Source organism: Calonectris borealis, chromosome 2 (assembly GCF_964195595.1).
Source record: "Calonectris borealis chromosome 2, bCalBor7.hap1.2, whole genome shotgun sequence".
NCBI classification, from domain to species: Eukaryota; Metazoa; Chordata; class Aves; order Procellariiformes; family Procellariidae; genus Calonectris; species Calonectris borealis.
In genome coordinates this window covers 51,714,530-51,858,708 of record NC_134313.1, presented here as the reverse complement: position 1 = coordinate 51,858,708, position 144,179 = coordinate 51,714,530, and the positions used below count along the sequence as shown (strand labels likewise).

General features: G+C 41.4%; 1 protein-coding gene across 12 annotated transcripts; it reads right to left on the bottom strand.

Annotated features, from left to right (window-relative positions):
• Positions 1 to 81,625: 81,625 nt before the first annotated feature.
• Positions 81,626 to 132,847, bottom strand: SS18 (SS18 subunit of BAF chromatin remodeling complex). 12 transcript variants are annotated; one of them, XM_075141950.1, is made up of 11 exons: positions 132,520 to 132,674; positions 129,256 to 129,332; positions 127,849 to 127,933; positions 114,356 to 114,509; positions 107,474 to 107,695; positions 98,876 to 99,043; positions 98,044 to 98,148; positions 95,773 to 95,865; positions 94,930 to 95,052; positions 92,110 to 92,243; positions 81,630 to 83,857 (listed from the first exon to the last, which is right to left on the bottom strand). In XM_075141950.1, the coding sequence occupies exons 1-11, from the start codon at positions 132,586 to 132,588 to the stop codon at positions 83,789 to 83,791; spliced, it is 1,299 nt and encodes a 432-aa protein (XP_074998051.1). In that variant the 5' UTR covers positions 132,589 to 132,674; the 3' UTR covers positions 81,630 to 83,788. The 12 variants fall into 12 exon arrangements, with proteins under 12 accessions (XP_074998056.1, XP_074998048.1, XP_074998058.1 ...); XM_075141952.1 differs by lacking the exon at positions 81,630 to 83,857 and adding an exon at positions 88,237 to 89,947 and having other exon boundaries at positions 132,520 to 132,728; XM_075141947.1 differs by lacking the exon at positions 129,256 to 129,332 and having other exon boundaries at positions 81,627 to 83,857; positions 132,520 to 132,847.
• Positions 132,848 to 144,179: the final 11,332 nt, after the last annotated feature.

The window sequence follows — 144,179 nt, the reverse complement described above, 5'->3', positions numbered from 1 at the left end:
CAAAACCCTTTCCCTCGTCAAAATCTGTGACACTGATCTTTGCAAGTTTCTCTCAAAAATTGTCAGCAGCCTGAGTACATCTCTACTGCAATTTTCTTGAACTTTGGGATTAATATTCATTTATGAACTTTCAAGGCCAGGAAAAGCCAGACAAGAGTTATACATACATTTTTGTTTTGTTCTTTTTTGTAAATCTGTAAATGAATATCTGAAATATTTCTTGGCTGGTAAACAATCTAACTTTGTTAGCCAGTCCAGGACATTTTAAAACAAATCTAGATTGTTTTTTTTTCCCTATTTAGCAAAAGCTTTTGTTTTCCCTCTTTGGAAAGCAAAGAAGTATGATAAGGAAGAAACTGAGTATGTATTTTTAGATGTTTTAAATGTTGGTCTTGTGTACATGGGAGATGCACAGAGTTTCTTCATGGAAGACAAAAACTTAGTCATGTCCTGTCTTCAAAAACTTTAACAGGGAGGTAACTAATGCCAGAAAAATGCATAAGATACTGTTGCTGGAAGGTGATACTATAAAAAATCAATGTAGAAATGAGAGGTACCTTTTTAATTATGAGTAATTACATAATGAAAAAGATTGTTTTGAGGTGAGCAAACTTGCATTACAGAGATTGAAAATGTCCAGTAAAGGCTGAAATGTTCTTTAACTGACCATATCTCAATTATCGGTTCTTGCTTTTCATAGTGAGCCTTGCAATATGTGGTATTTTCTGAACGCTATCCATGCCAGGGCCAAGTGTTTCCAGGAAGTTCTCAGTTTTCATTAAAAAGAAAGTTTAACTTACAGTTACAGAGGAAGCCTTGATGTGCATACCACACATTTTGTAAGTTTTATATTAAACATGTACAAGCATCAGACCTTTACTACAATTATTATTGTATTATTTATATATTTCATGATTTTAAGATCAATTGTATGTCTCTCGAGAAGTCTTTTTGATGGTTTCTGAACACTCAGGTAAGCAACTGCCATTTTCCACGGAAAATGAAAATATAGCTACATGATCCTCTTAGAAGATCCTGATGTTGTCAATCTCTGCATTTTTCTGGAATGTACAGCATCTACTGGCAGGACTAAGTGACCTCTCACATAGTCTGAGGTGAATGTCTAGGAAAAACCACTCTCTTTTGCACAATGAACCTGTTATGAACACAAGTAAAAATATTTCTCTATTTAGTATTGTGGGAACTTGGTATCTTATAATTCCTGTCCTTTATGTCCTGTGCAGCGACTGCTGTGCAGTGGACAGGGTCATGGACCTGGAAGCAGCATCCTTGGTGAGAACTAACAGTGTTATCCCAGGCAAATCACTTTATCTCTTTACAAGCTTTGTTTCTTTCTCGAACCTGTAGACTCTTCAGGGTAGGGTCTGTCACTCAGTGTGGCATTGTTCTTTGCCTAGTGCAAAGGGTCTCCCCTCTTCCTCAAATATTTAAGTCAAGCCTATAATGTGTATAATTAACAGGAACATATTCTCTTCTTCCCATCCATTTACAGCCTCCTTTACAATTTAATTATCAACGCAAAATGTTTAAAGTAATTAGAGACTTTTATTACTAATTTATGTCTGTAAATCAAAACTGGCCAATTTTAGAGTCTATTATCTCTAAATGAAAGTACGTACTCAGCATAATCCACCTTAAAAATGACAGTATCTTGGTGACTTCTTCCAGTGCAGAGCTGCCCTGCTCTAACCGCAAAAAATAAAAATACACGCACAAAAATTAAGCAGTGATTGCATCATTTATTTTTATTTATCAGTTTCAAGAAAGCTGTTGGATTGCATAGCTAAGGAAGAAACACGGAGATTGTTAATGTGACTTTGGCTTCAGGGAAAATAAAGCTGGATCTGAAGGAGGCTTGGAAGGGCACTCCAGTCCTGAGATTCGCTGGCCCTGATTCTGTAGGAATTGGAGCACAGTTTAGTTTCATTTCCACCTGATGACCATTGGCATTAGCAAGATGAAATCCCTGGGAACAGCCGAAAGCATCCCGGGAAGCACCCGGTACGGCGCTGGGGCTGTGCGCTCCTCCCCGGCACCTCCACCTCCTCGCAGCACGTGTGCACAGTCTGGTGGCAAGGACAGGGCCTTGACACCCCATGTCATGTACTCCTCGCACTCCTTCATCGCCCGCTCCTGGCGTCGTAATAGGAGCACTAACAGATACCGCGGGGAACGACAGGAGACGTCACGGCAATGCAGCCTTCCTGTCAAAAGCTTAAGGAAAAAATTTCCTGACCCAGCTACAGGAAGAAAGCCGCTTGCTGAAACGTCACCTCAAACAGGCGTTCCCAGTCCACGTTCCTCAGCGCATTACGTGCTTGAGCAGCTCCTGGAACTGCAAAATGCTCTGCCAGGTTCTGTGGACCATTGTCAGGCAGGTGGAGGTAGTCTTCCAACCTTTGCACGGTGACATCTTGGCAGCTGCTCTGGCAACTGTCCTTGAGAAGCCGATGCTGACAAGCCATGGCAGCCACAAGGGCCAAGTGCTGAAATCCTGACTGACTCGTACACGCTCTTAACCCAGACAAGCCCTCCGTGAATTAAATGGAAGTTTTGTGTGAGGAAGAACAAGGGAAGGAACTCTTTGCTAAGTCAAACACTGAAAACAAATTTGAAGACAAGGAGATTATGTTACTCTAATATCAGTTACTGAAGATGTAGACTAGCTCAGAAACAAATAAAGGCTTCCCCAAAGCAGTTATTTTATATTTATAGTATGTTTTTCATTCTAGAGAATGAAAGCATAATAACTTAATAAAGAGCCCTGCAAACAATGATCTGTTTTTCCCAAAACTAAAGGAAGCCACCAGATGTACCTGCTGATTAATAATTACAGCAACAGAGAATGGTTTAGGACTGGAGGCTTTTTATTCTTCTTTTTTGGCAGTGGAGGGTGAATTTAGGGTCAGGCAAAATGTAATTTCCCAAACTGGAATTCGTCCAGGACACATCCCTCACTCTTTGCTTGTGCTGCACCAAGTAAAGGGGAAAAACAAAGAACAAACTGCTTCAATACTTTGCAATAAACTGTATTCTAATACTTATAGTAAATCACTTCATACCAGATAGAAATGTAGTTATGTTTGCACCACATTGTTTCCTATTTTCCACCTAAAATCTGAGTACCCTATGTTTAACACGTCTCCCTTTTCTTATGCAGAGTTTGGCTGTGATTAGAATCCTAGTGAAACCCAGAAAAAAATGTCCATGACTTAGTGGGCTTTGGATAGCAGAGTAATTCCATCTGATATCAATATTTCATAGATATTGAAAACAGATCATTTATTTTGGTGACTTTTGCAGAGATTCCATTCTAAAGGACTTAGCAGATAATAAACAATAATTTCTTTATGTTAATTACAAAAGATGTTGCACAGTTGAACATACATCAAAGTCAGTTGCTGAGGGCATTATATATAATATGCTAAATCTTTAACAGATGGGCTATACAAGAGGCTGAAAAAGTCTTTGATTAGAGCTGTGCCTCTATTGCTCTACAAAACTTCCAGATGCCATCATGTTGTTAATAATCTGGGGATCTCTCTTCACCATATTGGACCTGCTTGTCAGCTCTGCCCAATTAGCAAAGATAGCTCCAAGGTAGGAGCACAATTCCTACGGCAGTGGTTTTCAACATTTTTCAATTTGTGGACCCTTAAGGATTTATCGCTGGAGATGGGGATCTCTGCACAGCAAATGAAAATCTACTGGCAGTGGGCATGCTGCTTTTGCTTACCTTTTGTGGTCCCCGTAGTAGGAGTGCTGGGACCCACAGGAGTCTGCAAACACACTAGACTGAAAAAGACTGTCTTAGGATAACATGTTTCTCATAAAGAGATTTATGTTTTTCTTGGGTCTTCATAGCTGAAACTTGCAATTTTCTGCCACATAAGAGAAGTCACCAGTCCTAAAAAATCAAAGCCTCTGAATAAAGCAAAGCAAGCCCTCTCAAAATGTTTGGAAATAGCATGTTCAAGTAATAATTTGTGGGTTTTTTTTTTGCTTGACCACAGGAAACTTACAGCTTCATTTAATATTTTGAAAACATTTTCAGAACGTTTGTGAATTCAAAGCAGAATAAATACAAGTACCTCAGCAGAACTGCCATTTAAATCAAATTAACTTTACTAATTAGGGGAAAAAAAGCAGGCATCTCAGTATCAGGCATAATTTGTGCTTATAGAACTTCACACTTCAGGTGATATACTCTGCCTGAGAGATAGCTAAGAGAGCAATGTACCCATCAAAATGGGAAATCAACCATGGCTACTAAATTTTTCAATTCGCAAAGATTTAAAAAAATATCTGATTTGCCCAGAGGAATTTTAAGTCTTCAGATGAAACCAAAGTCATTATATTCAAATGAGTGAGTATATAGAGCTAGCCAGTGATACCGAAATGATTTCTTGTTGGGTAGCTGAAAATAATGGATGGAAATATGCTTGTCATAACACAGTACCCGAGCAGTCGTGTTTAATTCACATTTGCCTAGACTCTCAGGTTTCTTCTTTTTTGACAGCTGAGACTGTGCAGTGGCTTATCTGCTGACAGGAGAAAACTTTCTAGCACCAGATGATATGGAAAGAGCCACGGCGCTTGGATGCAACCTCTGTCATCCCACCACGTTGCAGGTACGCCCGCATCCGCCGGGGGCTCTCCACCCCTCTTCTTCCTCAGGGGCATCACGTGCAACGTGCAACCGGCTGGCAACCCCCTGCGACCTGCCCGGGCGTCGCGTTGGGTCATGGAGGCGGGGGGAGGCAGTTTGGGCTGCATGTATTCTGGAGGTACAGGAGGAGTCAGAGGAAAGCGTAAGCCTGTGTGAGTCTTGCTTTGGGACTTTATGGGTTTTATGGCTGCGTGATAGCGTAATGATGCTGTAAATCATGCATAAAGGGCCTCTGGAGAATTTACCTTATGTAAGGGATTTCTCAGGCTGGGTAAAGGCACTTCCACCAGGCTTTGGCATACGCAACAGGAGAAAACAGACGGAGCAGCGTGGCTGGTAAACCATGGCCAATGGCTGTTCGAATGAGTCCTCAGAAATGAGGACTCAGCTAGAGCGGTGCAGAGCCAGTCTCAAGATGAATTTTTGCCAAGGATCTCCATTAGCCTGAGAATATGGTGCAGAGGCAGCTTAAAGTGATTATTAACTTCTCTCCTCATTCTGCCCTTGGTTGCTGTGCTGAGTCCAGGAAAGGGGGAAAGGAGAATTAGGGAATCTCTGCCTCCATAAATGTGAGCTGATAATGATTTGTCTACGAGGTTAAACAGCACAGGAAATAGTGATCAATATTGGATGGTTATACCTTAAAAGTGCAAAGGCCATTTGTGCATTCTGGCCCGCCATGGAGGGGGTTACAGCACCATCAATAATTGATTCATAAACTCTGCTTACTTATTCCCAAATGCTACAGTTGGTAAATACATACTGAGGCTGAACTCTGGATAGTAAAAAATTCTTTCTTTAGCTTGCAGTTGTTTCATGCTGAAATGCAGCTGATTTTTACTTTTAATTCTGAGGTTGTGACCCTATATTACTTGAACATATTATCTGTTCTTAAGAAACCTATGTTCGCAGTAAGGGTGCTTACTTGACTTCAGGCTGCAGTGTCTCTGCAGATTACCCATGCCATCCGACCATGGCAGGCAGAAAAGACCGGGGTACCCCCAGCAGCACTTCCAGCAAATGCAACCCTTCTACTGACAGCCCATTACAGCCCATTTCTACTCCTTGTGCCAGTTACCAAACATTTCATCAGCACATATTCGGTAAATAAGTTTCCGGGTTTGACCTTTGATATTAATACATCATGCTAACAAAATTTAACTTTTTTTAACAGAAGTGGCACTTGAGCTTGGCACAGATTTTCAGCTAATGATGCCTTTTTGGGGGAGAGAGAGAGAGTTGAGTGTTGGTTACTTACCGAGCCATCCATCATTTTGATAGTGAGACCTGGCCTAAGTCTTTCTTCTTCAAGACATTAATTTTTCACCTCCCCTCCCTTGCTCAGAGCAGGCCCGATCCTGCTCTTGTGGAAATCAATGGCAAAAATCCCACTAATTTCAGTGGATTAGTTCCAGTATCTCAATTTACATGTGATTAACAGTAATTTTGTCTACTTAGTGCCTAAAAAATTCATAATCAAATTTACAATAAGCTGTGCACTGATTTTCTAGGGATCCCAGCTTATTTCATAGGCTTCTAATTTCAATGTTTAATCACTTCTGGTTCTAGCCCAATATGCAATCATCTGACCACGGAATATGTTCTTAAAAGCCTCCCACAAAGTTGCTGGATTTGTAGCTGAAGGAATGCTAACTTGCAGGATTTCTTTAATACTGAGGTGCAAGCAGAATTGCTCTGCTCGACAGACAGACGTTCATCTTCTGAACATTTACTATACTGAAAGCCTTTTTATACTTCATCTGCATTAGCTGAGGTGAATGGGCAGAGCAATTCACAGTTATGTGATGAGTCCTAGGAGCATGGGACAAGTGTGAAGCCTGGGTTTCAAGAACATGGAGTTGGTACTTGCAAAGAAGACACGTGCTTAAATTGAGAGGAGATTTCTATGAGTTAATCTAAAACCATCCGTCTGCAATGGCCATGCTGCCATTTTGGGCCGCCTTAGGTCAGTCAGCCACGTTACAGGAGCCATCTACCCCACTGGCAGATGGGGGTTGGTCCCTCTGAGAGGCTCCTGTTTGCAGGCAAAGTAGACCCTGAAAACTACAAACAAGAAGCCATATAGACCTGGCCTGATCTTGCGAGGTGCCCAGCACACCTGAGTGGTACTGTGAGCCACTTCCTCGCTGCTCTTGCTGGTAGTGGAGGATTAACAGCACTTCAAAGGATAAAATCACAAGGGGGTGATTTAAAAAAGATGTGACTGACTCTGGTGCTCATTAAAATGAGGGACTAATTGCAGTGGTTCAACTCCAGTCAGGTAGTGCCTGAGCAGGTGTTGTGTGCGCTTCCCCAGGCAGCTCAGGCAATGCACCTGCAAAAGGACTACCATCCCGGTCTTGCCTCTCTCTGGAATTATTCTGTGCGAAAGATCAGTAACAAGCGTTCAGCATCCTCTTAGGAAAGCCTTTTCGGAAACAGCTGACATCCATTGTCCTACAACAGACTTTTATTGCTCCAAACATGATTTGGACGTAGGTTTCCATAAGCAAAAGGCTTTTGCATAAGGATGAGCAGTAAGCTATTTCATTAAAGGCCTCTTGGCGTTAACATGTCAAGGGCTGAAGGACTTGGACCTCCACCGCAAGTTTGGCATTTTGGCCTTCCCAAGCCTAACCTCTCCCTCCTTCCCCAGCACTGTTCTCTGCTGGTGGCCCTCAGAGCTACCATTCCCAAGATGCACCATAGAAACAGCGAGAAACTTTCCAAATTGCTTTTTTTTTCCCCATATGCTTGCCTGGCTAAATACATTATTTGATACTTATTCTTTAATTTATGGTAGTGAAAAACTACACCAAGCTCTGCATATCCGAGCTCATTGCTGTGACTCTTTCTGATCGCTTTATCAAATGGAACCCTTTCTTTAAGCTGTTAGCTAAATGTCGCGTGAAGTTCTGAGAACAAATTGTGCTGCTTTGGGACATTAACTTCACATTAATTTGGCTAATCACTTCTACTTGATAGAAGTTTGTTTGAAAAACAGGATTCTTCAGCTGCAGTGAAACCTGTATGAAGAGTCACGTAATAACAGCCATCATCTCTGGTAGTGGGCAGTGAAATCTCAGGACGAGCAAACATGGAGTTAAAGATGAAAACGCACTGGAAGCGTGTTTTTCTGGGTGGTTGTGTGTACCAGAATGGAGATCGGGATCAGGACGAATTAGAAAAAACATATTCAACAGAAAGAAATGAAACCTTCAGTTAGGCTCAGCCCTTACATGCCTGTTTTATTCTGCCCATGGACAAAAACATGTGCAGCATTGCCAAATTTTATAATCAATTCCACAACATTTGTTGCCTGTTTTCTTGCAGTCCCAGCCCCTGAAGTCAGAAGACTTGTGTGAGAAAGCTCCCTTCCTCTCTGCCCTCCTCCTCTCCAGCAATGTCTAGTGCTTGCAGGAAAAGCCCTAGAGACCCTGACCCCTGGTGGCTCCAGAACCAGAAGGCACAAAGAATGTGCTATTTTTAATATCCTGTGATTTTAATGCCAATCCCACGATTAATAAGCGCTCAACACACAATTTCTGAGTATTGTGGGCTGTCAGTACGGAGTGTGGCTCCTCTCTTCAGGAGAGAGGGAAGGTGGGCAGGGGTACCAGTAGCTGGGAAGGTGATATCCAGCAGCTGCGGCACTGGGCACACAGTGAGCACTCCAGTCCACTCCCCACCCGTTACCCAGGAGAGGCGAACGTGGCTGGAAGGACTGGGTGTGTATTGCGAAGGTTGCTCTGGATTTGTGCATGCAACCAGGCACCTTCCACACTTCACCTTCCACACTTCTTACCCAGATAGGTGTAATCAACGGGAGAGGACTATAAGCATGAAGGAGGAGAAATGTACTATTGCACCCAGTGCTTTCAGCTTGCAAAAGAAAGGAACAGTTCCCCAAAAAGCATGAGAACAGCAGGCAGCACTGCCTTGCTCCACTCCGCTGGCAGCTCGTGGTCAGCGCAAAGAAAAAGAGAAACATCAGCAACGATTCTGCTGAGGTGGAATCATCTCCCCTGAACTCCAGCTCCCATGCTTGCTAAACCATATTTCCTAATAGGAAAGATGCTATACGATATGGTGGATGTACCCCAGGAAAGAAAGGTGAGGGGCTCTGGCCAAATCCAATAGGTAAATTATATCAGGAACACCACTACTAGAACCAATTGGGACAGTCTGAAATCTCAAAGGAAAAAAAGAAAATCAAGGAGCTGTAAGTGACTCCATCCTAGAAGGCAGCAGCCAAGGCACTCCAGCAGGCTCAGCTGGAGGCAAACAAATCCTTCCCCTGACCTCCCTCAGGATGTGAGGGGTAGCCAGGGTCCCCTCTCTCTGCTCTGTGGTGGCAGGTGGAAGGTAAGCCAGGGAGGAGCTCTGTCCCTCCTGCAGCAAATGTAGGTGAAACTGTGGAGACTGGACCCCAAGGCAAGCGAGCCAAATTCAAAATATTTTTAGAGGTGTGGGGCGTGGGGAGAAATTCAGCCTCAATATGTTTTGTTCTTACTCATGGCACTTTCAAGGTCTGCAATATAGATCTTCAACTATCATTCCAGGGGTTTGGCACTTTGCCTTTTTTCTGATAGTATCTTCTTGCTGAATGGGCTAGACATTGCTGTCGAGTTTAGGAAAGGTCTGCAGGTCTCCATCCAGTTTTGACCAGCGTCTCTTGCAGAAGGTTGCCAGTATATGACTGGTCCCCAGAAATCTCCTTTGCCCTCCTGCAACATGTTTTCCCTCAAAAAGCCTCTACTTGCGTTCGAACCTGATTCAGCAGTCCTTCCCGCAGAGGGAAATGCAGACTTCTCCTGGTACCAAGTTTGAAGCCAACCAGCCCAGGCTGCTGCTTGAAGCAGAAGCCGGCATCCAGAGCACAGCCAATGCTAGCCAGCATCTACGGAGCATCATCCAGCATCTTTTAGAAGTGCCAGGGCTAGGCTCAGGGTTGTAATTAGCATATGCTAATGGCTCATTATAATATGTAAATGACACACTAGGTCAGAACTGCACAACCATTCAAACTAATGAGCTGTGCACTTTTTTTTTAAGTGGCACTAGTAATTGGGTGCATCATTTTTCTGTTGCTGCTAGGCAGAGAGTAAGGAAGCCATCTGTAACGACAGGCCAATGTTTGTAGCAATCCCGTTGAGAAGTAAAGGCAAGGACTGCTAATTTCCAAGTGTCCAGCAGGGAACCAGTACACATGCCTCCAGTCACCATCGTCACAATTCTTAGTATCTGAGCATGTAATTATATGGTCATATTTTTAGAAGAGATCAGCATTTAAGATAACTCCTAGCCAAAACAGCACGCAGAGATCTGTTTGAGCACCTACTGCCTGAAGTGCAGAACACCTGGGTTTTGAAAATGCAGCTGCATGTGACCTTGCTGTAATGAAGAAAATATTAATATCGCATTTATGGGGTCTGCTCTTCCCTCTCAAAAATAAATTCTCCTGTAGAGTTATACCACTCTCTCTGAAGCAGACAAGTGCCCAGTTTAATATCAGCCCCTAAGAATGGATAGACTATGAAACTTGCTAAAACTGATTTATTTCAACACTCACAATTGGACTATTTACTTATTCTCTCTATTAATTAAAATCCTTACTCAGAAACTTTATCAAGAATAAATTAATAATCAAAGAATGATTCAAATATCAGTTCATATAGTTTTTAAAAAAAAATTCAGATACATTTTACAAAGGGATATGATTAGTCTTTTATCCTAATTTTAGAATTGAAAACAAAGAACTGAAATAATTTGTGTTAAATGTCACACTGTAGACAGTTACCAGAGCTTGCAGTAGAATCGAAATCGCCTGGGTCTATATCTCTCCAGCAGATATTGCCCACAATAGCACTAGAAGTATGGTGGAGCGATGTGCTCGGACTCCAAAGCTGGCTGTGTACAAGGCAGATTCAGTGCCGTATCAATGCAGGATATCCCAGACTGAAGCCCACGCTGGTAACTCCCCACAACTTTGCACTGTGCAACACGGATTTGCTTATTCAGGTTTTTGACAGCTCATGAATCTCTGCAGCAGGTTCTGGGGTTTGGTGTTGACATACCTCAACCTTATTACAGCGTCCCATAGATGTCACTTTTGGGATTAGCTCTTCGACGCAGTGATTTTCAGATTCTCCTAGTTTGTTCTCTCTCTTGTACAAACTACCTATTTATATAAAGTCATTTGTGTCCAATCTTTGCTCTTTTCCATCTTTCCCATGCTGGGGTGGCATTGTGGGGACACAAGCATGCTATAATGCCTTCTCTATTATAACCAATTTAGAAAGCTCATTAAAAATGTCTATTAATCCTAATTCATCTGTTCACATAGCCATTCTGAAGGTATTTCCCTTCTGGCAATTTTATTAAGTGAGAGGAAGACATCAGCTCTGAGTTTCACTGCTCATAAGTTGTCCTAGAACACAGGGCATGCACATCATCTTCAATAGCCTTGTGCTCATTTGACTTAGATTGGTTGCTCAGAGTCCCCTCATGGGTGGAAAGGTCAATAACGAGGCATGATGACAAAAAAAAGGATATTTTGACAAAACTGATTTAGTGTTTAAAGCCTGGAGTAGCATCCCCAGAAAAACTCCATCAGAGGATGTCCAGCAGACCTTCGGGTAACCAGAAGTGAATGGAAAGGGCAACAACTTAACTGTTGCGATTTACTAAGTGAAAACACAGTCATGTAACAGTGAGAAAACCCAGCAAATTTGATAGCAATCTGCAGATGGCAGTGTTAAACCCTTTGCATATGGCTCTCGCTTTTGATGTCAATAGAAATATCAAAGAGATCAGGATTGGGCCAGAGACACTCTGTTCAATATCTCCGGACACACGGTGTTGGTATTAGCATTACAAAATACATCTCATGTTCCCAGAACCTAAATACATAATTTGTGAATGATATTATGTGTTTGCAGCTGGCAGTGAAGGGTGATATATTGTTAATGTCTTTCTGCAAATGTTAGATGAATAGCTATCAAAACTCTATTGTCTATATTGGCATTCATGTAGCACAGTCTAAAAACAGTTCAATCTCTCTCACTAAACTAGAGGTTTTACTATTTTTCACATCATTTGAATTTTTATTACATCTAAATAATAAAACGCATTATTAGGATCAATCTAAATCCACGGTATTTGCAATTTTAGGATTTTCTCCACAGATTTGCTCTACTCTCCAGAATCTAAGCCTTCCCTTTACAGAACTGAACTTTCTCTTGCCCTTCTGGTTGCAAAGGTATCTTGGCAACATTTAAATGCTGTACCTCTCCAATATATGGCTTAGTGCTGAGCAGAGAAGGATTGAATTCAAACTTGTAAGCCACATTCCATTTATAAAATGAGGTCTAATAAAAAAATGCTTATTTGGCTGCAGATACCGTAGTCATGCTAGCAATTATGTTTCAAACTCTTTATAACATTTGTAGGGCTTATTTAAAAGAAAATTAATAGAAAACAAATGTGATACATGCATTATTTTCCAGTTGCAATGAATTTGAATAATATGTAATAATGTATATAAAAATCATTGCTGCTCTTAATCATAGGTTTTGCTTCAGTGCTATCTGCTTAAATGACCCTAAGTCATAGAGTGCTTTTTAGTGTCTCTACCCATTTCTTAAAAATTGAATTGCTCTTCCTAAATGAGTGGTGGCTGTCTCTATTCCCTCCCCACAGACCACAGAGGATGAGAAAGGAAATATTATCTTGTTTCTATTTCAGAGCCATCAGCTAGCTTTAGAAATCTTCTTGACTATCTACCTAGGAAATGCCCTCGTCGGAGAGGCTGTGCTGCACCTGTCTGCGTGTAAGAGCCAGGCTCCTGTATGAGCAACTTGTAAATGGTGTCCCAGTCATGTAATTCACCAAGAACAGCTTGGGACATGCGAGGGACCACCTCCCCAGGGTGAAAATTACCCTGTCACCTCACCAGCAGCGATCAGAGGTGTACAGTCAAGTATCCAGCACCACCGCAGGGTCACCAGCCCCTGGCCACACGCTCACTGCTCCGTCATCGTTAAAAGAGAGTACCTCTGGTGTAAACAAGCTGAAATCTCTTTGATTCTTGGAGAAAGAAGTTTGCTGCCAGAGTGTGTGTACCTGAGTGATGACAAAATTTGGGGGATCCATCTATGGGCTCTGCCTGTGGTTCTCAATCTGCCTGGGGGTCCCGACAGCGGGCGTGAAGTCCGTGAGTGGCAGTGAGTGGAAACCCATCACAGCCCCCAGGCCTTTGGCATCCAGCCCCAAATCTCATCTGACTCCTGCAGTATCCGGTGCAAGCAGTAACAGCTGGAGAAAAAGACATTACCGCCTACTTTGGTAAGATACAGAAGCTGAGGTTCTGCAGGATCTCTTAAGGACAGAAGGGGGCTACAGAGCAGGCACTGGCCCCCTCTCTCTGCAGACATCACATGGATGGAGCCATACCTGACTCCGCATGGATGCAGCTCAGGCAAGTGACACGGGGCCGGACACCACGCCAGGCAGGGGTCACATAGCAGGAGAAAGAGGACCAAAGCTCCCGTGGACCTCCTGATAACCCACATCTGATAAGAACCCTGGAGGCAAAAGGGTTGATTTCTCCAAGGACAATAACAGTCCTAAAGCGCAGACAGGACAGTGCAAAGATACTTAAACCCATGAGGTTGGATATTGGTAGCAGTTCAGCCACACTGGTAGAGAGCCTTCTGCTGACAAACTTACCCTATGGCACACCTGGGTTAAGTTTTGCTTTGCTGCATGAGCACAAGCCCATTAAGCGTTGTAGACCAGGGGCTTTGAGTACCCACCATGGTCCCTACTGGGAAAAGTGAAGCACGACCTCTTCCCCACCACCCATCCATGCTCATCCACCCTTCAAAGTCCCAAGTTCACTGAGAGCTTCAGGCAGATGTCTGTTTACACCCAGGGGCTTTCAAGTTGTCTTACAGTCTTTTAAAAAGCTTTGTCTTGTGCTGTCACAAAAACTTGCAGCTTTTACTAAGGCAGGGGTAAAGTGTAGGCCAGAATTTGGGTCTTCCATTTGGGAAGAGAGGGAAGCCAGAGGTCCAGTCTCCACGTTCCAGAGCTGTGGGGCTTGCCTTGCAAGGAGCTACAACTGGGGCATTCAGGAAGGCAGTCCCAAAAGGTCCACGTAAAGCCTGGAGGCCCGTTCATCCATAGTGTTGGCTTCATCCCAGACTATTACTCTTGGCAGTAAAGTGTGCTGTGTATTTTAATGGTGAGTTTTATTTGTTGAAAGGATTAAACATTTGTAAAATATTTGACAAATCAAACCTTGATTCAAATAATCAGGATAAGACGGCAAAAGCACTGCATATATTCAATGGCATGGATGTCAAAAGGCATTTTAGCTCCACAAAGACTGCAAACCCACACCTTACTGTTTTTCTTTGCAGAGGTTTCTAAGGACTCTTAAGCGAGTACAAGATGCCACTACAAAATTATACAAAGTGAATCGCTAATCCACAGAGCTCACAAGTTAGAGCGTAGGCAATATTAAACAACCAAATAAACATGCAAAGGGTAGGAAGATAACTGATCAAAGACAGGAGAGTTCCATAAATCAATAATTAGAGAAGTATCAATGTTCACAGCTGCCATTCCTGCCAAGCCAGGCTTGTCATGATTCATTCCAGAGAAGCGGGGTCAATTTTACCCCCTGTTTATAACCGATTTAGCACGAAGTACATATTAAAAGGATTTTGTATCATGTGCTCTGGCTTCAGTTAAGTGAGAAATGCCAAGCAGCCTTCAGAGCTAGAGTACAAAAAAAAAAAAAAAAGAGGTTCTCACTGGATATAGAGTGCAAAGTATCCATTCTGAGTCTCAAGTAAAGCTAAGCTACTATCAGCTGGGTTTTCTGAAGTTATACTGCATGGGCCAAAATCTGAAAATTCATCAGAATAGTGATATATCAAAGTACTTAGGTGGCTGGATAAATCACTAAGTCATTTACTTTTTTAACATTTACTGCAGAGTGTTGGGGCACACACATAAACTGTTTTCTGGGAAAAGCCCTGACAGCATCCAGTTGCCTTTTCCCGATACAGGCTTTGCAGTGTGTGCTAATTCTGAGCAAATATGGTTTGGACGGGTTGGATGCTGTTCATTTCTTCTTTGTTTTACTGTATGACTCTGGGAAATAGCCAGGTGATAAATACATTGACTAGTCATGGTTCTTGCCATCCGTACAAAGTTTATTTCATTTTTCCCTCTTTACTGATTAAATCTCAGCAGCTTATCTCCGTCAATCAAGGCTTATGTGAACTAGCGATCCAGTCAGCCTCAGGCTATGTAAAGCAGCCTTTTGGCCCTGTCTGACTTCGGTTGTATTGTGTTACCTGGGATATTGTCCAGCCAAGAGAGAATTGCAGAGCTATTGAGAGGTGGTACATTGGCTCGTCCCACCACGGCAGTCTGCTTCCTGAGAAGCTAGCAGTTCTAGCCACGCTGAAAGTGAAATTTTAATATGGCTTTGGCAGTGCTCCATTGGCATGTCCCCAGATTTACACTAGTGTAACCAAGATCAGCGCCTGTGCCAGCGTCTGTATTATATTAAAGATAAATTGGACAAGATGTATTCATATCTGAACTAAACTCAGCAAATCAAAAACGAACTTAACAAAATAAAATCAGATGGTCTGACTCATCCTCTTTTGAGAGATCCTGATAAAATATGGCTGTTCCAGAAGCGCTAATGTGATCTTAATAAAAGATGACACTGTGAAAAAGGCTGGGGGGAAAAGAAACTTGACAAAAAGAGGAGTTTTCACTGCGACTGGATCAGCCTCATAGATCCCATCCCATCCCATATAAATGGAAATAGATGAGAAACCTCTGCTTCCTTCCTTGACATACACAGAATAAAATCACTGCATAGGCGGAACACCGTGAGCATGCACAGTAGGTACCAGACTATAATTTCTTGTTCAAAATACCAAAATGCACCAGTTTAACTGAAAGAATGAGGACATGATATGAAACAGGCATGAGCTAAAGCACAAAACAAGAGGAATGACTGGAGCCTACCTCCTCCTACTTCCGAAAAAGCTGCCTAATCATTAGCCTGGGGAGTCATGCTTTCACTCACCCCTTCTCCTTCTCTCAGTGAATTCAAACCATTTTTCTGCACAGTGGTGCAGCTTCATGAGGAGTGGTAAAGTGTTCCCAGAAAAACCTACAGTCTAATGACTAGAAGTGTGTTTGAATTCTTTCCAACAAGGATAGGAACTGAATGTGGGTTTCCTACTTCCTAACCCCTAGTCTGATGCAAGATAGAAATGGTGGTGGTTGTTTTTCCAGAAGTCTTTTAAAAGAAAGTGAAGCCTTCAGAGAGTTTTACAAGGAACTTACTCTAGCCAGGCTATGCTGGGCATGCTCCGAGAGCATCTCCAGAGCCCATCAAGGGGCTGCCATACCTCGTTGTTTGTTCATTACTGCAGAGGAAGAGGTTGGGCAGACGATCTGTTTTCATGTCCTGATGGGTTGAAGGTATGGTAGTTTAGAGGGAGAGGATGTGAGCGTAACATTAGAGGGGGAATTCACTGTCTGTCTTCAGAACTACGGAAAGTACCTTTGGATGCCAGGTAAAGGGGCAGTCACAGCTCTGTAGCCATATCCTGCAACTGCTTATTTAATTGCCTACTTGCCAAGTATTTGGCCAAGTCATTTGAATAGCAATATTCCTTCATCCGTCTTATTTTATATACCTGTGTGTCTTCTATATGGGCTGTGCCCTGACACCTGGGCCCATGCCTTCCCTGTAGGACACAGCCTCTCCTGCTGCATGCCCTGGCTCCCATGGACATCAAGCCCAGGAGCAGCGGCCAGAGTGAGACCACACCATAGTGGAAACCATTCCCCTGCACGGAGGCTGAGGGATGCATGAGACACCCAGCAGAGGGGTGCACGATACACATGGGCCCCAGGTGAGATCAGAAGCAGCCAGAGAAGCCAAAGGATCAGTCTCACATGGTCTCATACGGGGAACCTACTTCTCCAATGGTAGTTACAGCCATGCCAGTAAAGCCAATGTCCTTTTAGGGCTTGAACCCAGGACGTTGAGTGTAAGAGTGTTCCCAGGTGAACTCTGACAGCTCTTTAGCAGTAAAGTCAAGGAAAGAGAGACAATAACACAGCAAGGCATGAGAAGACCTTTGTAATGGGGTCATTAAGATCAACCTGAGAGTACATTCACAAATATCATGACAACATTGTGGATGCTAAGTGCTATCTAAAAAATGCACTCCTGTCTAAGTGCTAAGTATTAGACAAGGTGCATTCTTGTCAAATACTGTTTGGTCCAGTAATTGAAAAGGATCATTAAACATTTACTGAAAGTCAAACTGGAAACACATGGATGAACAGAGCTGTACTTGAATACCCCACAGCTGTCACTGATACCACAGATTCAGTGGCAGCATTTTACAGGTTTCCCGAAGAGGAGAGACAGTCTACACACACACACACTCACACACACACAGAGCTAAGGAAGGTGCCAGTGGAGGAGGACACTTTTGCACGTGTGATCAAACTCTGTGCTCTTGCCTCAGAGTGCTGGCCGTCAAATTGTAGCAAAGCATCGACACTTGCACTTGCACTCCATTCATACAGACACATCTACAGATTTATTTTGCGTGAATATTTGATATGACAACAGATTTGATATCAAATAGGCAGAGTTTGAATTATTTAATTGTTTTCCTAGAGTATTTTATTTTTATTATTTAATGAGTACTGACTTTGTGATTGGTGCTGGACAGTCATGAAGCAAACTTTAATTCCAATGTGTTCATGGACTGATCTAATGAAGTCCTTTACTGCTTTGAGGAATCTCAGCCTCCACTAAATTCTGAGCCTCTGCATGATGTTGTCCCAACACAGTCTTCAGGATTAACCAGACCAGCACCAAACCTATATCTGTACATTGTGATGGTCTCCTGTAAAATGGGCCATGGATCAGTCTCAAACCCAGGATCAGGGGTAAATTCTGCAAACTCCTTTCTCCCCTCCTCTCTTCTGCAACGGACAGAACTTTTGTCGAGATTTGGTGTGGCATATTTAAGATGTGAAAACAACACAGAGAAAAAATTAAAATGTTTGTGATCCATTATGCAGAAGGAGCATATTCTACATGAAAATATTATTTACTTGAGTTTTCTATTCTAAAACTTGATTTTGTATTCAAGATTTAAGGTCTCCATGGATGTGGAAAAACACTTTGAGACTCTGAGGCTTTGAAATACTGAATTGCCTTGTATAAGATAAAATCGATATTTAAAAAAAAAAAAAGTAAAGTGGAAATTAATGTTCTTGTAATAGGTGAGTAGCTTTTACACAATTATTTCATGGTGATAGACTTGGTTTTGATGTAGCTTAATTAGCAGAATATAAATTATATATGTTTTTTTTAAAGATGTGCATATGTATATTACAAGATTTTTTTATTTCATTGTGGAGCAAACCATTTGATGTGGCTCTGCAAAAAGCTCTAATACACATCAAAAAGCAATCAACAAACTCTTTGAGTACATCAAGCAGGATAATTTAGATGGTTTTTAATCATGATTATGAAAATATAATTAGGTGGTTTCATGTTGGTTGGTGAGTGCGTAGGGAAAAGTGATTCTCCAAACAGAAAAATATGGATAACATTACCCAGGAGCCACAAAACAACCACACACACATGCATACACAAACCAAACAAAAAAAATGCTGGCCTGCTTCTCTAGTAGATCAGCAGGTAACATGTTTAAATAGAATGTCATTTCCTTTAGGATGCCAGGAAGATTCTTATTTAACAGACAGATTACACAGAAGCAGCTTTGGAAAAATGCCCCTTTTTAATGTGCTAGAAATCATTAGTCTGCGATTTAATAAAATAAAATCCGCTTTTCAGAATTTAGGCAACAAGCAGAAGATGCACTTTGGGTCTAATCAAAACAGAGTTTTACTGAAGGAAACAAGAGGTATTGACGAGAGTGCTTTAACTCTGCCTGGGCCCCAAGTACTGGACCAAATGCCACGTGTCTGTGTTACGGTCTTCAGGTGAAGACTTCTCTAGATGCTTTTAACCGCTTTAAGTGCCCTTAAGGGCACTTCAATCCCAAGGAAGGCTGACTGAAGACTCCTTACTTAAGAGTTGCCACATCTAAACAGCCTCAACTTTGCAGGTTCTCTTTGCACAAAGCCTCCCTATGTTTTCAGTCCTTTTCGATGTGCTGATCATGATCTCCGTTCCCCAATAATTATCTTTTCTCAATAGTGCTTGATTAATTCTGAACACAGTGCTGTATGCCATGATGCTTCACCCCCTTATATGACAGTATCTTAAATATCTGAAGTGTTATTCTTGACCCCTTTCCTTTTACGTACTAACATTACATTTTTGGTTGTCTGTGAGCACTGAGCAGATGTTCTCACTAGTCATAGATCCATCTCCTGGCTGGGTGTAGGTAATCTATAACCACACAGTGTCCTCCATGCATGCCTGCCTGTACATAATCCCCACACCAATGCTCCTCTGTTGTGGTCTTCACTCATCCGTCCGGTTCTGGCAAAACAAGGTTACCACTATCACCTTGCCAACACATTACAGAATTAGAGAGATACATTTTTTACTTTTTGCTATAGTGAAAACTGCCTGTTTTGCCCATTCTCTTTTTTCCCCTCTCCTCACTGGGTCCTATTACTTGGAGGGCTTTTATCCCTTGCTCCAAAAGAGTGATTATCTCTACAGTGATGGCTAGAGATATCTCAATAATCTCCTACCATCTCATGTGGATCCCTAACAAATACTCTCCTCTCTCCACTTCATAACAAAGGCTGGATCTGTTTTCAGTGACTTAGTGGAAATGCATTTCATACTGTTTTAGTGATAAAAGAATTACTTCAGGTTCTTTTTAAGCACTTTGATCCCTTTTTTTTAATTTACATAAACAGTTTTGATAGAAATCCTATAGAGTCATATATTGGGGGAGAAAAAAACAGCAAGTTAGTAGAAGATGTCTGGAAGTGTTCGGATTTTTTTTTGTCAGCTAAACACAAATTACCAGTGTGTCCTTAGAGGCTCTTAGGAAAGAAAATACTGCCTTCCAGTCGGTCAGTCTGAAGTCAAAAATAATGCACTGATGTGCTGAAATGGCAATCACAAAACACAGGGTGGGTGAAAGTCAGTATTTTTTAATGAACTTTTTCTAAGACTAACTGGAACAACAATTAAGTGCCCTTTAATTTAGTGGCAACAGAAACAACTGAAGTCATTGCCCAGAGCATGGCTCAGCTTGACAAAGCAAGAGCAGAAAGGGCAGGAGTGGAGAGCAAACGCAGCAGTTCTCCTGGGTGAAGATTGTGAGTAAAACAGCGGGGGGGTTGCATGCTTGTAGGTGGCTGTGTGAGGGAGTGAAAAACAACGAGAAAAGACAAGACACTGGGAAAGCCACCTGCTAGAGTAATAAGCAATGGTGCATTGTCATGGGGTGAAACCAAAATATCGTTCTTCCTGGCTGAATGCTCACTAAAAAGAGACTTACACTTCCAAACAAGAAACTATCTTGCTTGCTCCTGCCTTGCTGTAATAGCACTTTGCGTGCATCCTCTGTAAATAAACAGGGCCATCCCAAAAGAAATCCTGGGTTCCTATCACCCTCTTCCCTTCTTAATGCAACAAAGCCAGCAAGGCCTGGATTTTGGCTAAGTACTCGCACCATAGGGACAAAAATATTAGCTGGCATCAAAGCCTGTGCTGCACAAATTAGATCTTCTTATCAAGAGTTAGAGAGATGAAGAACTATTGCTCTCTGCCCGGGAGGCTGGGGTCCGTGCCTTCCCACGTGCTGTTGCAGGCAGCTCCTTCCCTTTGGAAGATTGCTACAAACTCTGGCCTGATCCTGTTACTGCTGAAAAGAATGGGAGTTTTGCCATTGACTTCAAGGAGATGAGAAGCAGGCCCTCTGCTAGCAAATCCAGTCTTTATAGTCCTTTCCAGATACTAAATAAAACTGTGCTTGGAAGTAATTTGGATGCCAGCAAGCTGGCCCAGTTTGCCGTGAAATTCAAAGATGCCCAACAATGTGATGTTTATTAGGATACAAATAAAGTATCTTCTTCGCAGTGCAATGTGTAATTTTCTTCCCAATAAAAATATAAACTTGCCTTATGTGCAAACAATTTTAGCATTTCTGTTTTTATGCCATCTTGCTGACAAGAAACTCCCAGCTGTTATAATTTGTCTCATCCTTCTCTCTCTTGTAGAACCAGCCTTTGTTCCTTTTTGCAGTGCCAGGGACTTGCTGAGCTCCACCTGATGTGATTTGTCCAGGCATTAATAATGCATCTTCAAGATGCAAGATGCATGAACTCCTTTAGTAACAGATCCGCCGGCAGACTGCCGCACCGTATTGTGCCGCTTTCCCAAGATGGGGGAGGCAAGAGGACCGCACAGGCCTGCACGCACCCACGCAGGTCGTAAGGCTTGGGAGCGAGGAGTGTCCTGTTATTACGAGGGGGTCACCGCATCCTCACGCTGAGGTCAGGTTGAGGATAATGAATACGGAGCCGTTCCTCCAGCAGAAAAGTCCTTGCCCGCCATCCAAGGAATCCCAGTGGGATGACCTGAGGTGTCCACAGACTGACACTGACTTTAGGAGCTCGAGTGTTGCCCCGCTGGTGAGTGCTGTCCCTAAACATCACAAAAACAAATTAACTTTGCCTCCAAGTGCTCCTCGCGGCCCACCGTCAGGACGGCACGCGTCGGTGGCTCGGCCCTGGGAGGACGTGGTTTATTTGTGTGGTGGTGCCGAGGGGAGACTTCACCCTGCAGAACAACCGCACGAGCCGGGTCGCCCACTCCCGGGGGCGGCGAAGGGCCCTGCCGGCCGCCCTCCATACGAGCTCCACTCAGTGCTCTCCCCGTGCGGGGCTTGCAGTGGGCCGCCCGCCCCACTGCCTCTCTGCCCTAAAAAAATTAAAAAAAAAAAAATATAAAAAGCTCGTTTAATCGATACGATCGCTGGCAGGGCCGCGCTCCCGCACCGCGGCTCGGCTCTGCCGGCGTCGCCATGGCAACGGCTCCCGGCTCTCGGCGTGAGGCCGCCCCGCCGGTCCCGGCCCCGGCCCCGCCGGCCCCGGCCCCGGCCCCGCCGGCACGGCCCCCGCCGGCACGGCCCCGGCCCCCGGGATTTTCTTAATGGCGCCACGTGTTTTTGGCCCCCGGGACTAGCAGGTGCTGCTCTTAGTTATCCGCCAGGTTGCAGGCCCGAGGCCCAGCCCTGGCTCCTCTAGCTGTATATATAAACCTATACACACTTTCACAAATAACGTGTTTCCAAAATAACATTTCTGGCAATGTTTCCAAGCTTCCCGGCGCGTGGCAATGGCAGGACGTCACCGGGGCCCCTTAGGCAGAGGACGTCTTTCCCCGCAGACCTTGGCAGTCGGCGAGAGAATCGTAACGCAGCTCAGGATTAACACGCTCAATACCGATAGCCGGCCCACGCCGCCGTCTAAAAGAAATGCACAGGATTTGCCATGAAAAGCCACCGATGCCTGTGCAGGCAAGCCTGGCAGAGCTGTTTCGGCGTGGTGACCTCGGGTCGGTGGTGACCTCGGGTCGACGGTCTTCAGCCGTGTCCCCTCCGCACGCCAGCGCCGGTGGGTGTCTGGTGGGCTGTACCTAGCGTCACGCTTCCCTCCGTTCGACAGACTTTTGAACGCTTCAGGAAAAGATATGCAGCTTCTTTTTGTGTTCTTTTTGCATTTCTGAAATCGCATTGCAAGACTGTGGAGTTTTTTTTAAAAAGCTCAGCCGTCCCCCACGCTGTCATTTGGGAAGAATATAAAAAAATTATTGAGATGTCTCTGAGACCAGAGAGATGCCTACAGGTGGGTGAATAATGGGGGGAGGGAGGAAAGAAGGACAGTCTTTCTGGGGATCATTTTTAAGAATCCGAGGAAGACAAAAATTATCCAAAACCCTCCACCCATTTAATTGGACAATAATTTATCCCATTTTATCCACAATGAACTTTACAGGATTCTTTTTTATTTCAGTCAGAATATTTCTGTTGTTTTCAATAGGAGTTCATCAGGTTTTTTTGCATACAGATATATAGGAGAAACCTTTGTTCATAAATTTATATTAAAAAAGACAGTGAAACAAATACTCCTGCGAATTTTGTTTCCAACAAGCTTCCAAACTGTCTGCAAAAGTCATCCTGAAATCACTTTATATTTTTGAAGACTATTCACCTAGAGACCAGAAACAATAGACTGGGACTCAAATGATCATTCACGTACAAACTGCATAGTGAATTACAGCTCACAAAAACTGATACACCATCCAGTCTGTAAGCATTACATAGGCTGAAATATATTCACATGAACAAGTCACAGAAGAATTTACACAGTGAATAAAATTAATAGAAATTAAAATGTAATCGTTGATCAACCACAATCAGGAAAGAGAGCTAAATTCAACAAATCAGCTGTTTGCAACTAATAGTTTTCCTAGGTCTCATGATAGATGTGGGTAAATGTTGACTTTCTAATTATGACAACAGAACTGAAGAGAGCGCTGAGAAATCAAAATTAACTAATGCCTTTCCTGAATTAGTGTCAGAATCTGTTGACACGGGTCTGGATCATTGCTGTGAAATGTCCTGAGTTCACAGACTGGGCTTTTTTCAATACGTGGTTTATGAAAGTGAGCAAAATCTTGACTTTCTGTCTTGATATAAGGAAAAACAGGTATTCTTCTTTCATATTAAAGTTTGGCTGAATTCTGGGCAACTGAAAAAGGGTTTCATACTGGGAGATGAAACTGGCTATATCACCTACTGCATCTCAAAGAGAAAAATGCACCATGCTCCTGTGAGTGGTGAGGTGGCCTTGCAGGTCCTCCGACTTGCCGAACGAAGGGAAGCTTTCCACCAGGAGAGGCGAGGAGGCAGCCAAAATATTACCTGCCAGATCTGGCCTTGCATCGGGCTCAGTTCAGACTCAGAAATCATCAGAGGCAATATTAACCCCCCCCAGCCCCAGCTTCTTAGTTTGAAGGGAATTTCTACACATGCCAAGGAGCGTTTCATTAATCTGCACCACACTGGATCCACTGCAAGAAGTTTTGTGTAAGGAAATCTAGATATTGTAAGTGCAAAATACAATTTAAAAGTCCCCCCTGTTCAGCATGATTTTGTTGTTGTTGTTGCTCCAAGAGGCTGGGAAGGACACTGCAGTTTTCCTCATGTTAATTCTGGCAGTATTTCCTTTGAAAAACTTCTAGCATCAACAGGTTGTGAAAGAACCCTTTAAAACTGGGTGAAAGGGTGATGGAAAGTGCCTTGTGATGTTCCTGTGTCACATATAGGGCTATTCAGGAAACGGGCTTTCTATTGTGTCAAGACTGGGGATTTTGAGATATTTTCTTGTCATATAACTCAGATCTCAGAAATTTTACACTATCTGCTAACCCAAGAACAACCCAATGTGGATAAAGCTGAAAATTTTAGTCTGCTGTTTTTGTAAAAAATTCATTTTGACTTCAGTTTTCATTAAACTTCAGTAGCCCTAATTTACTGGCACTTCAATTGACATTCATGACACTTTCTTTCCAAAAACAGTTTCCATAATGATAATTCAATACAGTTCTTGCTTTGCGAACACTTCTGATTTTAACAGTTTCTGATTTTAGCATTTTTCAGAGCAGGGATGAAATGTTTAAGATTTCTTCTAAGTGCTGGTTGCGTACGTACAAATTGGAGCTCTGGGTTACAAGTGGCAGACAGGACTCCAACAACTTACATAGCAGGAGACCTGGGGCCAGCCTCAGTGAGTTCTTTCCGGTCTGCTCCAGGATGCTTCCTAGAATTGCCAAAATTGTCTGTTTCCCACCATCTTTTGTGATCGTTGTATCACTGAGCGATGGTCCTGGCCCATGAAATGTTTCTCAGACCCTTCTCATGCTAAATAAACCCCCTGCTCTCTTACTGAGGAGGTGTGACTAAAAATCCTCAACTAACACCACCATTTGCAAAATCCGTTGCTTGGGAGAGGTGAGCTCAAGAGGAAGTACCAAAGGGGCTCTTTGCAGAGCACTAGAGACGGGGGCAGCCCCGCAGCAGCCACACTGAAAACACAACAAGGCGCCGACCTAGACTGGCAGCTCCCTTGACCAGGGAGTTTCAAGGCTTCTGTGCGCGGTGTATGCCCCCTTCCCTTCCATACTTGAAGAGTTAGACATAGCCGCGACTAAAACCAGGGATCTATACTGCTGCTGTAGCAGCCGCGGTTTGTACAGCGTTGTTCAGGCTAACCCCATGAAAGCCTAGACGCGAGGAGGCACAGCGCCTCGCCTCCGGATGTTGTGCTATTGATAGTCACGGGAACGACCGGGAGGGTAAGCGGTGATAAACTCAAAAACATCAGGAGCTGGGCAGAACACCTGATTAGAACCGCCTGCGCTGGGTCCCGGCAGCAGCAAAGCTGATGCACTCAGGCAAGGTGATGCAGGTCACTGTTGCTGGGGAAGCGAGGGAAAGATAAGAAAGTGAGAAGAGAAGAGAAGAGAAGAGCGGCTCTGCCTTGCTGCCCAGGCCCCGCCAGGCAGATAAACCACACGCATGCACACAGCCCGGAGAGCCCGCCTGGCCCCGGTGGAGGTGGTCCCTCGCCATCCCCGAGGCAGCCTGGGCCATGGCAGAGGATCCAACCGGCAAGGAAGCAGCTGGCCTTAGCAGGCAAAAAAACCCAGAGCCCAAGGCAGCATCAGTGGAAGAGATGGGGGGGGAAATGGTCTGAGAGCTGTTTATTCAGAGACACCACCTCTGACCCTTTCCCCCAGCTGAAAATACAATCTATTTATGTAGGTATACACATATTTAGCAAGCTTGATATTTTATCATAAAAAGTTATGGAGCTTTAGTGCTTGCTTAACTGTTCTCATCTACAAGTATTAATAGCCAGACTGTCTTTCATATATACACAGTTTCATAACAACAGAGTGTATCCCAGCTTTGCAAAGTCCTAGTCATCTGTTTGCCTGGGGTGAGCAATTTCTTTTGAGAGGCAAGAGTATTCAGACTTTCTTTCTCAACATTTATGGAAAAACAGGGAGATTTGGGGGCTTGCTGAGGTAAACGTTCAAGATTTCAAGAAACTCACAACATTTCAATATTCTAATGATCTCCTGAAGGTTCCTCAGTTATAATTTTTTTTGTTTATTCGTTTGGGTTTTACCTCATTATGTAGCCTGGTATGGTATAATGTGGAATTTAGACAATTTGCTTTATACCATAGAATATCAAACTACAGTATGTACAAAGGAAGTAATGGCAACAGCTTATGCTAACTATGCAGTATTTTACCCAATTTCTGCTATATACTGTGTGAGATTTTTAATCACTGAACTATTAGATGAAAGGACAGTAGAGTTAATTCCCTCTTTCCTCCCCTTCCCTCTAATCTTCATCGCAGGTATCTACAGCAGCGTTCCATGTGGAGACTGAGAAAACCCTTTATTTGTGGATCTCAAAAGAGATTAGACTGAGACAGAAGCCAAACACTGCCAAGGATGATAAAGGTGTTTCTGGCCATACAGAGAAGGTGAACTTTAGAAGTCCACTATAAGGTGCATTTTAATATCAACATCTTTAGCACCTCCAGAACTGTCCAGGAATTTTAGGATCACAAGTCCAGACTTGGACACCTGCAGGTAGAGTCAGGCCAGCATTAAGCACCTGAACTTTTTTGTGTATCTAACCCCAAAATACATTTTAAAGGGACACAGGATACCACAGCTTTGGCCATGAACCTGAGTTAATAACTTCTTGCACTCTGGAGGGCATTTGTTCTTAGGCCAAAATTCATCATATGTGCAGTCATGACGGTACCACTGCCGTGCTTTGAACTGGTTCAATAGAATTAAGTCTCCACTTAAGAGATGACGAGTTATAGCTGGTTTTGCTGCCAAAGCCAATTTATGGCATAAGTGAATCCTTGGTCCCTTCAATCGTTAAGTTGCTTGTGAAAAAGTTATTCGTTATCCCTGAACTGATGTGGTGAGTGTGCCAGCAGCCTTTTCAGAAACCTCATCACCCTACTGTCTCTAACCTCGGATCAGCAAGGCAGTCAAGCACGTGCTTACCTTTAGGTATGCACTTAGTCCCCTTAACTTGCTGCTTTCACAGCAGGTTAGAAAGGCTAAGCACATACTTAAAGGTAGGCATACACTCACCTTTCCCCTTCTTTATTACAGCACTCGGAAGCAGTGAAGAACCCTAACTGTAGCCAAATTCCTGTTTCTACTAATTCTGAAAACAAGCACAAATATTTACTTAAAATATTAATATGCTTACCATATCTTATCTTTGACATAATTACTTTAATTAAAGGAATTTATAAAAACTAATGTTACGCCTACACGCCCTAGCAGTAACATGTGAGAATAATGGAATTTAGAGTGGCTGATTTATTAATCTTAAAATATGTACTTGGAACAAAACAGATAAAATTGTAAATTGGGAAGGAATACATATGAATATTGTGTTTTATAATTTAGACTTGGATGAATTGTGTTTACACATATAAAGTGCATGCATTAGCTGATTATCATGAAACATATTTTTTCATTTTTATATTCTGTAAAATATAAAAATAAATATAAAGCATGTCATTTTACTGCTTCTTGATAGAAATTTTTCAGATTGTATTGACCTTTGATATGGACAAAATTTACAGGTCTGTAGCGATAGGACAAGGCGTAATGGTTTTAAACTAAAGGAGGGTAGATTTAGACTAGATAAAAGGAAGAAATTTTTTACAATGAGGGTGGTGAAACACTGGAACTTGTTGCCCAGAGAGGTGGTAGATGCCTCATCCCTGGAAACATTCAAGGTCAGGTTGGACCTCAGGGGCTCTGAGCAACCTGATCTAGTTGAAGATGTCCCTGCCCATGGCAGGGGGGTTGGACTAGATGGCCTTTAAAGGTCCCTTCCAACCCAAACTATTCTAAGATTCTATGATTCTAAACATTACCAAGATCTTTAATACTATATATACACTAATACTAATATTATGTACTTCGTAAATTTGTATACCTGGCCCCAGTTGGCACTACAGCTACTACCCTGTCCCTACGCACTTCGGATGCGCCATTCTCCAGTGTTTTCCCTCCTCCCCTCCCCAGAAAACTTCTTTCAACCTGTCTCCAGTGCCTTGCAGTCAGGTGAAGTTTTCATTGACCTCTTTATAGCCAGCTGTGCCCTCCTTAACCTGTGAACAACTTCAGACATCTCTCCCCTACCTTTTTCTTGAAATCTTATTTTCCTTTGGCTTCTCTGTCTCTTTCTGCCTGTCCTTCTGCCTCTGTAATTACTTTTTTGGTATGTCATAGTGCTTTGTGATCACTACTGACCATGTTATTCACCACTGCCTCACTGGTTACTTTTACTTCCTGCCAGCATCCATCAGTCATCTCCTGGCTGGTAAATATATTGCAGACACATGGAAAGAACCATCTTTGTCTTCCCCGTTGATATAACACGGAGTACTGGTCTGAATTTGAAGAAATACATGTTAATGTCTGGCTGCTGTGACATAGGAACTACCTGAAGCTAAGGGTATATTTTACTTCTTGATTTGTTTAAACAAATGGTGAAGGAATGGCAATGTATTGTTTACATACAGTTGTTTCATGTCATCTTTATGACATTACCTTATCTAATGTGATTACGCATCAAAATAAACAATGTCAAATCATGACTTCTTTGTAGGGAAGTCTAGTCTTTTAGACTACAAGTCTGGCGTACTAGCCAAAAGCATACATAATTTAAAAGGCACTTTGAATACTGCCAGAAAAATTGTGTGAAATATGGGTGAGCTTGAAGAGAAGAAACTACACAGAGGTTAAGTTGCATGAGAAAATCTTTCTCCCAACTACGATGCTATTAGAAAATAAATGGCTTTTTTTTTTCTTGTGCATATATGCATGTCAGTGATGTGATACAGCTCACAGACTAGGAGACCCCATGTCAAGAATGTATTTGTTTGTGTCCCTGCCTATTTGGAAAAGCACATAATTGATTACTGAAAGGAATACGATTATGTACTCTGAATAGGGATGCTATGAGGTTCAAAGTTAGTCAATCATACTGTATAGGTCATCTGTGTTTGATACTAATATGCTTGCCCAACCACCTTCACTCCTTACTACCACTCTCTGCCAGGTGAAGAACTACTAGACCAACAAGAGTTGCATAAGACACAAAGGCAAATGTAGCTTTGCTTCAACCTTGAGTCAGCCTAGACATAATAATTGCATGGAGAAATTTAATTTGACAATTACAGATTTCGAGTTTAGAGAACATTTTGCTGTTGCTTATATCTGCCCTTGTCTGTGAATTCTGAACTGGGGTTCATAAGGTCATTAATTCTGATAGCAATGGGAAAGCAGGGGAAAGAGACATGTCATGGCATGAAACAAAAATCCTCAGAACAAGAATGATTTAACGTTTAAATCCAATCTCCTTTATATTATGTTAGGGAGTTTGAGATGTGCTTTTTTAATCTTATCTGCCAGGATTATTTTTCCACAGGAAAACTTCCCCATAAATTCACAAAACGTTCTGGCGTTTGGTATGGTTTTACACCCTGAGAATTTATTATTCATGAAACAGGTCTTTTGAAGTACAATTTCTAAGTATTGATGTTTTATCTTTAAACAGTGAACATGAACACAGGCTTAAAGGCCCACTGACAATCACTCAAGAATAGCTCAACTGCTCATGTCTAGGTGAGGTCTTCCCCACACAGGGAACCTTTTGTAAGTATTAGTTACTAGAATCGCAACGCTAATACATGTAGTTAATAATTTTCATAATGTGCCAAAACTGCACAGTTCGCTTCCTGATTACAATATTAAATTGCTATTGAGCTGTGGTATTTGCTTCAGGCAATACTACTGAGAAGCCTCCAAAGGCTTTGGTTGGCCTCCCTGCACAAGCATGGGAAATGTATGCCTGCACAGAAAGCAGAGACAGCGCTGGGGTTTGCCAGAAAACAAACAGAACTCAGACAATAGAAGGAAAGTTTTATCAGAGCTGAAGTGTCCTTTCACTTGGGAACTGTCATCTCGTGAAAAGAAAACACACGTGCGCACTTGATTAGAGCTTCTGTGGCAGACCGTTACCATGAGCTGGGTGATTCAAGCTGTTCATGGAGGGTACTGTGCAGCCAGCTCTGAAAGCTTTGGTTTAGTTGCTTTTGATGCTATCTAAAAAGGAGCTAAGCCACTTCAGAAAAGTTCAGAGGTTCCGCCTGACATGTTTGTGCACCTCTGTCAATGGGTATTTTCTGCTGATACTTTTGCCCGTCACCCTGCAGACCGAGTAGTTGCGGAAGACAAAGGGGAGCCAGCACTGCTGGTACCACTGTTCATCTTGGTTGTGCATTACAAATTCATGATGAGTCTAAACACAAACCCTAATCCTTAGCTTCAGGTCTTGATTCTTTATCTTTCTAAACCCATGAACCAAACTTCCCAGTTTCAAGAGTCTCCATTTAACTGTAAAATTCAGAAACGGTTCAAGCTGTCTCCTTAGATTTTGGGCATTTGGGCTGGTATCAACATTCACACAAGCTCAGGGAAGGATCTAAGAGGTACAGTGATGTCTGAGCCCAGACCAGGTCCTAGATTAAGGTTTCTGCTTGAGAACAAGAGTTGGAAAATGCTTCTGCAGTGTCAGCTAACTAGGGCTCAGTAATCTGGTACTTAAATGTAACCCTTATTTGATGGGAGGAGAAGGTGTGACAAATCTATCAGGAGCAAAGTTTCAGACTCAGGATTTGTTCCTTCTTTGCCGGCGATCGAAGCCAACTTCTCTGTGATTTTCTAAAGTGAATGCATTTAACGTTTACTGAAGCACTGAAGACAGCATAGCCAGAAGGATTGCAGTTATTAGGGCATCAGTAGGAGTAGTCCAGGAATGTGATTTGCAGGTACAGATTCCAATCCTTGCACTTGCAAAAGGCTGTTGAAAGAGAGCATGCAGGCTTTTGACTCTTTCTATGAAGAAAAGCCAGGTGTTTGCACTTGGAAAGTGCAGGTGCAAGTTTATGTACTTGAGTTTATCAGGCCCAGGCTGAAACCATATCCCTAATGAGATCATATGCTATTGTCCGGCTTCTGCATCATTAAGGCATGCTATTCGTGAAGGTGCTGGGAGTTACTCTTGAAATCACTGTGCTGGGTTTTCTGACTCATTTTTTTGTGGGCTTTATGGTCTTTTTAACAGAGCTATGTGAGTTACATGGGGCAAGGCTTCCATCCTTCCTCAGAAAACATATGTTAAATTGAAATAGGAATAATGCTATGACCCCTAGAAGGGGAAACAAAGAAGAAGGGACACACATTTGCTGGCTGTTTGCCTGAAATTGCGTATAGGTACCTCAGCTGAATTCAGTACTTCATTTCAGCATTTGAAACTTACCTCAGGTGTTTCCTCAGAGAAGATACTAGTGCTAACTTGTCCTTTTTATTTATGCACTTGCTGAATTGCAGTATATGTGTTTCAGGTCTCAGCTGTCAGCCTTATACCATGGGTCTCTTGTCCAGAATGAAACGTCATTCTTAAATTAATCACAAAGGTGTTAAAAAGAAAAAGAAAAGGAAAAAATTGTCTCCGGACTGTTTTCAAGGTTCTTCTGAAATCCAGATCATAAAATCAAATAGAAAGAAACTGTTGTGCCATTAAATCTATCCTGCTATCGGCTCCTGCTTGTTTCCTAGTACCTATTTTATGGCACATTATAGTGCCCAATTTTAAACGTCCCAAGCAAAAATTGTATCTATGGGTTCTTTTGGTTCATGCACCAAACTCAGATTAAGGTAGCCAGATACTGCTTTTTTCTGCTGATTCTCTTCTGCCAGGCACTGCTGAGATATTTTATATCCTGTCAACAACCCCTCTTCAAGAATAACCTGAGAAAGCAGGTAGGCTATTACACGAGTAGCAAGGGTCTGCTCTCTTTCTTCCAATTTCTTCTTCTACGACAGCTAACACAGAAAAAGGTCAAGGCTTGTCATAGAAAACAAAAAGCAAAGAACTACCTGGTGTTATACGTTACATTGGCAGGTACGATTAATTATTTATGCAGTACCATTGGTAGAGCAGCAGACAGGTCAGGTTCCTGATTATGCTGTCTGTGGGCATTTTGCTGATGTATGTCAGCTCCATTCTTGGTCAAATATTATGGTCCCGTCCTGCTGCCAAGTGTGTCTGTCTTTTATTTGTGAATTACCACTAAAAGAAAAGGCATAGAGCTGGCAGGGAAATGGCATCTCAAGCAGCATATATGTGTTTTGTTAATTCTGGGTTGTGCAATAATAATTTTGATCTGATCTTTCAGCCTTGTTCTGGACAAAATTGATTGGATTTGAATCTATAGCACAAGAGCTGGAATAACTGTATTTAGGGTGTATTATCCCCAAGGCAAACTAGAAATCTAGAATCTTTAAAAAGGCTGAAATTAAGAGAAACAGACAAACTGGAGTTATTTTGAAGCTTATATAGAAATTGTTGGTATATATTTTTTCTAACTCTTCTTCTTCTCCCCCTTTCTGATATATCTCCCTCTTCCACTGACTTCTAGCCAAATTTAGAGGAGAATTTCTCATCTGTACCCTTAAAACTCACACCCTGTATTTCACAATCAACCCGTTATCACTGCAAGCCTGGGCTGAGATGGGCTGTGACTTCCCTATCTGCTCCTCCTAGCGAAGATTTGCCATCAGTGCTGACAAGCCAGCAGCAGCCTCGCCAGCTGCAAAGAACATCTCTCCTCGCTGACAAAATATCCCGTCAGCCAGTATTAGTCTGGAGAGCGCGTCTCTCCCAAAAAGCCCTACGTCGTCACCACGAGTTGCAATGTGAAAGCCCTACCATCAGGGCAACAGTCAAAATTTATTCTCAGGCTGGCCTCACATGTTAACTTATCACCAAACTAAACTCTTTGCTGAAAGGCTGGAGCTTGTATTCACAGAGGGTGAAAATTGGTTCCACTGGGAAAGCTTCAAAGTCATTTCAGCCATTAAACTGTGGCTGGATGTATCATAAGTACAGGAGAGGTCGAGGCACTGCCTGTGAACCACGGGGACTTGGTAAAGAAGTTCCTGCTGAAATTGGCAGCGCGATTGTGTATTCTGTTTCAGTCCGGCTCTGCAGCAGGAGCGAGTCGCGTTTGTACATGAGACTCATTATGCTTCCCCTGTTTAACATACCAATTACTTTCCGTATTTACCATGTTTAGAGCGACTTCATGTCAAAAATTAATAACACTAAAATAAAGAGCTGCGCTGATGTATGCTAAAGGGGAAGCACAGCAGACTAACAGAATGTGTGTAGTGGAAACGGAAGATGGATTTGCAGCTGTGGGGATCATATCCAGATGAATTTCGTGGCGTGCCGTGGGGGGGTCCCGCAGAGGCCCGTCTACTCTTTAAGGCACACTTCAGACTGCGATAAGTGTATCTTGAGAGGTCGCAGTGCCTAAGTAATTTCACCCTGTAAGCAGTGTAAACACATAGCGGTGCCAGTCAGTCCCTCTAAGAGCGTCGCTCCTCCAAATTTCTCGTCTATCTCTCCATATTGGACAGAAGTGTTTGGGGGACAAGTAATTAAGGTTGGAGGACAAGATGACAGGGAAACATTTTTGTCTTTTTTAACTGACCTTTGTACAAGCTTGGGCAAGTGAGGAAACTGTGATTTACCTCTGCTGGTCCTAGGCAAACCCTTGTAATAGCAGCAGGTCTCTGATCTTCCTCTTCAAAACTCAGGAGTCCACAAAGGATTCCCCAGAGAGCCTGACAACTCCAGTGCATTAACCCTTTCTTACAACTTTTGAATTCAGCATCTGTCTGGCAATAGGACTCAAAATGCTGTCGAAGTCTCTAGTAGGCAGCGTGCTGTCACACACTGAGGAGTAACTGCCTTACTCGCGTTGATCGCCATAGACCACAGACTGGGCAACCTCCTAATGGGAAATAACAGTTAAAGGACCATATTGATTAGTGACGTTGGAACAGTTGTCATTGATGGAGATCATAAAAACAGTTGTAATATTTATAACCAAAACAGATGGAAATTTTACGTTTTCATTAAAAGAAAGCCTCTGTATATGAAGATCTCGACAAGCAACTAGTATATAGGCATGCACTGTTACTTCTTGTCTCTGGTTTCAGTGGGGCACCTTCTCCACGTTGGCATGGGAAAGATCCTGGATTCTGCATCGCTTTGCTCACAATCGTTGATTCCTTTGTGGGGAACTGTGTGAGGGAGGAAGGGGAGAAGCTCTGAATCTGCCTACTAGCTCCAGCAGTAATGGATGGTGTTTTTACATTTTCCTGTTTTTCTTGCTTTGGAAAGCTAATCTATACCTAAGCAAACAAGTTGGTTTTACAATAAAAACACACTCAGTGCTGAGAGTTTGCCTTGCATGTTTGCCCTCTTGTAAAAGACAACCTCCACTAAGAAATCTGTATTTGATAGTCCGTTCGGTAAAGTCTTAAGAGATGCTTCATGTGAATAGATTTTCTCAGAGCCAAATCTTGAGCTCTTTGCTTACTTCTTCTCCATTTAAACTCCCATCCACTTTAGTGGAAGTTTGCTTTTCATGGATTTCTGCTATTTACCTGTCATTTTTTTTCCACTGCAAACTCAGCCATACTCTGAAGGCGAAGCAAGGTTCTTTCCTTCCAATGCATCACTCGCCGGTCATGAAATCTCTGCCAGTGAAAATATGCAAGAATTATCGCTGTGCAAACATTATCTGCCTCTTCCACAAGGAGAAATTCCACTCATGCCAACACTAAAGGTGAAAAAGGGAGAGATCCAGGAACACTTGTTAACAGTCAGTATGTGCACTGACTGGCCTGGTAACTGATAAGGAGTACAGAGTTTTATTAATAATACAATAAAGAGGAACCAGCTCACTTGTCCTGAAGAGGATTGATTTTGCAGGGCTAAAAACCATAAACTTTTTAGTTTTGAACGCAGACAGCAATGATTCTCAGTACACAACAGAAACAGATCTGCTGAGTAAGAAGGTACCGTTTTTATAACATTGCTTTCAGAATCATCAATCTTTTACTCTTAAACAAGCTCAGTGTTATTCTTCCAACAGAAAGGTCAAAAATACATGATACGAAATCTAAATCACTCTTTCATTCTACTTGGACTGGATGTGGGGCTATTTGCCTCTCTCTGACTGTGTGAAAGATAATACAAGTATAGGAATATCTCAGGTTTAACTACCCTCCAGAAGACCTCCTTCTCAAGGTACAGTGAATGATGGGGTACGGCTACTAGCAAACAGAGGCTGGAGTCATGATTACTGCATCTAGGAAGCACGGAAATGAACACCCATTTCATGCCCAACTGCTATGCCCAGCCATGGAAGAGACTCTGTGTGCTGACCTCCACCGTCAGGAATTAGAGTAATAAACCCAACAGCTTGAATACCTGCTTGTTTTTGCAATGAAAGTACTCTTATTTTTCCTAAGTGCTTTCTATACTCAAGAGACATCCGAACACGTGGCACGGGAGGGGACCCAGCGGTGCCAGCACGAGCTGCGTAGGTGAAAGCAGCGGCCCGTCTGCGGTGTTGCGTTTCTGCTTGGTGACAGCACAGGGCTATTGGACACTTGCGCTGAGGTGCTCTGAGGTCTCCGCTTGCTCCGTGGTGTGGTCCCTGAGTCCCGTCACTCCGGGGTTTGCCTCAAAGGGATTATCGAGTGTCGGTCAGCAATTTCTTGATGTTACAGGCCAATTGTCAAAACAAACTTTCTGGCGAGAGGCCTTCAAGGAGGATCTTCCTCGTGTCATGGTGAAAAATAGTCCATCCAGTGACAGCATTCACTTGAGCTAGAAGACACCATTCCTGCACTATTTTAATCAGAGCGAGGACTTGTCCCTCATCCAAGGTAAATGTTTTATTTCGTCATGATCTAGAGCAGATCCAGTTTAGGAAACATCAGCTATTTTTACAGGATCACAACGGCCATTTCTCTGCATGCCCCGAGTTTTTGCTCCCTAAGACATGCACTAAAAACTATCTACACAAGAAATTGTGCTACAAGACCTAGCTTCTTGCTGTAATTACAGGATTCAGTTAATAGCAGTAATTTGTAGCTGCTCAAAGTTATGAATAACTCAATAATTTCAGGGCAGTTCATTGCCTCGACCTGGAGGAACCTCCTTGTTTGAATCCTAATAGATATTTTAAAGTAATCTCATCACTTGCCAGTGGCTTAGCAAAAATTATATGTCACAGGATGGAAGAGTAGAGAGTTCAGAGATTCACATAAGAATAGCAAAGATGTGACTGTGTTGGGATTCCAGAAAAAATAAAAATCTCACACCAAAGGTCAGGTAAATAACTCAGGGACAAATAACATTCTGCTGATCAAAAGCATACTATAATTTGCATGGGTCACATCGGGAATATACAACTGACTTCATGCAACTGAAGGTAATCAAGGAGCCTGAATCTGGAATCTGTCTCCAGCAAGTAATGTGCACCTCCCTATGTGATAATTGTACAACTCGAGGCCATCTACGAAATACAAACAGAATAATTAATATCTCCCTCATAACATAAAATGGTGGGATGGACTAATGTTGTTTGATCTCCTTGAGTCTTCTCCTTGTAATAAGCTCTTATTTTGTATTGCATTATGCATAGTATATTCGCTCACGTCTCACCGTTGCACTGTTTTCTACCAAGACAATGAAAATACTGGCCCCTTTTTACATGAACCCACACCACATATTGCCAGAAGTAGCTTACATCTAACCTGAGGCCAATAGCTGCTGGGAAGTAATTAGTTGTAGTGCTGCTATAATCCCTTAGTAAATGTAAGCGCAACTCCTATTTGTGCTGAAGGTGAAATGTTTGTGGTAACAAATGCCCTTTTCTCTGAATAAAAATGTATTTACTTTTATCAATCAGGGACTCATTATCAGCGTTGTCTTCATCTCCCTAAACCTTGGCCTTTTGTGTATGATTTCAATGTTGGAGGAAAGCATCTGCAGGTTATTAGGAGAATGTTGCAAAATAGCTCTAATGACCTGAATCAGCTAGGGAGAGACGGTCAGAAATTACGAGGCAGTCCTATTATCTCCTGGCACCTCCAGGCTCTCACCAGACCCTCGCAGTCCTCATAACGAAAGGAGAAGGACGTTGTTGCCACTACTATTTAATCAGTGGGTACGTTCACGCGTTGCATGACGTGTGTAAGCGTGCACGTGGCACGTGTGAGGAGCAGCCTCTGAAGGGGGAGAAGGATCCTAGGGTCAGTGCTGTGCTCTGCTGCTGAGGACTATAACCTGCGGGCTCTGGAAGGCGATGTAGAGAAATGGCTGCCTTAATTTCGGCAGCGGAGGTGGCTGAGGAGCAGGGGGACTGCTGGGTGAGGTCTGCGGGAGCTCAGGAGAGCCCGAGCTGTGTGACCCAGGGGCCCGGGCTGGCGGGGGGGCTGCGCAGCGCCTGCCGGGCTGCATTTCACTGCAACACCTCACAGCCGTGCGAGGGGATGGGGAGCCGCCGTCTGGCTTCTCCCCCAAGGCACCCCAAGTGCACCTCTCCCCGAGAGTGCTGCCAAGGCAAGGGGTGCAGCCGAGCAGAGGTCTCCTGCCACAAACAGCCCTTGAAGAACATCTAGATGGCTGCAGCCCCTTCCCCTCCACCCCCCTTTGCAGAGACAAAGCATCCAGAGCAGGGTTGAAGGTCTGAGCCATAAAGTTTTGCTGCTTTTAAAGGCTGAGGAGGGAACTCTGGGAATCGGTTGCCATGAACTAGGGCAGTTGCTTTATTTATTTTCAGTTTCCCCAATGCGCTTCTTTTGGCCAAACCTGGAAATAAAAGTTAAAAATCTCAACTGTTACGGTAAGTAACTTCCCAGCAAGGGTCCTGCTGCATGATCAGGCAGAGGGTCTTTCCAGCAGGCTTTTCCAGGACACGCATGAGGACGGAGGAGGATCCTGTGCTGGAAAGAGCATGAGCAATGCTCCACCTCACTCACCTTCTTGGTCTTTGTGTTTGGCCCCAGAAAAGCGCCCGCTCCAATAGGCATGTCATCAGGGATGTGAGAGTATTGCAAGAAGTGAGAAGAAAATAATCGTAGCAATCTACCAGGAAAAAAATAAAAGGATTTTCTGACTTTGTGGCTTCTTCATCCGGCTGTAGGGTAGTCCGTTCTCCTGTGTGGTAGTTTCCCAAGTCATGTCTTCCTCCTTGTTCTTTGGTGTCCTACTCACAGCAAGCAGGGAAGCGACTAATATCATTGAATGTAAGAAAGTGGCACTGACTTCAGGTATGCTACAGTGCCTGGAATTACTTTGGCAATTTGTTTTTAATTTTTTCATTTGTTGAGATTTTTGACATTGATTGTAAAATATTAAGACCAATGAGAATGGGAAAATCTTAATAGCAAGCTCATTTTGGAAAGGAAAAACTCAGAATCGGTGTCTTTTCCCTGTGGAGGTAATCTGTTATCCCTCAAGATACAGGCAAGGCTTCCATAGACAAATGAAATGGCAGTGCACAGCATCTGTTTGCTATGGAAGGAGCACAGACTTCTGGTAAAAAGTACGTGTCTTGCAGGAGGAAATTTTGATTCTGAACACGTGCGGTTAGCTTTTGATACAAAACTCCACCACTACAAACTGTGATCTGGACTCCATTATTACCTGCTTTAAAGATCTCTTTCTATAACATCAGCAATGCTGAATCAAGCCAGCGTATTTGACTTACAAGAACAGCTTTAGCAAAGGGTAAATTGTGACAAAAATTGTCTCCTTCCTTGTTTCTTTGTACAGTGCAGATCAAGTGATACACTCTCAGCAGTAATGCAGCCTGATCGTTACTGAGCACTCTCCCTGGCATGCCTATGAGCAAACTTTCTATTGTTTCAATTAGATGATCTTGGGCATTCAGGGAATTTAATACTGATGGAGCTCAGCTCCTAAAATCCTAGAAATTAGAGCCTGAGAGAACCTAGGGAATCATCTTGTCCATCCCCTGACAATGCAGATTATTTTCTACTGTATTTTTACTGTGGTTTTTTCCAGTCTATTTTTAATGATTCTAGCAATGGGGTTTCCATCACTTTTCCTGGGGGACTATTCCACATTCTAATAGATCTCACTGTTAGGAAAATTTTCCTGATATTCAGTCTAAATTTTCCTTTGCTCAATTTCATCCCATTACTCCTAGATATGCCCAGTAGAGGCGGGTGAAAACTGAAAGTGAGTAGGCAAACCTGACACATTATGTGTGCTCAGAGCCAATTTACAGCAGCGGGTAAAGTGATAGAGTCAATTTGCAGCATTCTGTAAGTGACAGAGAGGGTCTTAGGGCATGCACTCTCTGAAAATGGTTCTGAATCTTGATGAAAACCCCAAAGTATAGAAAAATATCCAGAAGCTGTAATGACTTTATATTTTTTGCCACACTCAGGCTGAACACAACAAGAATCCTCTATAAAGAGATAACAGGTAGGGCACCTTGTTTGTGCTATGGTTGCCAATAAAACTTAAATTTATACAGGCATCTGAACAGCACACTTTCCATGGCACCAAACACTGCAAATTGTCATTTAGTTTTACATGCTAGACAGAATTAAAATCCACCTTATATTCCTTGAGCTATTACCCACTAGATAATGAAACCCACAGCTGAAAATTACATTTATATTGTAAATGTTCTTGTGTAAGTAACTTTATGTCTGTATAATTTTCTGATACCCTGCTAATAAACTGTCTAACAAAAGATATTCACTAAATTCCCTCTGCATATACATGCATTGCTCTTGTTTCTTTTCTTCCTTTTTATGTTTACATCCTTTTATGCACTATTACAGGGGATACCTCTGTTTTCTTTCTTACTGCTAATTCATTTTCAAACAGGCAGCCAATCCTGCTACCACTTTGCTGCCCACATCACTAAACCTTTCAGACCATTTACCTACTTTCTTTTCTCATGCTGTATAAAGATCGTATTTCTCATCCTTCTCTTCAATACCATATAACTCTTTATTCTTGGACATAGATGTACCATTTCTACCCCATCATCTTATATTATCAAAAACCTGTTTTGCAAAAACCAATTTATATCCTTTCTTATACTCACCTCTTCCCCAGCACCTTTTACTGATGCTCCCCCCAGACCTATCTGCATCAGCCTTCAGCCGGTATTTGTGTCTGATCGAAACTGCAACGTTCTCAGGTATGGACAGTGCCTTCCTTTATATCGGTTATGGAAGATGACAGAAAGCTAGCGAAGTGATTCACAGGGGGGAGTGATATGGCCCCTGCAACAGGAAGGGAAGATGGTTTTCACAGCCTCTTGAAGAGCAATCCAGCCTCCCTCGAAACTGTAAAAAGTTTAGCAGACAAAAGAAAACTAAAAGCCTATGTTAATCTCATGGTGATATGAGGAACTCCACAAGGTTGTGGCTGGAGTTGTATCCAGATGCCTAGCTAGTGGCTGAACCTGGTGAATCAGAAAAAGCATGAAAACGGTCTACTCGCGACAAAGAAGGCACATCTGGAAGAAACACAAGTCACAGGCACTGGAATTGCTGGCTGAGCCACAGTGCGTGTACTACAAATTCTGCCCTTGGGGAGGGATTCAGAAATTGGGACAGGCGAGGAAAACAGGGGTTTGTGAGAGATTGCAGGGGAATGCCAATACTTACTATCAGGACTTCAGGTGTCCCTGGAGGTGCTATGAATGTCTAAGGCTGGACATCAGAAGAGAAAGTCATCTTTCCAGGTGCTTGGTGCAGTCTCAGAAATGTATCTGAGGTGTACCCTCAGATCACTGTGGCTAATCCTATGGCTTTGGTCAAGAGGGAGATCACTAGACAGGATTACAATTGTTTCTTCTGGCCTTGGATTTCATTAATCCCAGTGACCTCTCCTTATTTCTTCCGCTTTCCTTCTTTTTGCAGTAAGTCCAAATACTGCTCCAGATGTCACTTTTTTCTCACCTGCATTTAATCACATGAACCACCTTATCTCCAACCTGGACCATTTCACAGTCTTTTAGTCTTTTTGTTAGTTGGAACCCAAGACATGTGTTTTGAGAAAAATGAAAAATCTCGACATCACTGAGGATCCATTAAATTAAGGTGGTGTCTCTCCCTGTAGCAAACTGCCATAGCTGAGGCTAGCAGGTGCATTCAAACTGGAATTATGTCAGTGGCTGAGCCAATGATCATCTCCTATAGAGGACTTCTGCTCTAAGAATTCACTTCTCACCACAGTCCTCTGAAGTCCTTCGCATGCCCTACAAGTACTGCCCTTTGGTATTTCCTCTCCCAAGGGTGAGGAATTTAGCAACACTTATAATTAGCAGTGTTCTTCATCTGCAGCTGTCCTTGTACCAATCCTTAACTGTATTTAGCAATCAGAAGACAATGGTGTATCAACGTCAGCTGTCTTCATTGTTCCTTAGGGGAACATGCACAATCTCATCTTTGCACTCCTTTCATCCTATTTCCCTCATTGATCCCATATTGCTCCGACTCTGCTGCTCACAGTGCTCCCTGTGACCCCTTCTTCCACTCTGCTCTCTCTCTTCTTTCATGCCATTTGAGCCAGCTTTTCTCATCTCCTTCCTCCGTGTCCTGCCTTAAAACCCATGGGAGTGCTATCCTGATCTTCTCACCACTTGTGTTCCCAAGCCTTCTTTCTTCTCAACATTGATTGTAATTTGTTTTGATCTGTTAACTCATAAGCTCTTTTGGCCAAAAATCTTGATTCTTTCACCAGTTGTCAGATAACTTGCTGGCTAGCTGATGAAAGAGTGTATCTATCTATATGGTGATAGGTACTGAGCTTAAATTTAATTGTCCTTCACTTAAGGTATCTGTAAGAGGAGGTTAGTGCATGTCTCCATCTAAATATAGGAGATATAAAGGCTTAGGAGTGTTAACTCCGTAGATAGGATTTGTTGAGGTAGAGCTATGCAGAAGAAACAGTACAAGGAGAAAGAGGATGCAGCAGTCTGAACAGATCTAACGCGTAGTCCTCTCAGCGTTGCTGTGGCTCTGTCTTAGGGAAAAAGCCCCTGCCCTGGCTGCTAGTGTATGCGGGGGCCCAAAATAGGCTAACATTTGGAGTAGATCTTAAAACAGTCATGAAAAGCAGAATGCGCTTCACCTCTAACCCCATCACGCAGTTGCCTACTCTATCCTATTTAGACCTTTTTTTTGGTGGTCGCTGGTTTCAGAGCATTTCCCTTTTGTCCTGCCTGTAACTCTTTGGCTTGGCATACCTACCTCTGTCTGTGACTAGAGCAAGTGTCTCCTTAAGGTGTTCCTGCCTTCGGTGTGCAGACCTGTGACCTTCCCACAGGCCAAAAGGAAGGATAATATGGGGATTTTTTAGACAGGTTTCTAGCAGAAAGAGCTGTGGGCAAGAAATCTGTGCACGATTAACTCTTCCCCTAAGAAAGCAGAACTTCATACATTGTTATAAGTTAACAGAACTGTATCAGAAGTATCTCCCCCATCAATTTCTTCTTCTAATTGGAATAACCTGATCAGGTCACAAGATAAAAGCCTGGTGTCAACACTGGGACCCCATTCAAATAGAGAAATTATGAACTGGTATTCTTCTTGAACCGGTAACAAATCTTCTCTCAGAAAACAAAACTAGCCAAAAGGAATTAAAGCAAGACCAGAAGGCGCTAAAACAGGAGTTGGAAACTTTACAAAAGGAATTACAGCAGCATCTGGAGGTTTCCCAGAAATGGCTGAAGTGATTTGCAGGCGGAGGTGAACTCCCTGTTGGAATAATGACTACAAAATGTCCTAACAGACTGAGAAGGCCATCTGCAAAACTTCCAGTCTGAATTGGTAAGCCCAAAAAGGTAAATGGCAACAATACTGCCATAGATGCTTCAAGGCAGGGAGACACCAGCTGGGAACCCGCTAGCAGGGATGACGAGGAACAAGGACTCACTGGCTAAATTTCAGCTCCAGGAAGAAATGTCTGGTCACAGACCCATCATGGTAGCCAGCCATCTGGACATTCAGTTGGACCAGTCAGAAAGCTTAGGCAAAAACATTTACTGCAGTTTGTCTATTTGGTTGGCAAAGTCACAGAGTCCCGTGGGAGAGGCTGGACTTTCACAGGTCAAATAATGCAAATACCTAATATCTTTTAGGGAAAACTCTGTTTGAGATTTACTTTGCTAAATATAACATCGTGGGCTGAATGAAAGCTGGTGAAGATGGAGAGGAAGGAGGAGTTCTAGCAGCAAGCCTGAAAAGCCATGCTTCATGCAAACCTTTGCCTCTTGATTAGAACCATCCACAGATCTGAGTCGATCCAGGTGCAACTAAAAGCCAGGCGAAAAAGGAAAAGGAAAGGGAAAATCCTACCAGAACTGCAAGAGACGCTGCAGAAACTTGTGTTTCTGGCATGTGCAGATGTCAGTGAGGGCTTTCAGGATAAACTGGCAAGGGATCAATTCAAATGTGCTCAACTGGACTTAGGCTTTCACACTAAGGTCAGTGAATGGCAGCCAAAGACTCTCCAAGGCGTCTCTGGAGTTTACCATGGAAATTGTGATTCTCCCCTTGCAGCTGTGGACCAAAGGAGGAAGCAGTTTCTGGTGACAGGGATGAAAGACAGTCACTACAAATTCACTAAGTGCAGTTCTGTATCGGGGAAAGAGGACCCAAATCTGCCTCACGATGTTGCTGAAAAATAATAAAAATGAAAAATTTGGCCCAGTAAAATGAAATTGAGAATAATGTGAACTTCATTTGAAAACTGGCCCTGTGAAAAGAAAGATTATTATGAACATAAGGCTGCCCTGGGCAGACCGTCGTTACTTCCTGGAGAACTTCTCTTTCAGCTCAGGAAATGGAAGCACATCAAACTGAAGAAGCAAAACTCAGGGACGTGTAAAAGGACCAGCACGCCATTTTTATTTCAAGCTGGACAGCTAACAACAATAATGGGAATTTTGGCGACTGAATGTGTAATAGAATCAGTGAAATGTGAAGGTATTATATACGTTGTCTCAAACCTTACATTTATTAGACTAGACAAGCCAAAAAGACTAGGGATTTGGGAGATCCAGAACGGAACCTCCTAATTGATTTCAAATGGAGAGAATGTCTGGGGAATGTGAACGCATCCAAAAACTGGAAAAATAGATTTTGAAACCAGGACCTCTGTAATTTGAACAAGAACTATGAGTAACTGAGGTAATAGATGAACTAGTAAGTGAGTTAGAGTTTATCATACTTAGTAATAATAGGAAAGGTATATTGCAAATATGATCTTTGGAAGTTCCTTTTGAAGATGTGGGCTAGCTGAAACAAATGAAACAAATTATTTTCTAACTGGTTTGCAGCAAATAAGCGGTCCTATTTCCAAGCACAGAAACCATTACAATAGCAACATACTCTGCTATATTTTCTACAGAGGAAAGATGGAAGTGGCGGAAACCTGTTTTGTGACCGAAAAATCTTGGTGAAACTTTACCTACCGAAGTTCTTGCAAGTCTGCTCCAGGACCAAGTCCCTGTTGTTTACTGCTGAGCAGAAGATACTATCAATAAATAAAGAAAAAGAAGGTTTGCTTGCAAAATTCGAATTAGCCCTAAGACAGAAGAAAATTGGGACAGTGTAGAAGTGGCCAATACCTCATATTTTCCCAAAAGCAGAAGTTTTGTATGACTGCTCCTGTTCAGTTGTGGGCTTGCGAATAGCACCAGAACCACTCCATAAGTTTGATGAGAACAGAAATCTGTATCAAAAAAATCTATATCCTTCACTAGAAGGATCACTTAATACCTTCTGGTTTAGAAATGTCCCAGCTGGGTGGTGACCATTTCTTCAGTTCCTGAACCACGCCTGCTCCTCAGCATCCCCAGTGTTGCTATCAAGCCAATGGTAGGTCACGCGCCTCTCAGCAGACTCACCTGCGTCTCTGGCAAAAATTGAACCATTGAGGACTGTTGAAGTTGGCACTGCCAACTTCTACTGGGACTTCGCCTTGCCCTAACTGTTGTTATCTCCTGTAGGGCATCGCTAGAAGGTCCCCATCTCCTAATTACGCATGTGGCCATAGGAAGGTGTTGGTTCATGGTTTGTAGCATCAGAAAAAAGGACCGTGCTGTTCTAGTGATTGCTTCCTTCGTAGTCTACGGGTGTTGAGCGTTCCTTTGTACTGAAAAGGTGAGAGCGGCTTCATCTGGGGGACAGTATAGACTCAGAAAGAGAATACAGGAATCTTACAGAGGAAATACAGGATACGTGAAATTCAGGGGTTCATTAGAGATAACCTTCCATTTGGCAGCTGGAAGAAAACAAATCAGAGTATTATTGTAAACACTAGGAATGCCTGGTGATATGAAATTAGCTTAATAGAAAGAGTTTATAACTGTGGGAAGGCTTAAGCTTTCTTTAATTTTGTTTTGTTAAAATGTGGGAAAACTATCTTGACTTTGAAATAAGGTGGCACCATTTCAGTGAACTGAGCTGAGGGGAAGAATGTACATCAGGTTATCTCTTTCAGATCAGTATGTTTAGCAATCAGGCTTTAAGATAACTGCAAAAGGTAAATAACCATGTGTTTTCACCTACAATAGAGAAAAAGTGACACAGAAAAGAAAGGCTTTTCTTGGTATTTTGGGACAAACATGAGGGTGGAGGTAAGAGAGAGTAGAAAGACACAAACCAACCTGAGAGCAGCAGAAAGTACACTTTTTTTCATAGGGAGCTGCAAAGCAGCTTCAAGCAAGGAAACTGCCTGTCTCTGGGACCTTGCGTCAAAAAAGCAGGATTTGGTACATTTCTCTAAATAAACAGAATTTCTTCAAATACACCATCTCCATCACCAGTTTCCCTTCCTGACTGGAATAATATAGAATTTTGGCTACCTGCTCACATCAAAAGGAGTCACAAAGCTGCCCAGCTTCATGATGAGATGCAATATGGTAAAAAGGATCAGTGGTAACGGGTCCATGTTTTCTAGCAGAGGACTTAAATACAAAGATACAGGCTCAAGAGAATGTTCTGCCACGTTTCTTACGAACTTCTTCCATGAGTTAATTAAAAGCTTGGTTCTCAGAAGATTAATCCAGATTTAAACACACTTTTTTTCCTAGTTGCATTATCTGGAGAACAATATACATTAGAGTGGGAAAAACTCCCAGAAACATAAAAAGTGAACTAGGACAATAGGGTGAATATTCTTTACTGATAAGGAGAGAGAGGTTTGTGATGAGGAAAACATTATGATCAATAATCAGACACACACTTCAAACTGAGTGTCTGAGAGGCAAATTGAACAAGTGGAGCAGCACCTGATGTGGCTCGTTTTCTTTCCTGCTGGATTGCTGGGTTTGCTCTGTGTTAAAGTTTTGGATGATATCTACATAGTTTGAAAAAGGCATCCCTGATGTCACACCTATTTATTCCTTGATTTTGCAGGCAGTCTACCGAGAGCAAGATCTGATCCACAACAGAGGATCCTTTGAGTTGTAGTGTTTACCATGCTATCTCAAGCCCTAACCACTTCATTCTTTGTAATTTGATTATTTGGTCACGCCCTGGAATGCAAAGTATTACTCTGATGTATTTGTATAAACCTAGCCTCTTCAAATACAGTAAGTAGCTGAACGATGTATGTTAATGACATGCTCTCAATAATTTTTATAATGCGAGATCTCAGCCCAGATTTAATGTTTAATATCCCTGGGATTCACATTGAAATTATTACACACATTATGTATTCCGTTCCTTGGACTTAGAATTAATTTCAAAACAGAGCAAAAGTGCATCCTATTTGTTTTCTTGAGGGAGTTTGCATCAGTAACAGTCTATTTATTCTGGAGTTTCTGAAGTTAGAAATACCTTTTCCCTTTGCTATCTTTGATCTATTCTGACGAATTGTGCAGAACATTTCATTTCTGTGTCTTGTCTCAGTTATGTCATTTCCTCGTTCACTTGAAAAATATTTATTCTAGCAAAATTTACCTCCTTAAATAAAAGACACAGGTTGTTACAAAACAGTCTCACAGAATCTTTGACATAACACTGTCTGCCAAAAATAAACACAAAAAAATAGCTGCTTCTCTAGATCCCCTTTATGGAGGACTGCATAGGAGAACTCATAATCTGCATTGCTTTGATCGATCATTCAATCTTTGCATTGGTGATGTTTCTAATACAGGGGCTTAGCCTCTGGAATGACTCCAGACAGCATGGAACAAAGCAGCTAAACCTGTGTTAGGTTGTGATCTGAGTACTCTCAGGCAATAAATCTTTAATTTGCAAGATTGGCAACTGTCTCAAAATTAGAACTAAAGGAACATTTAGCATTAGTGATGTTCTCAGTGTTGTCAGGAATTGCTTTCCTAGGCATTTTTTGAAAGGCTGGGCCTTTCTTCCAAGCATACTTCCAAGTTACCCGCTAAACCCACTAAGCCACACTTTCGTTCCCCTCCCTCTCGAAAAGCAAGCCCAAAAGGCAGCAGGGAGATGTAAAAGAGGAAAGGGTATTGAAGCTCCCATACATTATAGTCCCACCTGACGGGATGATTTGTTGTGGCTGGGCTTCTATCCGTCCTGTTGTCCCTGAGCAGGTCTTTTAGTTTTACCAGTGCAGAGAGAAAATCCTGGTATGAACTAGTCTGCTTAGGAAAAGGGAGTTCCCCCTCAGGCATGAGGACAGCATGGGGGAGATACTATTTGGGTGTGTGAGGGCAGAACGATCCCCCACCGTGGCTGGGGGAGGATTTCAGGGTTACCTGCGCACTTGCTTAAGCCTCAGGTCTGAACGGTTTCTTGGCCACACAGTCCTCCTAGGCTAGAGCCACAGAGGGTTTCCCACCTAATTTCTCCTTCAAGCGTGCTAAGCCCAAAGCTATGTGGTTCCCAGCTTTCTCCTTTCTGCACGACGTATTCCCATGCGCAGGTGGGCATCGCACAGTGGGGCCGCTGAGCTGGTCCCACCTATTTCACAACAAGTGCCGACAGGCTCCTCAAAACATCTTATCCTCCCCACCTCCGATGAATGCTCCGGTAGGTACTCCCTTAACAGCTCCAGCATCACACCAGGCAGAGCGAGTGGGGGAAATAAAGCCTCCTCTCATCTAATGACTCCGTGAAGTTATCATATTAAGTAGAGCAGGAACTGAAACATCCCAACCGAGTGCCCTAATCCCCCCCGCCATGCCTCCGTACTTGGTCTCCCTGGCTACTTAATTCTCTCTTACAAAACAGAGCTGCTTCACTGGAGAGAAATTGGGAACAATCCCCCGCAGTCTCTGGCCTGTTAGTTATGATATTCCCCCATGAGATGTAAGCTTGAAGCTTGTTCCAGTAGAGAAGTGAACCAAGGTCTCCTACAGCCCAACTGAAAGATACAGCCACTGAAATACTTCTCCTTACCATGAAATGAAGCACATCTCCAAAGGACTGTGTTCCTGCCAATGTGCCTTTCCATATGCAATTACCTTCTCCCCCCTCCTCTGCTTTGGGATGGGGAAGAGGTGGGAATTTGGCCCTGAATGAAAGATTATTAGCTTCTCTCTCAGCAAGGGAAAAGACAGGGACATACAATAAGAATATTAATTTTAATGAGAAACTCAGACTGGCAAGAGAACTTTATTGGCAGAAGTGAAATTAGCTTTTCTACATAAACAGTTAGTGGTGTCAAGGGACTAGTCATTCATTGCCCAGAAGGAAAAAAACAAAACAAAACACAAGAGTCTTTAAGGGTCCTTACTCTCAAGAATGCTCTTCGCTGTTTAATGCAGAGAGGATTTGCTTTGTACTTCAGTAAAAATCAAGTATGAAAGATATCGTCCCTTCCCAGCGTTTTGAAGCAGTAAATATCCAAAAGCAACCAAGTACTTCAGGCTTCTCTCTTGACCCTTCCCCTTCTTCCACGCAGACATGTGCTCACATGCTCTACATATTTATTTTTTTAAAGCCGTTTCCCAAGTCAGAAGGAACGTTAAGTGTAAAAATCTTCATGTTCATAATCCCACCCAGACCCATTTCTGGTTTGGTCCATCTTTGGTCCATCACCTTTCCTGGTCCCGCTTTTCCTCATTCCCCCTCCCTCTTGCCACCCTGATCTCGGAGAACAAGCCGCTAAGGATGGACCGTCCTTTTGTCCCATTTCCCCCTTTCCCATTCCCCTGAGCTAGCCCAGGAGGGGCCACCAGGTGATCAAGGCCCCCCATTAGATGACAGATCCTGCGATGACCCGTCACCGAGAGTCCAGAACCAAAGGCAGTTTCTTGCCACTTCTACCACATGTGTTAGGACAGCCTCTGTACTGCCAGGCAAAAGCCAGCCGAGCAGCCTACCCAGTAGTTTTCCTCTGTGTGGTGGTAGGGTGGGATTTAATCCACAGAGTAACAAACCATGGAAGAATTACAGATTATACAGATTCCCAGAAGGAAGGTTTTATCTTACTCCCACCTGATATTGTAAAGAAAAATAACATTTTATGTTGGAGAGCGAGTGTGCCTGCCACAAAGGGTGTTATTTAGTGGAAATGATCCTAATTTAGACTTGAGAGTAGGGCCAAAAAGAAAATACTCACTGGGGCATATTTTTTCACAGAAACTGGCCACATCTGATAATGTCTTTTTTTTTTCCCCACACAGCACAATGGGAAGCAAATGTGTGCAGATCCTCTAATATTTCCACCTCCGCACTGGCCGGCCGTGACTGCACGGAAAGAGAGCCAGTTCCCCCGCGCATGTCAGCCAGCCACGGCTGGCATCCCTCTTCCTCCCCCTCCAAGGCAACCTGCTTCTCTTACCTGTAAGACTTTTGCAGGTTATATGTGGAAACACTATGGTATCTCACTCTACCTGGGATGAACTAACCCAAGCTATGAAGACTAGGACAGACTCAACATTTGTGTTTTAGAGCTGGATGAGGAAGCGCGTGTCCAGAGTGAGGGAGGGAGACACATCTGATCTTCATGACCTGTTGTGTGACCTGGACTCGGCCAGCAGTCTCACACAGTAAAATGTTTTCCATTTTAATTACGAATAGTCACATGGTTCAGACCCTACTGCTTTGCAATAGTCCTTCCATGCAGCCAGACGTTGTTTTTTGCTCAGCTACCATGAGTCTTTTGTGGGACTGACTCTTGGTATTGACTCTGAAACAAGTCTTGACTCAAAAAGCAGCATTGGAGGCATCGAAACAGCCACTGCCGCCCTGCCGCATGGCTACTTTGCCTGTGCCAGAGGCCAGCAAAGCCAGGTGGGTGAGGACATACAGGGTGAAGCTACTGCTGGCTGAGAGGCAAAAGGAAAAAAGGGCAAAACACCCCCTCCTAGAGCCTGTAGCTGTTGCCTGACTTGTCTGGGCTCCAAGTAGTAGCAAGACCAATAAGCCCCACTGCTGAGGGGTTTCTCCTTCCTCCATCCCAGTGCCTCACTCTGGTTTCTCCCTTCAGAGCCAGAGCAGCTGGGCAGGCACATCTGGGAAGCCGGATCTGCCTCTGCGGTGCTGACATGCACAGAGAGAGACTCATTTACACCAACTCAAAAATGGCCGTAATGCATCTATTGACTGATCAGAACACACTTTGTCAAAGGAAGATGATTGCTTATGCTTAAACATTCACTTTGTTTTTTCTGAAGATAAACAGCAAATCCCACTTACGCCCGGCTGCCATGTCTTGGTAATTCTGAACACGCTCAGCTTACATATAACTTTGCTCATCCTTTTTCCCATCTTGAATTCAGGATAAAAATCTGTCTCAGAATATATTCTGCTTTAATTAAACAAATATAGTCAAGATTCAGAGCCATCTGTATTTCATACCACACTTCGTAATGTCTCAATATCACAAACTCCAAGGAGTAACACTATACATTAATGGGAACATGTGTCATATCTACTTGCTCTTTATGACTTACGGGCTATCTATATTATCCCCATGTCTCCAAATCTCTGAAAACAAGTGTAAATAGTAATTCTTATTAACTGCAGAGACACCTGCACTGATATGGACAAATCTGGTCAACAGCAGGTTCCCCTGCTGTTTTACTAAGCCAGCAACATGCTCCTGTCTCTGGCAGATGCTCCTGTTTTGTATTACTTCTAAGCAGATACCAACTTTATGCACTTTTTGAAATTCCTTTCAGGAACCAGTGTCCTTCTGGCTACCAAGGGCCTTTTGCTGGAACAAAGCAATGAAGAGATCAGGGAGGTACCAGGAGACTGAATTTTGGTCCTGAAAATTACTGGCAGCTTTTGTAATCTTCCCATATCCCTTCTGCCAAGGATTAGCAGCAGCAAGAAGGATAGGTTTACTGGGGAAGTCTTGTAAAATAAACAAACATTACCAGTCTAAGCATCCACCCATTAAATACCAGTTAAATTACCAGTTTAAGCACCTAGGATTACTAAATACCTTTCCTGGGCACACTAATAGGTAATACTTCTCTTCTTGAAAGCTCTGAGTATTTGTATGAAGCAAGAACAGTGTTAGGAAAAAAAGTAACATAGCATCAGCCTGGGAAAATACAGCAATAAACAAATCCAAATGAATGATAAGTGGAACACTCCCCACAGTGGTTTTTGACTATTCCTGCAGCTCATGGAAACACAGGGCTGAAGGGACCCCTTGGGTCATTTAGTGCAAAGCTGGATCATGGCAGGCAACAACTTTACATAATTCCCTTCTCAAAATGAGGAAGCGCCATCGTAAAACTTGCCAGGGTCCTGCCCCATTTTTTTTCTACCAGACATCTGTCCCCAAACCGTGCTGCTGGTTGTTGGCCCCACGTGAGCCCTGAACGGAGCTCTCTCCCTTGCGGAGACAGAGTGCTGCTGGGCGGGCATTGGTGGTAGAGTGGCTCTGAGCGAGGCACTGCTCCTTCTGACTTCGTGCCGTGTCCCCACATCCTTCCTGGGACCCCAGCCATTTTCGAAGATTTGTGGTTATTAGAAGAGGAACAAACATAAGGGGGCAGCATCTTATAAGGGCAGGTCCTGAAAAATTTACTGGCTTCCAATGCAATGGACCATTTTCCTTCTTGTTGCACTTGCTGGAGGAAGAGGCAACTGGGTTTATAGCATTTTTAAACCTTTTGTTCCCAGAGATGCTGAAGGGGACAGTCAAGAGCTGCACACCACGTACTGAAATACCTGAGCGGCTTCACGCACACAGGCACAGCTCTGCATGTGTAGCCCAGCTGGGGACCATGGGCCCTTTGGCACAGACTCCCACGGCCAGGGGTTTCTGCCTCAAAACCATCGTGATTAAATCGCAGCATGGTATTGCCAAGTAAATGCAGTGGATTAAGGGGAAGCGTAGCTTATGGAGCTATGTAGAGCTTTCCTTTGTTCAGAAGCAAGAATATATCCACTGTAGATATATAGACTAGCTACTTCTGTGTCTTAAATAGAAATACAGACATCTGATGTACTAAACCAGAGTCTACAAGAGACATGCCAGGATAGCAAATTAAGAGTGCACAGAAAAATGAATACAAGCAGTGAAATTAAAAGGCAGCATTTTTAGAATTGTTAATTGTATGGTAATTCGAAGTCAAAGCAAGGTCTATTTAAAAATCCAGATTGTCTACTAGGAGTCCACAGACCAACAGTATGTCAACAAAAATTAGAAAAGGAAGCCAGATTTTAATTGTAAATGGGATACTAATCATCAGCAGCTCAGTTTCCCAAGTGTCAGTCAGAGATGGTTGCTTGACAGTTTACATTTTACTCTTTGCTTTAACAAAAGCTCACCAATGGCCCGTATATGGGAAGGTTCCTAATAACTGGTAACTACTACATATTTAACTAGGTAGCAGAAGTATCCATTTGGATAAATGTCCAAAGCCTCACCTCTAAGTGCCTACATGCTAATTCTGTAACTAGGGGCGTGAATACATCCCCAAATGTCTACAGCAAACAGTTGTACAGTGGCAGAGGGGTCAGCACTGCATGTGGCGATTACTATTCATTTTTCCTGCACCCCAGCTTTGCTGAAACACAGGCCGAAATACTGTCTTCGTAGGAAACGTTGCGGAGTTAAACGCCAGGGCTAATGTGTGTAATTCTCTGAGAGGCAGATATTAACAGTTCCCAGATACCATTCTTGCCTGCGCAGGGAATGTACAGCGCGTTATGCTGGGGTCACGTATAGGGGTTTTCACTCATTCCTTGGGATGGTGCTCGGGGCGCACCAAGAACATCTGCCTGGAGACTTAGCCCAAAGTATCTAGTACACTCTCAATGTGAGTCTACTCATTTCTAGCTGAGAAATTTAGCTCAGAGAATTTTCAACCAGATGAAGATTATCTACAAGGTAGATAATTTCACAAGGCAAGCTCCCCACTGGAGCTGAGATGAATTTGTCTCATCCCACCACCACAGTTTAGTGCACAAGTAACTACCTCCTGGAACAGGTAGGATGGCATCAGGTATTTCTTCTCTGTGTGCAGTGATGAAAGAAACATAATTTGCAGGAGCCTCATCCTTTTAAAAGTAATTTTCTGCTATTTTGTCCGTTAGCAATGGGAGGAAACCTGCCCATTGCTGAATGCCAGGTAGGCAATTAATAGAATAATTTCTTCTTCATTGCTGCTCCCTAAGACTCCAGCTCCCCTCAGCGCATGAGGGTTAGTACAGCAACCTCAGTCACTATGACTGACTCAAAAAAATTGTGTGTCTGTTAAGCTCGGGCAGATAGGGCGTCCGTCCTCCCAGGTGCTCTGGCCATTGTCAGTTTGCATTTTAAAGGCAATACAGATGATAATAATAAGCCTCTACAGTGCAAAGTTTCACCAGAAGGCTCCAAGCCAGAGTGATATATTTCTGCTAAGGATTTTGCCACAAAATATTGAATAGCTACAGAGTTTTTTCTAAGATGACCTTACAGGTCTTGTGTAGCCTGGGTTAAGCACTTGGGCAGGGTTTATCAGGAGTCATTCATTCATTTCAATTCCAATTGGCTGTGTAAAGCCATCTGGCTATGTATGTACCATTATCCTATACCCATCACCATGGTATCTAAGTGCCTTCTTCATGTCCCTGTTTATATTCATTATTCACGAACCTTTGTGCAAACAGGATTTTGTTCCCTGTGAAGGTTTGGAGAACGACTGCGCTTCATACAAATGGCCCCATGCATGTGTTAACGTGGGTGTCTGTACACAACAAAATATTCATTACAAGGCCTATCTATCTGCTACGTATCATTATTATTCTTCCATTTCAAATGTTTCCCCATACCCAGTCAAGAGACTTCAGTGACGGCTCACTCGCTCAGCACCAATAGCAAGTAGTAGAAGTGAACAACTTGCAAAGACCATCCCCCAAATCACAAACACTCTTTTACAATAACACCTAACACAGCTAAGGCCTGGTCCCTCATAGTGGTTTCCAAATACCATCCTAGTGCAGCCGCAGCAGAAATCTGGATTGTCTCACCAACAAGGAGAAAACAGAGAAAAAGTCATGTTCCCCAAGCAACTGATTCAAAATACCAGAGGGAACGGATTGGCACCATTTTCTTTCTAACCAGGGCTTTTGTGTGCCCAAAACACTTCTAGTTTGCCCTGGCATGTCCATCTTCATCCAGAGAGTGGATATGTATTCAAAGAACGAGGTGCCATTTTCATAATGGAAGGACTGAAGCCGAGGCTTCAACGGGGCGCCAGAATGAAAGATTTCATCCGCACTAGTGCAGACTACCCTGCATCTCCGAAATCAAATTAATGGTATCTGCTCTGCCATCAGAATATTTGTACATAATGCATCTGTTTAGGAATGCAAATATTGGCTTTGAACTCTAATTTTTGGCTCCCATTTTGAAATCTTGTCCAAAGTAAAATCCTAGAAATTGACTGCAAGGTCAAGGCATAAAATCAGGCAAGTAAATAGTAAAAAATCCTGAACTAAATACTGAGGAATGCAGGAATGCCAATGTAAAAATAGTAATAAAGAACATTTAAGTAGCTCACGTGAATAGTTAAGATAAGTCTGATGGCATCCTCTTCAGCAGCAATGCACCTCCATCCACGCCATTGCAAAAAATTACGTGCAATGAAAGTTTGCAGTCACATTTGTCACAAGTGCAATAGGAGCCTGAGTCACACAGGGAACATGATGCATCTAAATACAGGACAAAACTGTTTATTGCTATGAGTAGCCTGCATAAAATCAGATCAGAGAGCAGGAAAAACGAAATTCAGCAAGAGACAGCTGAAAATTGGTTTGGGCACCTTTCTTTATAGTATGTAAACTTACTGCCACCTGTTTGTTTAGTAGTAAGCAGGATCCATGAATTGGTTTAAAAGGTGACTTTCAAAAAATATTTAGCAGGAGGAGATGTCGTGGAGAGAAAGCTTAAATCTTCCAGAGTTATTATCTTTCCTGTGCGAGGATGTTGCGTGGCCTCCACAGTCATCCAAAGTGGCAAACGTTTCCCAGAATGCTCTGGGATAGCTGACACACTGAACTAATCTTTAATTTATTGATGTACTACTTCACTGAGAGATGTAGTATATCAATAAATGGCTTTAGTTAAGAAGCTAAGGTCTAAGAAGCAGTGGTAGGAGCTTGCAAAAGTACATCAAAGCTTACAGAAAATAAAATCAAGAGCTTGTGGGAGAAAATTGATGTCTAGGAAGGACAGAAAGAACAAACAAACATTACAAACTTTTAAGTAGGAGTTTTGTGGAAGACAGTGTTGTTGGCCATCTTAAACACACATTTTGTGGGTTTCTACATCTTTCTCAGTTGTCCAGCAACTTATAAAAAGATTATTATGGAATAAATAGCAGCAGTCACCAGTAACGAAAACCAATTGCCTTAGGATGAAATAGGAAATCACTGTCCTACTTAGGGCAATGTGGTCTGGTAACTGATAGTTTTTTTGAGGTGATATACCCCAAATCACTTAATCTGCTACTGCAGTTGGCAGCGCTTGGAGGCTTGTTTGGCTTGATGGTAAGCTCAGCAGACAGGGAAAGGAGTAAAAGCAAGTAGAGTTCACTCAACACAGGAAACAGTATTTGTGGCCTTTTTTTTAAACTCCTATCATTTTTTTTTCTAAAAACAATTGAAAATACGAGAAAACTAGTATATCCACAACAGCTGCAGAAGTGGAGTACCTGCCTGCAGCTGATATCTCTGTATACATCTGCTATCTTCTCATCTTCTGCATGCGTGAGTGTTATCGGTCACTCCCCATGCCCAGCCCATGGAGGAGGTGCATGGCCCCATGCCCCATTCCCAATCCCGCCCTGTTGGTCAGTGTTAGCTGGCTCGGCAGAGCTCCCAGAGCTGCCTCCCTCAGCTCGCTCACACCCTTCTCTGCATTACCCCAAAGGACATGCAGAGCTACCGAAGTCAGGTGGCACCAGATAGCAGGAGGACGCAGTGCCGCGGCAGGTCCCTCACACAACACACTGCAGGTGAACATGTGAAGTATAGCGTCTGCGGCACAGAGAAAAGGATGTCCCTCGTCGAAAGGTTTTTATAATATAGTTCCTTAAATCAACAGCTGTAGAGGACGTGCTGCTGTTATTGGCATTGCATGGAAAGCTGCTGGAGATAAAGGGAGAAGCTGTTGCAGTTCAAGAGCTGGGCAGGACACCTGAGGTCGGTCTTACTCTTGCTCTTGGGCAAAACTATTCAGAAATGTGGAAGTGCTCTCCCCCCACAGGAAAATGCCACTTTTACAACCTTGACACATTCCCTCAGAACACAACGTTTTTGTCAAATTTCCCTGGTAGAACTGGGCAAGTTTCTCAAAAGCACCGGGTTTTCTGTCACCCCATCTCCCTGCCAGTCTTCCCCTGCACCACGCTGAAAATCTCGGGAGCCCCAGACAGGACAGGGAATCTGTGATGCCAAACGCGCGGAGCTGAAAGCAGGCAAAAAGGAGCCTGATCCTGCCGCCTAAGAGCTGTGGCATTGCTGGAGAAGGTGCGCGACCACAAGCTCCAGCCCTGGTCTTACTTCTGCTGCTCCCGCCTTTCGGGCAGCCATGAGAAACTGAGTCCCACCCCACAAATTATCCTCACTGTGCCGCAGGACTGGCCCGTGCCCCCGTGCCAGGCATGTCCATGCTTTCCATGACCCCTGGTTCAGTGTGTGGATACACTGAGGTGGTCCCTGTACAACCGAACAGCAGGGACACGCTTCACAGTTTCATGCATAAGCCTGATCAGTGATGAAATTCTTGATTTAGCCAACCCCCCCCTCCCAAAATAATGGTGACTATTCTGCTGTTGCAGCTTCCCTTCCCTACTTCAGTGTCCTCTAAAAGTTCTTCCAGTTTCTCGTCCTTCCCTTGAGCTCTTCCCCTGGCGTGGCCCTTTCCCGCAGCCCGTGCCATCTGGAGGATGCTCAGTGGGCTCTTCTGGCCTCCCTGCAGCTCCAGCTCTCTCCCTCCAGCTCCTTTTTTTTCTTCAAGAGAGCTAACATGAGCGTCAGCTAAGGCAGCGAGATGTATCTCTGCTAACAGCTGCTCCTTAGAAACTTGCAAAATTGGTAAGACCTGGGAAGGTTGTTCACCCAGGGGTTACACCTCTGGAGCACACCCTGGCCCTGGCCCTTTCCTCTCTGATGGGTTCTTGAACTCAAGTGGAGCTGTTGAACAATCCTTTACTACATTCATTTTCTATGCCAGACACATCTTCGCAGATGCAAATCGCTTATGCCCCAACGCATTGTTTTACATTCAAAAACGCAACGGCACTCATTTATGGCAGATTTCACCTGTGCACTGCCTGTATTCATGTTGCAAATTCACCTAACATGTAGCTCTTAATGTCACAGGCATCCCCTAGCATTTTAGGCAGGATATCCAGGTCAGACCTGGGGACGTTTGGCCAGGCAAGAGGGTGTCTGGCTACGGAGGTCTTTGCTGTCTCGGGCTCTCAGACACCTCGCCGTATCACTACTCCAGCTTTCACTTTAAATCAGTCCAACCCTTATGAATTTCTACAATGTCTTTGCAGTTTCAAAGCTTCCTCTTGAATTTCATACTTGGGCAAAGCTGCCAATGAAAACAATGAGCCGTTTGCCTGAGTAATGAGCATAAAATTGGAGCCGAGGTCAGTAAAAATTATTGCAGGAGAAAGGCTGCGATAACTGAGTATATGCAGCACTCCTGCTAGCTCCCTGTCAAAAGACTAAACCTTTCATTCTCTAGATCTTTTTATAAACCCCCCTAGCTTACAATTTTCTCTATAAAACAACCACGGATTTAATTTGGCTTTTAAAGAACAGAAGGAAAGGAAACACCCTGTACCTGATCTGTGTCTGAAAGGTAAAGAGGGAATTTTAAATAAAACAGAGCAAGTCAGAACTTTTTTATTTCCATTTTTACTGGGGCTAGATTTTAAGTCGGAGAGCATTTCAGGGAATCTCATCTTCTGCTGGTTTTTTTTCCCAATGATATGTTTTTAATCCTCGACTTCGCCGGTAGTCAATTGCTGCTTCTGTCCCTTGCTGCCCACCTCTGACTTACTGTCAGTATTTCTGGCTGACTCTATTCACAGCCCCCCCTTGCTAAGCTCGATGCCTGCACTGAGATTTCTCCCTACAGCCACGAAGCCAAAAGCCTTAATATAACCTGGAAGCCAAGCAAAGTCAACTGCAAGAGACTGACTGTGCGTACTGAGCACTTGTTATATATTTATAGTGGGAGCTAGCAATAGGCAGAGTAAAAATTGACCTGAAAACAGGAGGGAACAATGTGAAGTTTTTTGATCTATATTTTTTTTTTTTATGATGCAATATCTGTTATCCCTATAAACAGTCATTAAGGTGGGCTGGGCAAAAGGTTCTTGCTGTTTGTTCTAAAGATTAAACCATGTCTGTCCTGACTTTTCAGGAGTGTTTGTAGCTGACTGCAGAGCCAGTATTACTGTCAAAAGCATGACAGAAACTAAACCTGAAAAAATGAGGGTAACATACTTCTGGTCTGAGGATTTAAAGTTATTTGTTACTTTTTCATAGTATCTCTTTACCATACTCAAAATTGGTTAGGAGAAAAGATCTCTCTTATTCAGCATCTAAATTAAAGGCTGATAAATCTGATTGTTCTGAAATGTTCTCCTTTAGTCAGCCAAGGTGATCTCCAGCAAAAATGAGGAAGATATTTATTCTTGTCCTTATGAATCAAGTGGAATGAAAGAAAAGTGTGAAAAAGTAAGAATTCGTGTTTATCATTTCATTATGCCTATGCTTTATGCAACCCCTTTTTTTCCTGTATTTCAGGGCACGCTCTAGGATGCCACTTGCAGTGCTTTTAGGAGAGGGCACATAAAAATTAGTCACATCACTTTTGCAAAAAGCCTAGAGGCAAATAACACACTCTTCCCCTCATTTTAATAGTATTAATAATGATAATAATTTATAATAATAATAATTATTTGGAACAACTCTCCAGCAGAGACACCCAGTGTAAGAAACTGAGGATACCATGCTCACTTTAAGGATTCATGAAAGAACTCTGCTGAAAGTTGGTAGAAATTTGACTTACGGCTCGTTAAAAAAATGCACTTTTTATCAGTGATAATGTTTTCCCAGAAGCTGGATGACAAGCTGAATAGGCGGCAGATTTATGTACAGCTAATCTAGCTGTGTAATAAATGTCCATGCTCAAAAGGTGTATATTAAATAGGGCAGGGATCCAAATGACATGCAAAAAAAGTCTGTATCAAAGAAGGTGGCACAAGCTTTCCCACCAGTTCACTGCTTTCAGCCCAGTTTCAGGAAGAAACGAGGTTTCCGCAATCAGGCTGTCTGTCAGTCAGTCCTCCCCTAATAATTCTCCAACCCATTAGCGACTTTCAGACAAATTTGAAAAGAGCAATAGAAGTCTCAAAGATATTAAGTTCCTACAAGTTTCATAAAAATGAACAGCTGGATAGAGGAGAAAAACCCTGATTAGTGCCTCGGCGGAGGGGAAGAGAGGCAGACTGCCTGTGCTAGCTCTGCTGCCTGTCCCCAGCCTCCTGCCCGGGCACCTCGGTCCAACCTCGGCCCCCGGCTCCGGGGGTCGGGCTCCCCCAGCTCTGCATCCTGGCCAGCGGGCAGCAATGCAGGGCAGCGAGCAGAGGTAGCTGCAAAGCGGTAGGAAGGCAGGCTTCGCTCGCCGTGCTGCCCCTGGAGCTGCTTGTTTTCCTCCCCGATTCAGCTGCTCATAAAAGTTGCTGTTTCTGAAGCAGCAGGGTTTGCCCTTCTTTCCTGGAAGAGGAGAGGGGATATGAAGGCCAGTCCGCTTCCCTTTGGAAACACCTGCGTGAAACTTGTCTTTTTTCTTCCAGTCTTGTTCAGCTCAATTCATTCATTGAATCTCAGCTTCATTATGGAATAGCTTGGGTCAAACGGAAATAGCATTATTCAGTGAAGAAAGTGGATTCTACCAAAAATCCCTCTTAGCTCTTCTTGTGGTTCTCAATATTCAGTCAGAAGTCTATAAAACAGAGTTTTCCTCTTGTCTTTCCAAAGCCACCAGGAAAAACAGCCAAGATGTCTGAAGGAGACATGCAACAGGGAGCTAGAGAAATTCTATTAAAGAGTTTGTTAATAATTGATATACAAGAATATTTTCTTGTGGAGGCAGATTAATACTCCTTCCAGAGAAGCACAGTTCTGAAGAATGTTGAGAACATTTAGGTGTCTTCATTAAAAAATGCAAAAGGTGGTATATGAGTTCCTCACCGAGGTGGGTTTTATTAAGGAGTGAAAGAGAATTGAAACTGTTTTTCAGAAGGCAGTTATTCAGTATGTCTTATGCTAACAGTTTGCTGTTCCAGAGGAAGTCTTTGGAGAGAAGAGTGGAGGGAAAAAGACCAACAGCAGAGGTACCAGCACCAACAGGCTCCTTGCGTCTAGCTGACAGTTTTGGCAAAGCAGAAAACCAGCTGGGGTTAGATGTCATCGGCTATTTATGGGGATTTGCGGATTCATTTATTTCATTTTTGCATTTTGAAGGGGGAGAACCACGCTGCTTCTCTATTGACTGTAGACTTTTTAAAAAGTCTAGGCAAATTTTAATACCCACAACCAAGCTAACAATTAATAGGAGCTGTATGCATAAATTCTTATCCTCATTCCCCATTCAGATTCTGCTCCCTTCCCACAAGAAATGTGATTGCTGAGAGGTAAGTATTTTCTTTCCAGGGAAGAGAAAAGAAATCGCCTGACCTCCCAGTTGACTGGCATTGCCTGACCTCTCATTGACCTCGCTGCAATTGCATACCCACTGCTTAGAAAAACAAAGCCACCTTTCAAAATAGGCCCACTTAAACACTGTGCTTGGGGAAGGTGATGGGGCAGGGCAGCACTACCTGTTCGGTTTTAACATTTTAATAACTCGACAAAACACAGAGAGGAGAGAAAAAGTTCTGGGAATGTCTTAGGCTAAGTTTTTTCTCCATTGCCAACATCCTTTCTGTTGTTCTTCCGTGAATTTCTTATCCTGCTATTCCAAAAGTGAGATCAAACCCAAGGAAACAGGAGACTTCTTTAACTGTTGCCCATTTCATCACTTTCAGAAAGTAGGGCAAACTCTTAAGATCAGTACTTAACATTTTTCATAATGAAATTTGAAAAATCAGATGCCTTAAGAAAACATCTGGGCAGGTGGGTCACACAGACCAAGCTCTTCAGACAGCAAAAGACAAATTCCTTTGGAGCTCCTTTGTTCACCGGAGCTCCGTCAGGGTGAATTTAGTTCTCTGGATCTTGATGCTTCTTTTCCTCTCTCCCATTAGTAATAGACCGCCGCTCCCCAATTGTCTGTTTTTAAACCCCTTTTGCAGGGGAGGCAATATGAAACAATATGGGCTCGCAGTACCTCTGACGTGTTCCCCCACCTTCTCTGTTCACACCCCACGGGCCCCCTTTCGGGTAGCCAGGGACCGAGTGAGACAAAAGCGCGGGGTGTGCAGATGCCCAGGAAATAGTTTCTATAGCAACAGCAACTACCTTAAAGCATTTTGAACTTTCTTCCTACTCATCGGACTTTAAGGTTTCAGATATCATATAGACTCTGAACAGGTAAATGCTATTTCGTTTATAGCGCTCTCTGCCCAGCTCTCATCAAAATCAGTTGTGTGTTGAGGGGATTCTGCTTTTTCATGCCGCCGTAGGTGCGTTCACCTACGGATGCAAGTGAACTTGCTCCCCGTGGACAGCAGCGCAACTGCATAACGACTGGCTCCACATCCGACTGCATTTAGACCATCGCTAGGACCACATCTCCCTGCGGTGGTGGCTGCCATTTGTGGCACAGTATCGAGGTTGCACTGCAAGTAGTGTTGCCAAATACTCTGGAACAGGTATGAGATGCTTTGTGTGCTGAATCCTGCTCTGTCTTCTCTCCCCTGCTCCGAGAACCTAAATTGCTGTGTATCTCAGGACACAGGATAACTATTTTTATTACATGCAAATGTTCACTTGCAATGCTAAAAAGAGGGGAGAGAGGAGAAATATTAAAGGTAATAAAAAGGATATAACCAGGAGTAAAGCGAATAAAACTACAAAAAAGAGAAGTAACACTGAAAAGTCAGGGGAAAGGCTTCCCGATAGCGAGATCTGATAGGCCAGGAAAGAATCCCAAAGGCAAAGGGTAGAAGCCATATCACTTGGGGCATTTAAAAGAAGACATGACACAACAGCAATAAATAGGCAGCTGAGAACAATGCTCACCGGCTAGGGGAGGGGTAGGCTAGGATGACCCGGTAGATATATGCCACCTTTAGGATCTCTGGCCCACCTGTATTTTGCTTTTAAAAAACTCATGTTACGTGCAAGTGCCCCCTGCTGTAGCCTGAGTCTTTGAAGGAGAGAGAGTTTGTGCAACTTAATATCTTCTATTTCATTACCATTGGTTCTTATTTAAATGCTGCATTGTTCCATCTGCTTAGTAGCTATGCTACGTGTGACGGACTAATAAACACAAAATAATACAAAAATGGGTATTTTATGTGGTATCTTCCTCCTTCAAAATCTTGCAGATGTTTGGGTCCCAGTGATATTTCTTAGAGGATGGAGTTTGCAACTGCTATAATTAAGCAATACAGTACCATTAAGCCACTCGAGAGGAAATTAGGAACTAAACTAGCGCTGTGTGCCGAGGAAGCCAAGATTGTGAGCTGAGATCTTTATTCAGTGCATGAAAGTCTGCCTTTTTCTAGTTTGCTTTAAAAGAGGTATTATTCCTATTATACACCATCAGAAGATGTAAAAAGTGAATTAAATCTGTATTCAATGTTTATTTTACATGTAAATTGGGATCTTAAATTGTGGGAAAAATATGTTTTTGTCAACACTGCTCTCTGTTTTGGTAGTACTGTATTAGTTTTTAATGGGCAGGAGAAATGTGCCGATTCGGAGGCTTTCCAGGGGTTTGGCAGTATTCCACTGCGTCAGCGCTGAGTGAAAAAGATGTTATTCCTTCTTGTTACAATAAGAACTGGGTAAAGGTAATGTCACTTCTCTGAGCCATCCTGGCAGAGCTCCATCTACAGAGAGGCAGTCAGACCAAAACAACCACAGTGTGAGACGTGGAAACGCTACGTGGTAGGATATGAACTCCCAGTAACCCGTTCTGGGACACTGATACTAACACTGCTTATACACACCGGCTTCTGCGGCACATAGCCCAACAGGGTCAGGAGTGTTGTATCTAACGGAGGAGGCGACTGTCTCCCAGACAACACCGAAGGATTAGAGCTTGGATAATCCACTATCACAAGAGCCTCACATCAGAGGACCTGCTAGCTCACACGGAGATTTACAAAGCAGAGGAAAGCTTTTCTGATTGCTTTCTGCGATGCTGATTTTAAGAAACGCAAGCTGGCCCGTCTTCATACAGCTCTGTTTGGGCACTCGCCTCTGCTTCCTACCAGCAGATCTGCATCTCTGCTAGATGACCATCTTCTTGGTTATCCACTACCTGCATCCCCACAAGGACTTTTGTTTTGTCTTTGACAGTCTCCACACAACTTCTTGACTTTGAAGCTGTGACCATCCCCAAAGAACCACAGCATTTGCCTGACTCCAAGAAGTCTTCGTAGACCCCAAACTTGTCAAAAAGTATTGTCCTTCCTCTCCCCTTTTCAGGTGATGTGCTTTTACTCAGCTACATATAGAAACACCAGCAAGATATTGATGTACGTTTTCAATTTAGATCTTGGACTGATCTTTCTGCCCCTAAATTGCCACTTCAACAAATTGCTGTACTCACTGGTCTTGACACACGTCTCCCCTGATCTTGCACTAGGCTAGAGTTTGGCAGCTTTCATAGATGCCGTTATCTATTCTTCCTCTGGTTTCCCAGCCCACAGACACTCTTCATTCCTCTCTACTTACCTACCTTGACTGAATAAGATTTACATAAAAGGAAGGTCTTTGTTTGCATACAAGCAAATAAATAATTCCACCATAGTCTAAGTGATCCCAAAGCCTTGCTGTGCTCTCACAAGGCCGCTCCTGAATGTGCCAAAGGAAGCCACCTCCCTGTCACACCACTCCCGAGGTCAGATTTCAAGTTTGGTCTTTCTGGAGTGAGTTATTAACTGCATTGCAGCAGCAACTTCCAGCCACCACAAACATCATCCTGTTGTGTACGCTGCCGTGCAAAAAAGTAAAATAAGTGTCATGGTTTAACCCCAGCTGGCAACTGAGCACCACCCAGTCGCTCGCTCACTCCCCCCGGTGGGACAGGGGAGAGAATCAGAAGGGTAAAAGTGAGAAAACTCGTGGGTTGAGATAAAGACAGTTTAATAGGTAAAGCAAAAGCCGCGCACGCAAGCAAAGCAAAACAAGGAGTTCATTCACTACTTCCCATTGGCAGGCAGGTGTTCAGCCATCTCCAGGAAAGCAGGGCTCCATCACGCGTAACGGTGTCTTGGGAAGACAAACGCCATCACGCCGAACGTCCCCCCAGCCTTCTTCACCCAGCCTTATATGCTGAGCATGACATCATATGGTATGGAATAGCCCATTGGCCAGCTGGGCCAGCCGTCCTGGCCACGCTCCCTCCCAGCCCCCTGCACACCTGGCAGGGCACGGGGAGATGAAAAGTCCTTGACAAGCGTAAACATTACCTAGCAACAACCAAAACATCAGTGTGTCATCAACATCATTCTCACACTACATCCAAAACACAGCACTACACCAGTTAATAGGAAGAAAATCAACTCCATCCCAGCCGAAACCAGGACAATAAGAGAGAGTCCTCTTCTGCAGGGCTTGGCAATCTGAATAGATAAAACAGATTAAGAGATATGGCAAAGAAGTTTTATACAGTGGCTGAATCCACAAACATTTAGAGTAACCTGTTAAAGTTTATCCTGCCCCGTTTTTCGTCGGTGGGAAGTGGCACTGCCATTTTGATGTGCTACACTGGCATAACACACGCTCAATCATCCTAATCATGCCGCTTTTGTGGTTAGAAAAGTAAGGCAAGGCTTCAGAGGGGAAGGTGAGGACCTGAACTGGTCTCCGGAAGGCAGTCCTACGGGCTCCCTCTGCGCTCATCCAGATGCCGTCCGTCTTACCCTAAAAGATGCTGCCCCTGTGCAGAGGTGCACAGCCCTCTCCGTGGTCTTCGGAGGTGCCAGGGGATGAGCTCAGCTCAGACCCGTGGCCCTTCACTAGCTTTACAGAAAGACAAGTCTCAGACTTGACAGCAAGTCTGTGGCAGCACTGGGAATGAGTCTTTTCCCAGCCCTTGCCTCCTAGAAGGACACGTTCATTTCTCCAGGAGGAAATAAGTCTTTGTGGGTTATATATAGGGTACGGCAGGATACAAAATACCCCGTTATTTGGCGAAGTCAAATTAATCACGCCAGTTATTGGAATGCCAGACACTGCTCAAAGAGTTTTGAAAGGCGAGAATCGTCTTTGTCTCATACAAAGTCTTTGCATAACAGGGAAAAAAAATCCTGTTTGTCAGCTGCTTCCTTGATTATGTTCAATAAGAGTACACAGGGCTGGTTTTATTTTCATTTGGCAATTTCTGTGTTGCTATGACTTCACTAATCTCCAGTCCATAAATCATTTGAGTAAACAACACACCAACAAGCTCAAATCCAGAGGAAATTTCTCCAAGGCAAGTTTTTTTTCATCTTTCTGTTTTAAAGGGAGAACTCAGGAGATTCTTCCTACATAGGATGTCACCATGAGAAAAAAACTCCTGACATTTCCGAGGTTTGGTTTTAAAGCATATCATTAAGTGTAGGTATTAAAGTGAATGAAGAATAGCACAGTATAGTCAGCTGAATTTTCTTCTCTCTCTGAGTTCTGCTCCCTCTTGACCCTTACATGACGATCCTTCTATTGACTAGAGGGTCTCTGGTTCTCCTCCCACTTCAAAACCCTTCCTCCTAGCAACAGAAAAACTATCGATGTGTGGAGGCTTTCAAGGCAGCCCATAGCTGGGCATCCTTGAATGTCAAAAGGGGTTGGTCTCACAGCTACAAATCAAATGTCATTTTACTTAATAATGTGTTCCGTAGCAGTCTGTATCTCCTCAGTGTTGTTTAGTTGCACATCTATCCTTTGAGTTTTCTCTATGTCTGCAATCCAGCACAAATAACCCTGGGATAGGGGAAATGTGCATCAGCTTTGTAACACAACTTAAAATATAATCCCAGAGGGAAAAACACTTCATAGGAATCAGAGGCAGAAAAAACAACATGCAGAGGTGCACTTACTCAGTTGGTCTAAGTCTCTGCTGCCTTGTATCTTGCTATTAAGACAGTGCAGAATGAGTTCAAAACACAAGCAAAACAACGAAAGACGCAGAAAGTAATATTCACACCATCGCCCACTTTGTGCAAATATTAGTAGCCACATGATGTGAAAAACAAAACCAAACCGTGTACCCATGGTTTTGTCCGTGAGGGGGGCTACATAACAATCTGGGATACAATCAGAATTTTAAAAATCTCTTTTGCAGGCTGTGGATGAAGATTTTATGTGCCAGCCTTTGGGAACTCCTCGCCTAGACAGACTAATGGTGCCACGGACTGGCTAGAGAAGGATGGCGTGGATGCCTTGTAATCATCTTCTGCTGGGTGAATTGTATAGTCCTTCTTTATAACCAAAGTATTTTCTTAATAGTTGACCGGCAAATTAACAGGTGAATGACGTGATGTGTAGGGGATCCCTGCCTAGGTATGAGTTAGATATACTGTGTGATGACAGCAAGAAACTTGATTCCCTTGGCAATTACAGTTTACCCATCTGTAAAATGGTGCTATTATTTTTCTCGTAGTCAGTAAGGAAGAAGCCTAAGGAGTTCTTACTTTTATTCTCAGTCCTGTCAGTAGAAAAGTGTCTTTGCGTTATCATGATGTCAGGATTGGTGTTTTCTTTCTGACCACCAGCTTTCCAATTCTATTCCATTAAAGGATCTATCCTGAATTTTCCAGTGTGTCATGATTTTTCCTAGCTGTATGTTGTCTTTTTGATACAGACACCGAGACAGTATCTGAGAGGCTTTGTTTTCTCCTCATCTGCCTGCATGCATGGCTCAATTTCCTCCGTTCTCTGGCTCTTGGCTCTCTTCAGCGTTGCTCCAGGCTCACCGCTCACAGGACCCATAGAGGCTTTCTGGCCTGTCAGTTTTTGAGAGAGTTTGCTCAGACGTATCCTTGGGAGAGTCTTCACTTCACTCCAATAACAGTAAGAAATCCCCAGTACGGAGCAATTTAAAGGATGGTAAGAGGGTGGAGACCTGCATCACAGAAGTCCTGGCACAGAAAAGGAAGCCCCAAGACACAAATCTCTTTTCTGTTCCTGTTAGGCATATTTCCCCTTTGCTTCCACGTTCCTTCTTTCACATGAGATGATCTGCCAGAAAATATTTCTTCAACTATCTTCAAATGTTCATCTTCTTTTTGACTACCCCAAGGGCAAACTCAGTCCCTGTTTTATTATCGCCTTTTTTTGCCACAGAGCCAGTGCAGAGCAATCTCCAAATAAAAGCATTGCTTTTTCATCCAAAGTTGACAAAGTGCTTTACAAAGGTGAGCAGGCAATGAGGGTCCCATCTGCCCCGTGAGGTTAAATGACCTGCCTGAGGCCACACAACGGGACGTAGCAGCGCTCACACTCAACCTGTGACTCCTCATCTCTGCCCCACCGGGAAACGCTACTGAATCTGTACATTAAGCGAGCACAAACAGGAGAGCTAGGTAGGAAGGTGGCCCCTCCCCAGGCTGATCACTTCAGAAAGTCCCCTAGAAAAAAATGCAACGGTTCTTCAGGAAGAAGTTCTCTCTAACAAACGTGAAACTGTCCAGAGTGAGCTGTTCATTCTGATATTTAGAAAGACATTACATTGATTTTTCTTCCCCTTCATGTCATCATCCTGTTTCTCTGAAGACATCTCAGTAGCATCACCTGTTTTCCATATGGGGAGTCTTTGTTTGTGGGTACCTATGCAGCTACGCTATGCTACATGCACCAGTACAGCAAAAGGAGAAATTACATTATCAATGAAAATGTTGAGTGTTACCATTTCTTTCTGATGTTCTCTATCCTTCTCCTTGAAAAATTTGCCTGCACACTCCTCGTCCTCTGTTCACCTGCCTCCCTCAATCCTCTGTCTCCCTCCCACCGAAAAAACCACAATAAAAACCAGCTTAAAAGCAAATTAAAATTATTGAGTACCAAAAAGGTCAGACATGTAAAATTACTTATTTTTGTAATGAAAGTGGGATGTGACTCTTCTTCCCAAAAGTTTTCTACTGGATGGAATTTTTGAGCATCACAAGAACCATTCATAAAACATGTATAGATCAGTTGGGGTAACTTATTTTTAAGTTAAAATATGTGTGTGTGTGTGTGAGTGAGTGTTATCTTAAAAAAAAACCACAACAAAAAAACCAAACTAAGATGTCCTTTTTTAATATTTACTTTCCAAACAGAAACTATGGTAAATTAAAATTTGTTTAAAGGTAATTTACAGCAGAAGTTTGTAAAATTAAAAAAAAAAAAAAACATTTGTAGTGAAAAAACTTAATTAAAAAGACATCTTTCTGGTCAATTAGCCAATTAGCATGAGTGATGACAGTCTCTATAAGTGAAAAGGTTAGTATATGTGTACGGCTGAGTGTTAAACATATTGCTGCTCACCATTTATATTGCCATTTGTAGTTTATTTGTGCTCCTCTTTTATCTACGACTGCTTGGAGTGTGCAAGGATTTAAGGCACTCAAATGTTGCCAAGAAGAAGACACCTGGTGGGAGTAGCTCACGCACTGAGACCCAGAACCTACCGCTACCAAACAGCTTGTAGCTACTACTAATTGTAGTTGCTCCTAAAATGATAAGTACTTACTTTGCAATTAGTGGAGCCACCCAGAATAATAAGGTGCAGAGGGATGGTGGCAGTGGTGGCCCCCAGAGCTGAGCAGCCACGGTGACCGCAGCGGCAGCCACCGCCTCCACCGCTTGCTGGGGCTGAGACCTCCGCCTGGGCTCGGGGACAAGGAGAGATGCCTGGGCAGCCGGAGTGGGGGAAGGGAGGCAAAGGAAAGCTGGGACCCCATCCCAGCACCCGGGAGCAGGTCCCAGGGCAGTGGCAGGGGGGGGGACAACGGAGGCTAAAAAAGAAAGTGTTGCATTGGACAACTAATTACCAGTTTTTAAAGTAAACCAAATGTCGTATAATCACCAGCTAATTTAGATATTTGTGCAGCTGATTGAAAATATGCAAAGAAAGCAGCATTATTTAAAATTATTTTTAAATGTTTGGAATTTATTAGAGTTGACTGTGGAAAAGAGATAATTAAGGATTCTAAATATAAATAATGTGCTGAGTTATAAAAAGCACTGTTTAGGTTAGGGGTTTTCCAGCAGTTAGCAAGATGGTTGACACTGTAATGACAACTTTACATTTAAAGATGTTTGCAGTTCACATAAATATGTATTGAAAAATAATTTCACAGTGGGTGCATAAAGAATATACCTCCCTCTTCATTTTAGAACCTTTATACCTGAGCAAGTGTAGGGGAGAGATGAGGCTATGGTAGAGAAGAAAGCCCAAACTGCTGCATGACATGGATTTCCCTTGTCTTTCGCATATGCAGAATCCCTACTTGAGCAGGCAAGGTGAGGTGTTAATTTCTGGATGTGTTAAATGTTGTTTTTTCAAATAAAGTTGATGGACAAACAGTGCAAAGGAAGGAGAGAAGAGTTTAAAAAAATAAAGGCACAGACTTAAAAAAAACCCCACTATTTAGAATTATTTTTTATAATCTAATGACTGGGGGGGCAGACTTTTCACTTTGATTTTCCTAAGAGAATCTAGCTTGTGATTTTTGGTGGCTCGAGGTTTACAGCCCTAGAGGCAGGGAGGCATCCTTTAGCAAGAGGGGGTCCAATTTAATGGCAGGTCCAAGCAAGGCGGCAAAAGTCTTCCTGCAAAGAGGTGAGTTTTGTTTGGTTCTGCATATGCTCTGTACCTGCCATTGTAAGAAATACTTGGTTTTCAGACGGTTTGCCAAGTTTACCTGTGCATTCAAGTCCCAGCGTACCCAAAGTGGAAAGCCAAAACCCTGGGATGTGGAGGAGGTGGTGCTCTGGGAAGGGCCAGCTCATGCTGCAGGGTGTTAACACCAGTCCCAAGGGATCTAAAGCAGTTTAGCTGCACAGTCCCTTTGTGGAGCCGATGCCAAGATGTGCTGGAGGTAGCCCACGAAGAGTGGATGCTGTGGGTCACCCACACCCAGGGAATCAGCCCGAGGAGTGGTCCAGGCACTCAGACAGAGAGGGGAAAGTCATCCAGACTGCGTGACGGACTGTATCAAACCATCGTACCATCCAGGCACCAGACATTATGGACCTTCTGGAAGACTGTGAAGCTCAGCTAAAGGACTGCTACAGATTTAAATAGCTTTAGGCTGGGCTTCCACGTCAGCTGCTGGCAAAAAGACGACTTAAAAAACAACCTTAAAAATGCCCAAAGAATTACAAGCATGAAGATTTTATGGAAAGGCCAAACTTCTCTGGCTAGGAGCCTGAGATTTAGCATAAAGAGATTTAGGCATTCACTGATTTCCAGTAGGTTATAGCTGCCTTAATCTCTGTGCCACCTTTTAAACTGGCATTTAACATCTAAAGCTATCAAAACATAGAGTTTGCCATCAGGTACAGTGAGACGTAATACTTCACCCATCAGGAGGACGAAGCTTGCCAGATTTCCCCTACACTGTGCTATTTGGTCTTTGTTTGAATAGGATGCTCATCGGTCCTCAGGAAAAGTAAATTCAGACTGTGCAAGGGAAAGCAAAGTGCAGATGGCGAGCTAGAGTCTGTAAAAGGAAATTCATTCTTCTCTGAAAGAAAAATGCCAGTATTGCAAGTAATGTTTCCACAAATCAGGTCAGGTAGGTAAAAAAACCCCTTATTTCTGGGCAGACCAGAACTGGGTTTCTTTGTTTGGTTTTTGGTTTTGGTTTTGTTTTTTTTTTATGCTCCTTACTGGATCCTGGCTGCTGTACCTGGAGAGACTCCCTCACATTTAAGATAACCACTTAGCCTCCTGGAGAACAAGAGCGGTCAGGGCGAGACTTGTGTAACCTCAACAAACTGAAATTAATCCCTCCTGTAATGCCTTTCCCAACTCTTTGCTTTTGTTTTTCTCCAAGCCAAGGAGCATGTCTGAAACCAATGAAAAAGGATATGATACACAGTTCCCCTCCATGGGCATTTCATTACTACTTTTAAAACTAGAACTTACAGTCACTTTTTGACAGTAAGATTTCCGTTTCTGTGGTGCTTTAAATGTGAATTTGAGGCTGTAACTTTGCATAGGTTTTAAATGAACTTCAGAGTCCTCGATGCTCTGTGTTCAGAATGAACACACTCTAAAGTAATGAGGACAGAAAGTTCTTTAAGTTGATATTTTCCACAGACATCTGAGATTTAAATACTACTACTACAAGCCATTTATTGCATAGACCTTCATTGATTATAGCAGCATTCAGTACCTACCCTCTGCTGCCAAGCACTGTTACTCAACTCCCTGCTGTAGGGTGTCTTGACTTTGCATGGGCATAAAGGCAGAAGAACATCTGACACCCCAAAATGAGTTGAATATTGCGGGCATTTGTAACTAAGCTATGCAAATGCCCCCCCCCGAGATTCTAGAAAAAAAATTTGCTGAGGTGTGAGCAAATGTAGAGCTGAGGCTGGAGAGCTCAATGCCACCTACCTTCTCTAGATGTCATTGTCCCCTCATTGCAAACCATTCTTACCTGTCTCTCTGCATAGTAGGATACTCACAAAATGAAAACACTTCCCTAAAAGATTACCACTACTAATGGAAGATAATACTGTGGAAAGGAGGAAGATAAAACTCCCAGATATATGTTGCCTGGTTTTAGGACTTTAATGGGAAAGAGACCTCCTGAGGGATTCGTGATACTCAGCCTATTTTCCAGTTGCAGTCTCCTTCTTATTTAGGGTCCTGGCATTTAGCAGAGAAAATCCTTTTTCCAGAGAGAGTCTCTCCCTCTACAGTCTCACAAGATTCTGGTTTTTGGGAACAAAACACAGAGATCTGAGGGGTGGCCACAGATTTCAAAAGGCCAGCTCTGAGATTGCTCCTCAGCCACCCAGGAGAGCGGCAAGCAGTGCTGAAGCCCACAGACAAACAGCCAGAGTGAGAGGACAGCACAGCAAGCAGCTGCCAGCTCTGACCAGGGCCTCCTTTCACCCTGGCAGGTCCCCAGGACTCACGAGCAGCTTGAGGTCCCCACTTCCCCGTGGGCTACTCCATCAGCAGAAGACCACTGCCCCGCTTTGCTCTTCAGGTGTGGACTGCGTGGCGGGACGCTGTGCTCGGCGGCTGTCATCACCGCAAGAGCAACGCCAGCCACCATCCTCAGGGGAGGAGATGGGAGCTGAAAATGCAAACCTCAAACTTCACGTTCTTCTTTTTCCCCCAGGAGCAAGGAGGAGCGTCTGCACCAAGGGGAGACCAAATGGGCACTGGCAGGACCCCGCCACCCACCCCCACACACACACGCTTGGCTGCCTTGCTTTCCCAGGTCATAAGCTGGTGTTTCTGCAGGCATTCCTACAGCAAGGGAGGCCTGAGCACAGGCGGATTTTCCGTGCTCCTCTGGCTTTGCTTTCCATCCTGATATCAGCTATGGCATTACCTGTTTCCTCTCCTACGTCTGATCAGACTAAAAATAACCCGTTAAAAAATCACAATGACTCCAATCAGAAACAAAATAAATTATTGTGCCTCTCTGGAGCAGCTGTTCCCCTCCGCCTGCGAACCCCAACGGCAGGGGAAGCGTGATCCACCAGGCTGAAAACCTTGGGAGGTGGGGAGGGGAGCTCTTGTGAAACTCAATGCCACCGAGGAAAGGAGGTGACAGCAGGTCATGCAGACATATCTGCACCTTGGCTAGGGTCTGGGGTAGCTGAGTTTTGAAATTATGTCTGTCCTGGGGCTTCTAAACCTGCGCAGCTCCATCCTAGGTAGGTTTCAGACACGTGCCTCTGGCTTCCTAATTAAGGGGGAAGCCACAAGCAAGGCAGAGTCAGTCTCTTGGAAGAAGCCTCCCTCTTCTGCGGTTGTTTCTGTCAAAGGGAATGATTAAGATGACTATAAATGATATTAATGTTGTCCTTAAAAAGTCATAAGGAAATCTGCTGTGAGCCAGGTTGCTGTTCCCCTGGAATTCAGAAACGTGCCTGTTTGTTTCCCAAACAGCCATTTGCCGCAGACAAACAGAGAGCAAAAGGAAATACACGGTGCGGGATGGCGACTGAAAGAGTGGGAGAGCCGGGAAGCGCTCCTGGAGCGGCACAGCCAGAGCTCTCCTACGGCTCCGGCGTCGGAGTGCGCCAGGCGGCAGCGTGCGACCCCTCGGATTTGTCATTGTTAAGGAGCTGGGGAGGTTCGGGAGAGTCGCAACAAAATATTCAGTTTAGAAACGATTTTGTTCCCATATCGTATTAGCTGTATTTCCCTTCTGTCATTACCATTTACAAGGATATTGACATATAAACCGATGTTTGTTTTGTTGAGCTCATTTTCTCTTCCTACCTATTTCCCCTCTGAAATCATGAGGTGAACTATTTGCAGAAACAATATATTTGATAAATATACTCCTTTTGCCTTTTCACAAATTATCTGGGAACAGACATTGATTTTTTATTACTTTGTTCGTTATCTAACGTATTTGTCAAATTGTTTACAATAATATTCCAAACCATGCATTGCTACCAAGCGTCCTGTCACAGCTATCGTTAACAATTTGACTTAGTGATTTACTTTCTGGAGCCGAACCTTGAATAGTTCTTCATGTCATTTCCAAATCCCAAAGACACTGTTAATTTGCTTTGCAGGAGCATCTTCTATTCCCTGCCGTGCTTCAGGACGACACTGTGCTAGGTGCTGCATAAACACAGATGAAAAAAATTTTTATTCCAATACCCAGTCTAAGCTTAGAAACAGCTAGATATCACCAGAAAAGCCTGAGCACAGAAAAAGGAGAGTGTGATGGGACACTGGTTTAGCATGCGAGCAGTCAAACAGTTGTCAAATATTTTGTAGGCATCATAGCCTACAAAGAAGAGTCTCTCTAAGCAGAGACTGGGAAAACAATGAGGTATTTTACATAAATACCGAAATTATTTTGGTTTATTCATTGATCTGGTAGTAATGGTCCCCTATATTATTTAATATTGCTGGAGTTTGTCCCGGACCTCTCAGGCTGAACAACTCTGGTATCAAAACGTCTAGAAAAACAGTATTTGTAGAGATATTTGTGATCTCCGTTACCATCTCTTGTAAATACATTTTCAGAGAGTAAAAGAGATCACAAACCCAGAGCAAATGTAAGGAAATGTACTTTCTCAACCTTTAGTTTAAAAGGCAATTTCCTAAGTTCAGTCAGGAAACATTCTCATTTTAACTGTAGTTTTCCTGCCTGAAAAGGAAAGAGTCTGCATAAAGTGACAGAGAAAAGACTCCACATATGAAGAATTTTCCCCATAATTTTCTGCAAGGAGCTCACAGCTCTTTAAAACTAATAATCACCATTTCAATATATAAAATCAAGCTCCAGCAGAATCAGGCCAGAGCATATCATATGTGACTGCTGGGATTATATAATGGGAAAGTTCTCATTGATTTTTATAAAGTGTTGGATCCCAGAGATTTTAAAATTAGGCACGGAGGCTGACCCAGTTTGGGTGGAAGAAGCTTACTGAATCCCAGGGAAGAGCACAGCCCAGGGAGAAGTCTCAGGAGGTACAGTTATTTTTAACCTTTCAGACCTGCACAACAAAGAATGAATTCTGAAAACTCTGGGTAGAAAAGAGATATTTAGTTTTGAAATTTTAGAATCTTCTACCTCCTCCCATAGATCTTGACCCTGGTAGAAAACTTGTACAGCAAACTTTTTTTTCAAATTAAGAAAAAAATTTGGAGTAGATTGAAGCTGCCATTTCACTCTTCCCTCCACAAGCATGGAAGACAAAAGTAAAACATTTTCTAGGATGTGATTCAACTAAAGAATAGAATATGCAAGGCTAGAATACCAAGACAGAAAGGGTTTTCATTTTAGCTGAAATCAAGAAAGTTAAATTTGTAGCCAAACATAGCATTCATGAACTGTTGAAATAAAACGATGCAATTAACATTTGAAAACTGCTCTAAAAAATGCTGCAGTTTTCCAGCAATTAAGTGTGCCTCATTAGATGATTCAAACAAAATTTGATCTGGACGAGTATTCTGTTGAAGTTGTAATTGAATTTTCTTTCACCCTATTGCAGGTTTCAGCCCTTCTTATAAATGTGACGGGACGATTAGCTGAATAGATTTTATTATATGTGCTGGACAGTATTTCAGATACAAATTTGTTTATTTGTAGTGGAGTAATATTAAACAGGCATTTGTGTTTCAAATCAGGTGGGGATGAGATGCTTGCATTTGTACCTGAACTTATCATACCAGTGCATATATTTTTAGCTGCTCTGAAATGGGAAGAGGACTGAGTACACATTATTTTGACAATCTAGTTATATGGTACTTGCCATTTATGGGTTGAAATCCTCACTACCATTTCAGCCTCATTATACCATATAAAAGGGCTAGACTAGGGCTTTAACACACTCCCTTTCCCTGATCCCTAAGGAGGGAAAGGTAGGGAAATGCAACAGTAGAAGAGGCAGAACAAGGAAGGGTACCTTGGGCCTCATTTCAAAAGACCCCTCTAAAACCCTGGGGATAAACAGGATGGGGAGCAGTCAGTGAGGCAGGGGAGTCCAAGTTGGCTTATGACTTGTTGGTCTATGGCTTCTGTGGCATCTCACACAGGCATTTTAAGGCTGCCTTTTATTAGCCCATGTGGAAATTTTACAGCATGGGACTCTGGAGGAGCTCATGAATCTGGTGGCGTGGCCAGCAAGAGATGAGAGAACATCTGGAAATGGAGCTCACCCCTCCCTGATGCTCTCCAGTCCTGCCCCACACCGGGATCCTCCCCAGGCGACCCCGGTGCGCCGGGCCCGGCGTAGGCAGGGCAGGCAGCTCTCATGCTGTAAAATTTCCACACCGGCTAATAAAAGGCAGCCTTAAAATGCCTGTGTGAGATGCCACAGAAGCCATAGACCAACAAGTCATAAGCCAACTTGGACTCCCCTGCCTCACTGACTGCTCCCCATCCTGTTTATCCCCAGGGTTTTAGAGGGGTCTTTTGAAATGAGGCCCAAGGTACCCTTCCTTGTTCTGCCTCTTCTGCTGTTGCAGACCACAAGGTTACGTCCCCAGCTGTTTGCTGCTGGCACTCGGGTGCAGCAGCAGCTCAGCAATAGGTAGCTTTGGGCAACTGTGCCTGGGTTAGCTCCTGCTGCTGCCCTCTCTTATTCTCCCCGTTCACTGTGGCTGTCAGGTGTCCCAGGACAACACTGCTTGGGACTGAGCTGGGAATGGCTCGGAGGATTTACCGTGTTGGGGGTTTTTTTTAAATGTTTCCTTATTTTTCTGCTCAAGCCAGATCAAATTCCTGATCGTGTCCAAGTCTTGGCGCAAATGCGAAGGCAATGCACTGCGGTACTGGCAGAAGGTGGCAATGCCTTAAGCTGGTGTTGCCAACGAGGACAATTTCTCAGATGGAAATCACTGGCTTCACAGCCATATTTTGTTAACAGAGCTGAACATTTCTCATTCATTGCAAGCTGGCTTTGTTTGAGTCCTCCTTCCCATTTTTAGTGGAAGAAGAATAATTCTAAGTCAGTGCCTTAGAAATGAAGATTTTTTTTTTTTACATAATAATCATCCCTAGCTCTTACAAACTTTTCCTTTTTTACCCACAAATTTTAGTGTTGCCACTTTTGCCCAAAAGTCAGAAGTGCAATCCTACCCTGTTGATCCTTAGCCATCTGCCGTCAGAGAGACAATACAGAGCACACGACGGCAGAAAGGAGCTTGGGCAAACTTCATTCTAAGGCAAGAGTCAGATTTCATTGATCTACAACTTGGCATTCAGTTCCTGCAACTGCATAGAAAAAAGGCATTTATAACCTATTAAAAACCCAAGGATGATTTTAGTCTTTTTTTTTTCTTGTTGAAGAAATCAGTCTTTCAGAATAGCCTGGGAGTTGCGAATAAAGAAGAACTTTGCTATGTTTATTTAGAGAACCTAACCCCTTGGAGCCAGCATTTTCACTAATGCATTTTACATTAGCGGGCTGCATCAGGAAATCCTGACTTTTGGTGCCAGGGGGGTAATTAATATCAGATCATGTTTGCAAAATGGTTGTGTTTATGTGGGAATGAGGACTGAGCTCTAACTGGCAGGATTTGAAGTACTCAACTTTGCTATGGAGCTTCAACAACTTGCTAGAGAGTGGGATGTTTAAAGTCTTGATGGCTTGGTAGAGCTACGGCTGCTGAAGAGAGCTGCAGTCTTTAGGATTCTGTTCACAAACCTTTAAGGAGAGTCTGAAGTGTTTTTCTTAAAAATGTGAGGGGATGGTAGATAACATAGAAATGGTTGTTTTGCTCCTGTGGTCTCAGATGTTCCAGAAAGCGCCAAAATATGCATCATATAGTCGTTGTCCCCCAGTATATCCCCCCGCCACATCACTCCCTAGTCTCTGTGCTTACTAGCTAGGAAATATCCACAGGCGGTGCAAAAGTATTTTTTCAGCAGAAAAAGTAGTTGCTTTTGTGTACCACCAGCTAGCAAGGTCTAAAGCAGCAGGTGCGGGTCAATTAAATAACTCTGAAATATAGCTCCTGCTGAGCTCTGTGTCTCGCAGGGACTCTGCTGTGTCACCCCAGTGCTCCCCACCCTAGGAAGTCCAGTTGCCCCCGTGCTTGGCGCCCAGCTGCTCAGCTGACCTGCTTCTCCCTCCAGGGAAAGAGGAAGAACACCTCCTCTTCCTCCCTGCTCAAGCAAGGGCGTCTGGGGAATGGGAACTCCTTTTGTGATGATGATACGGCCTCCTTCCCTAGCACAGGCACTGTCTGCAGCTCTACCCAGGACATCTCCAGCTCAGCTAAAGACGGTGGAAAGATATTCTGAGTATCATTAGGTTCTCAGTACCAAAAAGAGAAAAAGCACCACCATCTTCTATGGGTTGAAGAAGAGCCTAGTTGGTAGAGAACTTGGATTCTCACCTTCCCGAAAGCCACAGTTTCTCAGTACCCATTGGGAAACTTGCACTGGTGCTTAATGAGGTTGAAAATCACTCAGGAGTATAGGACCCTCTGAATCATAACATCATGAATTTGTGTAGCCAAAGTTTAAAATTAAAGGATGTTTTCTGAAGTTAAAAAGGAGTAACAGTACAACTGAATAGCAGCAGCAACTGATGTTCAAAATGGGAGTTTCACCTTCTGGTTTCCCAGCATCCATTTCCATGGGATGTGGCAGGTGGCAGGTTCTCTGCAAGACCATTTATTTACTCCCTCCCCGTCAGATCCTTTGCTGGAAGTTCATGGCTCCCTTAGCGGTGGTGGGGATTAAAAGTAAAGGTGTAATCTATGTTAGAGCTAATACATGTTTTGTACTATAATGAGCCAATATACTATTATGGATCTTGTGGTCAGCTCACTGTGTTTGATAAATAGGATCAATACATGTTATTCCCCTCTGAGATCCACCGACCATCATCTCTCCATACTCACCTCTTGCCAGTAGTCATTTGGGGATAATTATCCCCACCAAAAGCCTACCTCTAATGTGCCCACTGTCTTTTCTCCTGCCATAAATTGGTCTGATACGGGCACTAAGATAACAAATCTAGACTGTATCGTTATTATTGCTGTTATTTTACTAGTTTCTTGATCCTAAAATAGGGGTAGCAATCTAATCATTTGCTGTAACTATAGTAAAGTTAGATGTACCTAATGAACTGTTCCTCATCAGGTATTTCTGTAACTGATTATTCCTACCTAAGTCTAGGAGTAACGTCCTAAGCTTGAATACTCCTGAACAACACTGTCTACAGCTTTTGTTCTCTGTGAAGTGATGGACCACCTCTTCCTTTTCTACTAGTATCTCTGAATAGTTATATTTCATTTTGTGGCTTGCTTTGATTTTATTTCAATGTGTTCTACTATTCTTTTAAGCTTAATCCTAACAATGAGAGCTTTCTGTGCGCTTCCTCTTTTGTTTGAAGGCACTGATGAGCTCTTGATCCTCCACATTGGGATAATTTGTACTTCTACCCATAGTATAATTTCTTTAAAGACTTGCCAGCTCTCCTGAACTCCTTTTTCTTCAGACTTTTTTCCCCATGATATGTTTCCTCTTCATTCTCTGAGATTACAGACATCTTCTTTGTGGAAGTTTGCTGTTTGTTAGGCTTCCTGAGGAAAAGTGAACTCCTTGACAAATTTCAACCAAATTTGACAAATTTCACTCAACTCTCAGAGAGGTGTTTCAAGACACTACATTCCTACAAGGGTCATGAAACAACCCAACTAGGAAAGAAGAGAAATTTGATAAATACCTCAGTTCAGCAAAGGCTGTTGTTAGAGCTCAAGTCGTTAGGCATCAGAAAATCCAATCATAAACTTATTCTTGATACGACTATGCAAACGTGGGCAACATTGGTTCTGCTGTTCAAACCGTTATTTGTTCCCCTTCCTTTTCTAAGGGTAAACTCTTACCGCCTCATGATCTCTTCCTTGAGCTGCCTTTAAGCCCTGCATTAAGAGGTGATTCCTCTTCACTGGTGAGAATGAACACCAAGGACCTTTTCCATTTGGCTGCTTTCTCCATGCCTTCTGTATCAAAACTCTCCTAGGAAATGGCCTGTATTCTGCTCCATCTCCTTCCCAAAAGGTGTTTGCACAGTTACAATTCAGGCAGATCTAATTTAAAGTCTATAATAAACTTTCACCGCAATGACAGCATTTGATGTCTTTCCATTTATTATTGCCACGGATTCTCAATTGGTCAATCTTCCATACCTCAGAGGAGACATATTGCTTTATTCACTGACAAAGTATCTTCTCTCTTCAATTTGTTGACCTTCCTGAGAGAACTTCCGTATATGTTAATGTTCAAGCCCTGTAAATAAATAAATAGAACCATGTTTCTGTTATGCCAATGCAGTCATAATTTTGATAATACACTTAAGAATCTTTCTGTATGTTCCTGTACTTACTGCATTTATATACAGACATCTGGAGTTTTAAGCATAGTGATTCACCATCCCCATTCTTGTTCCTCCTCTGATCTTATAAATTAACACCTCCTCCTACATCATCTTTGGCTTCTGACACTTTCTGTTTCCGGGCACTGGCTCACGGCTTAGACAGGTGCACTCTTCGCTGGGTAAAAAACTGGCTGGACGGCCGAGCCCAGAGAGTTGTGGTGAACGGAGTTAGATCCAGTTGGCGGCCGGTCACGAGCGGTGTTCCCCAGGGGTCAGTACTGGGGCCGGTCCTGTTCAATATCTTTATCAATGATCTGGATGAGGGGATCGAGTGCTCCCTCAGTAAGTTTGCAGCCGACACCAAGCTGGGCGGGAGTGTTGATCTGCTCGAGGGTAGGAAGGCTCTGCAGGGGGACCTGGACAGGCTGGATCGATGGGCCGAGGCCAACTGTATGAGGTCCAACAAGGCCAAGTGCCGGGTCCTGCACTTGGGCCACAACAACCCCAGGCAACGCTACAGGCTTGGGGAAGAGTGGCTGGAAAGCTGCCCAGAGGAAAAGGACCTGGGGGTGCTGGTTGACTTGAGCCAGCTGAACATGAGCTGGCAGTGTGCCCAGGTGGCCAAGAAGGCCAATGGCATCCTGGCTCGTATCAGAAACAGTGTGGCCAGCAGGAGCAGGGAGGTGATCGTGCCCCTGTACTCGGCACTGGTGAGGCCGCACCTCGAATCCTGTGTTCAGTTTTGGGCCCCTCACTACAAGAAGGACATGGAGGTGCTGGAGCGTGTCCAGAGGAGGGCAACGAAGCTGGTGAAGGGCCTGGAGCACAAGTCTTATGAGGAGCGGCTGAGGGAACTGGGACTGTTTAGCCTGGAGAAGAGGAGGCTCAGGGGAGACCTCATCGCGCTCTACAACTACCTGAAAGGAGGTTGTAGTGAGGTGGGTGTTGGTCTCTTCTACCAAGTAACAAGCGATAGGACGAGAGGAAATGGCCTCAAATTGCACCAAGGGAGGTTTAGATTGGACATTAGGAGAAATTTCTTTACCGAAAGAGTGGTCAGGCCTTGGAACAGGCTGCCCAGGGAAGTGGTTGAGTCCCCATCCCTGGAAGTATTTAAAAGACGTGTAGATGAGGCGCTTAGGGACATGGTGTAGTGGGCATGGTGGTGTTGGGCTGAGGTTGGACTCAATGATCTCAGAAGTCTTTTCCAACCTTAATGATTCTGTGATTCTATGACATCTTTGACTGCTAGGGACTGACTGTGCATTGGGAACTGTGTGGACCTGCAGTACTATGTCCAGCCTTGTCCCACCCCCGGCAAAGAAAGTGATGAAGTGGATCAAAATAAGTGGAGGGCCACCAGGATGGAGCACTTGCCCTTTGAGAAGAGGTTGTGGGAATAGGGCTTGTTCAGCTGAGATGAGATGGTTTTGGAGGGGACCTAACAGCAGCCTCCAAGCACCTAAAGGGAGGTTAGCAAGAAGACCAAGCCAGGTACTTCATGGCAGTGCATGGTTGGAGGACAAGAGACAACAGGCATAAGCTGAAGGAAAAGAGGTTCAGACTTGCTAAAAGAAACATTTTCACACAGAGGAAAGTCAGGCAAGGGAACATGGTGCCCAGAGAGGTTGTGCACTCTCCATCCTTGGAGGTTTTCAAGACCTGAATGGATGAAGACCTAAGCAACACGAGTTCATAATTGACCCACCTTTGAGCAGGAGGTTGGACTAGAGACCTCCTTAGGTCCCTTCCAACGTGTAATACTTTATGATCTGACTTCTTGCCTTCTGAGAATGCCATCAGCCATCCAACTCATTGTAAAGCACCAAGTTCTCCCCTCTCCCTCCTGTGTTGGCAGGAGACCCTTCCTTGTCCTTGCAAGTCTCCTGGGTTACATTAAGGAAGCCTTTATGTTTGTGGATGTTTCTAAGTCTCGCCATCTCTTCCTCCTCCTAGCTTTCTACACCCTCCCTTTACCCAAACATGAATTTTTTGCTTTCAAAGGCTACATAGCTCACAGATTCATCCGTGTACAGTATGGTGGATAAACAGACCCTTTATACCACACATGCTTGTCTGCATAGGCTCTCATGACCCTGTGCCACAGGCTGTTGGCACCACCGCTCAGAGTGCACTTAGGGATCTACTCTCCTTGGATATTCATTTATCTGGAGAAAATGGGAGTACCAGTCTCTCCTGCTCTCAAGATCTACATGTGCAGAAGATGGTGGGGGAGAGGGGTGTCCCAGCATGGTCCAGTGATGCCAGTCAGTACATCTGTGGAAATCCATGAAGCCTCATATAAAAGGAGTAGTGAACTCTTCTTGTTGATGTAGTCACAGGTGCCCACAGTGCTAGAAATTGAGGACTCAATGCTGGGTGAGGTTCTACATGATCTTATGGATTTTGCCAGGAGAAGGCAGATTTTGTTGTCCATCCTCCTTATAGTAGACTTTCCCACTCCAAAGTCATCGGCCACTAAGCGACAGAAGCAAGCCTCTTGGGCACTCTCTCCCTCACATGTACTGGTGCTTGGAAGGTGTTGTCCTCTTTTAGAAACTCAGGGAGCAGTTCCTTATAGCGATCTTCACTCAAAAGCCCTGCTTCCAAATGATAAGTATGATGTAAATCCACTAACTTATAGCTGTTCTTGGGCTCAGAGCCTCCTCATAGCAATGGAGAAGGTGGTCTCAAACACATACCAAAGGAGGAACTATAGATGATCTTATCATCCACGTGGGCAGTTCCCTAAATAATTGCTATCTTTTCTTTGTCACAGAAATCTTCCAACGTCTCCAGCAGCAATTCTACCTTTGCATCTTTGTCAGGCTTCAAGGTGAGTCTTGCCTGCCACCCTTCTAGAAGATGGCTGTGGTCAAAAGGTGAGCTGTCATGGCTTACACAAACAGAACAGATGATCAACACGGTCACAAGATGAGAGAGAAACAGCAACAAAGGAGAGAGTTCCTCAATATTCATCTAAATATACAAACTGTCTGCACAACTGATGGTATAACGTGGGGTAGCCTACAAGTTACCGAGTCATTGGACCAACGTGCTGCAAAGACAAATACACACCAACCAGCATGACACCCGGCAGCAACTCTCAGTGGAAACGCAGGCAGCTCAACGAAAGGTGCTTTGGCCCACTAGCTCACTTCAAAAAACTGATACAAATTGGTCGTGCAGACATACTGCAAAGCGTTCATTCAAATGGTGACCAGCTGCCTGTGGTCACTTAAATAATGATGGTAGGGCAGAGTATGAAGAAAACTTAGTCAGAGGTCACCTCTATCATGCTTGGCCCACAGACTTCAGGTGTACCACATTTTAAACTCCAAATTTATAAACAGGCAAAAGAACTATTGAAGCAGTTAAATCTATCTCTATGTTCCTTGTTCCTTCCTCAGCAGAGTGCGTCTCACAGATTCCTGGTTTTCTGCCTTCTTTGTTTGCTGCCAGAGAGCAGGAAAACACGAAGCAATGTGAAATTGAAGGGCAAATAATACAGGCCATATAGAACTAAGCTTCTGAGGTAATAAAGTATCAGTGCTGTCTTTATAGCAAGAGCATAGCAAGTCATAACAAGCACCAATGAACACCAGGCTCCATTAGACATGTTAGCATGCACACAAGGTACTTGTATCGGTTACAGATATCCTAGCACCCACCAAGCATCTATTTACGGTCCTAAAATCAAGCACTTGCCATCAGCCAAAAACTTTGGGGGATACAACAGAAACCTTCATGCCTGCCTCAGTTTTGCTATGTTCTTACCTTTCCTGAGCCTACACGGACACTGAAGCAGTTGATAAATCTGAAACCAGTGCCAAGCTAGCAAATGCTTCGTCATACTCAGATGAGCAGGCTCTCTGGGCTTAAAAAACCTAAAAACTCTGGCGTTTATAGGCAGATCCCTTTTTCCCCAACAGTAAGTTTCTAAAGAAGGTATTTCATGATAGAAGGCAAACATTTTATCCAAGCTGGAAACAGCCTTGGGAGCAAACAGATAGATGTAGTTACCTATGTGCTCAAATAAGAAGAGCTAGCTCTGAAATGATCTGTATCCTTGCTGGGGAAAAAAATAGAGAGAGATATACAGATCATTAACCTTTGAGATTGACACCGTATTAACTTGGCAAGAAACTACCTTAACAAGTAAGGCCATAATCAGAATTTAGATAAAAAGAACTGTGGCACTTGTTTATATTGTAGCCCTGTGGAAAGGAAGTCTAAAGGCTCCGGGCTGAGAAAAGCTGTGACTGGAAAAGTGTAAAGGCAACTTAATACTGGAGACTAAAAATTCTTCACTTGATTTGAAATTTGCTAAAAAACAGTCAGGAGATACCATTGATGTAACTTAATTTCATAAAAACAAAATGTGTATTCCTACCGAGCCCAGCAAATGGCGTTTTTCTACAAAAGTATCTGTAATGGACCCATGTCAAGATGCCAGCACACTTCTGGCAACACCAACTGCAGTAGGTGATTAGAATTTATGCTGTGTAAAATTAACTTTTAGATTAAATGAAAATTATGAACCAAAATGCAAAAGCATTTATATGGCAATTCACCTACGCCATTTGTTTAAGAAGTGTCAAGGCAAGTGAACGTAACGCAGTGCTCTGAAGAGTTCACAGACGAATAGCCACAGCTATTCCAGCAGCTTCCCTTCCAGCCCCACAGCTCTTCCCCCACCAGAAACCCGAGGCATATGTACGTGAAGCCATGGACATACTGAACTACTTTCATTTTCTAAGACCAAGTGAAGAATAGTAAGGGAAAGTTAGAAAACATTATCTACAGAAAACTGAAAAAACTCCTCTTGTAAAATCATCAGATCTCAGGAATAGGAAATCATACATTCTGCTAGATTAGTCAAGAATTTTTCTTGAAAAAACTGTGTCACGGGAAGCTTATGAGAATTGAGTGAAATCCAACATCTTGCAAGCCTGAAACAAAAGTATTTCACTATTCATATTATTTTGGTGATAAATTTCATCATAGTGGGAAAAAATAATTTTCTGAATGGAACATTGCCACCCCAGTTCAGATCTACGTTTCAGTTTAATTCTGCAACCTAAATCAGTAGTCTGCTGCTGATAATGCCTACTTCCAGGTTTTGCAGAGTGAGGTTCTAAAAGTTATGATAAGAAGAAATCTAAATATACTCCCCATATATTTACTGTCAAGGCACCAACAGAAATATCTTCCATGCTGCTTGTTGCATAAAGCTGTGAAGCGTGAGGTTTCACATTCTTTCAAAATAAACTGTTTCATCTGATCTAATGTAATTGTGCATGTTCTCATATATATATCCAATTCTTTTTTTAATCCTACTAAGCCCCTGGCTTCAATAATATCTTGAGGATTGAGTTTGCAGTTGTGCACATCGTAAAAAGCATTTTCTGTTATCGATTTTAAAGGTGTTGCCTTAAATTTTCATCACATTGTCCGTAACCTTGCAAAAATTACACTATCTGTTACATACCTCTGGTTTATACATACCGACTTCTGAAACAAAGAATCCCAAACATACTTCATTTGCTCTTGACCACTCATTACTCATTTATCTTTTACCTGACCTATCTTTTTTTGATATGGGAGAGACAAGGATGAACACAGTAACTCAGAGCGTTGATAAAACTCTGATCAGTGTCACGGTATTTTGTTAAGCGTTCCATACCACCTCTTTTTAAACATTTCGGTGGCACTGTGGCTTCTGATACCCACTGAACAGAAGTTTTACTGCACTAGCCACACAATTTCTCCTGACAGTTGATTAACTGCGTATGAGTAAGTTACTATTATCCCACCCAGTACCTACTTTGTTGTATTTGTAAACATCAGCCATTTCCTACGTTCTGCTATGGTCCGCTGCATTTCCACAAAGTTTCAAGTCCTGCTTAATCTCAGTAGCACCATTTCCACCTCATTTTGATACCAGAGCATGTACTCTTTTCTCCAATTTATTTGTTAAGTGTTAATGAGTGGTCCCAATAGAGGTCTGGCATAATTTGTTATCGATCTCCATCATTTTTTTTATATTTAGGATTTATTCCTATTCTCCCCATCTTACCTAATTTCCAGTGCTTCACAATCCACCTTACTGCATGCTTTATTTTTATGGTAGCAGCTTCTCAGAGAACTTCAGGCTTTGTGAACATACAAATAAAGACCAATTCCATCAGATTGTGCTATTACCTTTTACAATAATTCTAGCAGATTAAGGGGCATGTTTTGGTCTTTTTTTTTTTTAAACAAACATATCATTTCATATACTACTGAAGATCTTTTTTCTTTTTATTCCTTAAATTTAATTTACTACTTTATCCAATTATCTATTTACTTCAGAAGGTTTGTTTGGGTTCATTTAATAGGATTTCACCCTTATGCTTCTATTTTATGACACACCAACGTTGCCCATGTAGGAAAATCAGCTACTTTCTTTTGAAGCTTCTTCAGGGCTTCTGGCTGAATTTCACCTGGACTTGCTGATACAACAATTTCTCTTCATTTTGTAAATTTAAAGTATTCTCTCCTTTTCTGGAATCTAAAATCTGATTTTTTTTTTTTTAAATCACATTAAAGTGTTTCAGCATCCTCTGTGGTAAGAGCTGTAAGAAGTACAATGATATTTTTGCACTGAAGTCCTTGCCCCTCTTTAATCAGGAGTATTTTCTCAAAAAAATCAATTACTTTAAACATTTAAAAGTAATTTTAGATATGAAAATGAAAGCGGGACTATTTGCAAAAAGATACATTTATCCTGCTCTATAAAGTGGCATGTTTGCTTACTTATGTTACAACATTATGAAGCCAATTTCATTTGAAACAGTGAGCCAGCTTCTCCCTTCCGTGAGTCATTCAAGAGCAGAAAGGGAAATAAAACTGTCTGTAAAGGAAGAGCAAAATATGATGGCAAATATCACAGCACTATGATAACTAAAAGTCATTCCTCTTTACTCTTTGAACATCTGTATCATTTCTGTTCACGTATTTGATTTGCTGTGTCAGTCCCCCTCTTAAGTCTTATTTTCTACATTCTACATGTAAAATGCCAAATTAACACCTTTTTTACTACTTTCCTATTGGTCAGATTTTATTTAATAAAGAATACTTACTAAAATGAACCTCGTATCTTGCTATTTCATCCTGGTCCTGTTGTGCATTCCTGCTTCTTTTTTGTTTAGGGAAAACTGGTTATTTTTTAATATATAATTTTAGTAGAAATACTTTGCATGGAGCTATCTCCTCTTAAGTTGTTCTTCTGGCATAGTATCAGAGGAATAAGGTAATTTTTGTCACCACCAATTAAAAAGTTTTACGAAACAGGACCGTTATAAAACAATTAAACCTTGCAAATGCAGTAGTCTCTAGGAGGGAAACCCTGGAGGAAATTCTGCTTATTAAAATTGCAATTTTAGTTTCCATTAAAAAGGAGAATAAGACAACAGAAGATGGGCTGGCAAGACAAATTATTTCTTAATGTCAGTTGAGCTTATTTCAAATGAGATAACGTATCTACACCAGGTTGGGTTCAACACATTTTTGCCTCCTCAACTCATTTATCTAATTCAGTCATCTTGATTATAGCCTCATGGACCTTCATTTTCAGAGGAAGAATTTCGTAACAAACAACCTACACAACATGCTGATTACTGAACAGTTAATTCTAATTAACTTGGCTATGGCAAGAGAATTTTGATAAAGTCCTAGAATGCAAATACAGTTTGGTTATTCTGGCCAAACTTCTATAAAATAAAAACCCACAGCAGAGTCTCCAGATGAGACAGAGTGATAGGGATCTAATTTAAAGAAACAAATGAGAAAATTAAAATCACAAATAATTTATTCTTCCGTTAGAATTGATGGAGTACAGTTTTAAATAGCAATGAAGTACACAGTGGTGGAAAATTGGCACAGAACCTACAAGCATTTCATTCATAATAATGTTCCTCATGCCATATCTGTTCAAACCTTGATGTGTATTTTCTATCGACTTTAAGAAAATTGTTTGCCCTTTAAAAATGATGGACAAATTGAAAATCTTGTCTTCCATGTACAATGTCATACATATTATGAACACCAGTTGTTTTTCTCCCCTCCCCCTCCGCCCCCTTCCCCAGACATGATTGCCAACCAAAAAAAAAAAATCATTTTATCCCTGGGCTAATTTTAAGTTTTGTCCTTTATAAAAGTTGCCAGGAATTCTTGAATGCATATATTCCTGCACAACAGAATATCCATTTATTTATCTGATATACAGGACAGTCTCAAAACCAATTTTTTGTGTACTGTGCTATTGATCAAGGTGCTGCCTCTATCTCACATGCAACACTATAAAAGCATTAATGCAGTTCAAAACAAAATTTGGCATTTACCTCACCAACAGGTTTTATATTTGATGTTATAAAACATCCCTTGGTCTCATGTTAACCAATAAGAAAAATGGACACACACAAAAAATGTCCCCTTTCTAAAGATATTAACTCCCAGTTAGGAAAGTTTAGATAGGTTTTACAAAGTCTTCTAGGCTATTTTGATACATACAAATTATTCAACTAAAGGTTAAAATACACTTATACAATACAGTCCTGTCCCCCATATTCTTTTTCAAGTTCTTTGCATATTCAAGCCAAGTAAAATTAACACTTGTCATTTTCTTTGTTATTGCAATTATTAAGAGGGATTACAGCTTGCTTATGCAAAGCTGTGACAAAACACTTGAGAAATAAAACCCAAACGTTTATCTTGTTACCCAAAAAATGTTGCAGAAAATTGTCAAACTATGTTAGAAACAATTTTTACAAAAATGCTTCACTCAGAAAAATTGGAAAGCTTAAAAAATTAATCTTTGCACAAGACTATATTATACTGTCCATAATTATGTTCCCATTTAGATAACTGGGATTCTTATTCTTTGTACATGAACCTATCAGTGATGTATGATGCTCTCCATCTTTTTTCACTGTTATCTTTATTATACACCATTTCCAGATTTATACAATCAAGCACTTATCATGCCCCAACCCATTTTTAACAGTAGATTTCTAATCCTGCCCAGCGAGTAGTGTACTGTCTTGCATATTCACCACATGAAAAACATAATATACAAAATATTGCTGCTGTAAAAAGTGTGCATTTCCCCTTTCCCCCTACAAAAAAAATCTGTGGAAAAAATATTAAATTCCCATAACCTTCATAAACACACAAAGCTGTTCGCACCTTTCAGTCTGTAACAGTCTATTTGACATACAGTTCTCAACTCACTGCAAATTGTTATGTCACGTATTTTCTGTCCAATATTGCCATCTAGAGTAGAGATGTGAAATCAGTTTCTGAGAATCTACAGTCTTTAACAATTAACCCATAAAGACTGTATACCATAAAACAGCCACAAGATTTTTCCAAAAGCTAGATGGAATGGGAGGTTCTCATCTCAGGAAGATGTCCACAGTGCTGAGGAGACAATATGGCTGCTAATAGATATTGCCTACCGGAATGTGAGTACTTTTTCACTGTTGATAATTTCCATACTGACCCTAAGAAAGAAATTCAAAATACAAAATTAGACCACAAGGCCTATTTTCCTGTATTAAAAGCTGAAATCAGAAGACCATCCAAATAAACTATGATGTTAAAAGATGGAAACAAATAACAATAGATGATAAACCAATATTAGTAAGTGGTACAGAGTTTATCTCACTAAAAATCCTTTGTGTTTTAATGTAAAAGTAAGACTGATGATACAGATTTAAAGCCAGGAACCTAATTTGATCAGAAGAGTATATCTTTAAATTCAACGGACTGCTGTGAAATTTGCAGAACACCATCAAAAATTAAAGATGGGAATTACTTCCCACCTAAACTTTGAAAACGATTTCAAAAAGACAAGGTCACCTAAATTCAAAGTAATTGAGGAAACTAACCTGCTTTCAGAGATACCTAAAAATATTCATGTATCAGTCATCACAGAATGGACTCGTACATGCATCTCAAAAATAAGGCACACCCCGGTGAACATACAGAACTAGTCAACATATCCTATGGGAATCAATTATTCCATAGATCCAATACACAGAATTATTACCCTTATTGATATTCTCTATTTCTTTTAACAGAACGTCATGTACTGCAGAGGAGGGCAGAGGTGAAAGCATCAATGCTGCATGTTTACCATGATCCCTCACCACGGGGTTCAAGGCTTGCAGAAACAAGTAGTGTGCTATGAAGCGAACATTCTCCAAACTGCGGTCCCACCACCATTCCATGTTAAGTACCATCACAATAAGGCAGTATTTTAAATTCCAGTTTTATGTTGCAGTGTCAGTTTTTTTCCATTGTAATATGGCAATCAGTCAGGAGGAAGAGTTTCAGAACAGCTGTCAGATGAGAATTTAAGCAGCACAATTCCTATGGGAATGGCTAGTATGAAAGAGCGGAGAGGTTTCCCAGGGGAACTTAGATTGCACAAACTGGACGAAGTAGAGCCTATCTACAGAGAGGGTTATCCACTTCTACTGCAAAGAAAGCTGGAAGAAACTCAGCAAATTGAGATTAAGTTTCCTTGACCCTACGTTTGCCACAAGTAAAGCATTCTCCTGTAGCTTATTATTTGCAGGAGGAAGCTATTAGTTCAATGCATGAGGATTTTGTTTCTCTGTTAAATAATTAGAAGTAATTGCATCTCTAAAGTCCCACACTGAAAGAGTTTGTTCCTTCTTCCTCGTCTTTTCTCATTTCTGTAGAAAGGAAGCCAACTGTTCTTTAAAAATGCGGGCAATTGTGGCTATTCTCACTTCCAAGGGAAAGTTCTTCTTGAAAGTTCAACTGATCTTCTACTGACGTATCAGGATTTTATTTAAACATTAGAACCTCAACTTGATCATAAGGTCTATTTAGTTACTCTCCATTTTATTTATGCGGAGGAAAGTAATAGTGTACGTTTTAATGACATTTCTGAATAATTCACATTGCAAAGATTAGATTTGTACAGTTTAGTACCTTCTAGAGGAATAAAATCTCCGCTTCATCCTTTAATTAGAAGCCTTTTTTTTACAGGAGTCTTCCACTACAACTCCAGCCTAGAGTTTTGGTGTTTGTTTGTTTTAAACTTATCTTAGTAGTGATAGGAAAGAAGCAGTTGATTTTTCAGGTCACTTCTTTCCCATGTTCAGTATTCCTTTATACTACTTAGAGAAAAATCTGTGCAGAAATAGGCTTCATGTCTCCCCACACAGCTCTACAGTAGAGGGACTTCAGTTGCACACCTGAGGTGGTTCTGCAACCGGAGAGGAGGATTACTGGATTTGTGTTTATGGAAAATCAATTCAACCACTTTTATTGGAAGGCAGTAATGAAGAATGATCCACCATGAGATTTAGGAACCTCACCTTTCATATTAGTCATTCACCATGAGGCTATGAAACAGATCACCTTAATTTTTTAAGGTCCAAAAACATTTTCTGGAGTGCCTTACTTTGCCAAATTGCATTAAAACTCTGTAAACTCAGAAGAGAACGACTAATCACACCTCCTGACAAATGATTCTGGGTAACCCACCTGGAAATAAAATCCGTGAAAATTGTATATACACACCTGTGAGACCATGTCCTCAAATTCATTAGTTTAGATGTTCATAAGAAACTAAGATTATCAAATGAGTGTGTAAGAATCACAACTTTCTCATCAAATGAAAGAATACCTGGTCATATCCATAAGGCCTCTGCTGTGGTGGCTGTGGTGGCCCAGGCTGTGTGGGTCTGTACCCCCCATACTGCTGGCCTTGTCCTTGTGGATAATTGGGATACTGAGGTCCTGGACCACTCTGGGAAGGGCCTGGAGATCATTAAAATGTAAACAAAAAAAAGATTGCTTAAGGTGTTAGGAAGAAGAGAACAGCGAAAGCATTGAATCTTACAACAGAGCAGGGCTAAGAAGTATCACTACTGTGCAATTAGGTCTTTTCCTACCTAAAAACATACCAGGGATCAGTGGTCCTCCTCTCACCCTGGAAAGCACCTTAGCTGACAGGTCCTGTGCTCCAACCACAGGAACGTTTACGGTTTTTATATATTCATTATTTATTACCAATGCGTGTAGTTCCACACATGAGGTCATAGGACAGGGAAGAATAAGGCAAGAAATGACAAATCATAAACATGAGCACTTTCCAGGATTTAAGGAGGCACACGCTCCTCCTGCTTTATGCTGCTCCAGTTTCAGAACTTTATAATCCAAGGAGCAGGCAGATGATCAGCTGCGTTCAGCATTTGGACCTTTTGAGAAGACTAGCAGCACTGCACTGCCAGAAAGTCAGTTCCACAGCAAGCACACACCACAGCAGGCAATCATAAATGGGATGTCAGGCAAGCAAGTTACATGCATAAAATGCGAGATGTGACAACCAGTTAATGCTATTGTGGGATGGAAAAAAAGCACCCTCTACTCCATACTCCTCTGGTCATCTTAACTTTCCAGGAAAAGGATAGGGGGAAAAAAAAACACCCACACACAAAACCAACTTTGGCTTCACCCTTTTTTGACTGTAAAAGGAAGCAGTTTTTTTGTCAATACAAACTCTTTCTGCTACTATTCACAGAGACTCAGCCTGTCTACCATTGGAAGCTGCACGTTACTGCCATCAGACAGTGCAGACATGTTCCAAACAAGATTAACCTCATCCCCTCCTACCTTGGGAGAGATGGTGTGCTGTGTATTTCAGTGACACTCCATACGGATCTTTTGCAGTGGATCTAAGTCAGCTTTTTCTACCACCCCTTAAAAACTGGCACAGTCAGGAAGATTTGCAACTCTTCGGAAGTGCTTTCTTTTAAACAAACCAACACTTCTCCCTTCCCCCCAGAAGAAACAATGTGTTTTAGGAATACTGTGATTCAGTGCTAGAGAGGGCTAGTTTTAGCTACAGGCACTGGACATTAAGATGACATCAGCTGGTAACTCTTTCAGTAATTCTGGATCTATGAGACAGTCAACAAGATGACCTGGAGAAGAAAAGCTCCACAAGCTATTACCATTCTCCTCAGGTCTCAAATCCCCTTGAACTATGCAGTTTCAGCTTTCTACAGTGGAACAAAACCTTAAAGATTGATAATAATGACTCGGATGCCGATTTATTTTTGCAAATTACAAAGCAATTAAATATTAAACTGAGCAAGGATACTACATCCTAAAAAGTGCTGTGTTCATCTGACAAATGAAACTTGGTTTTATTTATTCATCCTAATTCTTTATAGTTGAATTCTAAATATTCAGTGACAGATTTCATAAAATAAAAATGGAACTACAATATCTATTTCTGCTAAAAAATAGAAATTTAGAAGTATGCTATTTGAGTTTACAAATTACAGTGGGTAAGTCACTCCAAGAGATTTCTTCATCCCTTTCTTCTAGCATTTCTTAACCTAAATTTTCAGAGTAAGTCAGATTTTATTTCTTTACTTACAAAATTTAGAATAGTGAGCTAGATGGACCTTCACTCTGATCTTCATTCTGTTCCTATGTTACGTTTAGCAGAATATAAGTACATGACTATTATTTTAGAACTATCAATTCATCCATAACCTCCAAAAGGAGAAAACTTGCTAAATCTCAGTGGACCCTCTTAAATTTTAACTTTGTCTCAGCATAACTGGATTTAATGCAAATCTGTCATTTATCTACATGGCAAACAAGTCAGCCATCCACTTCCTCACATACCCACAATGCTGAATGTTTTAGCACTTAAACCTGCAACAAAACTAGAATTAAAATATATGGAATTAGATTTCAGAGATTCTTTCTCCTGAGATAAAAATGTACAGCTTCACAATATGCGAGCAAGTAAACCTTTGAAGAGCAGTATTTCCAGTATGCTTTTCTGACCTCAAGTTTTCACAAGTAATGCACAAAAATTACATACTAAGTTTCCTCGGTGGGAGGTTTTCCTTGAATCCAAGGACTACATGATCTTACTTGTGGCAGAGGATTTCTCATTCCTGGCATACATCAGAAGGTTTGCATTACTAGTGCAAATTTGTAAGACAAACTCTTGAAAGCTCCAATGCTTATATTTATTTCTTTAGTAATCAGTACAAGAATTTTAAAAGAATGATTCACATATGTTGGATGAAATTTTAAACTACTTTTAAAAAGATTTTGTTCTAAATGGCAAATCCAAGGATGAAAGGATATAAATGGCTCTTTGCTATCTCTGTGCCCTCCTGACTGTGTTCCCCTACAGAGGACAGAAAATAGCAGATCCTTTCTGGATCCTTCTAGATTACAGACACCCGTTATAATGTTGTCTTGTCACCTGTGGTTTTCTGTGCTACCACACTGTTCTAGATTGCCAATAGATCTACTTCCCAAAATACGCTGTCTTGTTTTGGCCCAGTGAAATTGTGGGCATACAGCTTTTTTGCACAAACCTGGCCTTTCAACCCAGTAAACCAGGGATGGAATAACATATGAGGATCTCTCTCAGTCTTTTCTGTGATTGCTGTCTGTATCTTCAGGTTCTTACCATAACCCTGCTGTTGTCCTGGATAGCCTTGTTGGCCTGGATATTGCTGCTGTTGTGGTGGATAACCCTGCTGTTGGGGTGGTCCTTGATATGCATCTTGCTGCTGACCATATTGTGAGTTTCCTGTAAGATGATTGCAAGAAAGCAAAAACTTATAAAGATACCTACTTTATTAATCTTTTTCCTTCTAAGATGCACAGCCAACAACACAAGAACAAAATGAAAATGCAATATTGATTTCAAAAACTGAACAAAACAAAGAAAACTCAAACCAAACAGAAGGAATTCGGCCAAACAACTGCAGTTAAAGCCAATTTTGCAAAGTTGAACTGCAGCATTTTCAGCATCTCTGCCAAACAAGCATTACATTTACTGGAACATCACAGTCATAAGATCATGACTATGCTAAATAAAATTTAAAAAGACAAAATTAAGGACAGCTACAAGAGCACAGACTAGCTACACAAGATCAGCAAGCTGTTTCCTAACGGCACTATAATTATACAAAATATACACACACACAAAAAGATATACAACTGAACCAACAAATTTATGTTTAAATAAAAATTTCCATTGAGGTAAAAAAAAAAAGAAAATCTCTAGAGTGTTTTAGTCATTTTACTGTTGTTAGAAATGGCAAATTGTGGTTATATATTTTAGGTGTTTGCAAGAAATTATTCTGAATGCTTCAAGTTCCCTGCAATTTTCAAGACAGCCAGCAACTAGTATTCTACAAGAGCTTTGCATGGGTATAAGTCGTGTTGTGCAAGAATTTTTGTTCCCGTTGCGGGTGGGGGAGGAAAGGGAATGTATGTGCGTATGTGTGTGAAGGTATATAGATACCTCCTTCGTAGTAATGTTGTGAGGAATCCTCATAAGGCCTATCGTAGCCTTGTTCAGGATACGACGGTTGCTGATAACCGTAATCATTATGACCTACATCAATTCGACAAGAGACAGGAAGAAACGTTAATGGCCTCTGAGTGAAAACCCTAAAAATATTTCATTTCTCAGAAAAATGAAAAAAATTTCAACTGGATATACATGAAAAAGAATCTTCAATTGTATTAGCCTAAGATTTATTAATATGATTTCCTTTCATATTGAATTAACATGTGACAGGAAAAAAAAAAGGTTTAATGCAGTAGTTTTAGCAACATCACAGCAAGGGATGGTCTTAACCTTCTGATAATCCTTGTTGGGGGGGGCGGGGGGGGGGAAGTACTTTATCTTTCACTCAAAAAAAATAAAGCATTTAGGCCTTTCACATGTAAATAACCTGAATTAAATTAGAATGAACAAAGAAAGCAATTATCATACTTTGTCTAACACCTGTTCTGCTGATCTCCAATTCAAAAGCATATGCTAAAAGCAGTGTGAAATACAACAAATAAAGCTCAATGAAGTTATGAACCATAGTCTACACTAAATTTTGCTTTTAAGTGACAGAAAAATAACCTACTCAAGGTTTTGCCTACGAACAGAATTCCTACAAATCTTAAGAAAATTTTTGCTCCTACATTCCAGCCCTGAGTAGGATCATTAGAAAAGAATCTTCCTTTTCAGACACTACAGGCATCTCTGATTATGAAACCATGCAGTAAGCACCCCACCTGTTGCTGTTTTTAGAACAAATCTATTTTGTCTTACAGATGACCAAAATATATCTTACTGCTACCTTGGTCAAGAAAACAAGCCAAAAATTTGTTTAAATTTGATATAAAATTATACAAATTATATACACTTGGAATAAATTTTGGAATAAAAATAAGGAAAGGAGAAAATAGTTCTAAAACTAAGTGGTCTTTGTAATTAGTTCTGCAACTGCACCATACGTCATTGACTGAATCTAATACAAATACATAACTATTAACACAAGTCTTATATTCTCTTTGCATTCTATATAAGAGTAATAATGAGGTAATGATAAAGAATGAATCTTCAGAAGGAATAGGTCTTAGAGAAGTAATCTGTGCTGCTACAGAGCTGTCGATGGTAACATCCAATTGCCCTTACTACGGTAAATTGCCTGTAACCACATAAAGTTCATGTGTATAACATAAAAGTTCCAAACTGAAAGCTTAATAATTATGAGTTAATGCAACTTGTAAAATAACTTTGCACATATATCTCCAAAAATAACACATGTAAGCTTATATAGACGTGGCTTGATGTTTCTTAAAATCAATTTAATAGAATTCAAAATTCAAACAACTAACTTTTTTTTTGCAATGAGTAGTTGCTTTGGCAATTACACAGCTTTGCTTTGTATACATTTTCAAAACATTAACATCTACCACATTCCTTGAACTTCATAAGATACCATTAAGTTGCACACACAGTTATCACAGTAGTCATGAGTCAGCATCTTTGTTCTCCCAGTCTCTGCTCAGCCTGAAAACAGGTTAATTGCAACTTTTCTAACTTATAACACCATCAATAGCCTTCAGCACTCTAAATTCCAAGAGGCAGGCAGACAGATTTATGCAATTCGAAGTTATGGTCTTGTCTTGAACACACTGGGGGGACTTCTAAAGAGGATTCACAATTATAAGCTCCTCAGGGCAGGGACCATTTTATTTCTTGGTAAAAATTAAGCTCGAGGCCCATACCATCCATAGCAGCAATAACACATTTGTGCGACTTATATTAAAACTAAACACTATGGTAAAAAATAGAATATTTACAGAAAAACCACATATTTTTAACAAGTTTTTCCACTTCAATAAAATCTTTAATAAAAGGATATCGCCCCCTCTCTTATTTATAATAAAGTTATGGCTGTTTTAATTCATCTCAATTATGCTAGATATGCTAAAGAACCCTCCATACTTTTAGATAAACCAATTACAGAATTTTCATTTTGAAATACTCAAATTGTTGTTAAGAGTTTCAAATGGGAGTATTACAAATTACATACTTTGAATAAGTTGTAAAATTATCTCGTCATAGTTACTTAAACTGTAGTAACAATTCTGAATTTGAAAGGTTTTGTAAATGTGAGGTATGATATCCAATTACTATTCTTGTCCCATTCCCTAATTTTGGGCATATGACTACATTAATATTGGGCAGGTATAGAAAATGGGAAAGTTAACATTTATGAGAGATTACCATCAGGGTAATATTGCTGGTTCATGCCTTCTGGAGGACCTTGTCCACCATGACTGTATTGGTCCCCATAATAGTCTTCCTGGCCTGAGTACTGCTGTGGTGGGCCTGAAAAACCACAACCAGTCAATATGTAAATAACTTGTTTTCTCTGTTATAAAGCCTGCTAATTTCTGATTTTAGTATGAGAAATATTTCTCAAATGTACTCCCCACCCATATCGTTGCATTTCAGACAACATATGTAATCTGGTTTACTTAAAAAAAAAAATTAAATATATCTGTCTATATATATATATATATATACACACACACACAGAGTTGTTTGGCTGCACTAGATTGAGCACATATATATCAAACTTCAGTTTTGAGCTCATTTTAGGAACATGCGTATAACAAACTAAGGTGTTAAAAATAAAGTTATTCCTTTTCTAAAAGGACTGGAAAAAAAAAAGGCAGCAAGATTGTGGAACATTGTTCCTTTTTTGTAACTGAACGAATTCAGAGCCAAGCAGGTACTCTGTTCCTTTTCTATACCTATCATTTAAATATCGAAACAAAATTCTGCATCCGTGTATCTGAGATGCGTATTTTTAGATACTTTTTGTCAGAAAGAACTCAAAACAAAAGAAATACTTGTCTTCACGTTTCATGGTGATACCAGTAATCTGTTGCTGCAATAACCACTCTTAAGAGGGTAACAAAAAGAGTCTGCAAACAAAGTCTGTGACACCCAATGACTTGACTAAAATTTGGTGTAAGCAAGGAAGTGATTTAAAATAGTTTTAAAGATGGTTATTTAAAATCAATGTCAAAACACTGAAGTGAAGTCCTACCTTGCTGTGGTGGCCTGTATGGAGGAATCTGTCTTTGACCCATCATGTGATTTCCTTGGTTGACTTGGCCCATCATTCCCATAGGTGGCTGCTGGCCCTGGTAATGCTGGCCACCTGCTTGTGGCATGTTGTATTGCTGGGAGGGAGGCTGCTGGTGCATCATTGGACCTGTGAAAGTAGCAAATTAGTAGCAAATAAGTGTTCTGTAATACATGATTTGTGATTAAATCTTTCAAAAAGAACATGGCAAACCCAACCTTTAAAAATGGATAAAAAAAGGCTCTGTATTTCTAATGCTCTCATAAGGATTCATTGTTTCTGGACCTATGCAAATGCAGGCGATCAATTCAGTAACCAAGTTACAAAATAGGACTCGGCCTAAATAAGGCTTCTTTCTAGATGATTTTTCTTCAAACTACACAGACATTAGTTTACTCACGCACAAAGATAACTGAAACACTTTTACCATTTTTTGTTTTTTTTTTGTTTTAAAAAGCACCTGCAAAGAAAGCGTACATGAAAACCTGATGGTGAAACCTTGGTAAGTCATAGAAAAATTACTTAACATTGTGAACTCCTCGGGGCATAGTTTTAATACACATGTAGTAGTTGTTATAGTCCATTAACGAGCCACTTAGTTGTTATCACAAAATAAACAATTTTATTTAGCCTATAAAGACAAACTACGTGAGTCAGGCAATCACACAACAGGCAGAAAGGCCCCCAGGAATACATGCTCTGCCCACCACTGACAGTCCCAAGCAGCCTGTAACAAAAGTCTTCTTTCACACCAAACTGCACCAAGTTTCTATAAGCCACAGGAAGAGACCAGGAGAAATCAAGTACTGTCCATGTTTTATCAACTGAGAAAGTCTGGTTAAGGCTGAACTTGGAGAAATGCAAACTTCAGTAATGAAACAGACAGCTGAAGAGCACCCTACTGATACCATACCGCAATGAAAATGATGATTACGCCATTTCATTATACGGGATTGCAGATTAGGTTGATGCAACTTTTAACAAAGAACTGCGTCCCCCCTACCTCTGTAATACCACTTCAGAAAAGAGTTATTCCAGTATTAAAAATATGAAGAGGAAAGAGTTGTGACAAGGAGCTAAAGTTCTTAAACAACATATTTTTATAATACATTAATTCAAACCACTTAAGACATATTGCACACTTTATAATGGTGAAACCCAAAGCTTTGTTTGCCTTTTTTTGTTTTTTTTTAAATTTATTTTATAAACTACAAAGAAAACAAGTTATTAGTCTCACTAAAAAACAAAACAAATGAAAACTTCAAACTAGCACACCCACTCCTTAGCCCCATCCCAGGAGAAAAAGGAAGGTTTTTCTATATCTAATTTTCTATATGCTAGATTTTGCCATTGCATTTAATATTTTTAAATAATTAGATGCTGGAGCACAAGCAGAAAGTTCTACGTAGAAACCGCAGTACTGGAAAATTACCTAGATACAGTCAATACCGAAAATGGATTTATATAAGGAAAGGAATACATAGTCACTTAGATCCCGTCTATGTGGGATTACGAGAGAAAGTTAAGCCAAATTAATTAATGGTACGAATTCAAAGTGCATTAGTTAAATCCCATTAAACCCCTATGTGGAATCTCTCAGTGAGAACTAAAGTGGCCTTAGTTCTGTTAAGCTTCATTTTCCTCTGAAGATAAATATTGGCCACTCTTACAATCATCCAGTTATGCTTCTATCCTTCAGCATGGCAGTGTCCATGTCTCAATTTTAAAGTAAAAAAAAGGTTTAAATTGAGATACTGTAATTATTTTTCACTTAGCAAAAATATACTTCATTTTTTGATCTTCTGAATGAATAGGTAATTTAAATCATTCCATTTCACTGCTCCTCTGTTTGGCGGTACCGAGAAACATTAGGCAGCCTTGAAGAAAAAAAAAAAACTTGTTGCCATAATATTCCTAGATCTCAAGAAAGCTTGTTAATTAACAATATTAATATTAGTCACAATACAATGTGATAAAATGTGTTGGGTCCCCATGGTGCAATGTAGAGGTTTTCTGTTTGCTTTTTAAATTAGAACTTCATTAACGCTTTGTAGAGCCACAATGAGAATTCACTACCCTGTATCAGACTGTGTATTGTGTTAGTAACAGAGTGCCTGGCTTCCTTCCAGTTTGGTTCACATCTCTCTCTTATTACAAAGATACCTAAAAGAAGAACCATGGTCTCTATCGTCCCATGCAACAGAATAATTTTATGTGGTAGTTTCGAGGGGTGAGGGAATCTTGAATTTGTTTTTTCTTTTGAAAAATCAAGCCTACAATAAAGCTACATTTATTCATCATATAATACTTAATATGGCATAAGATTAACCTAGAAAACCCCTTCACAAAACTTAAGTCAAAAAACGTAAGACCATTAGTTCATGATCTAAGACACTCTAATATTTGTAGCACATATTTTTACAGCCCACTTAAAATACAGCTCTTGAATCTCCAATCAGATCACAACAAACTACACTCAGTGGAAGTCATGATCTCTTCCAGACTTGGAGATAAGACCTCACACACAGAAGTTCTCAAAATTGTGTGTTGCAAGAGAATGCTCACTACTTTCAAAAAGTCTCCTTAGAAACTCTTATTTTTTGGGGAATTTCTAGAACTATTTATTCCAGAGAGGACAAAATATTTGATTTGTACAGAGTCCAAAATGAGTCCAAGAAAATATTCTGTAGGACTATCCCTGTAAATATGCAAGTAGACAAGCAGACTACTGTCTTTCCAAGAAACTATTTTAACTTTGGTAGTACAAAAGTCCTATAAATGTTTCTGTATATTCAGAAGGCAGCCTTTACATGTCAATATACTGGAAACATTCTTGGGATAAAAGTCTGAAGAAAAAGATGCTAAGAATTAATACTGTAGGTCCTGTGATTTTGGTAGTCATTAAACAGGCATTTGAAAAATGCAAAGTGTAGACCCAAATCAGTCTTATGGAGTAAGTGAATGTATAAAGCAAGCCAGACAATAGGTGAAAACTGAACTGCTCATTGTTCAATTTAATTAAAAGTAGTGTACATTATCAAGAACGCACAACATTTTCCTCAACTGCTCATTTCAAAGTCCTCTACACCTACTAAATGAAAAAAAAAAACTGTTCCTGCTCCAGCCAGTGCCTCATAAGGAGGACTCACGTATAGGGAAGAAAATATATGCAGATTTAAGTAAAAATGGGCTGGTACCTGATCTTCTTATAAATGCAGTCACCTGGTGGTCGTCTCCTGCCAAGAAATGACTTCAGGAAACTTGACAACCTAGTCTTCAGACATGTAAGATGAATAGAGAGAAACAGAAATGCAAACTAGAAGTGGGTGCCAGATAAACCTAACGCATTTGAGACCGGAAGTGCACTGAGGATGAAAGAGCTACAGAAAAACTCAGCCATTTAAAAACGTCTCCTTAGCTTTGTCTCTTCTGCTGAAACTCAGATACTGGTGGCAAATGCTATGAGAGGACAAGAATAACTGCTGACATGGTTGAAACTTCTGAAGAAGCAGAGAAGTGAGGAACCACACTCAGAAATGAACTGGTGGCTCTCCTTTTCCGATCAGAGCAATGGGAGCAGCTGGGTATAACCAAAAAGCAACTGTATAAACTATTGTTTCTTTTGTTGCTACGAAGAGGTCCATTCTTTAGGCATTTCACAACGTGCACTCGTATCGATGAAGCAATCGGATATCCACATCTAGAGTATCAGCAAAGTACACCACACCAGATTTACCATGATAAATCTCATCATTGTGTCCGCTGTTACATAAATAACAAAATATATACCTAGCAATGCAGCAGCCCTCAGCAAAACCTTTTTGTTGTTTTTCTTCATATTTACAAAAAATGATTGTTTGTAAACATAAGTGATGGTGGTAACTCTTGCAAGAGCTAGCTTAGGAACTCTACCGTAAATTTAACTTTCAATTTTCTCAAGATTCTTGACAAAAGCTACAATTCAGATGTACTTGGTCAGATGAGCCAAAATCTTAAAGGTGTTTTAACATGAAGGGCAGTTTAAACACTAGCTCAAAAGACTCTGAGGATACAAAATTTTTTGCTACTCCTAATGTATGATTTAGGCCGCAAATTAAAGGTAGTAGAAACTTCTCTACACTCGCTTATTCCACAAAGTTCTCATCTTAAACTGAACCATAATTTCAGATGTCATCTAAAAAAACCATAAGAATAGGTCATACAAAAAAATTCCTTAGTTATCAATGTTGCCTTTCATGTTTTACGCTAGGGAAGAAAGATGAAAGAACAAGCACTGTGGCACCTGTTTGTATCTTTGTTTTTTCAAGATAGGAGAACTGCAGTGTCTTTCACAGCTAGACATGCTACAAATCCAGCTATAGCATGATGGCACTTCAGAATGTGGAGGCAGTTTTATTTTTCTTTAATAGGTTAGCTGTCCAAAAAATTGAGACTGCCCTGCTTTGTCCATAACATCATGGCTACCGTAAGCAGTTGAGGTATTGAAATTAACAGCCTCTGCTTACATGGGAATGAACAGATGGCAAGACATTCACAAAAAGTCCTCAACCTCAGACATCATTTTATCCTGATCTGTCTGTGAATATGTTTATGTTTCAGATAACATTGGATGTTTCTATCTTTATGTTCCTTTCTTTACGTGGACAACAGAAGAGCAGGAATTCTGCACCTGCCTCATCTCTGTCGTCTCTGTGATCTCTTCATATTTGCTTGTAATTGAAAGAGCTCTGAAACTTTAACGGAATTTTTTAAGTTTATATAAATGAAACTGTCATTAAAAAAATCACAGCACCAGATTTGACAATTGGTCTTCTGCAAATGATTGAGTCAACATGATATTCTCATGTAGAGTTCACCTGTTAAAAGTAAACTAGTTCCCCTTCCTCACCCCAAGCAACGTTTAATGCTCATTAAATACAGACTGGGGAGTTTGGCAACTTTGCTTCAAGCACTTCTGGCAAGGGAACAGAATACTAGCAAAAGGATCTGAGAAACAAAGTTTCTGAGATGGCCAAGCTATGATGACAACATATCACAGATAGCAGATAGTAAAAGGGACAGTTTTGCAAAAATATATACAGAAATTCCTCTTACTGGACTGGCTATATAAAAACAATACTGTGAAAATTTTGCTTCTCATTTAAGACATTCCTCTGGCTAGCATTTTATAAACTAGTATAAATCAATAATGAGCACAAAGTGGAGACACAAAGTAAATCCAACAATGGGTTCTGTTACTATGCATTTTATTTCTTAATTAGCACTTTTTCATTTTTTCTCACTAACACCATCTGCCTCAACATGTGTATATACAGCAAGATGTCTTGCTACAAAATGCACATAAAAAGTTATGCTAAACCACCCAAAAGTTAGATCAAACCTTTTTATGTGTTATGGTGTCTTTTTCTATTATACGATAGCATTTTTTTTTTTCTAAAAGTACTGGCCTTATTCAGGACACAGTACATATTATTCACTGAAAAGCTATTTCAATACTTTGTTCCCTCTTAATTGTTCATGTGAGATGCCATGCCTAGTCAAACACTGAAGACAGAATTATTAATTTACTCATGGGTTTTCTTATGGCACTCATAACTAAAATGTCCAAATCTTCATAATGAATATACTTTCACAACACTCCTGTGAAATCAAATGGTATTATAATCTTACCATCAGATTCATTCCTCTACAGATGGGGAACTCATGCAGGGAAAGATTAAGGTCAAAAACATCTACTAATTTTTAACAGCCAACTGGAGATGCTAAGACCTTATCTTGCGGAATACTTAGCATTTTATTTAGTTAGTACTGTTATTAACTGATAGATATAGTAGGATCTCTCATTCTCCATACGATCACCCCTTTATAAGAAACAATGCCTGCTTAGGGATTCACAAATGCCTCCTGACAACAATACTGAGGTTCAGAAAATTTTGGTTTATTTCTGTTTCTGAACGGCAGCACAGGCTACCAGTTAAGAAATCTTCAAGTCACAATCTGTTTATTCCCTTTTTCTTGAACTGCATCTCAATGCATTTCCTAGTGGCTCATTCTTGTTTCTTCACTTAGATGAGAAGCCTGCAGTATCCGTGCTTGGCTGAGACCCTCTGCCCAGCTAGACTGGATCTTGGCTACCTACCTAAATCCCTCATGGTCTCACAGATTTCTCTTCCATTCTCTCCCCTGCTGCCTTGGAGTCACGAGAGAGTGAAGATACAAAAATGTTTTCTCTAATTTGTCACCAAATCTCAATACAAATGCAACAACTAAGAGTAGAAAATGGAGGAAATGTATTAAGTAGACCTGACTGGGAATATTCTTAGGTCAAAAACCTCAGCTACCAATACATAACAAACATGCACATCTTCAGACGTAAAGACTTCTTCCCCTACAAACATTTAAAATTTGACTAATTTGGGACAATATTTTCATTGAAATAGCAAATGGCACCTTGCTGTCATAACAGACAAGTTTCAAAGCCTTACTCTAAAGCAGTGGGCACCTGCACTTCTACATTTACATAAGAAGTGCTCTATTTACTATTGTTTCTGTGAGACATTGAAATATTTTAAAGAATGTAATTTTTCACTGCACTGTCAGAAATGGATCTTCACTTCTGTGAAACTTCAGCAAAAAAAATCAGCCTTGAAGCAGACATTTGGAATGGAAAAAGTCTCAGCCTAAAGGGTCAAAATTTGGCAAAATTAGAATTACCTAATGTGAAAGCTTACTGTGACCCTAAGTGCAGGTAATGGTACCAGCTCTTGTTCTAACTAGAGATTTTGCTCTTGTTCTTGAACATATAATTTGGTTAGATACTGCTTTATTCTTTATTCCCCAAAGCCACTTCAGTACTATTATTTGTTCAGAACAGAAACCTTTTAAGTATCTTTCTGCCTAATTTCTAATGAGCATTTTCAAGTTTGACAGAGTACTGAAAATACATCAGGGGAACGAGGAAGAGTAAAGAACACTACTTTGAGATGGAATAATCGCTAATCCTAAATTGTAAGCCAGTCATACAAAGTAAGTTGTTTTCTGTAGAACGACTTAGTGGATGGCTCCCTCACACATATTGCTACATATGTACTGCTAACTCTCTGCAACTAAGAAATTTCAACTGAGCAGGCACAGGACTTTTCTAAAGCATCTTACAGGGTTTACAAAATTAATCCATTGTGTATTGCCCAGAATACACAGAAAACTTGCCAGTTCAGAGAGACAGTCAAAAATATACCCACTTGTGATGGTTTCCTCTACTATGTGCTTTTGTTTCCTCTGCCGTTAAATTTTAAGAAAAATGCCATTAACAATGCGGATGATGAAGGACTCAGACTTCCCACTTTCACTACTGGTAAGAAAACTGCAGAAATAGCTGTTTCGTCTCAACTCATTTTCTGTCTCTCATTAACTTAGTCTTTTGTCCATTTTGAACCTTTCTGTGATCTAATAATCAAACTGATCAGTATGACCTGGTCTGTTTGTACATCTCAGGAGCAAACGGTATCTACCTAACAAAGTGAGCTTTGGTCTTCAATGAGAGTATACTGCAATAAGAAGAACTTATGCTACTGGAGGATTACTTTTTCTACAATGACCAGGAAGGGAGCCTTAGAAAAAGGGAAAAACGCATTCTCCTATGGCATTAGATGAAAACCTCGACTCAAGTCATATCCTTCAGCTAATATATCCATAAGAGCTCATACATACTGGGGGAAAAAAAAAAACATACTTGCTGTAAATGTGGCAGAAGCTTTTTTTTTTTTTTTTTTTTAAATTCTGCAGTATGTCTTCTAGCAGGTGGTATGTCCAGACCCAATGTAGTAACAGACTTAACAGGTAAACTGAAAATACTGCTTGCTGACTTGTAAAGCACATTTATAAGAATATGCAGTATACGTACAATTTAATAATTTGGTCTGTTGTGACTCTAATGCAATATTTTAATTCTGCAATGTCCTTGCACTTCAACAAGGACCATACTGTCAACAGGATATATCATCTGTTTATGCTATGCAAATATCCCAGATACAAAATTAGTTTTGAATTTTACTATATACACAAGGACATCTCCTGAAAACAGTAGGGAGTAGCAGATTTGTTCCTGGAACTGAATTTTATTTCTTCAAGATTAACAGACATTCCACGCTAAAACAGCATGAAGCAGAGAGCAAAGATTAATTAGGAACAAAAATCTGAGGGCTACCTGACTTTAATTTTTCAATTTACCCAAGAGACTGAAGAGTAGAGATGTATTTTATCAACTCAAGCAATAATAACACTTAGATAGAAGTGTAAAGTCTGAGAAAGATAAACAGTAGTTCAAACTTATAACTGATGAAAGCAGATCCATTCCCAGATTCTCAACAATACCTGAAAACAGTTCAATGTCTGAAAATAAATAAAAAGTCACTGACACATGGGAAGAAGGAGATGTAGAGTCCTCCAAACATGGGTACAAATGCATTTAGAGAAGAAAATCTACAAGAAAAGACCTTTAGAAAAAGTCTGTACCTGAGATATTTCCTTATTACAGAAGGTAACAAGCACCTCACTTACCTTGGTTTGGTTGCATGTTCATGTTTGGTCTGGGACCATAGTTGCCCATCGGCTGTCCCTGGCTCATAGTCATCTGATTCTGCACTGGCATACTCTGTGAGGATGGCACTGAGTGATTATAGCCACCCATTGACCCATGGCTACTTGAAGGCATGTTCATGGAACTGTTCGTCATATTGAGCTGGTTAGGTCCAGGTCCTTGCATAGGCATATGGTTAGGTCCTTCAGAAAGAAAAATGGGGAAAAAAGGTTCTACGTTAATATAGCCATATTGAATCACAAAACTAAATGAAAGTTACTAAATACAGTTACATTAGAACAAAGCTAAAACAGAGTTTGCTCACGATGTCCCAACTTAAAAAAAAAGTTAACACCACTCAAAGTTCACCTCTACTATGCAATATATTTTCTTTTGTTGAGCAGCTGACGCTACTAAAACAAAGGTGTAAAATATAGAATCATAAAGGTTGGAAAAGACCTCTAAGACCATCGAATCCAACCATCAACCAAACACCACCATGCCCACTACACCATGTCCCTAAGCGCCTCATCTACACGTCTTTTAAATACTTCCAGGGATGGGGACTCAACCACTTCCCTGGGCAGCCTGTTCCAAGGCCTGACCACTCTTGCAGTAAGAAATTTCTCCTCATGTCCAATCTAAACCTCCCTTGGCGCAACTTGAGGCCATTTCCTCTCGTCCTATCGCTTGTTACTTGGCAGAAGAGACCAACACCCACCTCGCTACAACCTCCTTTCAGGTAGTTGTAGAGCGCAATGAGGTCTCCCCTCAGCCTCCTCTTCTCCAGGCTAAACAACCCCAGTTCCCTCAGCCGCTCCTCATAAGGCTTGTGCTCCAGGCCCTTCACCAGCTTCGTTGCCCTCCTCTGGACACGCTCCAGCACCTCCATGTCCTTCTTGTAGTGAGGGGCCCAAAACTGAACACAGGATTCGAGGTGCGGCCTCACCAGTGCCGAGTACAGCGGCACGATCACCTCCCTGCTCCTGCTGGCCACACTGTTTCTGATACGAGCCAGGATGCCGTTGGCCTTCTTGGCCACCTGGGCACACTGCCGGCTCATGTTCAGCTGGCTCATGTCAACCAGCACCCCCAGGTCCTTTTCCTCTGGGCAGCTTTCCAGCCACTCTTCCCCAAGCCTGGAGCGTTGCCTGGGGTTGTTGTGGCCCAAGTGCAGGACCCAGCACTTGGCCTTGTTGAACCCCATACAGTTGGCCTCGGCCCATCGATCCAGCCTGTCCAGGCCCCTCTGCAGAGCCTTCCTACCCTCGAGCAGATCAACACTCCTGCCCAACTTGGTGTCATCTGCAAACTTACTGAGGCAGCACTCGATCCCCTCATCCAGATCATTGATAAAGATATTGAACAGAACTGGCCCCAAAACTGAGCCCTGGGGAACACCGCTCATGATCGGCCGCCAACTGGATCTAACTCCGTTCACCACAACTCTCTAGGCTCGGCCGTCCAGCCAGTTTTTTACCCAGCGAAGAGTGCACCTGTCTAAGCCGTGAGCCGCCAGCTTCTCTAGGAGAATGCTGTGGGAGACAGTGTCAAAGGCTTTACTGAAGTCCAGGTAGACCACATCCACAGCCTTTCCCTCATCCACTGGCGGGTCACCTGGTCATAGAAGGAGATCAGGTTGGTCAACCAGGACCTGCCTTTCATGAACCCGTGCTGGCTGGGCCTGATCCCCTGGTTGCCCTGGACATGGCTCGTGAGCACCCTCAAAACAATCCGCTCCATAATCTCATACAGCTCATATCATACAGCTCATCTTACATCCATATCATATGCAAAACTAGTCTTTTTAGTACTCGTACAACACACCTTGAATTTCAACCCAAATTGCACAGTATCAGTTTAACAGCCAGCTTGGTAGCTCTATCACAGCTACACATATAATTGTTACATTTCTGTTTATTCAAACAAACCATACTAGACACTTTTCTGAAAGTAACAGTTAATATTTTTTTTTCAAAAGTCAGGCAGTATTAACACTGATATGGTACAAATACATGTAGAATAAAAATGGCTGAAGGCTTATTTAACATTGTTTGAACATATAATCCATGGCCAATATTCTGCAACTGTATTTACAGATAACTAGAATGGGAGATGATAACTAGAAGGACAGCCATCAAATTATCAGCTCACCTCTCATGCTTGCAAAAATTCAAAGGAAGAGTAACCTACTCATATTCCCCATGAGGCCCTCTTTTTGACAACACAGGTTGGAATTGGACTGTTCTCTGAATTAAATCTACTCTCAATGGGTATTTCAAAAATTAAAAATATTACAATACCATCTGATCCGTTTACTCATTACTTCAGCTGGGATAAGTGAGCAGCTACTACGAGTAAAATTAATAAGAGGTGTGACTGGATATAAATATGACAAGTGAAAAAAGTAAATAAAATGCAAGGATTATGCATATGACAAGCACCACATGAAGAGTTTATGAAGATATGTACAATCAGAGCACATGACAGAGTAGTAAACAAGGCAAGTGTTGATACATACAGAGTTCACCAAGAAGATGCCATTGTTGCCAAACATGCCACAGATTTTTTGTTAAGCTACAAAAACCTAAGAAATACAGAAAACTTAGAAGAGGAACCTAAAAGAAACTATGCTAGTAGAGCTGTAGGAAGATAGTGATTTGATTACATATCTCCCCGGGGGGCGGGGGGGAAGTATCTGCCTTCAGTTGTAAACAGCTCCCGAGTCCTGTCTTGGCTAAAAAAATAACTGTACTAATCCAGGACAGAATGAAGGCTAAAATAAGGAGACACAGTTGTACACAAGGTCACAGAGGCAATACCAACTGACCTGCAAACAAAAAGATGCAAAAGATAACACAGATACTAAAAGCCAACATGAAGAAACAGAGAATATGTTTAAGAGTATGTTTACCTTCTTGCCCTTTTCAAGACATCTTACTGTAATGAACACATAAGCTTATTTTATCAAGTGAAAAAGCTAAAAAAGTTATCATATGTGCAGTTCACTGCTCCAGCAAAACAAGATGAGCAGAGATGCCGAATTGTACAACGGTAGATCCATCACAAATACAGAAAAAATAACTCAGTGAACAGGATTATGACCATGACAGAGAACTATGGATGTCTATACTGTCCCCTCTTCAATTCAACACTGCCTAACTGTGTAACAGTGAGAACATGGAGACAGTTTAATTTTGAAGAAGTGAGATCATCTCTAACCATGAGATCAATCATTAATGTGTTTAAGTAAAGCTAAGGTGAAGAAAAGCTCTGGACTGTAGTGCCAAGCAACTATTGTAGGACTGCTAAAAGACTACTTTCTTAATTTCTTTCCAAAGAAAAGGAAGGAATACACAGGGTTAGTTCCAGAAAGTCAGGGCCTGGGAGTGGTTTTGTTGCATTTTGTTTAAAGGAAGAAATTATCAATAATAGATTTCAGACAGCTAGCCAAGCACACAGTGGAATAAGTTTTTAAAAATCTGTAATGTGAGAAGCAAAATGGGGAAGGCAAAAAATCATCGCAAGAGAGAAGAAGTTGAAAAAATAAAATACCTTCTCTAAAAGGCTGATTTACACTTCACATCTCAGATAGCACCAAAACAGGAGAAAGCACTCATAAGAAAAAGCTGGCACATGAAATGTCAGGCATGCATATGTTCTGGGGTCAAAATCAGGTAGTTTGTTAGTCAGAAGCTAGAAGACAAGGACAGAGGAAAAGCTAACGCCATAGCATCAAAAAGCCTTGCAAATGAAAAATAGTAAGAACATACTCTACAAATGAATTGTTTTATACTCTGCCAAAATACTTCACAGGGTTCTCCTGCACATAAGGACACAACAGTTGATTTTTTTTTTTTCATACAAATAAACAAAATAGGAATAACCGAGTATGACTGAAATATGAATGAATGAGACATGAAGTGCGTATCTGCCATTAAAATAACTGTTTCAAAAGCTATACTGATTAGATTCTGTGTTATAATAAAGGTAGTGGAATAAGTATCTATCTTGACTATAAAGAGAAGTAAGTCCTTTTTCCTCTTAATCACTTATGGACAGTGTCATAGCTCTGAGAAGCTGTAAGCCAGCCTAAGTGCATTTGAGACTACATTTGCAAGAAGGAAAGACGACTGAGAGAACTTGTTGGTAACACACAAGCACCTGTTATTCTGGTTATATACTAGTTATATACTGTAAGGTGATCTACTAGTGCCAGGACAAAGGTCAGAGAACCCTACGGCTAGTCTTACCTTTCAACTTTCTACATATGATAAAACAAGCTCAAGAAATCAGGAAGGTAACTTGCCACCAGAACAACCCAGTTCATCATCTCCTTCCAAATCCAGACCATCCTTACTTTGCATCACACAAACTCTCAAGTTGATGTAACTCTTCAGACCGTAATTTTTCAGGCAAAAGCCATAATCCGTCATAGGTACAGATAACACTTAATTCCACCATAGGCTGAAAAAGGTTTGTCGTGACTGTCTTCCCTGGTAAGAGGATACAGACACTTATTTGTCAGGGGATGCAATTAAGGGCTTCAGCAGCACGTCAAGTCCTTTATTAACCAGAACACAAGTATGAGAGAAATCATCCTTTGCCCTTCAGGTAATGGGACAGGTCTACGGCAGAACTTTAAATCAACTCATGCCCTGACCATCACACTAAGCAGTTCTTTTAATCCTCCCATCAACCCTTCCACCCATACTCAGTCCTGCGGAAGCCCCTTCAGATAAGGCCTTCCAGAAATCCTTAGCTGGTATTTTCAAGAGCCTGCATCTTGCTTCTTCCAGGCTGGTCAACTCATGGTTGTTGACCCTGGAGTCTCTCGGTTTGCACCTTATGACTTTATTCCTTTTGGACAGATCATCTCTTCAGATATTTAAGCTTTTGTATCTGGCTTCTACTACAAAGTGTCTACGTAACTTCAGAGTAAGTGCCCTATAAAGCAAATGCACACATTGCAGAAATGATTACAAATACATGTCTATGAAATACACAAAGGCTCACATACAGGCAAACTCGCAAACACTTAGAAAAGAAAATAATCATTCAGCTACCCACTTAACAAGATGATTCCATTTCCCCTTCTCCAACGCCTAACTATGGAATTATTTTAGCATGCCTTTCCAATATTAGAGATGCCCTCACCCTAAGCTGTTTATCTTCACATCCTCAGAGACAACCTTAAACAGAGAAGGGAAGGAACAGACATTCAAAAAAGGGAATATGTTAGAAGAAAGGCTAAATTAAAGCTTAGTTGGAAACTGTATTTAAGCATCTGTCTAGGTGAATACCAAAACAAACCTATTCACCTTTCACATATTTTCATAAGAGCTCTTTTCTTATTCTATCTAATTACAAAATATGTATGTTTAAGGAGTGACTTTTCTCCCCCGTGGCTCTGCAGTGAAGTCATTATGCTCACATTGTGACTTAGTAATCCTTCTCCTTGGAAAAGATCATTATAATAACAATAATATGATTACACTAGAGGGTCAAAGAGACTGATTTGTGAGAGGCAATGCTATTCTCCATGGGAGCTGATGGATCTTAGATGGATAGAGGACTCCACAACCATAATATCTCTGCCCTACTTAGGGAGCAGCATATATTGCTCTTTCCACTTCCAAACACAGACCATGACCAACATGTATGATGAAACTAACTTCTTCTCCAGATCTTTTATTACACTTCTTACACACAGCCTCTGAAAGCTATTCAGCTACTTTTCTCAGAAAAGCTGTCACTAACACTATCAGGTCCATTTTATCAAGATTTGCATAGAAATTAGAGACTACAGCAATCATTATATTTTTTACTTCATAATAAGTTTTCCATGGTTATTTACTGTGTTTGCTGTCGAGAAGCTTATCCTTGTGACCACTGAGAGATGAATTTTCAAAGATCCTTTGATAGAAATGTCCTTTCTTGGAAGAAATCAATACCTTGAGGAGCTTTTGTATGAAAAGTTCCTCCACACAAAAAAAATGAAGGGGTCCTGAACAAAAGCAATTCTGGGAATGCAATTTTAAGCTGAAAGCCAATTCCCATGAAATAGGCCGTATGCCTTTATGAGTAGAAATCCTGGAAAACAGCCTCTATATAAAGAAGCAAGTTTTTCCAGGGCCTACTCTATTCTGATCTGACTGCTAAAGGGAATAGTTACCCCAAAGCCAGTACTAGTCGGTACAATGTTGAATTTTATTATCTTGTTTCACTGCTTTGTTTCTGACTTCCCAAGCACTTTTCTTTTTATTACAAAACAGGACAGCATAAAAACTGACTTAAAATTTACACCTAGAACAATAATCTGGAGGCCATTTCTTTACAAATCCCTTACGATTCAACACATCTTCAATAATAAAGAACACAAAGGATTAGTGGAAGCTGGATGACTTTCTGTATAAAAAGCGATCTTTTTTTCTTTAACGTTTACCCACATTCGCAACGCCCTCTTTAAGATGTATCTATTTTATTATTATCTAATTATTTAGCTACGATGATTTCACATTATCTTTTTATGGAAGGATTTGTGTTCACTCAGCCACAGGCCAATACCTTTCCCCAATAAGCCTTCTAAAGCCAGCTGTACTGCACGGTTTCAAACAGACTAAATTTAGCCAGTTCTGTTCATCAGAGGAATGCTGTGTGTCAGCTACATCAAAGCCCAAGGGCAGCCTGATAAACACTGAATACAGGTCACGTAGCTCTGTAGCTAACAAACTCTAAGAGAGCTTGTACTCGGGGGCATTCAAAGCAGTTTTGTCATCAACAATCTAGTATCCCTTGAGCCCCCATGTCGTTTCAGTTGCCAGGCAACGCTGGTGTTAATGTCTTAGAGGAGAAAAACTTACCAGGCATCTGGCCGTTCATCTGGTTCTGCATGTGTGGTGCAGGAGGGCCCCCACCTACCATACCATCTGAAGACATGTTGTGCGAGCGCGGAGGTGGGGGAGGGCCGCTCTGACTCATCCCTCCCGGACCCATAGGCATATTCTGTGTGGGTGGCTGAAAGGAGACAGTTTAGTCAAACACGAGAAGCAGTTAGTCTGACAAATACATTGTATGTACATACGGTACAGCAGTTGCCTATATTGTTAAGCGGGGCATAAAAGAAAGCACTGAAATGCATTTCTTACTCTTTCCGACACATTTAACTCCTCTCAGTATTAATTTTGGCAAAACGTTTAATATTTCAATCAATTTTACATGAAGGATTACATGCAGACAACACTACAGCACCTTCAAGCACCGCTTTAAAATAAAAAAATACAAATCAATGCCTCATTAAAAAATTACATCTGAACAGTTTAAGATTGGTGGACTCACTCCCCCCCCCCCCCCCAAGCTTTCCTTCAAAGCAACATTTGGTGAACAGAAAAATAACTCTTCCATTATAATTCTCTCACATCAACAGTTTGTTGCTGTTAACAGACCTTGCACCAGGACAAAACAGGTACAACAAGAGATGAAAGCCTCTGAATGCTCATAGACTAGCAAAAATTTGCACCTGGGTGTGGTAAAATGTTTGCGATCTCTTCCCTTCTCTCCCCCGAAGCGCTGAAGGCCTAGTTCATAATTTCGTGCCAAACACCCCCTACAGACTGGAAGCACATTAGTGCTGGCCTCCAAAGGTCCAGAGACAGCTGCCTAGAAAGGATGTTTTTGGCAAATTTCCTAATGAAATTGTGAGGAAAATAACTGAATAACCTTGAGAGTTCAAAGAGGGAGAGCAAGAAAAACAGCGAATACAAGGGGGAATTTACTATTAGGTTCTACTCACGGCAATGTAAGGAGGCGCAGAAATTGCTAGTAGCCAGCTTCGTTTTCCTATTAAAAGCACCTGCGAGACTGTACCATCCTCCTCTCATACCTTAGGCAAATGCTTTCAGAGGAATAAAAATCATCTCTGTGAGAGTGAACGCCTCGGTCTCTGGCTTTTGAGGACTCTCTCTAAAAGGTCATAACTATTCATGCAAAACCCTTCCCATGAGACAACCCTCTGTGTGTTTTTCAACATTTCTCTTCATAGAAACAACCAAGGGGGTGATCCCTAAGTTCCCCCTAGCCCAGGCCCCCTTTATACCTACACCTACCCATCAGGAGGTTCACAAAGACAAGACATAATACAGTAGAAAAGAGTAACTCCTTCCAAATGAGCGTAAGGTGGGACCCCTTCCTGGCCTTGGAGAAGGCAACATCAGAGCAGTACAGACACACAAGTATTCGCTTGCCGGGGCAAGAGGGGGAACAATACTAATTTATTTTCTCAACATTTCTTTAAATACATTGAGCATGTATTATTTTCCCTGCAATATTTTAAAAAATTCCTCAAGAAATTAGTGAAAAGTCTTTTTCAGCAGGAGCAAGGAAGGAGATGAAGGAAAACGCAAGCAAGTAGATGACTTCTCTTCCTTTCATTCCTCCGTGATGAAGAGAATGACCTTTTATAAGCAAGTTTATTCCTCATCCTATAAACAGAAGTAGCAGAAGGTGGAAAAGGTAAGAGTGAGAGGCAGCTCTTCTCTCTGAACAGTGTGAGTGGAATGCTGCTTGATCTTCCTCCATTAGTGAGCAACCAAAGCAAGGCCACTTCAGCTAAGTCTTCCTTTCCTTCACCTTCAGAAGCTCACTATCATCCTACCTTTGTATCTAACAGAAATTATCTAAAACTGATATACAGAGAAACAAACAAAAAAGAAAACAAAGCGACTATTTTTAATTTTCATTTAGAAAGTATTTTTTGGAATACCAGCAAAACAACACACTTGTTACCTCCACATGAACAGCTAGAGCTCAGAGCGTAACATGTCAGCAAACAGAGCAAAGCCAAAAACCATCCAAGTTGAAATGTTTTCAGAATTAAAATGAACTTCTTAGATTCCACATATAAATCATTAGTAAACCCAATGTTCACACAACATGCTGATAATGAAAAATACTATAAAGTACTAAAAAATATTAGATCATACCTAGGTTTTAAGCTATCCTGCAGGTGTTACTGCACAAACACGGGCATGCCCTTATGCATGGGAAGATGGACAAAAAACCTCTCCAAAGGTTATTTGAGACAAAGCTATATATCCCAACTCTGAAATTTATTCTGAAAGTGTTCAAAATAACTGTTGTTTAACATTAAGACAAACACTGCAGCAATCAAAAAACAGCGTTGAGAGCGCAAATATTCAAGGACAGGAAAAAAAAGTATTAAGGATTTTAAAAATCCCATTAGATACAAAAACCTGCAAGAGACTTCACAAACCACAGGGAATTGAGAGAACTGAAGGAGTAATTAAGAACACCCAAACAGGTACTACCAGAAAATAATTTAGCAAGAGGAGCTTCTGGATATGAAAACAGCCGAAAGACCTGTGTGAACCCATTTCAGATTCTTGAAAATAATGCAAGAAAAAGGTCCAACCTGCTAAAAAATTCAATCTTTCATTAAAATAAACTACCCCGTAAGATGATTAGAAGGTAGGCGAACACTGTGCCTCTTTTTATAAAAAAGTAGTAGGACCAATTCTAGGAATCATAAATCTGTGAGCCTTGTTCCCCAAGCTACAAGTAAATTGATGAAAATAATTAGAGTATTATAAAACTCCAAGGATAATAAAAATAAACATGAGTTAGTAAAGTGTCAATATAGGGAAGTCATATTTTTCTAATCTATTAGAAATTTTCAAATATATAAATTAAACCACTTAGCTGCATATTTAACAAAAACTTCTTAATAGAAGTTTTTTGACAAAGCCATTTGGAAAAATATGTTGTCCAGGGATACACACTTCCATTGATCAGAAACTGCCCAAAAAGAAGAAATAAGCAATAACCTTACATGAAGTTCAAATAAAGGAACATATAGAGGTCCCCTGAAAATATTTCTTAGTAAATGTCAACATTTGAAGATGTTGCAACATTAATTACTGAAAACTGTGGAAGAAAGAATAAGCAGAATGGTGCCAGGTGAAATTCAACATGGATAAATATACGGCAATTACATTTAATTTTGAACTACTCTTTCTTCAGAACTGCAACTAATCCAGAAAAAAAAAAAAAGACTTGACCACTACCCAGACAGTTTGGTGGGAAAAAATAACTAAAAAAAAAAAATCCATAAAAACTATTCAAAATACCTGTGTTCTCTTTCTGATTATCTGCAGTACTTGATATATCAAAAGTGAGGTCCAATATGCAAGAAAAAAAATGCAATGGTATTTTTGATCATGATGCATGCTCGATTTGAGGAAAGCAATCACAAAAAGATACTGTAAAAGCAGAAGGATTCCAAAGACATGCAACCAGTGATTATAGACTTTGAATGTCTTTCACCTGAAACAAGTCAAAAAGGACAGTGGGGTTTTTTTGTTATTGTTATTGTTTTTGGGGCAGGGAGTGTTTGGTTTTTTGTTTGTTTGTTTGTTGTGTGTTTGTTTGTTGGGGGTTTTTTGGTTTTTTTTTGTTTGTTGTTTTTTTTAAACGTCAAAAGGAAACGTACATAAGAGGATATGACAGAAATACAATTTAATGTATGATGCATACAAAAAATAGATCATCCAATTTATGCTTCAACAAAGAAAACCCCAGGAGAATGGTCAGTAAATTGAGGAATAACATTAAACATACAAGACACCACATAAATCACATAAACCTGAGGAATTCATCGACACAAGACACTAGAACAAAGTTTAAGTAAGATTCAGAGATAATTACACATACATATACGCAATCAAAACAGTTAATATTATGTAGGATGTTTTAGAAGTGTGTTACAAGCCTTCATGTCAGGGTCGTAAACCAATCGCTACCTGATAGTAATTAAAAAGTAATGTCTCCTGCAGATATAATTATTCCCCAGTGAAATTCCTCCAGAGTATTTTTCTACTGGCCGCAGGCAAAGAAAACAAGAAAAAATTGTTTTAAAATGGCAACTTCCCTATTTCTATCAGACTTGATCCAGGCTTTTATAGGTGGTAAACTTCTTTTAAATCATCTTTAGTTAAAAAAAAAAAAAAAAAAAGGCAAAAACCAAACAACCCACCCCCCCCCCCCAAAACCCTGGGTCATTTAACCTTTTTTGTTCTTTACAGAAGTTAAGGAAATTGACTATCCCCAGTAATATGCACTAGGCATGATAAAGACCTTTTAAAATACAAAATGATGACACAGTATTCAAAAGCCAAATACTAAGAAAAGAAAAAAGAAAAAGAAACTCCCCACCCTTTGTGAAAGGAAAGTTACCCAACATGAACCCTACCCATTCAGTCTAGATGTGAAGGGTGAAATGACATCCAAATGTAGTTAGGTTAACAGAAACAAAGGAAAGGGTACTCCCCTCCTTCTGCTGGATGAGTGACAGAAAGGAATGGAAATCAAAATCACTGCTGATTTTATTCCAATTATGAAGTAGAAAATGTTAAATTTTTACTAGTAAAAAGTAAATTAAAGAATTAGAAGTAAGATGTTAGACATAGCTTCCACTTGCTAAACAATAATTATTGGTTCACTTCCCCAAACGCACAGATCACAATTTATAGCCGCTATGAGCATTTAAGATTTGTCAGAGCATGAAAAAAAAAATTTGTAAGCTATTTTGTCCAACTCTGGAAATCTGAACTGGAAAAAGACTGAAACCAACCTGCATTTGTAACAAAGACACATGGGAAAAAAACATTAAATTTTAATTGACAACTTTCAACAAAAAAAATCCTATTAAACCCAAAAGTTATTTGAAAGCATACACTTAAAACAACAGCCAAACTGCATTTTTTTGTTAGAGTATTTTCTTTTAAATAATAAATTAGATCAAATGCAAGACAGGATACAATAAAAGCTGCCATGGTGGAATTGTACACCTGGAACTTCATCTATCATCTCTTCTCTGCCCTACTTTGTATTATCAGATTTTTCTTACTGTCAATAGCAGGTTGAAAGATTTGTTTATGGAACATTTATTGTTATAAAAACTGAGGTGGAATACCAACTCAGTCATCAATAAAATGTAAAAGACAGGAAATACTGTTAAGCACACTAAAACACAGTATTGCTAATCACTACAAATAGCAATAGATATTTAAAGTACACTATCAAAAATACAATTTTCTTGAAATTCTCCCAGAATAACAATTAAAAGCTACATGGAACACAAATGTAAAAGCCTTCCGATCTTTCTAAGAGAAACCCTAACTCAGGATTTAATCAATCATCTTTGTTTTCAGTTCTCAAATACCATTTTCTGCAAAGCAAAATATCCCATCCCAGGAGGTACACTGCCCTGCTAATATCACATTGCTAATATCACAGCACCTGTCCCAGTCTCAGAGAACAGAACTCTGTTGATAGGTGGTGATGGCACCTGCAGAGTACTTACTGAGGTGTCAGACTGGGAAATAAGATCATAAAGGAATACATTTTTGAGATTTGAAAGAGGCGAGACTTATTTAATTGGGTTACGACTCTCCTTCTGCAAGGTGCAGGGTATTCTAGTACTGAGAGTATCTTAAACGAAAAAAATAAAGAAACTATATCAATTCTCAGCAAGTGTAATATTTGGGGGTAGGGAGGATTTCTATTTAAAAAAATCTTACAATCATGTCTAAATAGTTAAGTTGATTACAAATGTAATTTGTGCTTTCGGTGTTGGAGTACCAGTTGTGACACTAGCAGTAAGGAATTCTAAATTTAGAATGACAACCAGTTTCTAAATCTTGATTTACATCTTCAAAACTCTAACTTAATATTTGAACAAAATGTTAGAAGAGTACATAATGTAATACTTAAACACTTTGTTTAAAGAGGAAATTGGAATCTTCAGTTGTTTCAAATTGCATAGATCACTACATAAAAATATTTCACTGTACAAATATTCTTTAGCATCATTTTAACAACCAGAAAATTTAACCCTAAAATACTTAATGTTCACATAGCAATAGCTCTTCTCGTACTCAAAAATTAATCACGCAAAATTCTTAATTCTTGACATAACTAGAAATCATTTAAATCAAAAGTTAAATAATCTGGTACAAATTCAGATGGTTTTATTTTAAGTGACTAGGAATAAGTTAACTGTGGACATTGACTTGGGGAACATTAAGCTACAGAAACTGGACAACTTCAGAGGTACTCTATAATTCCCACATAAAATGCAGTTCATATCTGTCCTCAAAAGCAGGAGCTGTTTACCTCCTGCCTCTTTGGCTTTTAAGATGGTTTAATGTCTGGTCCAATATTTACAGGTTTTGCTTGCATTTAGTAACCTAAGAGAAAAATTCCACCTCTATTCCAGCTAGAAGGCCTTATGTAAACTCAATTAAAGCAGAAAGAATCCTGCAGAACCCTCAGAGCATTTCACTGAGGAAACAGCAAAACCATACGGGCTAAAGGACTCGGCATCTATGTTACCAGACTGCCTGGTACAGCTCTCAGCAGACTGCCTACAGTTCAAACAGGTATTTATTGTGCAGATACTGTACAGAAGAGAGGCAAATCACATCTTCAAGCATGAAAGAATTACACTTTAAGCATACTCCTAATTCAAATTGGCTGCTATTTTCACTGATTTCTAAATCAGCCACAGAAGTTAGCAGGCACTATAAGTAGTTTTTTTGTGTACAGTGCACTAGCTCCCCATGTGGACACACCTGATTAGCAATACATGCAAAGTAGCTTACAGAAGTTAGAGTGATCCTCTTATTTAAAGTGGAGCACACTAGTGGTCTATGAATTCACTCCTAACATGCTAACAACTTAAATTCCCATATTCTGATTTTTTTTTGTAGAATTTCTGGCTTAAGAGCTCCCTCCAGCTGCTCTCTGTTTCCCAATACTACCCTTTCAGTTGTGCCAACACAGCCATTTACATAGCCCTGTGGTTAATCTGAATTAATCCAGAATGAAAATATCCCCCTTTCCACCTAATTAATCTGGACTGTTTCTCCAGATTGATTCATCATACGACAACTTTAAAACATCACAAGGCAGAAGATGAGAGTACAGCTCTGGTTGTGTCAGCATAACCATGACTATTGAAAGGAAATCTTGTCAAACAACAGCTAAACTTTTTTCCAACATTTAAAAGCCTCTCTGGAGCAAAACGAACAATCTGGAAAAGCAATTTTTATTATAAGACCATGGCATATGTGGATAAACTGAGGATCCACAATCTGAAAATTCTTTTAAAAATGCAGCATACCCAATTCTCTTTTGCTAAAGCCGGATAACATTATCAGCCCCAAAAGATGTGTATCAACACAAGGGCTGGTGTTGTTACAAAGATTCAACAAACAGGCTACGGGAGAAACAACCCACAAAACTTCAACCATAGCAAATTTGGTTGTTTTGCCTTTAAGTCTTCTAAAAAGCTTGTACTATTGACAATTTTAGAAGATTTCCTTCCCATAATGAGTTGTTTTTCAGTTTCCTGGTAAAAGCGATGGATGTGTTCTTCCATGCACCACCCAAAAAAAAAAAAATATCTGAGTAGCTATTTGTAAAACTAGTTCTCTTTTGGTCAATATCCCATAACCACATTTTTACATACAATGAACATGTAGGCAATCAGAGTGTTCACTGAGGGGTCAGAGGTCAAACAGCATGCAAAGCCTCAAAGAAAGAAAATTGATACAGATGATCACGTGCTGGCCTTGGAGCAAAAACAATTAAGTGATACAGACACACTAGACTTCTCTGTAAGCACTTGTCCAGCTAGATCATAACGCATTGCTTTTATGACTGGTTATTGCAGTCATACCTAAGAATTAGGCTACTGACAGCAATAAAGAATTACATCTCATCTCTAACAGACCAGTAATACTGTACAACTTCAGGAAAAGTCTTATTTACCATTTTGTTCAAAGTGAGTATCCGAGATCACTAACACAGTGGTAACACTGAATTCTTAGAGTAATGTGGCACTACAACATGAACCTAGATGTCCCACATTTCCCATTCTTTAGTGACAAAGCCTAATTAACTGGGAGCTAGAGACTATTACCAAAGGAGGCTTACCCCATGTGTTTCTTGCTCACAAAACACAGGAAGTATTTTTTGCTATGCAAAATCAACATAGCAAGTAAAAAGGCAGAGTACGAAGAGTTGAAGGAAGGAATAATTTAAGAAATTGTGTTCTTCAGGGAGGATGCAAGCACAAACAGATTAGCTTTTATCAATTATGGATTTGCACTAGCTTGATAGTTTCTAATAACAGTAAAGGAACGTGAAGCTTAATTTCTTTTACCCATCCCAACCACAGTGGCTCTACTTGTCTCTTGTTTGAAGAGCTGCAGGAAAGTTCCTTGGAGTGTACTCGCATAATATGAATGCAACATCTTTCCTCCCTTTCTCAAAAAATCTGCTACCTAACGTTTCTCTTTTAAAAAGTCTTTAGAAATTATTATGATTTTTGAAAACTGTTTGACAATCATTTAATCAGAGCAATTATTCTTCAAAATCCAAGCTCCACTTCTGACTAATAGCTCACTTGCCTTTTGACAGGAAACATTCAACCTTTCTTTTGCTCTGTTCTCTATGAATTCAGTTTACAAATAGTTGAACTTGAATTTGGCATGGACTTGTGTTCTGAAAGGCTAATGCAGAATAATATACCATACTGCTTTGTGTATCTGCTTTAAAACCAATTAATCAACACACTAACATTCAATATACACAGAATTAAGCCAGCGGTTTAAAGACTGATACCAGTTGTGATCAGCAGGAAAGCAGATACCACAAACAGACTTTCTGCTATACTACCACAGATAGCAGACTCTCACAGGCATTTGGTACATAACTGAACAAAAATTTTATTAATTTAGGATTCCTCTCATCTTCCCTAACAGGAGTTTTATTTGCAAAGTTTATTTAAGCTATTAAAACTGAGCCATATTTTTCTTTTCTGGATGCCATCTTTCTTTTTCAAGAAAAAGTGTATCAAGATAATTCAATTAACATATATTTTTAGACAACTTTTATGTTCAAAATGAAGGCTACTTAAAAAGCATAGTGCAGTGTTCAGTTCCTAAGACTCTGAATTGTTTCCACAAACTAATTACATCATAAGTACATTAAAACCATAGATTGAATATTACCCCTTTGAAAAATATTAAAGTGTATTTAAGATCATATGACACTTTCCACTGATTGAGTAAAACTGTTCTTACATTGAAGACTCCTATTTAGCCACCTGAACTCTGCAGCTTTAAAAAAAACCATACCAAAACAAAACACCCCATCTTCCAATACGGAACTTGAAGAAAAGTTTTAGTCAGGTGCTAGTAATGATGTTTAATGGTTTTACCTCTTGAAGCAGTTTCTTTGGAAGTAACCAGCATTTCAGTATTTGTTGAAGCTGGGTATTTATAAAAAGCAATCACCATTTTAGATAGAAGTGTTTTGTAACTAAAATGGCATGGACTCCCCCCTAATCTGTGTGGCAAGTTTGGGAACAGCATACATTAAAGGATTTTCCAAATCCTACAGAAAGCATTAGTTTTGAGAGAAGTATCTCAAGCAAGAGAAAAAGTCACTTTTTTATTAATAACCTTTCCAATATTATGAAATTTAGAAAAACAATTTAATGTGATGTGCATATTTTTCTACAACTCAGACACAATGAGTTTTCTTGGAAGTCACTTCACAGAGAGAGTTTAGCTTGCTATTGGAAGAAACTGGCACATTATAGAAGTGAGCAATAATCAAAAGCATTTATTTTCATCACCTTCTTGAAATACACACTGAAATAAAGTGCTCTCTGCATGCTGACAGAAGGCAAGTTGCATTATGTAAGAAAAACTGAGAAAAAAAAACCCAAATACTTTTTCTGTGTTTAAAAAAACCTAAAACAAATGTTCCAAATCAAATAATTCCTGCAGACCTCAATATTTGCCTGTTATAAAACTAATGCCAAAATGAAAAGGCTGAAGTGCAGGATAAGAGTTTCCCTCTACTTTTCCCAATAAAGCGATGGTCATGGGTTGTTTTCTTATAAATATTTGGCAAAATGAAGACATATGGGGGAGGGAAAAAGTCCAAGTGCAAAAGTCAGGGTTTTTTAAATTCAATAGTTTGCAATGACTTTTTAATGCCACTAAAACACTCTCTCTCAAGAAAACAAAAAATAAATAAAGGTCAGGGAGGATAAGATGCCTGTTCTGCAGTTTGAGATTTAATGTGTTTAGAAACACACGCACCCAATACTTCACTACTACTTTTCGGAGGTTCTCTTGGAAGTCCCAGTAACAAACTTTAATTGCATCTTTGCTCTCTACAATTCAAGGAGACTAATACTTTGCTGTTGCCTCACTCAAAAGTAGCACCAATGAAAACCAAAAGAATGCAACAGTGTTGTGTTCCGCACCATACAAGCCCTTTTTGGGAAGGTAGCTTATTCTATATGGTGGTGATAAGTAGACTTTTGACTGCTGTCCAAGAAAGAGAATACTTGCCATAATTCGGAAAGAGGCAGCAAAAAGTTGCATCAATTTCACACGTGGACTTAACCACCACTCTCATCCAGCTGGGAAGACACTCCAAAATAGCCCTGCCCTTAATAATGCTGCTGTTCACATGGCTGAGAAAAGACTGGTTGACTCAAGGAGATTAACCTCACACTTCTTTTGTCTTCTGTTGTGAAGGAAGGTCTCTTAGCCCAGAAGTCATAATTTAATACTCTAAATTTATCATGCATACAAAGACAACAGGAGCCTTGTTATGACACTGGAGTGTCAAAGTTTTTCCAGTTCCCTTCAACCACACCCTGCAACACTAGCTTCACCTGCTTCACCTTTGCCTCACTTCCAGGCCCCCTTTATAGAAGCATTTCTCTGCACAACACAGTTGGTTCACTATACTTTTGTTCAGTGTAAGATTTATCTTGTTCTCTGCAGGCAATACCACACTTTCAGAAATGATGTACAGTCATTTGATTAGAATAGCACATTCTAAAAGATGTGGACGAACACACAGAAGCTGACTACAAGCATTTTTCCCAACAGGATGAAGCATTAAGTCTAAGGAGTATTGTGAGATGATACAACGAACTTATCATCAGGTTCAAGTCATTTTAGCTTATATTAAAAACTTCGGTGAACCTGATCATTTAGCTCTTTTGTTCAGTGTGAATGCTATTTAACATCAGTATTCTCTTTTCAACCTCATTTTATCACATAAAGCATTTTATAAAGAGTAATAGTTAAGTTGTTATATAATAGTTAAATTTCTTGATAGTGTATTTACCAGACTAAAACAAAAACAAGACAAAATTTAAACAAAAAAGACAGTATAGTTTACTAGGGGAACAATCTTCCAGATCTGAATAGATAGATACGATCCAACTTCAGAAGCTATCCAGACTCAAGCCCTCCTAAGTTATGTGGGAAACTACTGCAGTGGTAGTACCATAAAGTTGATGTATTTTACTATTAAAAATAGTAGATGTTTACACACACTGTATTTTGCTCCATATTTAACTGTTGCCACCCACAACCCTTGAATTTAGTAAGACTTTCAACAGCTGACACAGAAGCATGGTGAACAGAAACATAATACTTCCAAGTCAACTTGAGCCTCATCAGTTCTTAAATGGAAAGCCAATAAAGGAAAAGAGTCTGAAGCAGTTTATCTTGCATTGAAAAAAGCAGTAGCTCACATGTTCCCAAATTCTCCTGGCTAGAATTTGTTGGGAAGACAGAAAGAATTTAAAGAATATTTTTCTAAAAACCCCAACAAAAAGTCATTTTATCTGATTATGTTACCGTATTTCAGGCAAATCTTCGAAGATCTGACTTGGTAGGTCAGAGTGTCTATACTTCAGTAAGGTTGAACATCTACATTTCATTTTGTATTTTAGTTTGAAAGAAAAACAAGAGGCTACCTTTTTATTCCCCCCCCAGTTGTCCAAAGACGCCCCCCCCCCCCCCCCAACCAAAACCACACTACGCTATTTTCTCACAACTGTGGAATATTCCTTACATTCAAGATCAGAAATGTACTTCAGTCCTCACGTGTGAAAATCTTTCCTGGCCCTAACTTCATTTTCTTTCAAGAAGAGAATGTCATCACATTCAACTTTAAGAACAGGGCTGTTCACCAGGGACTAGGACAAGGTCAAATTCATTTCCAGTTGTCATCAGAACCTGGATATGAATTAAGCCTCCAAATACATATTAGTTGAGTAATACACACAGCCCTCTTAAAGGTTTCTTTCCCTCCCCCTCAGCTACAAGCACGGATTTATAAAAAGAGAAGCCTCTACAGGCACAACAGGTTGGACATAATGAAGCACTGTTTCTATAGTCCTCTAGGTACCAACTTGAAAGGATGCTTTGCTAGTAGCAATGATTGGAGAACACTTCTCCAGAGACCAAAGAAAAAGTAATTCAATTTCAGTTGATGAAAACTAGTATCTAGGAATGGCTGTTTTATAGACATTCTTTTTAGCTTCATATTACAGAAATGAATCAAGACTACATTAATTCCAGAAAAGTCTTATTACCAAAAAACAAAGAACTTCCTTGTGTTACTCACAATGAACTCCCCAAGCTTTCCGATTAACGCAAAAGCAAACAGATCGCAAGCTATTTTAATGTTTGTTGTATCTTTCCTTACTGCTCTATAAACAATGGAAAGGGGGAAAAATTTGAGGTATCTTATAAAATAAAGAGTTCAGGAATACAGATTCAGAAAACTCCAGATTAAAAAAAAAAGATGCAAGTATTATCCAAGAAATGCTTCATTTGTAAAGCAATGCAGTGTTTCAAGTTAAGCCTGTGCGACCTTGTTTCTTGCATATTATCATTAACCCATCTTAAAAAAAGGTTGCTTTCTGATACAGGAGAGAGGCAAAGAATTTAAGAGATTCACCTAGAGTACAGAAAAGCAGACAAAGATTTACCCAACCTCATTCCGCTGAGGCAAAAGAATGGATGATATTCCAGTGGAGAAAAAAAAAAAAAATCCCCCCCCCCCCTTCCCTAATGTAAGAGGAAAAACAGAGTACTGCTGTAGGAGCTGACTAAGAGCCATACTACTAGAGTTCTCAGTTGGGGGGGGGGGGGGAGGGGGGGGGCGGAATCTAAGACTATCTATGAGGCAGGCCAGATAATCTGTGCCCTGTGTGTTTAATACAGAATTACAGTCTTCAGTTAAACAAGTCAGATTTTGAGCAAGACCTAAGCAGTGAGATTACTCCAAATATAGCATGAAGAGACACTGCATCATGTAGTCACTGTACAGTAAATCAGAGGCTACATGTTTGGTCATTACCTCAAACACTTTTGTTTGGTTTTGATTTTTTTTCCTCCAGGAACACAAATGAAATCTATTCCCTACTTTTACACTGTTTTGTACTTACTGCTGGTAGTAGAGACTGCATGTTCTGGTTGGAGTCAGCTATCGTGGCTAGGTAAACCAAGTTTGTATGCAGCATCTGCTGGTATCTATCAAAATAAAAACAAAACAGATCTTAAGTCACAAATACAGTAACATCAGAATTTACTTTAATTCTACACATGTAAAGAAAGTTACCTATGTAAAACAAGATTCAAGAGACTTACAAAAGGACCATTATTAGGAATCCTAACCCTTTTCCCTCACACTTACCTATCACCCAATCTTTCCCAGTGCCTCCATCAAATCTGTGCCTATATCTTCTCCACAACTTCTGTCTTGCTATGAAAAAAATCTAAAGCTGGGTGACATTGTTCTCACCTATTTCACTTCCTGCCCTGAACTAAGTCACCAGGAGACATATACAGTGTGTGTGTGGCTGTTTGGTGTAATTTCCATCACAAACACTAGGGAAAGAGAGCTCCTTCTATTATGTTCCCAGATACAAGATACCATAGATTTACATGAATCGTGATGAAGAACACTGCAAGCATTTCATCAGGACCCTGAGCTTTGGAAGTTTGCTATGGAATGATTTTTCTGCTACAGAACCACATTCCAGAGTCTCAACATCCAGCCCACAGTCACAAAAATAATCTTGAAAGCAGGAACCGATTAAGAATACATAACTGCAGGCTTGCAAACAGCTCAATATAACAACTGTGCTACAATAAAAGCAAAAATACCTACTATTTATGACCCCCTCCTACTCCCAGACTATCAGTTCTCTTAGCAAGGGACACAAGCCATACTGTGACACCCCGTCTGTCATGGGACTTCATATTTGTCCAATTACAAGGGTGCCATGATTATCCCATGCCAGAAAAGAGTAATGGGAAAATAATATTCCTTAATAAATCACTTCTTCCACAGTTCTCTTAGATCACTCTCCAGAGACTCCACTAGACAGCAAATCTGTGGATATTCTGGCAAAGGATATTCTGGCAAGCCAAACTTTTAAGACAAGCTTGTTTGTTCTTGGGCAAATGGTAAGCGGGTAGTTTTCAAACATGCCATCAGGAAGAAGAAAGGTCCATTCCTACATGATTTTGAAAGGTTTGAGAAGAAAACTACCTCTTTCCCGAAGTATAATTATGATGCAGAGAAAAAAGGTCTTGGTTATACAGTTCCCATTTTTATGAGCGTCATCACCATGACATCAACTTGCAGTAGGCAAGTTGCAACATTTCAGTGACAGCAGTGATAGTCATATGGCAAATAAAATAACCATAAATTGTAAGTGTAGTATCTGTAGCAATACTTTTCTGTTCTTCACAGCACAGTTCTCCTACAAGGTGAGATAAACAAATCAAGAATGGTGATCTAAATAGAAATTCACCCACTCCACAGTAGATTTGGATTAATGTCTTACTGAGAGCATTCAGACGTCTTTCCTTTGTTCTGATAGTCCATTATACACTGAATAAGATGGTTATTTTCATCCAACATCTGAAATAATAAAGAAGAAGTTTGGAGTAAATTTCATGTCTTTGTGGAAAGAAACTGAAGATAAGTTTGAGTCTTGCTCCTCTTCCCAGAGTTTTTAAAAACAACAACAAAAAAGTAGTATTCCAGAAAGTTCTACTTTAACCAATTATTTATGGAACACACTTTTGCTCCCATTTTCCCTCTCCAATTAGTTTTACAGCTTTCAGTTTAAGGGTTTCATATCTATTATAGCTACATTTGTGAAGCTTCCCATTCAAATACCTATGCTCATTCTGCACCAAGTTCTTATGAAGTTTTCAAAGTTTTGCACTTCTTCGTTTGATGTCTACCAAGAAATTTACTTAAAAATTTATGCCCCAAGTTTCCCTTCTCCTTCTAAAGCCTGCAACTGTTCATAAAATTAATAATAAATGGATTGAAATTGTTATTGATAGAAACTGAGCTTACTAGACAGGTTTGTCTCAAGGAAATGCACTGGAAAGCTAGGCCATATTTACATGAAGAATCTCTAATTAAACTGTACTTTATAAATATTCTGTATAATGGGCACAATAGATCTATTATACTTCAGAAGAGTCCAGGAATATGAACATATGTGAATTAATTTTTTGACAGAAAAAAAAGTAGTCCTAAAATCATGGGAAATTGCAGATCTCATGGCTTTCTACAAAAAGCTCGTGAATTCAAGGTGTTCCAAACTCCATAAACAGGAAAAAAACGAAGTCTGGTTTCCTAGAACTGCACATGCCCACACTCATGCCTTTTTAACCACTCTCCCGCGCTCTGATCGTACAAGAGTCAGAAGAACCATGGCTAATCTGAGCTACCAGCCAAGTTACCCAAGTCAAGTGAACTAAACGGAAAGTTTACTGCCAAATGGAAAATTCTCCATTGAAATCACCCTTTGCTTTCTCTCAGTGAAAGCTAGTTTAGAACCCTTTACTCTACCCAGCTGCTGAATTTCACAAAACTAATAGGATCTTAACCATCTGCAAGACTCTTTCCATGTTCCAGACATGGCTGAGGCTAGCCAAAAGGCTCATGCTTTTACAAGGAAAGCACAAACAGTGTTATTACACCACCTTTATTTCCCTAGGAATCCAACTTAAAAAAATTCTACAGGAGGAAAACAAAAAAAAAGAAATCAGTACTGACACTGTTTTTCCTTCCAACTAATCCATCTCTACTATGAAAAGGGTACAGAGTCAGAAACCTCATGCAGTCCAGTCAGGACTTATATCCATGTAAGAATGAGCCAACCAGCCAAGTCTTCCTAAATTCAAACCAGTAATTCACCAGAACTGACTAGAATGATCACTGAGCAATTATTTTGCCTAAAACTGCTGGATCTGGAAACACTGTCATTAAGCAGTAAACATAGACAGAACTGCAGTATTTTGAGTTACTGTCTGAGCCTCAGAAACTAGGCAGAACTGTAGCTGCGCTTACTGAAGATGATCGCAAACACATTGCTACACAGACACTTTTCACATGTACTAACATCAAGTTTTGTAAGAAACACAGTGGCCATTTTCACCAGAAAAAATAAGGAAAAGGGAGCCAATACCTTTGATACCAAAGTCTAATAGAGCACTTAAAAAGCAAGCCTTGAATGAAGGCTCTCCTCAGAATGTCTCCCACTTTCCAGAGGAAGGCAGCAGACACTTAAAGCTTAGCAGACACGTAGACCTTGAGATGGTCAGTTAGATGGTTGCATTCTTCACTGTTACCATGTAAGCTGACCTCCTGAAGGGATGGTGGGGGAAGGAATGCTAGGGCCAAGAGGAAAGCAAACAAGAAGGAATACAACGGCATCCTAGCTGCCAGCACTGTTTTATCCAAGTTTGATTGAGCAGTTGCTGATAGAAAACTAAAATAGTTCTTTGAAAGAGTTATAAACACCTACCATCAAAAGAGAATTTAGTTTCCAGCTGGATGAAGACACCTCCAGGGCTTCTGACAGCTTATGTACATTACAAAGATTCTTCAGCTTTAACTATACTAGACTTTGGCCAGCACACCACCATCAAATTAATGGTTTGACTACAGCACAAGAAAACCTTAATTGTCTGCATTCTCCATATGCAACCCAGCGACCTGAAGTCTCTACTGACTACCTCTAGGCAGCTTTCCACCCAGTGGGTATGTATTTTTTATCTACTCTTCTCAAGCACTGACCTCTACTACACTACCCTGGAGATCTCCACTGTAACTCTGGGGCCTTCTTTGAGGTCCTAATCCCTGCAACACCTGCCTTGTTGACACCCTCATTCTTTACTAAGTCATAGTAAAGCTACAGGTTAGCTATAGTTAAGCGTAAGTTAGCTATATCTACCCGAAAGGCTCTGACACAAGCAGCTCGTAGTAATCTGAAATCTGTTTGACTCATGGTTATTTACACTGATAACAGTGCGAGTCTTCGGTTAAGTTTCTAAATACCACCAAATTACCAGTGAACTTGAACATGCTCCTTTGCTTCTGCCACAAAACATCGTGGATTATTACAAATCCTATATATGCTTTTCTTTGATTGCTTTAGCGAGTTAACTTGCTTCCTCCCACAAAAGCTTAAATGGAGTCGTCCGGAGTCGCTGTCATTGGCTCTGACCATAATGTTCTTCTTTAATAACACTTGAAGTTTATGGGAGGCAGCCTTCCTACTAGGCCGACCAAGTTTGGGAGCTGCAGTCGCCGCTTACCCCGCAGAGGCAGAGCCCAAAGTTAGGCAGGCTTTAGTAACAACCCGACTGAAGCCCGACCCACAGGCACCCCTCGCAGGAGGGAGTTACTGGACCCCTCTGTCTCCCCACCGTGCCAGGCCGAGTCCCTACGGATTAGTTCACGCCCACGGCCCCGGGTGGGGCCCCAGGGCCACCGGCCGCCCCCCCACCCCCACCCCCGCGCGGCCTCCGCGCCCCGCCCCGCGGCAGCCGGCGCGGCCCGCCCGCTCGGCGCCTCCCTCGGGCCCCGGGACCCCCCAACAAGTGCCGAAATGCAGAGAGGCAGCGCCTTGCCGACGGCCCCCGCCGGGCCGTGCCCCGAACGCAGCGAGCGCGGCCCGGTCGCTGCCCCGGCCGGGGCCTTGGCGCTCCGGGGCGCCGCCAGTCCCTTCCCCGTGCGGCCCGGCGGCAGGAAGCAGCTGCAGCCCCCGGGGCCGGCCCCTCCTCTCCTCTCCTCTCGCCCTCACCTTCTGGATGGCGGCCGGCGTGATCTCGCCTTTCCCCCGCTGCCTCGGGGCCGCGAACGCCACCGACATGTCGGGCCGCTACCAGGAGGGTCCGCCCCCGCCGCCCGCCCGCTCACGCGCCCCGCGGCACCAGCAGCGGCGGGAGGCGGCAGCGATCCGGGAAGAACGCTGCGCGCGGGGGGCGGGGGCGGCTGCCCAGCGGGACGGCCCATCCCCGTCCCGCCGGGGAAGGGTTAAGGAGGGCCGGCTGCTCCTCCCCCTTTCCCGCTGCGAGGGGGAGCCCCGACGAGGCCGCGGCCGGCTCGCACCGCTCGGCCAAAACAACGGGACCGAGAGTCGGCGCTGCGCCGTTTGAACATGACCTCCCCTTGTCAGGCGACCTTCTTGGCTACCCCTTTCCCTCCGCGGCGTTGGTACGTTCCTGCCCAACGCGCCTCAGCGCCGGACAGGCAGCGAAGTGGTACGGCCGGCGGGGGGGATGGGAGCGCTGTGGTGCGCACGTTACAAGGACGCGCTCCGGCTGTGCCGAGCGGCGTGTTCTCCTCCCCCCTCTACCCACCGCGACAGTTGGTTGCACCCGGGCAGCCCGCTCTGGCGGCCGCGCGGGGCGGGGCGGGGCGGGGCGGGCCGCGAGCCACCTCCGGGAAGCGCCGAGAGGCGGCGGCGGCTGATGGTCCTGTGCTCCCCTGGCGAGGCCGCGGCGGTTCTGGCGTGGCACCGTCGGGCCCGCCGGTGAGGGGAGTTGGCAGGCGTGGGCCCGGCGCTAACCGCCGGGGGAGGTGCCGCTGCCGCCGTGACACTTTTGCCGTTTGCGGTGCCGCTTGCTCGGTAGCGCCTGTGCTGCCGCCAGCGCTGACAGGTGGGGCGAAAAACAAACCACGAAGAAAAAGTTGGAGGGGAGCAGCTGTGCGACCCCCAGCTCGTTGGTGTGGGGCGGCTTTCCGTACCGACCTCGGCGGCCGCAGCTTCCCTGTCATGAGAACGAAACGGATCAAGGAGAAGCAGTTACCGCTGCAACTTTAAATACATTATAGGCGCTGAAAGTGCTAAAATCAGCCTTGATTTTTTTCAGTGCGGCCGCTGGAGGGAATCTCCGTTTCGCCAGAAACGCTCACGTCAAGTTCGCAAAGTCTAAGACAGTTCTTCACGAGGGTGAGAGTTTCAAAGAGTAATGGTAGCATAAAGTCGAAAATCCCCAGCTAAAGCATTTTAAATCTGCTTTTTCCCAGGCAAATCCCCCACTCAACCTGTGTGCTTTTCAGTGACGCGCTGCAGGCTGTCAGCACTGTCCCCTTCCCAAGCTGTGGCCTTTTCTAAACTGATCTCTGCTCTTGCGGTTGACAGAAGCGTGTGCTGCTGTGGCTGATGGAACACTGCTCAGTGACGTGACACCACACCACAAAACGTGAATCTTGTTCCTGACTCGGTGCATTGCTTGCTCTGTTTCTCAGCTGTTGCTGGCTGAAGTCCCTGGCTCTTCCCTCAAGCCCTAACCCTTTTGGTTACAGCACACATTTGTTAGTGGCATCCGTGGCCACCCTGTGGCTGTACAGCTGCTTCCCAACTGGCATGCTCTCTCCTCAGACTGTTTCTAGGCTGGCTTCTTTCCCCAGCCCCATGGAGATTGCACTTCCTGGCTCTGCTGTCCTAGGATTGACTGTGACTGCCCATCACCCCCTGCTTTTTTCCCTTAACAACCAGTTCCCAGGCTGCCGGCTCCAAGCTGTTCTTGCATTCCTACAGCATCCCTCTCTCCAAGGGCTCGCCACCTGGGCCTGATGCTCTCTGCTACCAGAATGGTGCTGCTTCTGCCCTGTCTCTTCAGATTATTCAGGACCCTGCGTTGATGTGATGCTAATCTGGCTTGCTCTCCTGTCCAGAAAATGTCTCTGGCCCAGTCCTTGCACTGTAGGTCATGCTAAGGAGGAGGAGTGATGCCAGCAATCCATTAGGCTGTTTGTGTTTCTAACCATTTCACTCATCACCATGGTATCTGGGTCTATTTTTTGTACTAGCAGGGTTTTTTTTTCCTGTCTCCCACACACTTTATTATCATCATCATCACTATCGTACTTGTAGGAAACCTAAAGCAAAAAAAGAAAGGGTTGAAGAAACCTGTTTTTTCTAAAGTTGATATGCTTTATGGTGATTCATGGTTATTATTGTATGTTCTTGGAGTGAACTCACAGGATAACTGTTGTAATAGCTCTGTGCTCAAATTAATACTATTCCTAGTTACTACGAATGACAACAAAAAATCGTAGGAATGAAGAATGCAAGACAGCCGTGGCCAAATCAGCATGTAATCAGGAGGTACCATCTCCTAGCCAGCTGCAAATAGAATCACAAGGACTTAACTTCTTTAGCATGTACATGCTACATGGCTCTGGAGAACTGGTAAGGTGTCTGAAAGTGTCCCAAGGCTACAGGCATATTCAGCAACTGGAGGGCAAACATGTTCTCATTAAATACTCTAAACACTGGGAACTCCACATAATGTTTTTCTTTTCCCACAAGTATGACTTACCTTGTTCTCATCCTCCGGTTACCCAACCACTATTTATAAAATACTTCACATTGGGGTGTCTTGGTGATCATAGCGTTGAGACAGTGTGGGTTAGATGTCAGCCACATAAACACTGCTTTTAAGATCTGAATGTTCCATCACATTCTCCCAAATTTTCAGGTTGGTTTTGAGTAGAGGAGAAAAATAGGCTTGTGGGATGCCACAGGTAAGGAGCTTTAAACTGAAAGGAGTAATTGCCCACTGTATTTCCCAAAAGTGGTCCAAATTAAATATGAGAAACTTTTTAGTACATTCCTATTTCCATGCAAAATATGGGAGAGCAATGTTTGGAATTCAACTGTTTTTAGATACACACATAAGATCATTCATTCATAATAACTAAAACCATCTCTTTTGCCTAATTTTGTCTGATGATTAAATCCATTTATTCCCCTTTGTGATGATTTTTCATTTGTATGTTTAAAATTTTGGACTTCCATATTCGTAAATAGCAACAGATCTAAAGAAACAATGAAAAAAGAGTCTGCAGCTCCATTTTTTTACCATGGAAGGGGAAATTCACACTCAAAATCAACATTTAAATAATGGCACAGATGCGTACAAGCAGGGAAATAGATAGCTACAATGGAAATGTGCCACATGTCTCAGAACACATAACCACAACAGGGTGTCTCTTTTATGACTTTCTTAATGCACTGCAATATGCCTAGATATCAAAGGACATATGGTATATTTTCTCTTTAATTGCACATTTCTTTGCTCTTGTGAGTTACTCACAACCTTAACATTATTTAATTGTAATTTAGATGCATAAATCTAGATTATCACCAAGAGTTTCAAATGCAAATATGTTTCAGTCAGATCTTCTTCCACCTCTGTTCCAATTTTTGTCAGTGTAGTGTCTTTTTTGTTGATGTGCATTTCGGTATGTCATATTTTTTTGAGAGAAAAGAATGCAGATAGAGAAGGATGGGCCCTTTTCTGAAAGATTTTTTCCCCATGTTTCCAACTCATATTTCTCAGTAACAAGTAGTAGGTAAAGATACAGTTCCTGAGACTAGGGACTGGAAAGCATTAACATTTATTTCCTAGAGAAAGCTATCTGTTTGAAATGGAGTCCTTGCAGTAGACCCATTTTAGTCTTCTCAGGATTGTGTCAAAATTCCTCATTGCACAGGAATTAATTTAGTTTTGGAGAAACCTATAATATTTGCAGTCATCCAGTCTTAGAATCATAGAATCATAGAATCATACAGGTTGGAAAAGACCTCTAAGATCATCGTGTCCAACCGTCAACCCAACACCACCATGCCCACTACACCATGTCCCTAAGGGCCTCATCTACACGTCTTTTAAATACCTCCAGGGATGGTGACTCCACCACTTCCCTGGGCAGCCTGTTCCAAGGCCTGACCACTCTTTCAGTAAAGAAATTTCTCCTAATGTTCAACCTAAACCTCCCTTGGTGCAACTTGAGGCCATTTCCTCTTGTCCTATCGCTAGTTACTTGGCAGAAGAGACCAACACCCACCTCGCTACAACCTCCTTTCAGGTAGCTGTAGAGCGCGATGAGGTCTCCCCTCAGCCTCCTCTTCTCCAGGCTAAACAGTCCCAGTTCCCTCAGCCGCTCCTCATAAGGCTTGTGCTCCAGGCCCTTCACCAGCTTCGTTGCCCTCCTCTGGACACGCTCCAGCACCTCCATGTCCTTCTTGTAGTGAGGGGCCCAAAACTGAACACAGTATTCGAGGTGCGGCCTCACCAGTGCCGAGTTCCAACAATTCTGAGAAAAAATGGTAAGCGATCTTCAGTTTCTGTCTGTATTTTCTGCCATTTTTATTATCTAAGTTTCCATAAATTCTCTGGAGTAGGAGAGATAAGTAAGAGAAGGAACCCTCAGACATTCCCATCCACAAGCAGGAAAATACAGAATGCTGATTCATCATAATTTTCAAATTTACATTTAAAATTTCAAACTTTGCATTTATGAAGCTTTATATACAGGAAAGAGGACAGCAAAGAATTTTATGGTAGCACCATCTGCTTAAACCTGCTTGACTAAAGGTCTCGGTATCAAAGTTGAGAATGCTTCCTGAGAGAGTTAGACTGTTAGACTGTTTCTTAGACAAAGTCTTTAATATGTTGGTGACAGCACCTCATTTTGTGCATTCACTTCAAATTGACAAAAAAAACCCCACTTTCTTTACTACAGTAAGTATGATAGCTCAGGATCTACTGCTAATAGGATGACAGGGTGAATTTGAGCCTCTTTTTCAGGGTAGACTACTTTTTCATCTTGCAATTTAAAAAAAAAAGGGATGTTTATGCATGTGTTTTGTAACATCAGCAATACAATCAGGTAACAGAGCAGATCCCAAGAAAGGAGCATCTTTCGGTAGGTGAAAAAGGAAGACAGCAAAAAGAAGAAATGCTATTTTTGGTTCAGTATTTCTTCACCAACTAAACTTGGTGTGATCTCATAACTTGGTGGGATTTCCCACATGCCATGTCTCCATGTTAATTCATCTTGCTGCAAAATGGAGCTTGCACCTGAAGGTCTGCTATGTAAATGTTTGAGTCCTGAAAATGGTTCAGATTCTGTTTATTTAATAAACAGTAATTTTTTATCAAAATACACAACAATATCAGACTGTTGGTAGGGTAAATGGTGCTTTTTGCTTCCTAGAAGAGATCACACTAACAGGATAAATTTGTCTTCAATTTATTGTGTCAGCTTTTTGTCTGTTTTTTTCAATTTTGCCATTTATGTTCTGCACTGGCTATTGAGAGAATATTAATAAGAAGTAGCACCTGAAATGCAAGCCTATGTGTTCTGATATAAAGTGAAGTACCCAAACAGCACTGCATGCTACAAAGATATTGGTGGCTCTGCCATGTTCCAGAGGGGCAATGACAAAGCCAGAAAAAAATCATTGGGATACTAAATTTTTATTTGAGTATCTGTCATTTTAGTCTGCAAATATCAATATTTAGAATAAAGAAACTCACAGCAGGTTCAGCAGTTTGCACTAATGGGAGTAAGTGCAAAAGCTGCGGTGAGAAAATCTTTCCGTGTCCTGATTTTATTCTTCAAAAGGGAATCTCCAGCTACTAGGAGCGTATGCTATAAATAAAGAAAAGACAACATCTAATCTAAGCCTCCTTAGAGTTGAAAATTCTTCAAGAATTCTTAGAGGTTAATATTTTATTTTAGGACACAGAAGCAAAGTGCTGTAGTTCACTAACTTCCTCATTTTTTGAATGTCAAAAGCAAAGCAGAAAAGATAAACATGAGAGGCACTGCCAAGCAGTGCTGAAGAAAAGGTAGCAATGATCTTGATGATCTGAATATTCATGTCTGTTAAAGGCAACACATTGGCAATGGAGAGGTATGCTATTCTTCTGGAGATGCTTCTGGGGACTCCTGCATCATCTGCATCATCTTCAGCTTCTCTGAAGACTCAGAGGAGGACAGAGAAGATGGCTACAGGACAGTACTTCTTACTGTCACAATCCTAATCAACTTGCTGAGGGAATATAGAAAGATAATTGTACCGACTGCAATTTTCTTTCAGCGGGCCTGATCCCATGACCTGAAGAAGACCTCCCTCATTCTGCTAGCAGTGCTGCTCCCAATGCTGCCCAGGATGCTGTTGGCCTTTGCTGCAAGGGCACATTGCTGGCTCACATTCACCTTGTCCACCAGGACCCCCAGGGCCTTTTCTGCCAAGCTGCTTTCCAGCCGGATGCCCCCCAACATGTGTTGGTGCATGGGGTTGTTCCTCCCCAAGCGGAGGACTTTGCACTTCCCCTTGTTGAACTTCATGAGGTTCGTGACTGCCCATTTCTTCAACCTGTTGCGGACTCTCTGAATGGGACCACAACCATCTGGTATATCAACGACTCCTCCCAGTCTTGTAACTTGCTGAGGGTGTACTGTCTCCTGTCATCCAGGTCATTAATGAAGAAGTTAAACAGTATTGGCCCCAGTATTGACCCAATATTGACCCTTGAGATATATCACTACTGACTGGCCCCCAGGTGGACTCCATGCCACTGACCACAACCCTATGAGCCTGGCAGTTCAGCTAGTTTTCAGTACACCTCACTGTACACTTAATTCATCTGTACTTCAGTTTACCTATGAGAATGTTATGGGAGATAACTGTCTAAAACCTTACTAAGGTTGAGATAAAAAAAATCCATTGCTCTCCCCTCCCTGCATGCTCAGACAGTGTCTCTGTATTGCTCCAGGTCTCCCTGCTTCCACCTCTGATATGCTTCATTTTTATGTTTGGGTTTTGTCAGGAACTCCTGCAGGCCTCCTTGCTCAATTTCCTGCAGATGGGGGTGGACCATTCTTGAGTTTGGAGGAGCTGATCTTTGAAAATTGACCATCTCTCTTGGTCTTCTCTCCAGGGCCGCATCCTGTGGGACTCTTTCAAGCAGGTCCCTGAATGGGCCGAATTCTGGTTTCCTGAAATCTAGGGCCGTGATCCTGCTTTTTGCTTTGTTCCTTCCTCTTGGGATCCTGAACTCCACCTTCTCATGGTCACTGCAGCCAAGGCTGTCCCAGACCTTCACATCCCCGACCAGTCCTTCCTTGTTTGTAAATGTGAGGTCCAGCAGAGCACCTCTCCTTGTTGGCTCCTCAATCACCTTTGTGAGGGATTTGTCAATCAATGCACTTCCCAAACCTTTTGCATTACTTGTGCCCTGCTTTGCTGCCCCTCCAGCAGGTATCAGGATGGTTAAAGTCGCTTTTGAAGATCAGGGCCTGCAAACATGAAGTTTCTTCCAACTGTCTGAAGAAGGCCTCTTCTACTTCTTCCTGATCAGGGTGTCTGTAGCAGACGTTCTGCCCCAGCAGCTCCCAGTTGACGCCTCATCCATCCCAAGGCATCCAGCTCCATGCTCCGTTCCTGCTGCTGTCTCACATAAACAACATTTGATTCTGTTCTCTTCTGTCTGTTGATATACTCTATATATTGCTATGATGTATTGCTTTTTAAATCATAGAAGAACAATAAATAGCCATTTAACATTCATTATTAACTTCCTATACACAGTGTATCTCAAAGTCACTGTATATTTTATCAGAAGGTCTTAAAATCTTTAAAGATTAATTCTTTTGATGAATAAAAAATAATAAATTATACAATGAAATACAATGCAGGGAATACAGTTCTATTTGACAAAAAATAGATTATAGAGATAGTCTTGTCACTGTTAATAACCAGTGGTGCCATTTCTCTTACACGGCACCTCAGTGACCACAAGGCACAGCAAAAGAAACAATATACTCACATTTCTGTATATATGCTTTGTGGGTATTGCTGTGCTCGAAACCAATTTGGGAAAATATCCTCTAACTAAAATTTTGTTGTATTGAATGTACATTTATTGTTTTCCACTTTTAATGTCTGTGGGCTTCTTGCTTCTCGCTTGCTTTCTTCCACTTTTAAAGTATTTTCAAGGATAAAATGATGACTGGAGATCCCGTTGCAGAGTGAGGATCTATAACATTTCTTACACACACAATACATACATTTTACTCTTAGCTTGGAATGACAGATATAGCTTATTCATATTTTATAATGTTTAAAAAGGAACCAAAATAAACTTCTGTTGAACACGTATCACATCACTGTTTGTACCGTGGTATTCATCCTTCCAGACGTGGCCCCATTTCTTTGCCCCCATTTCTGTATTTGGTATGTACACAGTAATTTAGTCATCGGGACCGCTCAAAAGGCCCATGATTCACTGAAGGCCAAAACTCCTTTCCTGTGAAAGTTTACTCATTCATACCTTTCTGTCCTCAGTAGTCCCATCATCAGTGGAAATACAGTAACTGAGTATGTATGTATATTCAAGAGCCAAGAAAATCACTACAAAAAATAACTGACATTTTGAAATGTTTCCTTTATCTAGTCCAAATTCCTGACATAGAGTGTGCAGGTACAATGAATGGTTGCTTGGAATGGTACTGTCTCTAACTTGCATTACTCTAAACATATGTATAATACGTATGTATGCGTGTTTCTTTTCAAGCAGGAGCAAAAGGGAGGAGAGAGAAGATGCTTCGTGTGAGTGCAGCCTGTGAGAACAGGGTCCCAGGGTACAGGAATTCTGCTGTACAAAACAGGAGATTGCATCCAGGGGGCAAGTTGGTATTTGCAAGGTAGGAACTATAGGCCTTGGTCTTCCCGTGTTTTAAAATGAGAGCAACAAGGGATGTGTGCTAGAAATAGGTAAACTGCTTTTGAACTACCCTACAAAGAGGAATTGACTAAAATTTTCTCTAAGCAACATAGGAAACCAGAAAAAAGTAGTAACTCTTGATTTCTGGTACTTATTTTGCTTTAAGGACGTAGCAATGCTTTTCACCACTCCCCATCTTTTCCTTTTATTCAGCATGAAATTTTAAAGCATGACTCTAGTCTAAAAGTATATTCTAGAAAAGTATGACAGTGTTATTCCATAATTGCTATATATTGTTTTGCATGTAAAATAGCAATGTATCTTACTATTAAATCCATCTGAAAATCGAGTTGAGTTTGCTCTGGATATCAGTAAGAAAAATTCTAAATTAAAAGACTAATTAGAAGCCTTGCTGATAGGAATGTGGGCCATAATAATACCTATGCCTCTCTTGTGTTGATTCTATAGGAATAAAAAAGGAGTCTTTTGTTCAATAACGAAATCTACACTTTATTATTAAATACTACCAGTCTTTCATAAAGATAAAATGTGATTTTGCATAACTTTTAAAGTATGTTCACATATTAGTGTGTATATATTTTTGCAGGAATAAGGTACTGTTGCTCAAATAAATTCATTATGCAGTTTTCTAAATGCTACATTCTTTCCTACTCATTCCAAGTGGGCCTTTGATTCTGCCACATGTGATGCATCATTTTACCCTGCTGATTTAGCTATCAGGAATAATTCAGTTTGGAATAATTCTGTTTTGTAGGATTCAGGGTTTATGTGTTTATTGAAAATATTAAGTATGGATTTTATTTTTCATTCATGTTTGTCTTTCCCAGACTTCTTCATAGTGTTTGGTCAGCATCGACTTGAAAAGTTGATTAGACACTGGCATGGACAAGAAATTATAACCCATGAATCAAAAATAGAGGTAATTTTGCTCTGGGGATAGGAGACAAAAAACGGAAATTCATCAGAAATTATGATGAGGAGAGCCAAGTGGAAGAGATAGTGGTCAAATGGTGAAAAGAAGCAGATGAAACCTCCTATTTTTATTGATATTTATTGGTTGAGATCTGATTTTTGTAAGCAAAGTAATAAATTGTAGGGCTAGAACAGAGGACAAAACTTGTAATGGATTGAAAATGTCACAAGAAATTGCCTATGAAAACTTTTGCTGGCCTATTTAAAATGGAAGTTATGTGAGCTCTAAAACAAGTAGAATTGATGACTAGATTGTATGTACCTGTTGGTTTGGATTTTTTTTTAAAGAGCAAACATTTTATAGTAGCAGTATGAAACCATACTCTGTTATTCTTCCTAAATGCCTAAAGATACTGGCTTATGTCTTTTAAAAATAATGTACAGTTTTCTGCATTCATTTATGTAATATTTTACCCTCTGTGTACTGTATATAAAATAGTCACAGAAACGGAGAAGTTTGACGTTGGTTGTGATGTAGCAAAGCTTTGGTCTTAGGTAAGTAATAAGGAAAATATTTATCACAAGGAAGTTGTGTAAAAAAGGGATGAGTTTTCTATGTAGTGTACTCAAAGAGCTTTTCTTTCTTGAGTGCTGGATAAGATGATAAATTTCGGCAAGGAGAGGACTACTTGTGTGTTCCTGTAAGCCCTCTTTTGCATCAATTCCTTAGTGTTGGTAGGAGAGCATCTTTGAGGAAGACTGAGAAAGCAAAGGAGGGTGCTGATGTGCTATTTCGGTCATGCTTGAGACTTTCAGCTCAAAATCCTAGTTTATTTATAATTGATCATATTGTTCACTCATTTTCTTCAGCCCACTGTCAGACCTGACACAATGCTGGTCAGTTTTTCTTTCCTTTTCAACGTTCATTGATTTGTGTCTTCTAAGAAAAAGATTTTATGAGGGGAAATGCCAAGTTTCAAACCAACTGAGAAAGAAACAAAGTTCTTATCTGCTCTTGAGATGTTGACCCTAGCATCCTTTCCATTAGTCTTTCTTAGAAGTTTTCAAAGCAGCTGTCTTTATCTTTTTTTGTACTTGTGGATATGAAAGGAGCTTCTCATAAATGTCTGTGGTACGTCATTGTCTACCTTCAAAACTCTTCCTCACCGAAATACCTATGGAACCAGTGACAACATATAAGTTGCAGTCTGGCATTATCTTATAGCTAAGTAGACCTCACAGCTAGCTGTTATCAAGAGCCATGTTTTTCCTTCGCCCCCCTCTACACTCGTGGCCACGTGTTCCCACTCTGTCTCCTGTGCCATCACTTTTACTCATCTGAGCTTGTGGTGAGATGCTTAAGGAAGCTAAATTAGTAGGAAAATTAGCTGAATTAGTAGAGCTTGCCGAGCCGCTCTCCATCATTTACCAGCAGTCTTGGTTAACTGGGGAGGTCCCGGACGACTGGAGGCTCGCCAGTCGTGTGATGCCCATCTATAAGAAGGGCCGGAAGGAGGATCCAGGGAACTACAGGCCGGTCAGCCTGACCTCGGTGCTGGGGAAGATCATGGAGCGGTTCGTTTTGAGGGCGCTCACGAGCTATGTCCAGGACAACCAGGGGATCAGGCCCAGCCAGCACGGGTTCATGGAAGGCAGGTCCTGCTTGACCAACCTGATCTCCTTCTATGACCAGGTGACCCACCAGTGGATGAGGGAAAGGCTGTGGATGTGGTCTACCTGGACTTCAGTAAGGCCTTTGACACTGTCTCCCACAGCATTCTCCTAGAGAAGCTGGCGGCTCACGGCTTAGACAGGTGCACTCTTCGCTGGGTAAAAAACTGGCTGGACGGCTGAGCCCAGAGAGTTGTGGTGAACGGAGTTAAATCCAGTTGGCGGCCGATCACGAGCGGTGTTCCCCAGGGGTCAGTACTGGGGCCGGTCCTGTTCAATATCTTTATCAATGATCTGGACGAGGGGATCGAGTGCTCCCTCAGTAAGT

Bases quoted from the DNA above. Each gene is read 5' to 3' on its own strand.
- SS18 (XM_075141947.1), bottom strand. From the start codon at position 132,731: ATGGGCCGTCCCGCTGGGCAGCCGCCCCCGCCCCCCGCGCGCAGCGTT. The intron at 127,934-132,519 runs GTGAGGGCGAGA...TTATTTTGATAG, and splicing joins CGCCGGCCGCCATCCAGAAG to ATACCAGCAGATGCTGCATA. The intron at 114,510-127,848 runs GTAAGTACAAAA...GTCTCCTTTCAG, and splicing joins TGCAGTCTCTACTACCAGCA to CCACCCACACAGAATATGCC.